General features: G+C 40.7%; 2 protein-coding genes across 11 annotated transcripts; one reads left to right on the forward strand and one right to left on the reverse strand.

The window, feature by feature from the left end:
- The first annotated feature begins 779 nt into the window (after positions 1-779).
- On the forward strand, positions 780-73,727 carry ENPP2 (ectonucleotide pyrophosphatase/phosphodiesterase 2). 10 transcript variants are annotated; one of them, XM_050321024.1, is made up of 27 exons: positions 780-836; positions 17,709-17,811; positions 23,511-23,666; positions 25,728-25,853; positions 27,887-27,947; positions 29,171-29,268; positions 30,267-30,346; positions 31,528-31,647; positions 39,792-39,847; positions 42,035-42,100; positions 42,888-42,960; positions 45,950-46,034; positions 47,728-47,885; positions 50,831-50,942; positions 52,359-52,484; positions 55,930-55,961; positions 56,763-56,890; positions 58,949-59,036; positions 59,169-59,256; positions 60,129-60,301; positions 60,585-60,636; positions 63,074-63,210; positions 63,692-63,827; positions 64,611-64,688; positions 67,596-67,728; positions 68,306-68,462; positions 73,112-73,727. In XM_050321024.1, exons 1-27 carry the CDS (start codon positions 795-797, stop codon positions 73,280-73,282), a joined length of 2,835 nt encoding a protein of 944 aa, XP_050176981.1. In that variant the 5' UTR covers positions 780-794; the 3' UTR covers positions 73,283-73,727. The 10 variants fall into 10 exon arrangements, with proteins under 10 accessions (XP_050176981.1, XP_050176745.1, XP_050177214.1 ...); XM_050321257.1 differs by lacking the exon at positions 780-836 and adding an exon at positions 3,082-3,236; XM_050320860.1 differs by lacking the exon at positions 780-836 and adding an exon at positions 16,966-17,267.
- Positions 73,728-113,279: 39,552 nt separating this feature from the next.
- CCN3 (cellular communication network factor 3) lies at positions 113,280-119,336 on the reverse strand. Its single transcript, XM_050322367.1, has 4 exons — positions 118,925-119,336; positions 118,410-118,661; positions 116,378-116,586; positions 113,280-114,463 (listed from the first exon to the last, which is right to left on the reverse strand). Exons 1-4 carry the CDS (start codon positions 119,319-119,321, stop codon positions 114,167-114,169), a joined length of 1,155 nt encoding a protein of 384 aa, XP_050178324.1. The 5' UTR covers positions 119,322-119,336; the 3' UTR covers positions 113,280-114,166.
- Between the last annotated feature and the right edge of the window lie 24,843 nt (positions 119,337-144,179).

The following is a 144,179-nucleotide window of genomic DNA, read 5'->3' on the forward strand; positions in this document are numbered from 1 at the left end:
GTAGTGATAGGACAAGGAGGAATGGCTTCAAACTGAAAGAGGGCAGGTGTAGATTAGATATTAGGAAGAAATTCTTTACTGTGAGGGTGGTGAGGCACTGGAGCAGATTGCCCACAGAAGCTGTGGATGCCCCATCCCTGAAGTGTTCAAGGTCAGTTTGGATTGGGCCCTGAGGAACCTGGTCTAGTGGAAGGTTCCCTGCCAGTTGGCAGTGGGGTTGGAACTAGATGAATTTTAAAGTCCCTTCCAACCCAAACCATTCTATGATTGTGTAAAAATGCACTGGTGGCCACAGCCTGTAAAAGAGTGGTAATGGCACTGCACAGATCACCTTTTAGGGGTCTTAACTAAATCTTTACACATATACATTTAAAAATTCTGTGTTTATGGGTAGAAATCCATTCCTAAAGCCCCTCAGGTCAGGCACTGGCTTTCACTGGCATCATTGTGTGCTCCTCTGACTGTGTACTGCCCCAGGCCACTGGCCCTGCTTGAACTGTGCTAGTTGTTGTGCATTAATTCTGACGAAGCATTATCTAAAGCAATACCCACTGATCCCCATGACATCCTGGGACAGCAGCATTTGTTTTGCTAAACAGCCTGAGTTTGTTTATACAGAATGAGAGTTGCCCAAGATTTATTTTAACTGAGTATGACTCAGAAGAAGTCAGTAGCTGTATAACCAAGAATAATGTGATGTTAAACTGATGTAAAGATTGACCAAAATATTTTTAGATTGCAATTAACGTGTTGGGCAATACTTAATCCTGCCAGTTCCTGCAAACCATGCTGAAATGCGACTGAGTAGAGACCCTCGTGCTTGTCTCCAAATACAGGTATATTTTAACTCTGTAAATGTGGAGAAATAATTTAGTTTGTAAATGTAAACACTTCTTTATTCGGCAGAGCACTTGTAACAAAGAGTTTAAACCTCTCTGCTGCAGAACAGATGTATTTTCATGGGGCAGCAAACACTTAGAAGTGACAAGCTAAAATTCAAGAAAAAAAAGGAAAATTATATTGAAGTTAGAAGGGGATAAAAAGTTGTCAACGGCACAGCAGGCTGCACATTAGCTTCTAAGGAAAGTGAGATGCATCTCTTTTTACTTGGAATTCAAACAAGTATTAGGGAGCACAGTGTTGGGAACAGCCTGCTCTGAGGTGGAGATGTGTGAGTTTTCTAGCTTGTTTCTTTGTCTTCAGTACTTTCCTGCTCTATTTACTCAGATATTTTGCTTCTAGATATCACAGAATATATGTATATATTAATTTGCTTTCATTTATTTATAAAACTCTAACTGGATTTGTGTCTACAATTTTTTGACCTCACATGCAGAAATATTTCTCAATCAAACACTTGAAATCTGTTTGCTTTTGTGGTCTCTGTGCATTATCACATACTCTGTGCTGTCTTTCCAACAGCAGCCCTGTTTCATTTATGATCCAGGACTTGCTACCTATGCAGTAGCTCCTCAAAGCTTTGAGTTTATCCTCCTTTTTAATGTTTGCTCTCTCAAAGGACTGATGTTGAGGGAAGGGGCTGTAGGGAACACAGAGGCTGAGTGGGGAAATTTCACAGTGGGGTTTGATTTTGTCTGGGAGATGGGGCAGGATTTATTTCAGGACAAGAAATTCCTTTTCCCAGCATGCACACCACCACCTCTTTTTATGAGAGATGTGAGCTGTGCTGAGGGGGTGGTGTGTGACAGACAGACAGCCACGACCCCCTCCTGTATCCCATTGTGACTGTGAGCACCTTTTAAAACTCCTTTCCTTTGAAATAAACCTACAGTGTGATCCATGGTCTGTAAGGGGCCCAAAGACACCCAGAGAAGATCTTCAGAGAGGTCAGCCACTGAGTGTGAGCAAGTTTCACACAGTGGTGAGCATACACAAAGATCTCTTAAAGATTTATAACTTGGCAAAATCTGTGTGGAATTTGATAGGGTTGGATGAATGTATTCACTTGACAAAGGCCATTCTTTCCTAGTCCCCAAAATCTGTTGCTCTAGGGTATGCAAACCTGAGTTCTGTTTATGGAAAGGACAGATAATTTTGTTTAACATTAGTATAACAAAGAATGCATCCTTAATTTTAATCTCAAAAGGGTTCAATGTATTTTGCTGTAAGTTAAAAATAGATTAAAAACCCCAACTCCTTTCACCACAAAAATGTAAATGAAAATTTAAGCTTGTCAGAGCAATAAGCAGCAAAAATCAAGGTCTTACAAAGGAAAATTTGCCTAACCTGAGTGTCACACTGCTATTAACCTTCCCTGTAAACTAATAAAAAATCACTCTGAGGGACCATCCTTTCACCTGCAGTGTTCACTGACACATCCCAAAGAAAAGGTGATAAACTCTGTCTTTACCCCCCACCTCTAGCCCAGCTAGAGAGATATTTGGGTTTCATGTGTGCTATGTATTGACAACCACTATTTTATATTCCATCAAATAAGAAGCATTCAAAATACTTAAAAATCACTGTTAAAATAAATTGATTTACAATAAATAAGTCGCTCTGATCAATTTAAAACCCAAAGGCCCTGCCATTCTTATCTGGCTGCATAAATTTAAAATTATATGCCCTCTAGCAAAGGTGGCCTGAGCTTGGAAGTGGCTCCTAGGCTGGCTCAAGGCATGGGATTGGAAGTTGGGGTATTCTGGTTTCGTAGTTAAATTTCTAAAAGCAGAAAAAGGACTCCAGATAGCAGATTCTGCTGAAGGATTTTGCAAAGTGAAGAAAATAAACCTATCCATCACTGAATAGCTCTATTAAATGATCAGAAAAAGCTTAGCACCACCTTGTTATCTGCACATGACCTCTCCTGAGGCATCTGTGGCAAAAAATCAAAAAGAAAAAGGACAGATTAAACAAGTGCCTCAGACTGCTGCGTTTGAAAGCAGAGCCTTGGGACAGGGACGCTCTCCACAGAGTCATTTCAGGCAAAGGTCACATGTGTGCATATAAAATCATCCCTGAAAGCAGTGCCTTTGTCCCCCAGCTATCTCCCAATGGGGCCATTGTCCCTCTGGGGGCAGCTGGCACCCTGACTTCAGCCACGCTGCACTGGGAACCGAGGCCCAGGGTGGCCGGGCAGCCCCCTGGGATCCAGCCTGGGGCCAGGGCAGCCACAGCCTCCCCAGGAAAGCACATCTGCTGGGAGCTGCTGGCAGGGACAGGGCAAAGCCACGCTTCCACATCGAGCTTCGGTCATGGAGAAAAGAGATCCACTGGTACGGTAGGCGCATCTGCCCTCCCCTTCTGCCCCTTGTTTTTTCCTGGTTTGATAAAGTAGTCTTTAATAAATACAATTACAAGCAAACTCAGGCTATGAAGTAGCATAAATGTGTTTTTGCAAAGTGCAGCTTGGATTGGGATTTGGCAGTAGGGAAGTCCTTCCAAAGTGCATTCCAGGTGTTGGAAGTGCTCTGATTCATAAATAAAGGAGAAAGTATTATTTAATGCACAGGGAAGAAAATGTATTTTACAAACCACAGTAGATCTCTTATAGATTCTTTTGCCTCCTGAAGATGTTTTCTTTCTTAACCTTTTTCATATAAACTGCCTTTCATAGGTATTCTTACCTTACAGCAATATCAAAATTGGCATCCAGCACAGACAGGAGTTTTGTTTATATTTATGTCCTATTATATTAATATGGTGCTAGTACATAATTATGAGTTTTAAACTCCCACATCACTTGGCTTTTGATTTATATTAAAATTTCCGCTCTCTGCAGCTTCACTGGTAAAGTCTTGGGCTTAAAGGCAATCTGTCTCAAACAGGTTCCTATTACAGACACCTCTCCCTAAACCTTTTTCTTCAAAGGAAATATATGGATTTCTTTAATCATGGCAGTAACACCCCAAGGATCTGTAATTTTTTTACCATAACTCCCTATGCAACAAATGTAAAGGGCTGATTAGAGAGGCAAGTTGATAAGCAGTAATAAAACACTTCATGCCTGGTAGTTCCCCTCCATATGGTTGGAGTCATAATGGTTTTGATTACTCTAATTTTGAAGTATTTATCATTGAGCCCCTTTTTTGAGTTTCTTTTGCTTCTGATTTGCTTACACTTTGATTGTGATTTGCTTCTAATTACTGTTGATCTATGCAAGCTTCCTGTCAGCATGTGTTGGTGCTGTGCAGGCTGCTCCTTATTGCCACCACATCTGTGATGGGAACGCTGAACTCTGCAAGTGGAACTGGGATGCTGACTTGTCATTTGGAGGGTGTCAGGGTTCTGTCTAAAGCTTACATGAAAGATCCAGCCCTCCCCACTGGATGTGTGGTGGGGCTGGGGGCTGGCAGAGGGCATGGGCTGTGCCTGGTGGGTAGGGAGAGGTAGTGGGGAGTTACTTGTACCTAAAAGAAAGAAGAGGCTGACTCTGTCCCTAACACTGGCTGCCCACAGGTGACCAGCTGAACTGTTCAGGGACAGCAACAGATATTTTTAGATTAAGAGCTTCTCATCAAGTCCAAATTTGTAGAGATGTTTCCTCCTAGGAGGCTGGCCTGTTTAGGATGTTAAGAACACAAAATAGTTCCGCGCACACTGTGTCTCACCTAAAAAATCCAATGCGCAGGTTGGAAGGTGTAAAGACCTTCCCCGGATCTTCGCTCACGAAGACTGGCCATTATTATTATTTATTCTACAAAATCTTAACCTTATTTCAAAGGTTATAGTATGAAGGTTAAACAAGGAGTTTAAAGTCACTGCAGCAGGGAGGTTTCCAATTATTCATCAAGGATACCAGCTGAGTTTGAATGCCAGACAACTAAAGATACGTTAGCATCATTCTTGAAAGCTGGAGCTGTTAAAATAGTGCCCACAGAGCAGCCTTTACCAAAATATGCCAGAGGTAATCCTTTGACATTAGCTGAGCTGGAAGTGGGGGTAATGAATATTTGTGAGAGATGAATGAAGAGTGGTGGCACAAGACTGCTACTGTCAGTGCTGGGGTAGCACCAGTTGTCCAAACATGCTCTTCTGAGTGCTCATTTATGGCAGTTTTCCCAGATTAATGGACCATCTATGGAAACACAGCAGAATCTGCTATTGCTGGCACACCAGTAACACAAATTGCTTTTCATGTGCTTGCAAACCTGGCAGAACCTCTGACCTCTGCAGCACCTTACTGGATGGGGACTTCTGAGCCTCCCCAGTGTTACTCTCCCTGTGCCACCCACGCCAGCCCAGTTGGGATGAACCCTCCCTTGGGCTCATCACCAGCTGAGATGACGACTATGTTTGCAGGGTGTCAGACCAAATGATCTCACAGGCTTTCTTTGTTTCAAGACCCACGAAACTGTGTGTGCTCCACTTTGATACACAAAAAAGATGTAAAGATAAAAATAAATACATATGGGCTCTATCATTGTTGGAGAACTGTTTTTCTGTTGCGTACTGTTTACATTCTGTGAGAAAGACTCACAGGAGATGGTCTTTTGTCCTAGCAGTCTTCATATTTCAAAGTACTGAAGAATTGCTTGGAAATTCCAGTTGAGAGTGCTGTATATGAAAAATTGTATGAAAAGAGAATAAAAATAAAAAATAATAGCAAGTATGCTCAGCTCCTGTCTTCTTGTCCTGACAGAACTTTTCTCCTATTGAAGATGGACCTTCCTTACGTCTGGCACTTGGAGATTGTCAGGTGCCTCCTCTTCTAATACAGTTCCTATCCAGCCACTCTTTTCATTTCTGAGAGGGATTTCATGTCCTTCTTACACGCTTTTTATTGTAAAGTACTTGAAAAGTTTCATCTATAACCTTTCTCCTTTGTTTATATTATTTCATCATTGGATTTCATCATCTCTTGTAGAGATTTTTAATAGGAAGCTGTGGTGGGTTGACCTCGGCTGGCTGCCAGATGTCCACTCAGCCGTTCTCTCACTCCCCCTCTTTGACAGGGCGTTGCTTGATGACCTTGGTGTCTGCAGAGCTGTTTCTCTTACTTTTCCTCTCACTCCTCACTACCTGCACTGTGTTTTTTACCCTTTTTCTATACGTTCTACAAGAGGCGCTGCTGTCTTGGGCCCATGAGAGGCTCAGCCATGTCCTGCAGTGGGACCAGCTCTGTCCAGCCCAGGGCAGCCACGGTCTCTCCAAATAATGCACAATTGTACATATTTCTGGATTCTCACCCTTGGATCTTCTGGTTCAGTGGTTTTTTTGGCTGTTAAAAGATTTTTACCTGAAAGCCTTCTAGTTTTGAAGCCATCTCTGACTTTGCTGTCACTCATCTCTTCACTCGCTTTATTTTTGGGTTTTTTTTCAGAAGTTCTTGGAAACTCATCCTTGACTATAACCTCATTTTTTCATCCCATGTCATCGGTGCAGAAATATCATCTGCAGGACATCTGCCAGAGTTGTTCCTGCTGTTCTTCTCCTGAAGCCCTCCCTCCCACAGCAACTGTCTCCTGTCCCCATCACTGAAATGTCACATTTTATTCCCTTCACAGATTTCTGTTTCCTGCTGCTGCTTGTTAATGGCATGTTCAGCTGAGGGTCCTGCCTCTAATCCCTGTGGTGGTCAAAAAACTTGGGATCCTGGGTAATAATGCTTTGTTCATGCAGGATTTTTGATCTAATGCCAAATTTTAAGATTCTGGCTCTATACTGGCCTATGTGGCTGTGCAGGCAGCTGTAGGGACATGGCAGGATGAGGTTCTGAGGCTGCCAGGCTACACATGCCCTTAAGCAGGACTAGCCCACCAGTTCCCAGATGGGTCCAGGCCCTTGTGTTTACACACAAACCAGCCCACCAGGGTTTTTTTTGCCAGAAATTGATAATTTGTAAGGGGATAAATGTGTTAACCTGAAGAAAGGAGGATTGTACTGCTCTGTCCGTGCAACAGCAGAAGTTGTCAGAGCCAGTGAAGGCAGCACTTCTCGAATGGGCTCCACACTCACTCTGGGTTTTAGGGAGAGCCCTGGCAAAGCTGGAACAGGATGGGAGCCCTTCCCTCAACCAGCATAACAAAGCAGAGGGAGGGAATTAGCCAAGGGACAGCCTGGGGACACCCCCTACCACACCCAGAGTTTTCAATTACTGGACTCCAGCAGCTGGGCTCTGCAGAATTGCTCCAAACTGCCTTGTATAAGTGCAAGTCCTTGAGGCAGGAGGGGATTTTGGTGCAGCAGGATGCACCTGTGCTCATGACAAATAGCAGTAAAATGGGGAAAGACAATTAACTGAATTCCAAGGTGGAAGTCACTCTCCACAGAACATTTGCTCACCTATTGCTGCGTATTTCGCCTGGCAGAAAAACACTTTGAGTCATGTTAGCTGTGTGTCCCTTTTAAGTCATATTAGCTGTTGATGAATGTGACAACTTAAAAACCTTTTCTGGCCAATGGCAGGATAATGGGAGAATAGGACAAGGGCTGGTGGAGCTTATTGGAGCTGGGACAGGATGGTGGTGGGAGCTTGTGTTGTGGCAGCAGCAAAGGGGGATCAGCCCTGCACCAAATTCAGTGTCGGGGCTACCAGAGGAGACAGGAAGACTCTGTAACTGCAAGGACTGGAACAAACTGCTGCCCCTCCAGCTGCACCAGCTCATGTTTTGGTGTGTCAGAATCGGCCTCAGCTCTGAGTGGGATGGTGGGAAAAGGCCAAAGGTGGCCTGTCACTCATCCTGTATCATGATTAGTGAAGGATGTTCAGTACAATACTTAAAGACTTCACAGGCTGTATAAAGAGAAAATACGGCTTGGATCAGCCATCTTTGGAGAAAGAAGAGTAGGAGTCTGTGGCTTCCCTTTTGGAATCTCTAAAGCTCTGTTCTTCTAATATATTTTGTCTCTTTTCACCCTCAACACTAATCTACCTTTTTCTGCCCTACCATTGCTCTGTCAAGCCAGCTCAGTATCCCCCACAGATGGCAGGAGATGACTGTGACAGCCATGGCATATGACAGTCATGGGCTATCTACTGTGCTGTCCTGGCAGTTGCTGCTGTGCTGTTGGCAGCATCAGGTCTGGTTTGTGTGCTGAATCTGCCACCCCTGCAAGGTTTCCCATGCCTCTGCCCTGTGCCCTCTGTCCTGCAGTCTGACTGTACTTCCACCTGCCCTTATACAATGGGGCTTTGAGGTTGGCTTATTTGTTTTATTCATAATGCATCAGAGAAGAAAGTATAGAAAATGCAAGTTTTCTTAGTGTTGTTTTTTTTATTATTTAATCCAGTGCCTTCCAAAACTATGCTGAATTATCTGCAGAATCAAGCAGATGCTTTGGCAGGCTTAGACTGCCAACAAACAGGGGTATGAACTTGAGATTATAGTCCCATACTCATTTTCCAAAACACCTGTCGTGGCTTAAGCTACCACAGAGGAAGTTTGTGCTCCTGCTCTATCTCAGTGCAAAGAGAACTCAGTTTACCCAGGAGTAGGGGTGATCCTCTTCTGCTGACTTCAGCTGTCACCTGAAGATGTTGCTGCACCTTGCCTGTTTCCATCATCCATCCTGGCTTCTTTGCCCAAAGTGTGTTGTTTTGTTTGGTTTAAAGGTCATTTAATCATAGTGTTCCTCAGCACCAAGCTGGAGGACGATCACTCAGACAGTGAAACTGCCATGCTCAGTGTGGTGCAGAGGAGGGGAAGAAACAGCCAGTCTGGGCAACTCCTCTCCCAAAATGAGGAAATGTTGACTTTGCATACCTGAACAGGGACAGCAGGCACCAGAGGCTTTCCCTGTAGCTGGCAAAGCTATTGCTGGAAGAGGAGGTGTCCCCACTCTCTTCACCAGACCAGTAGTTTACTCAAGTCCTTTTCACATGGGCTGAATCAGACTCAGAGGTGTTTGGTTTCAGTGTCTTGGAGAAGTGTTAGTATGGACAGTGCAAGGATAATAAATTAAATAGTCCCAGCTGTTTTGCAGGTTTTGTGGATGCCCAGGAACGTCTGCCTCTGCCCTGGGAATCTTCAACAACTATAATATCTAGCTAACTTCAGTCTTATCTGCTGTGAAAAGGAGATTTGCCTGTGTGGGGAGCCTTCTGTGAAGGCTGAGCAAAGCAGAGCTCTTTTAGTCTACAGCAGTCAGCAGGCATTAAACTAAGGAACTGTTTCTTTCTGAAAGTCTTGTTTTGCTAGATAAAAAAGAGGAGTTAAACAAAACAATTCAGTAAGATTATTTGCTTAAAAATAATGACAAAGTCTATTAATATTTAAGTGACCTGAGTTTCCCTACAGCTTGTTCAATCCATTATTTAAAAAAAAAATAAATTATTTATTCCTTTCCAAAGTTTTATGGTGAAAAGGCGAAAAAGTATTTGCATAAAACCCCCTGATAATCCTTATACAAACCCATGCTTGCAGAGTTACATATTTTTGATTGCCAGCATTTTTCTTCTCCTTTTTTTATATTGCATTCCTGCAGACTTTGAAATTTATTCAGGTATACATTATGATATGGATTTAAAAAAAAATTCCAGCAGTGGATCACATTATTTTGTTGTTGAAATGTTGCTTATACTTTTCTCACCCGTAGAAAACAGGGAGTACTATTCTAACAGGATGTTTTTCCCTTTGTACTAACATTTGTCATCTTTGCACTCGGCTGAAATCGGAAAAAAAGAAAAAAAATCTGGCCTTCAACTGAACGGGTGGTGACATGTTTCAACTTAGCAAAATTTGTGATGCTTGGAAAGTGGCCCATCTGTCCGAAATGACCTAAAAAAGCAAGATGCAGTTGTTTTACACTGTTGCACTTTGCCAATGAAACAGGCAGCAGCAGATGCACGTTAAGAAATGCGGGTTGGTGAGCGTGTGCTGCGGTGACACCACTCCCCGGGGAACAGAGTGAGTCGGCAGAAGAGAAGAGCTTGTCGGTGCCCTGCCTGCCTCTCCCCTGCCCACGGGATGCTCCTTAGTTACAGTGCCCGGCTTGGAGGTCGGAAACAGCAGTTTGCAGCTCACTGTGTCTCACAGACACACTGCTTCTAGGGGTGAGGACCACAGCAGAAAACTCACCCAGCTGCAAAACCTGTCAAAGGAAGGGAATTTTTTACCTTTTCTGACTTTTTGTGTAACCCTAGCAATGGTTGGGGTTAGAGGATGGGAGTGATAGCAAGGACTAGCCAGTCTGCCAGGTGGTGATGGTAGACACTTGATATCTGGATTCTACTTGCTAGGTTTATTTCTTTTCTGAAGGAAAAGGGCAGAAAAGCCACTTATTTCCAAGGTAATGGAATACCTCACCCCTCTCAACAGCTGCAGATAGCTTAAGCTTGTGTAAATCATAAAGATGAGATAAATCAGTTCACCCAAAAAGGGGTTGCAGATGGGATTATGTTTGTGACAGCGTTAGCTGTGTTCCCATTTATGCATTTTTCTATGAACAAAAGCCTGGACAGTTCCTATTGTATCCTCCTCCACATAAATGTTCATGGAGCCACTCAGTGAATCAGATCACGCAATTTAGGCAGCATTAATAGTTGTTATTTTAATTCTTCAGAGATCGTCTCTTCTTTGTCAGCTGTCCCAATCTCTTTGGGATTTCCTTGTCTTTATGCTGGACTGATTGCATCTAGTGGTGCAGTCTTGCAGTCCTCATGCAAATAAAATAGCTCCACTTGAATTGGACTCACGCTCATGTGAAGTGGGTTCAAGCTTTGTTTCTTTGGTTTTTTTTAACTGCAACACCACCAAGGCCTGTTCTGTGTGCATGCATTCATTTATCATGCCCCCCTAAAAAAGCTTTCATAGCTGCAGACACTTACAGGCCACTGTAACAGCAGCCTTAAATACCTCTTATACATAGAATCAGGAGCAAAATGTGCCCACCTGAAGGCATGTCCCTATTTGCTGTGGGGGAATCCTCTGATTCCAGCCTGATCCCTCTGCTTTTACTGCAGAAGTTTTGACGCTGCAGAGCATGGGCATCCAAAGCCTCAACTGCAGGCAAGCTTAGAACAATATTCATAGTGACAAATCTCTTTAAACTGAAATTAAGTAGGATTTTGCTGTTTTGAAAATACCAGTGGGGTTTTTTCAGATTAACTAGAAGAAAAATAATAATTAAAATATTTCTTTCTTGATCCAAGTGCCAAAAACATGAAAAAAAAAAAGGTCTATTTCAAACAAACAGAAACTCTTGTTTGGCAGATAAAACAAAGTAAACAAAACAGTATTAATTATATCCACATTTTACTTGTAGAGAAGAGATTAGCACTTGGAATTTTTTTATCATATCCAAGCCTTGAGCTTGAAAATTGTGCCAAAGTGGAGTTTGAGCTGAGGGTAAATGTGATTAAGTAGGAGAGATATGTAACAGGATTATTGTAGAAGTCCCCAAAAGAAGTTTTATATACCCAGAGATTCAAAGCTGATATTCTACTGAGAAAGGTTCAAATAAGGTAAAGGATGTACATACAAGTTACACAAAGAAACTAGACATATGATTTGAAGTCTAGAAAATCTGCTTTTTACATCTTTAAGTGGTTTTACCACCTTTATGGGTTGTGTTTGTTTGTGAGTTTGTTTGGTTTGGTTTGGTTAGGGGTTTGTTTGGTTGCTTTTTTTCTCATTTAGCTTTAACTCTTTGTTTCTAAAGGTCTATGTTTTTTGTGGGACATAATAGGTTGTATAACTTACAAAATTCAAATAAACTAACAATGATTGTGTGCGACACATGCAAGGCACCGTGCAAGACCCTTGAACCTCCAGATTACTGTCTGAGGGTAGGTGGGCAGATTTCACACCACTGAAGTCTACAGCTCTTTTAAAAAGAGGGATGTGGAGCTGTTGGTAGGCATCTGGGACACCCATCACCGGTTCAAGCACTGGAAAACAAGGATGAGGACCTGAATACATACTAAGCCTAACATGAGCTGCGCTAAGAACACATATGGGCTCTTTGAATCCATGTTTAACTCCTTCATATCCTCTCTGAAGATGTGATTTTTCATCACAGAACAGTTTTTATTCTGCAGTTGCTAAACTTTTTATATGCAACTATCTTAAGAAACATAATTCTGAACTCAGTGCATTTTAGTGAAGTGTTTGTGCAGCTTCATAATAATAATATTGTTCATGAACCAGTTTGGGTAAATACTAGTTTCTTTGAAGATGAGAAATTTGTTGGAGGTGTATCTGTTGGAGTAGTGTTGATGCTGCTGCCATCGAGCACAGCTCACAGTGAGAGGTGCAATGCCCTGTGTTGAAGTGGGTGGTGATTTAGCTATAGTGCTGCTGGGAGACACAAGCACTCAGGCACCCAAAGCTTTCTTCAGGTCACTGAAAATTTATCTCCTTTTTCCAGCTGACCTAGCTGTCCTGCTCAAAGACATGACCTTGCTTCTAAACCTTGTTCTGCTTCTGTGCCAGCACAAATGGTGACTGTGTGTGGAGGGTGCACTTGAGCAGCTTCAGGAACTGCAGTGCTGTCACCAAATCCACATCCCACACTGAACCACTGAAGCTGTTGCATCTGATGTTGGGTGTGGGAGAATTTATTTCTCTACTTCATTATGCCCTCCTTTTTCTCACCAGGCTACTCATGTGGGTTTCAGTCCCTGGTGAGTATACTAGTGTTTTACATAAATAAAGACTGGGACTCAGGTCCTCCTTTGGCCAGTGGTTTCTCTTCTCTGGGAAGGCAGCACTCAGTTTCAGACAGGCATGAACCTGGTACACCTGTATTTTGTGCAGGACACGTAGATGAGGGTGAGGTGAGGAGCAGTGCAACGTGCTCTGCTGGTCGACGTGCTTTGTTGGTTGTCCTCAGCGAGTTTTGGGCTGGATGTGGGTGCTCACTCCCCAACCCTGTGAACCCTGAAGGCGTTATGTAGGTTGCTCAAAAATGTTGATGGGTTTATATATGCCTAAGGCAGTTGGTGCCTCAGGGTTTGGGCTGCAGCAAACTGCAATTTGGAAGACTTTAATTTGTCCATGATTATCCCTGAGGGTCCAGCGATGATGAGCAGACAGATAATTGGAGACTGCTGTTGTTGGGTGGTGTTTTGAGGAACTGTGGTGAGGAGGGTGTATTTTCATGAGCACAGCCTGGTTTGTAGGTCTTCCCAGTCTCATAGGGAAGCAGAGGGTGTGGTGGTGCAGCTCCTAGGAAGTCAGTCCTGTGCCTCCTGCCTCCTTGACAAAACGCAACTTTTATGTGTGTAAGTACAAAAGACACTTGCAGAAGCTTCTTCAACTCTCAAACATGTCCCACAGCCCAAGGAAACGACAGCATGACCTTGCCTATGGTAGTAGTTCCTTTTCCTACCCTGTCCCACCTACTTCCTTAATGCATCCATGTGAACATCTGTGTCCTCTCCTGCCTTTTATGATCAGGTTTTAACTTTTTGTTTCAAAGCCAGCTGCCATCCACTTGGAATCTGTTACTTGCTGAAGTATTTTTCCTCCATCAGATAAAGAGGACTTCTCAGTGACCCTATTTTGAGGTCTTCAATGGTGCTCTTTACGAGTTGAGCAGATACAGGTTCCTCATCCTTCAACAACTCTTGTATATTTTTTCCTGCATACCCAGGCTGTGCAATCACCATTCTACACTTTTGTATCTGGCTGTAGTCTGGCTCCTGTGCTGATCTCTGCTGAAGGACTGCTTACCACAGGTCATTGCCCTCTTGCACTGACTCTTACTCTTCCTGCCCCTCCTTTTGTCATCAGACCTGGCTGACCTGACGTGATGACTGGCTTTGCTGTCCTTTTGCTGTCCTTGCCTTCAAACACACCTTTCCTTCCCTCTCTATCTTGTTTGTCAGTCACTGCACTGTCTGAGTGCCAAAGATACTTGGGTTTGATCTATAAAATGCTCTAAACTCCACCACCACCTTGGTGGTGCCAAGCAGTAGGATGAGAGGCAAGGGACAGAATCTGGAACACGGGAAATTCCACCTGAATATGAGGAAGAACTTATTTACTCTGAGAGTGACTGAGCACTCTGTTGGTAGGCATCTGTGACACCCATCACCAGTTCAAGCACTGGAAAACCAGGATGAGGACCTGTTCTGTTTAACATCTGTAACGATGATCTGGACAAGGGGATTGAGGGCACCTTCAGTCAGTTTGCTGAACAGTGTAAAAGGACCTGGGGGTGCTGGTCAACAGCAGCTGAACATGAGCCAGCAGTGTGCCCAGCTGGCCAAGAAGGCCAATGGCATCGTGTCCTGTATCAGAAACAGTGTGGCCAGCAAGACCAGGGAAGTGATCTGATACTGGTGAGGCCTCACCTTGAATCCTGGATTCAGTTTTGGGTCCCACACTAGAAAAGGGCATTGAAAGGCTGGAGCATGTCCAGAGAAGGGCAATGGAGCTGGTGAAAGGTCTGGAGCACAAGTCTTATGAGGAGTTGCTGAGGGAACTGGGAGTGTTTATCCCAGACAGAAGGAGGCTCAGGGCACACCTTATTGCTCTCTGAGAGCTACCTTAGAGGAGGCTCTCCCAAGTACCAAGTGATAGGATGAGAGACAATGGCCTCAGGTTATGCCAGGGGAGGTTTAGGCTGGGCATTGCGAAAAAATTCTTCTTGGAAAGGGTTGTCAAGTTGCCCAGGGAAGCTGGTGGAGGTATTTAGAAGACAAGAAATATGTGGCACTTGGGGACACGATTTAGTGGTGGACATGGAAATGCCGAGTTAAGGGTTGGACTTAATGATCTTAATTTTTTTTCCAACCTAAACGATACTGCAATTCTGTGAATGTTTGTAACTGTGAAAATGTTAGAGTGTGAATTTCTCATGTAAAACGCCATCTGGTGCCTGGTTGGACGTTTTGCATCCGGAGTTAAATAATCAGTATAATACAAGCCAGAAAATCCAAAGGCCAATTCTCATTCATGATAACTGATAAAGATGCATTTCATATTCTGCTGATATTGTTAAAATTCCTTTTAAATGTGTTTCATTTAAGCCTTAAAACTTGCACTGAATTGCTGAATTCTTGGGCCAGGAATATATTATTTCAGCTTTAGTCCTTTCCATTCTGATGAGCAAAATGGCAATTAGGTGCTGAAAAAATTAATTACCACTGATTCCAGCAGTGAAATTTTGCCTGAACAAAATTATTAGACCTTGTTTATGCTAATAAGTTCCTTGTGCATCTGTGGGATGGCTTCAGGCACAATGTTTGAGACAAAAAGAACTTTGTGCATCGGAGTATGTGTTCAGTTGAGCGCTACTGGAAAATGTGTCTTACATTACACAGATGAAAAAGATTAGTTTCAGAGTCGTCATCATCTATAGTTCTAAAGACATTACAAAGGACTTTAATTAATCTAATGTACTTGTAACATGGACCAGAAAACAAAATGAGCTCCTCCATTTATGTGAAGTTGTGAAGTTTACAAGCTCCAGAGAGGTTACACAAATGGAAAAATGCAATATGTATTTTTAAATCAGTAGAAGTCATCTGTGATGCTGTATTTCTTGGTTTTGTTTCTTTCTTTATTTTTCTGGGTGGCCACTTTTAACATATGTAGGAATTTTACTTCAAGAGAACTGAAGACCTGTGTGTTAGGAAGGTATGCAAGAACAGCAAAGGCTCCGGATCTCTGAAAATGACACTGGATGTTTTGGCTTGGGCACTCAAAACTGGCCACCTGATTTGAAAATTCAGTTGTGTTTTGCCTCAGTTCCTCAGTGACCTGAGGGTCCCAAGCTGGAGGAAAGCTTGGAGCTGCTGATTTCTATATTTTGCCCATGAAATCATGAGCTTCATTAGCTAAGATACATAGGCAACACCACTGAGCAATTTTATTTGTGGCACCTTAGGTTTCCTGTCTGCTGAGATCACACACTGCTGTACTTACCTAGTGCTTGGGGGTGAAATTGCTTAACCACAGGATATACCAGAGGCTAAGGGCAAACAATCTTATAGGAACAGATAGTAACTTTGTTGATAATTATTCTTCTCTATGCTCAGCTTTTTGCTAGAAAAATATTGCTTATTTTTTTTCAGCCCAGCTAGTGAAGTGGGCATTAGAAAATGGGTCTTGAATTCATAGTCTCAGTCCGTGCAAGTAAAAGGAATACGATGTCCTGGTGTGGCTAAGATGAAGGTCTTTTCCCTCTAATTACATTGCCTTGAGCCTTGCAATACAAAGATGCAGCTACACAATAGAGCCACTTTCAGTTAAGAAACTGCATAAAAAAGGATCATCTCCTGGCAAAGGCTGGCATGCTGATGAGGTGTGGGCAACTAAGAAAAGGGCTTTTTAGACTCTGTCCTGTAAAGCTACAGGGTGGGGAAGGTGAGTTATTGCAGCAGGTAAAAGGTACCTCTAAACAAAACTCAAAATTGTATGTGTTTATTATTGCAAGTTAGTTTAAAGAAAACTGTACTGAGTCTCTCATTGCCAATATAGAATATGGGACAGGTCCCAAGAGAAGCTCAGTCCATCTGAGGGCTTACAAACCTCGACTCTGTCCCTTTAAATGTAATTGTTAGTAAACACTTTCATGAAAGAAGCTTTCATCAGACAAAAAAAACCCAAAAAAGTGGCAAACTACACTGGTAAATAATTTGCCTTGGTACATAATATTTAAGCCACTGATTTCAACCGTAATTCTGTTCAGCATTATCATTTGCTTTGTAAATAAAAGTGCTTATCCAAACAGCCAAGCTTTCTGTTGTTGATGAAAATGGGGGAATGTGGGGCAGAGTGAACGTGTCACTTCCCTTCCTTTCTGGAAGTCTGAAGTTTCCAGCTATTCAGATGGAACTGCTTGTGTTTCCATCGATACGAGCCTTGCTCTGCCACAGCAGCACGGGAGAACGACGTTAAAAAACACCCCGCGCTCTGAAAGAGTCTCCAGTTTTTTGGGGCCTCTGCTCTGCAGCACAGTTAGAAATTTGAGGAGCACCCGTGGAGGAAGAGGGGCGTCCCCCAGCTCCCAAATCCCCCGACCGTGAGGGGTCAGAGGGACTGAGCCCACCGCGCTGTCACACCTGACACCGGGGAACTTTTGAGGGTGGCACCGGGATATTTTCACTTCGCAGCCCCCAGTGAGCTTCCCCCTCTTCTTCTCCGAGCCAGATGGAGACGCATTTGGTTTTTCTTTTAGCCATGTTACTTTTGTGAGGAGAATGAAACGAGCAGGAGGAGCTATTGGCCGCCGCGGCACAAGCAAGCTCAGCTCTGCCAGAGAAAACCACATAAAAGCGCACGGGTGTGTGCCTGGGGGGAGGGCGCAGCGAGGGATGATGCCTGGAGCTTCTTGCACTCGGAGCTGCGATTTGTGAGTGAAACATGATGAAATCACCCCCTGGACAAATCACACGAGCCTGTCAACCTCACCAGGTGGGATTACTCGTAGCTAATAGCCCGAACTCCCCGAGCAAACAGAGCTCTGCGCTCACTATAAAAAAAGGCGGCGGTGCGGCGTAGGCTTTTCAAGAATTCCCTGGTATGGCTAAGCAGGGCTGCGTCCACTCGCACCAGGTAGGAGAGGAGAGGAACGTGTTTGCTTTTAGAGGAGGAGTAGCAGCCCGTCTGTCCTGAATAAGTTCCTACAAAAAGGAGCGTTTCAGCTTCAGAAAGAGATGTTTTATTCATAAACCCCTTCTGGTTTGTGTTACTCTCCAACGGTGACGCTGTCAGCTGCTGCTCCAGTGATGGGAACTGCAGTGCTGGGGAGCCCGAATGTACAGAGGACCATCTCTACCCTTTATGCCTAATGCTCTTGGCATGAAAGTCCTGCTTCTTGCACACTTCACTTACTTTGCTGTTTTACTTTTGCAGGTTATATCCTTGTTTGCTTTTGCCTTTGGAGTAAATGTCTGCATGGGATTTACAACAAATCGATTTAGGAGATCCGAAGAATGGGATGAGGGGCCGGTCTCAGGTACAGTAACGGACTTAGGCTGTACATCGCCATGCCCTTATGTTATAGGCTGTGGTTAGAAACCATTCCTACTCTGTAACACTAGTTTGCTTGTTCCTTTTCCCTCTAGGATATAGAGAAGAATAAATAACTCGCCGAGCCCGAGTCAGTTGACCTTTGGGACTCACCTATAGGTCTCCTATTTACTTAAACTTTTGCTCTGTGTGCATGTGACTATGGAAAACGTAGCTTATTTTAGGACTGAGCACTCTCAGTCTCGCAGAGATCGGTCTCATCAGTTCCTCTGAAGTGTTTGGCATGTTTTGTGCGCTGCACAGTTTCCTTCTACTGCTAAGAGAAACTCCCTGATGGGTTTAAGGGTACTGGGTTTATTTTGGTAGCTATTTAAGCGGTTTCTAGAAACTTGATGAATGCTTTCAAGAGGCGCTGGTGAGAAAAGCTTTTGGGATTTCTGTGGCTCCTGAGGTCATGCTGGTTTGTGAACAGTAGACGGCAGACATCTGACGGCGGAGAGAGCCGGGAGAGGAGAGCAGGTGTTCCTGCAGATGTGCTGTCACCGAGTCATCTGCTTTTCTTGTGCTTTTTGCTTTTTTCTTTGGAAGACAGTAAGAACATGTCACAGAAGGAAGTGTTGTTTGTGTTCTGGGGCAGTACAGGGTTTTGCGAGCTCAGACATACTCCAAATGGAAAAAATAAACCAGAACACTAGTCCTTTTTTCCTAAAAAAAATTAAAAAAAAAAAAAAAAAAAAAGGCATCAGGCATGACTTGTGCCTCTGTTCCTTTGGCAGCAGAAAGAAAACCTGCGGTCATTGACTTTGAGATGGTTAACATAATTGAAGTGGAAGGGTTTCATTTGCAATACCCGTCTGTAATGATAGCTTGTGAATTTTAATTATAAAATGGTTTACCGTGGCTAGAGTTTGTTGTGTTCCTGGTAACGTATCTGTGTCCTTCTGTCCCCCGTCTTTGACAGGAATTGGTGTCTAATCACAGCCACAATCAGGGCTGCTGATCACTGAGCAGAGGCGTTTTAGGTAATCAAAAAGATAAGAGGCTGTTGCCTTTGATCTTTATATGAGTTTTTAAAAATATTTGAAAACCAATTGGTTATTTTGTTGTTGTTGTTTTTTTTTTTTTTTTAAATCTTCTAGTATTTTAACTGTAGAGTAGTTGTGCAGTGTGTGTAATAGTAATGGGAAGGATTTACGTTTCAAGTGTTCAACATCTGACTGCCAGCTGCTTTGATTCGCTGGTGACTGCCTAGGGCAGAACTGCTCACTTGGCTTTTACTGAAGTTCCAAAGGTCTGATATTGGGGACCCACTGCAGCTGATCGTGTGCCAGCCCTGCTGAGCCAACCAGCACCGCCAGGGCTGGGATCAGTAGCTGTGCGCTGTTTCCAATAGCAGGAGGATTGGATCAGCAATACAGAAAAGTAGGAGGAAATACAGGATCTCTTGCAAAAGGGCAGGAGATGGGGAATTTTTCGAAGTGTATTGAGAACTTGCTTACAGGTGGGATTGAACCTACACCTGGCATTGAAGTCATCCAGTCCAGGACACAACAAGGAGAGAAAAAAGTAAGGGAGGGGTTTGTCCATTCTGTGTTTATGAAGAAGTATTATAGTAACATCAGTCTGAAGGAGATGGTAAAAGATTACTTCCAGTTATACTTCGTTAGAAGTCCAGTGCAATGAAATATTCAGAATAAAAGATTGGTATAATTATTTTTCAGCTTCACTCTTCCTCAGCTTATTTATTTCCAAGTTTCTTGCTGTTAAGAGTTAATTATTTTAGACTGATAAAACAGTCTTTACCAAACATTACTGTGGAAACCAGTTTGTTATTTCTCCAGAGGTATGCCATGATTATAAACAAATTTTAGTTTTTAATCTAGTATAGAATTCTACTATGAGCCAAAGCCAACTTGTTGTCCGTTTCCTAGTCCCTTATAAATGCACATCAAAGTATCACATAATGCCTACCCCACCTTGTTCTCTTTTTACATTGTACTGATGTGTCTTTATACATTTGAGACATTTAATATTTGTACCCAACAAATCCTTTAATTGAAATAATTTTTTTACCTGAAATTTCTAAAAGACATTAGAGAACCAAGACTTGTAACTTTGCTTTTGTAAGTTATTTGCTATTTGCCAGCAGTTTTGGGGAAAATGGCCTTAGTAATCTCTTGAAACATGTTTGTTGGCCATGATAGGACAATTTACGCTTTGAAAGGAGACACATTGAAGTTTTTCTATCCCTTCTCACTGGATTTTTAAGCACGTCATTAAAAATGGAGTCTTACCTTTCTTGTACCAGAGTTAGGATGTATTTTTTTCCTTTATCTGACATTTCATTGAAATTTTACTCATTGCAAAAATGAAATGCATGTTCATAGTATGAACATTATCTGGCAATATTGGAGCTCCTCATGTTTTGCATAAGCATTTGGTTGTTCCATATCAGTTCCATATGGGACCCATAGGATCCAAAATGGCAGATTGTTACCAGTTAGTCTCCCTCCTGTAATGACTGTGTAGGCATGTCTATATTGTCCTCTGTCTTAAAAACTACTGGAAATAAATGGATATGACTTTTTTTAAGAGATGCTGTAATCAGAGTCAAAGGAAGTAGTTTGATATGGTACCTTCTAAGATGAGTGTAACACCTTTGCAAAGGAAATGTAGTAACCCCCATGAACTAAATCGCAAAGGCACTATTGCCCTATGTAACTTTGGTCTCTAACCTATGATGTAAAAGACAATTAGATGGTTGTTTTGAGCTTAGCTGACCAGAAAAGAATGTATGGAAAAGGGTGTGAAAGGCTTCATGTAAAAAATAAGGAGGGGAGAATCTTCCTGTTGAGATCCCTCTGCCTGCTGCACAGTCTGACTGCAAGACTGTGGAGGGATGCAGGAGTTTTGAAAAGGACTTTGAAGCTGTCTAAGTTTGTTCTGTGCAAGGGTTTCTGCTGGTCTGAAAGTGCTCACTATGGATAAAGCTCCTGATGATATATTTTCAAACTATTTTGCATGCACCAGTACCCCTGCCATGGCATTGTGCATGACCTGAAAAGCATGATCTGGCTGCGAAGGCAAGGTCAAGCATGATAAACAAAGGAGTGATCTTAATATATTGAGAGGAATTTATCAAGTCCTCTTTTGTGCTATGATAGAGAAAGTGTCCTACATTGACTCGAGAGGAGCGACTTGAATTTGCTAAGTGATTTGGGAAAATTTGTCATGTCAGTAATGAGGTGGTTGTCAAGAGGTATGAGAAAATAACAGACAAAGTAGTGTGCTAAACCTTTCTTGCATGAAATGGAAACCGTGCTTGCAGTTATAGAAAATGGAGCTAGAAGGGACCTTGAACAGCTATGTAGATCTTCTCCATATCCTAAGACATGGTCACTTATTACTGAAGAGATCCTGACAGATCTTGGCCTAACCTGTTCTTCAAAATCTCCAAGCTCAGAGATTGCACAGCCTCCGTGGGCAATTTGTTCCAGTGGTTTCCTGTAAATAAGCTGCTCTTTACAACAGGTAGAGATTCCTTGAGCTGCAGTTAACTGTCTCTTATGTAATCTGCAGTCAGATTTACACCTTCTCTTTCCTAAACACATGATGATGTGCATTTTTTTTTACCTTCTGATAAGATCTCCTTCTCAGCCCTTTGAAATGAAGAGGGTAATGCCAGTGTAATGGTTATATGCTAATATGTAATACCTTCAAGTTCACAATACCTTTGATTTGAAGCTTTCATGGATTTATGTTATATATTACCTGACTTCCAGAAGAAAAAGTAGTAGAAGAGGTTAAATAACATGAAAATATTTTTTGGTAATAGATTTTCAGAAGCATTTGACAGGAAGCAGCTGTCATCAAAAATATGGAAGAAGACTTCATAGCTCTGAAAGTTTGAGTTGTTAGCATGCTTTGAAACAATTCTCATGCGATTAATTTCTAACATAGCTTTATAACCTACTTAGCTGACCAAAGAAAACACTGGTCTGTGTATTGCCAGCACAAATACACGATGTTTAGCTCCTTGGAATTTCAGGTGGCCAAAATCTTGATGTCTAATGCTTGCAGGGTATGTGTCTGTAGAGCGAAACTTAACTATGTGTAAAATGTTACTCGAACTGAGCATTGCTGACTTGGTTGAAAAAAATAAACCACAAAAGCAGAGAGACGCTTGCCTGCTACCTGTCTTTTCCAGCAGTTATATGAGTGTGCCTTACCATAATCCATGACTGCAACAGTAGTAGGTTTGGGTTTCTCACCTATTTTCTTGCTATAGGGTTGATCTGCTGACAGGTTTATTCCTGTCAGCAAAGTGAAGTGGTTCATGCTGGTGTCTAACCAGTGCCAGTGCCACTCCAAGGGAAGTGGTGGAGCAGTAGTGCTGGGGATGGCTGCTAGTGAGAAATCAACTACTACAATGGCACCTCTGGACTTCTCTTTCGTCTTCTTTTACATCCATTCTCATTGTGTTTGGTTAATGCCATCTTATTTGGGAAGAGATTTCCCTTCAATTTATGTGGTGACTGAACTTTCAGCTATGTAAAAATGTAAGGGGAAAAAATATATAAGAAAATATCAGAGCAACTTTTTCCCCAAAATGCCATTGTGTCAGTCCTCTTAAAATCATACTGCTAATCATGGTGAGCTTTGCCAGACCCAAAACCAAACCATGACCTAAAAGAAAACAAACCCAAGATGATTTCAAATACTTAATTTTAATAGGTCTCTCAAGGAACAAAAGGTATTGTGAAATTTTCCTTGGAACACTGTATTTAAAAGATAATGTACATTCATTACTTTATTTAATAAAATACAGTTAACCCTAGAGAACAACACACAATTTTCCTGTTTCATATAAGCTGCTATGTAGGATTCTCTTATAGGAAAAGCTTCGAAAATATGGGAAGAGTACAAACAAGTAAGTTTTGAGAAAAGAGCAGACCCATGCATATCAGCTTTGACATTAAAGACCCTTACTAATAGATTATTGAAGTCTAATACATTATTCATGGCTTTCAGATTGGCAGTCCTCCATTTACTTACACACATAATAATATATTAATTTCTTAAATACTTCTACATTTCTAGAGTTTTTATAATTTGGAGCTCTGCAGAAGCCCATCAAAAAGCCTTGCTTTATTTCTCCATTGATTTATAGAGCATCCTAAAGTTTTTTTTTCACACTTCACATTGATTTGACGCCTTCCAGTATAGCAAATCAAGTCCTGCTGTTGCATGTAGATTAATTGGAGTTCTTTCCTATGTAAACTGACCAGCCAGCCATGAAAATGTCACTTGGTTTCTGAAAACAAAGGCCTGCTTCTGTGGAATAACTACAGCTCCTGGAATGGGGCCTTGGAGACTTCAATACATTTCTGCTAATGATCTCTTGATTGTTACAGAGGTAAAGCCAGGGCTGTTTCTTTGCAGGATGTTATCACAGCATGCTGCTTCCTTTTTTTTTTTTTTCTCCCCCAAAAGAACAACTCTTTTGGAATTTGTTCCTTTTTTTTTTTTTCTTTCATTTCTTCAAGCAATCCTTTTCCTCTCCCTGCTCTTTCCTTTCCCAGAGCAAAAATCTGAGGTTTTGCTCCTTCAAGTGGCTTGGGGCTGAGCTGCCTGTCCCGTTGCTGCTGGCCTGACAGAATGTTACCCTGTTTCTTGTTCACACAGTCCTGTCAGATTCCCCCTGGATCAGTACCTCTGGCTCCTGCAAAAACAGGTGCTTTGAACTTCAAGAGGCAGAGCCTCCTGGCTGCCGCTGTGACAACCTGTGCAAGAGCTACAACAGCTGCTGCTTCGACTTTGATGAGCTGTGCTTGAAGACAGGTATGATGGGTCTCCTGTCCTGCTCTGCCAGGTGCTGCTGACACCTGGTTCCTGCCAGTGGTCGGGACCTGCCTGACAAACCCGCTCTCCCTGCCATAACCTGCACCTCCTCCTGCCTGGCTGGGCAGGCTCAGCTCAGCCCGGAATGCAGCCCATTGCAAAGGAGCAGCAGGAATGTGCATCTATTGCTCCTCTCTGTGGGGGCAGAAAAAGCAGGTTACTGTTCATATGACATGAAAAGTAGATCTTCTGGTACAAAATGAAAAGCAATAATCAGTTTTTAGGCACCAGTTTGACCTCCAGGCTACAATTAAAAGCTGTGGTAAAAACTGGAGGTTGATCATTTTGTGGCAGCCATCCTTTTTTTCCCCGAGTGAAAACCTAATATTGGAGCAATTCAGGCTTACTTGTGGCATGAAGGTGTCTTGGAAGCTGAGAGCATTGAAGAGCTGTAGGTCCTCTTGGAGCAAGCCTCAGGTGACAGCCTGGGCTTGCTACCTGTGCCCCAGACTCTGATTTCCCATTTTCAGGATGCTAATAACACACTGGTAGAAACATTTGGCTTCAATTCATTGGACCCTGGGGGATGGAAATACAGCAATGTGTTCACTTTATCTTCCACCCCCCCCTCCATGAGTCATAGGCAAGGAAAACGTCAAAGAGGGCCATGAGTTATGTTTTACTTCTTAGCACAGTGCATTTAAATTATTAGTTATACCCTTCTTTTTGAATGTTTGCACAGTGGTCAGAGTTGACACAGGTGCCTTCTACTTTTGCCATTAAACTTTTTCGAGCTTTATCCAAGTATTACGCTAAGCAGCCAAAAGAGAAGTCTGATGATTAAATATATAATTGCCTGTGGATGTGCCATGCTTAAAAGTCCTGATTTCCACAATTCTGATTATGATTATATAATTTTCATAGCTCAGTACCAAAAAATGGTGAGCTAATCTGGTATGAAAAACAACTTTGGTTCCAGGCCAAAAACTTCTGAATTTTAGGCTCATGCTATTTTGGCCCCAGTGTAAATGACTGCAGAATGAGAGGCTCTTTTTGAAGACTTTGAGCTTTCAGCAAGATATCTTGCTACCAAAGGGTGGATTTTCACTTCCTCAAGCCTGCTGTCTGCAGCAGACACATGTTCATGTATGGGTACCTGCGTAGCACCTGGAACTGTTGTGCTAATCCTCAAATACCTCCATAGGCATTTATTCAGGCAATTGTCACGTGTATAATCTGTAAATATTATATACTTACAGGAAAAAAAGCCCCAAATGAAGGAGAAAATGAGATAAAAGGTGTTTCTCTGATGTGATGAGGGTTTTTTACTGTGTGCATGTGTGCTGATTTTTGAAGTTTCTTTACTGAGCCTGGAGGTGGAAAATCATCCTTAAAACCATAGACCCTGTTCCAAAATGTAGCAATGTACTATCCTTGAGAGAGCACCCGATTTAGACAGGCCTTTAGACTCTAATCTCATTTGCAAGATGAGAAGAGCTGGGGTGTTTTACAGAAGCTGTGCCATGGTTTTCCTCGAAGAACAGTTCTTGTTTTCTCGAAACTTTTCAATTGGTGCTGAATCTTGCACTGTGGATGAGGAACTGATGCGAGTAAGGCATCAATTTGCATCGACATAATCTCTTTCCTACTTTCTCTTATTTTCTATGGATTGAGCTGTGGACTGTAGTAGTTGTGATGAAAAGATTACCCAAGAAATACCAGAATTCTCAGTTTGTGCTTCAGGCCCCACCAATTATCTGTCAAAATTCCTTTTTGTCTTTTCTTTACACACTTCTGGCATTCAGATTATACAAAGACTGAAATACAACACCTGAGGGTAGCAGAAACACATGCGTATTGGGTGGAGGAGCCCTCCTGCACTTGCAAATCACAAGAGTCCCTTGATTTTGGTTGACATACTTCAGAGGTCTTGAAATCGCTAAAATGGGGCCATAAACTTTACACCCAATTTTAACGACTAGAGTGTTGCCATTACGGCTTGAGTGGCTACTTTGTTTTGCTTACAGTCTCTCGTTCTTGCTTACAATGTGAATATTGTAGCTCGGGGCTGGGAGTGTACCAAAGATCGCTGTGGAGAAACCAGGAATGATGACAATGCTTGCCACTGCTCTGAAGACTGCTTAAGTAGAGGAGATTGTTGTACTAATTACCAAGTCGTTTGCAAAGGTACGTCTTTAGTCTTTCTTCCTTTTATCTTTCCAAACCCAACAGAAGGCAGCCCTATGGGTAAAGGGTTTTCTTCTGAAGGAAGAACTCTCCTTGTTTTGTTTTGATTTTTTTTTTTTTTTGAGTGGGGGCCGGAGAATGGGGAATTGAATTTGTAAGTTTCTGAACACTAGCAGAGAAAAATACATATAATTTGTTGATCGTAGAAGGATGTTATCTCTGCCTGTAGAGATAAAATGATAGAAAGAGAATAGTTGTAGGAGAACGAAGAAGAGTTTAAAGCAAAACTCTGAAGTGTTCAGATGCATTTGTCTGCATCACAGGGAGAGCAGGGATATCTGATGGTCTCAGAAGGAATGGAGCATTCCTAGATATGTTATCTCTGTCACAAAGACTTTTCTCCACCCCCACCACAAAAGCTCCTGCTCAAACTATGTGGCCTGACACCCGTAGGCTTTGTTTCTTGTGGGAGGCGAGTTGCAAAAGCACAAGGGCTGTTACTCGCAGGTGAGTGTCCTGTGCTTCAGATGACCATGACACACCATGGCTGCAGAACAGCCCGCACCGACTGGCAGGTGGATGGGCTGTGAAAGCTTAACTTTCGTCCACTACCCCGCCCTTTTAGAACATATCCTGCCTGTGTAATGTGTCTGACATTCAGAACAGGTCTTCTGATCCTTGATAATGAGCTCTACAAGTTTTGCTTTTGTATCTCAGCTAGTTCTTAGGGTTTTTTTCGTTCATTAACTTTACTGGGGCAAGGGTTACAGTTTGAAATTGTTTCTTCCACACCATTTTGGACAACTGTGTATGTTCACAGAATGATAATGGTCCAGATCCATACACTGAAAATGGGCTTTTGTTTACTTGGTTTTGCTGTTGGGAATCCAAATGAAATATGTGTTTTCAAAAAAATCCCCATAGGTTTTTTTTCCCCTTCTCAAAGAAACCCGAGGCTGAGACCACTTAAATACTATTTAAGTTCCTGCCTTTTTTGTGAGCTCCCTCTCACAAGTGTCGAGAGGAATTAACATGTCTCCAGCTTTAATGTACGTAATCTTTGTTTAATTGGATAATAACAAATTATCAGAACGACCCTGAAACTCTGACAGGAGTAATCATTATGTAAGAACAATGTTTCCTCTTTATTCGTGGCTTTGCCTTTCTGAGGATGGTGTGTTGGTTGTTTTTTTTTCTTGGAAATTGTCCCTCAATCTCCTGTCATGGTCAGTTGGAATTGCTTGCAGCACACATTTCCTGTAGATCTTTTCTATGATGATTTTTTGTTTTCATTGTTTTCATTTGTTTTCATTGAACTTCAGTTCCTTTAATAGTACCAGGTTCAGGAAACAGGCTTGTTAGTTAATAATTTGTGTTTCAATTGACCTGTGAAAGTGCAAGTCATGAGCCACTCTATAGTCAGCATTCAGCAGTGAAAATCTTAAGAAAATAGTTGATTACATGAAGTAATTTTAACTAATCTAGCTCTGAAAGAGTATTAATGCTTTTTTTTTAGCCTGAGTCTCACCTGATCCATGAGCTGATAGGCTCTCTAAACCAGCTGGAAACTATTTAGAGTTGTTTTTCTTCCCCAGAATGAATTTTTTTTTTGTGCCTGTAGCCAGCTGAATCAGCTCATGGAGACATCAGAGCTGGGGGGAGGAGGGTGAGAATTCACAGCCAGAAGCAGCACTACCTGTTTTTGACAGATCAAAAATAAAAAAAATTAAAATAGATGACCACTGTGACTAAAGTGTCACCACTGTCTCTTGTGGTCAGAACTACTCTTAACTCCAGTTTTAGGAGCTGCTTGTAGGAGTGCTAGTTTGGTTGAATAGAATATAACCAGATCACTTGTTCACCCTTGTGAAAAGACATGCTCATTATTTATGGAAAGTATGACCAGACAGTCTATAACTGGAGCTAGGCTTGATTTTTTTTTTTAATATATATTTTCTGTGAAACCTATAGCTGTGTCCACAGATTTTTTTGATTTTTAATTTTTTGAAACTCCGATGTGACTTTTCTGGCAGGAGAAACCCACTGGGTGGATGATGACTGTGAAGAGATAAAGGCTCCTGAGTGTCCAGCAGGGTGAGTGTTTTGCATCCAACTGCAAAGCCGAGTGCAGCAAAGCCAGTGGTCCCCAGCTCTGCCCACCACACTTCCACAGTGGCCCTGTCATGCAGGCTGAATGGCTGTGGGTTGGATGCTTTCCTGGGCTTCACCATTTGTACAGTTAAGCTCATAATATTGTAAAGCATTTGCCTTTAAGCTGCTGGGTGAGTAGCGTTGCATAAAATATGGGTTTGAACTCTTGGTCTTTGATCACCTGCTGCTGAGCTTGCCTGCTCCACTTATATTGGGAAGGTAACCAGACTCATTTGAAGTCAGTAGGAAGGTTTATGTTGTTCTGCTTGCAGTAAAATTCAGGTTAAGCCACATGTGAACACAGTTCAGACCATTTTTTTTTTAAATTGAATTTTGTGCTCCTAGTGTTATGCTCCTAAATGAAAGGATTTCTAAATTGCACTGGGATACAGGCTTGACTTAGTGACGAATTTGAGCACAGGAATGTGAGTGACAGGGAGAAAGTAAGCACTTTTGAAACCAGTTGTCTCTATTATCCCTGAAGGTAAGCATCTGCTCAGGTGCTGTGTTGGGTTGCAGCTCAGTCTGTGCTGTTAGGAGGATAATTTGGAGGAACTTATCCTGGTGACAGTGACAGCTGCTTACCCCTGCAGCAGCTGACTAACATTAAAAGCCCAGGTGTGTCTGTCTGTGACAAATCTTTGCCTGCTTGCAATCAACTCTCAGTGGCAAATAAAAAAAGTAATAAAAGAACATGAGATACTGTCATCTTTAGAATGTGAGAGTGAACTGTGCCTCACAGAGCTCGCTCAAAATGCTACATGGACTTCTGTTTGCGAAGAGGGAAGACCACCTGTCATGTGACATGTGTTTTTTTAACTACAGATAGTGTGCTAGGGTGGGTACTCATGCATACTGTTTTTTTTTTCCTTCTACATCTCTTTCTATAAGCACTTGCCTTTATGGACTGTATGTTTTTAGCTGCTCAGGGAAGGTGTTTTTTAAGTTGGATATCAGCCCTTTCACTGACTGTGAGTGAGCACTGGGCATTACTAAGTGTGAGGATTATCAGTTTCTGCTGGTATGTTAAGTATGCAAAGGATTACAGACATGTAGTATATACAGTAACTGTATCTCAGATTTTCTGGAGTCCCAGTGAGTAAGTGCAAGTAAAAAAAAATAAATTTTGAAATGCTGCCTTATACTCCTGCTGCTTTTGCTTCCAGCTTTGTTCGTCCTCCTTTGATCATCTTCTCTGTTGATGGTTTCCGTGCATCATATATGAAGAAAGGGAACAAGGTCATGCCCAATATTGAAAAACTGAGTGAGTACATCCACTTTCATACAGTGAATGAAAGACAATCTCTTGGAGCCCAGTTGTTTTCTTTGTTCATTTTGAAACCGAAGGTCAGCATGGAGCTGGAATGGCAGAAGTCCCCTCTGGTTTAGAAAGCAACCTGGTTAATGCACACAGAAGAGCTGCTAGTTTGGGAAATGTTGCTCAGAATCAATGACCTTAATGTGGTTTTGTCAGCAAAGAAATGCATCTTCGGTACATGACACATATCATGCGTTCTTACAAGCTAGTTGGGAGGTGCCCACAAAATTTTCCCCTTGATTCAGAAATGTCAGAGGTTTGGATAAATGGCTGCAGTTGTGGTGGATGCCTATTAACTGGCTGGGGACATGCCTTGTACTCACCTCTGGGGGAAAGGGCATCCACCTGGGTTTGTGGCATACTGGATGCACTGCATATTTGAACCTCTCTGTATTAGCATGGTGTTTGTGTGTGTGCCCATATCCTTGAAAGGCAGTGGGTTCTCTTCCCCCTGTGTGTGTGCTGGCCCTTGTATTTGTGTAGCCACCTATGCTTGGACTCAGTGATCTTAAAAGTTGTTTCCAGCCTAAATGATTCTAGTGGAGGCTGAGGTCAAAGCCCATTGTGAAACTGCAGCTTTAGTATATTTATTACTTAAAATAAACCTGCATTTTCTTATGTTGTTTTACTTAATAAGATATTTCCAGTGACTCTGGATAGAGACTCACTCAGAAAAGAAAACAGTCTATGGGAATGCAGCTGGTTCAGTAGTCATCTGGCTGCATTATTTCAGTTGTTTACTGTGAATTACAAAGAGTGCATGAGTAGATTTACCACTGCCCCTACTGCTGACCACTGCTAAGCAGCAGAATGTTCATTTAAATTGGTTAAAATTTAACTAGTTTCTGCATCATTTTGAACCACAGAAATTGCTTCCTCTGTTTTTGTTTTCTGTGTCTGAGAACTTCGCTTCCTCATGTTTGCATTTGCTATTGATTTTTCAGGATCTTGTGGAACACATTCTCCTTACATGCGACCTGTCTACCCTACAAAAACCTTCCCCAACTTGTACACCCTTGCTACTGTAAGTCCCTGGGAAGCATTTTTTTTTGATGACAAAATGTTTTACTGGAGTAGAAACGTGGGTTGTGGAAAGCAAGATTAAAAAAACAAAACAAAAAACCCTACTTCACTGTCCACCCTTTTTGGTCTTTAGTTAAGTATTTTCATCATTTTGAAGTGCTGAGATGGAATGTATCTCACCATTATACATCGTCACAGTGTTCCTATGCTTTCTTATGCCTGCTTTTGCAGTTATTTGTACTGCTGCGTAATTACAGGTCAAAGATTTCCTAGGGGGAAAAAAAACCACCCCTGAAATCCTACCCTGAATACAACCAGCAGTTGTTCCCTCGTTGGAGCAGCTGAAGTCAGTGGGGCTGACTTAGCAGTCAGCGTACAATTTACAGCTGCTGTGAGTGTGTCTGGGTGCTGTGTTGGCCCTGCAGTAAAATGAGCCATCACATACTCCTGTGGCAGGGCTGGCAGCCAGGCTGTCCCCACACCGTCAGGCACACACCCCTGGGTGACACTGACAGTGCTCCTAAAACTGGTCTAAGGGACTCTACCTGCAGCTCCAATTTTTTCCCCTTTTTTTTCGTGCAGCCACTGCACAAATCTTAAATGGATGAGAAAGGAGGTGATGGAGAAAGAGTTCCTTTCTTTTCCAAGAGAAAGGAAAAAGAGCAGAAACTTAAATTGCTTTTACTGCAGAGCAGTATATATAAACCATGGCTTTTGGTGGCCTGCCTCAGTTATTTTCTTGGAAATAGCTTATCTCACAGAGGCTCTCATGAAGATAAAACATTTTAAAATGGAAATACTAAGTTTTACTCTTGTAACTAGAGAATGAATTACTGTGTCCAGAAAGGGCATTCATGAAGAAGAACTGAAAGTACAAATCAATCTTCTTTTCATACATTTTGCCTGTTCCTTGATGGCCTCGAACTAACTTTTAACCAGTGTGAAAAACTTTAAAGTAGCAAGTAATAGGAGTTTTTAATGTTTTTTAACACAATTCAATCATCTACTGCTTTCATTACTATAGTCAGTTTTGAATGTGCTTATCTGAAAGTAAAACCCTTTTCTGGCGTGTAGTTACAAAGATACTTATTTTAAAATAATTTAGACGTATTTGCAGATAGCTATGAAGAACTGTATTTGTGTGTACTAGAGTTTTACTAATTAATCTACTTCTGCACAAAGGGACTCTATCCTGAATCACATGGGATTGTTGGCAATTCGATGTATGACCCAGTGTTCGATGCCAGCTTCAGTCTTCGAGGGCGAGAGAAATTCAATCACAGATGGTGGGGAGGTCAACCAGTAAGTTTCAGATTCCCTCCTCCTCCTTTCCTCCTCCCTCTCTTCCCCTCCCCCTGTTCTGTGGAACGTAGCCAATAATAATAATTAGAAAAATACATATGTGAACAATTTGTACCTAATCCCCACTCCCTCCAACCCCAGCTGGCCCTCTGTCTTTCAGTTTAATGTAATGTTTCGAGTTGGATTTTGCTTTTCAGAATAATAAATCCATTGACTATGGAAAGGTATTTGCATTGATAAGTATAAATTAAATGTGGCTAGGAAAAAACCCTCACTTGAGGCAGCAGTATAACACTATATTTTTGTTACTATGACATCATGTTTCCTTTTCATTATGGGTTTCTCAGGGTTTTGTCCTAGTAATGTTCTTGAGCAGTTTTAGTATAAATGTTCTGTCAGCATAGCATGGCAAAATTTTATAGTTGTTATTTGTTAAGTCCACAAGCGATCACTGTTACATGACTTACTGCAGAGGCTGTGGAAGCCTGGGAATAAGTTTCTGCCTCCAGCACAGCAGCAGAGGCTGAACTAGGTTTCCTCTCTTAATTTGGTGTTGGACTTGGCTTCTTTAGCTCTGAATCCTTATTCTGGGCAAAGAAATAGACTCCTTCAAAGTACTCTGTGTTACTACAGCTAAGACAGTCCCCTCGTTTCTGCTGCACTTTGCCCTGTTACTGCGTGCTGTGGTGTGCTCAACAAAAGTGGGTTTAACTTAAGTAGTAAGTTTTAAGTCCAAGCAACCAAGATGCATGCACATTTCATTGCACTGATTGCTTAGGGAACTATAGTTAAAATGCTCTCTGACCAATTAATCTCACAAAAGAGTGGAATGATAGAGGTGAGAAAATTGGAAGGCATTTGGGAACACCATAATCTGTCATTTCTGTTTGCTAAATTGATCAGTATCATCCCCCAAATCTCTAAAAACAGAAATATCCCAAGAAACTAAAGGAAGTTGCTCAGATTTTAGGCTTAGCAAGTGTGTATGTTAGTTGTCTGCACGTGGTTTTGGTCTGCAACAAATGTGAGACCTGAATATTTAGAGCTGCAGGCAGCTGTGTGACAGGCAGATGTCTGGCCATAGCTGAGCCAACATGAGGTATTTGTGCTCTTGTAAAATCTGTCAGTGAGCACAGTCACTCCCTTGCCTGTCTAAGACCTGGATTTGGCGTGGGTTGTGTGGAGAGGAGAGGGTGAGTCAAGCTCATAGACAATCCTATGATTCCACTGCTGTGTGACAACTTGTTAGGCAGCTGTAATTTAATTATGCACTTTTAATTTTTCATCTTACCTTGATCATTTTTAGGTAGGAGTTAGTGAAGAAGTAACTGTTGGGGCTTGTACAAATGTCTCTTTTTAAACTATGATATTTTAAAAGTACAATATAAGTATACAAGTACTTCATCACCTGCTGTGTTGTGTGGGGAACATTAATTCCCACACCCAGCTGTTAGCAACACCTATGCTATTCCAGAGAAAAAAAGATTTTCTGGATTGTAAACAAGGATCATGAAAAATATCATCTGAGAAGAGTTCAAGAAAATTACACAACAATGTAATTGACTGTTTGCTGGATGAAGTCCTCAGAGAATGAGGGGAGTGTTGCATACCCAAGTAGAGATGATAAAATAAACCAGCTGATCTGAAGAATTTTTCAAAAGAAAAACCACACAAATAATGTGATAAACTGGAAATGTTTTTTGAAAATTGGAAGCAAATGCATAGCGATAGGGCTATAATTCAAACCCTGTACACTTAATATGAGGGGAACCCAGAAGTCTGGCAAACCTGATAGGTAGAGCATAATAGCCGGGTAAGGAGGTGGTAGATCTCTTGCAGAAATATGATACAAATGATACTCTCTCTGCATGTGGAAGAATTGCACATATGATTGCAGATTTTTATAAGAGAAGAAGTTATCTCTCCCTATACGAGGATTAGATAAAGGTAGTTTCTAACTCCTTTTTATAATTTTCTTTAAATAAATATGACATTATTATAGAGTGTCGAAAGTAGTTGGGTATTGAAAGTCAAGACATTACAATTAAGGGGGTAGGAAAGGAAATCTGGTTTGCATACCACAGGTCTTTTCTGTCATATCACATTTTCAGCTGGTTCTTTTCACATCTTGGGTCTCAAACTGCAGTACTAAAAAACTGCAGAGTGGTATGTGGTTTGCACAGGATTAAGAATTATTATTTTTCTGTCCAAGAAAGCAAGAAAGTGTCAGAGACCCCCAGCCTTGTATTATGGTTAAAATTGCCTAGAATAGAATGTCATTTAACATTGATAATTTCTGAAATATTTTCTTGCTCCTGAAGCCATCGTATATGGCTTTATTAAAACGTGGAGGGTGTGGTCATCTTTCTTTCACTGTTCTAATACTCAGTCTTTTGCTGGGAAACATCCAGATTACCATGGACATCAGTGTGATTTGGCAGATGAGTATCCAAATGGTTTTACTCCAAGAATTATGAGAAATTGAAATTAACAGCATTAGGAAAAGGAGAAAGTAGTTTGGAAGTGTTTCAGGGTGCTGTAGCTGGTTGTGGGACTTCCTGAAATCCAGTCTTCAACCTTGGTTTATTATATAAGCTTAAAACCACCATGTTTTCAAAACAAAAGTGTTTCATAGGAAACTACTGCAAAACTACTCCTCATATTGCCACAGCATCTCACAGAAATGGTGAGCATCAGGGCCCACGGGGAAAACTAATTTTAATGCTCATTTTTCATGACACTGACTTTCTGTTTTCATCCCAAGTAACTTTAAGCACTAAAATTAGGCCCCAGCTGCCTTTGGCTTCTGTTAAGCAGTAGTTTTCCATGTCTCGTTTTGATGTAGTAATTTTAAGCTTGCACTGCAGACAATACACTGCTTCTTTTAGTGATCTCTCATGATCCTTAGAGATAACCCAAGGACAGCAGATGAAAGGTGTAAAACTTCTGGTCTGTGGTAAGCGGGGAGAGAGGCTCCTGCAGAAGGTAGCCCAGGTCAGATCCGAGTTTGGGTCCAAAAGATGTCTCTCTCTTTGGAAATATCATAATTATAAAAGTACTGACGGCTGTTTAGGGTGGCTTGTATGTAGCTTTATTTCCACTATTAACCTTTTACAAAGACTACAACCCTCAAAAAGGGCCCAGCCTGAGATGATGAGATAATCCTTAAACAGGGCCATGACATTCCTTATGTAAGTGACAGCAGGCTGTGAAGGCATCTTTAAAGTCTGCAAAGGTATGCCTGCAAACACTAGCCATCATCACCATGTATCTTAACTTGATATTCCTGATTTAATCCAAATCTATGTATCAGTATTTAAAATAAAACCATTATTGGAATTTTTTTGATTTTACCTGTCTAACTATTACAGAAAGAGCTTCAAAAAGCTGTCATCTGTCTTTCCATCCTGAACACATTTTGCAATCAATTGGTTGATTGGTGGGGAAAGCAAAAGGAGAGATGTCTATAATTCTGTTGTATTTCTTTTTATACAGCTTGAGCCACGAACAATAGACAGGGCTCTTTGAGTCTGTCTATTTATTTAATAGGCTTCTTGTATGAAAATCTTCTGTCTGAGCAAGAAGGCAATGCTTAGTTGCCAAGTGTGTGAGAACCTTTATGTCCTGCTAAAGAGTAAGAAGTGTGCAAGGGGCTGCTCCACGTTTTACTTTGTTGGCAGAACAGATTTCAGTGGTGCAGGAGTGGTATTAATTTTGCATTCTTGCACCAGTCTTGTACATGTTTCTTTACTGGGAAACACTGTGATTTCCCCTTTCCCACCTTTGTCTGGATGTGGAAAGGATTTTCCATTCTTGTGTTACCGACTCTCCACTGCAGGGAGTGCATGCACTTCCCGTGCTCCTTACAGGAATCTCCTTCCCTGCTTGGCAAATGGGAGCATGTTTGCAAGACCTGGCCCAAGGGCTGGACTTCAGAGCCATCCCTTCCATCAGCCCTGACCCGAGATGTGGTCCTTTCACAGTGTGACAAATACAGGGCAACCTCTGCAAAGTGATGGGCTTTTGTTTATTCATGGAAGATTAAAACCAGGAAAGTGTCCCACTTTCTGTGCAGCTTTTAAAAAGAAAATTCTGCAGCTGCCTTGAATAACTTCTTTTGAAATATCTGTGTGCAAATGTGTCTAGCACTTAGAGGAAGGGAGAACTTTGGACTTTCATGTTCCATATGGCATTGACACCTAAACTATTGCTTAGCCTTGTATACTTTCATCCATAAATAAAGGAGGAGAATTGTAGTCATTCAACACAGAGGATATAAAAATAAAAGCTTACACGATCTGTTTAATTTATATTTATGAAAGCATGCATATTATTTCTTTTTGCCAGTGTACAAGGTTGAATGCTGGAAAAACTAGGTATTATTAATTTCCCGTGGCGTGGCATTGCATGAAGACAAACTGGTCGATCTCTGATTATTATTTTTTAAATATTTATTCCTCTCCTCTCTGCTTAAGTAAATTAATTCAGAAATATGACCTTTATACCGCTTGCAATACTTGTCTCATATGCAAGCCATGAGTGGACATCTGACATTGTTAAACATCTGACTATAAAATTCTAACATATTAGCAGTTAAACACAATGTATTTACATATGGTAAACAACATAAGCTCACAAATGGTACTGACCTTGCATCACCTAACACAAGCAAACATTATAAGTGACTTGAACAGATATAACTAGCCATAGAGTGCATATAACACATTGCATTTACATACTGCGTGCTGGAACATCTAGAATGAATTAACTTTAGGTCTGTGACTCAAAGCAATACAGAGGAAATGGAATAATAATCCTTATTTGCTTCTTAATTTCAATTGTTTTGAATGGATAAGGTTGAGAGGGCATCTGCTAATTTTTTTTTCTATCCTACCCTTTCCTATAACTTGTAGTCTGCCTTGAAAGACAGGGAGAGACATTCACTGGTGGTTAGGCAGCAGTAAGCTTTTGCTGCTAACTCTTCTCTGGAATTACTACCCTGTGGCTGAGGGTGCTTGTATGCTCCTATAGGCTGATCCAGTCTGTTGTCTAATTTTACCTATCTACTAAAGCATCTGGACAACCAAGGGCACTTCTGGTAGAGATAGCTACCATTAGATTCATCAGCACTAATTGTCACAACTCTAAAACCCTGGATATTTGATTTAAATCTCGTTCAATGCAAATAGAAATTCTTCCACCTGGTGACTGCTGCTTCTTTTCATGCTTAAAGATGCCTCTACAAATGTATTGTTATGAGTAGCAGCTTTAGATATGATGGTGAATAATGTTGAATTTTCTTAGTTTGGGTTTAACCAAACCAAAGGCTTCCCCCCTCCTCTACCTTAAAAAACAGAGGAGGGCAGAGGTCCAGTAGTGTTTTGTTTTAAGCCTGAGCTGAATCAGGCTCTGCCTGGCAAAGTCAGGATGGAGTCATTCAGATGTTGTGGACAGATATGGGCCTTTTGATTTGCTGATTTTTGACTTAACAGGTCCTTGTCTTAGCTACTGAGCTTATTTCAAGTGCAGCAGACACATGTACTCATCCAAACAGTTAATGCCAATGTAAATGGCTGCATTCCTGAGGTGAAATACCTGGGAGCAGGGCAGGTGCAGATTTTCCCTCTCTGAAACCAGTCTGGGTGCTTTTAGACTGCCCTTAGTGCTCTTAGGAGTGCATTGCTCCTGGTTCAGGAAGCATGAATGCTGTTTTCATGTGACGTTCATGGAGCAGACTCTATGCTCAACATGAATAAAAAATAGCTACCACTTTCTCACGGGTGTGGTGGTTCCCTTGGCAATTATTCATTAGAAAACCAAAGCAGAGTTAGCAGATGGTGAAACCCAAATACTGAATTCCCTGGACTTAGTTTGTTGGTACCTTCCCAACGATATCTGCAAAATTATTTAAACTTTACAGGAACACAAATGCTTTCAAAGAAAAATAAATCTGCTCCAGCTCTGTAGGGACAATGGTTTTCCAAGCAGAGCAAGACCAAAGAGCATAACAGCAGTGGAGCTGACACACCTCGTGCTGAATTTGTATTTGACCTCCTTTCTCTATCGTGACTGGGTTCTCCTCTAGGAATAAATCTGCAATGCAAAGAAAAATTTAATTACCTTAAGAGTGGGTCCTTTTTCACCTGGGAATATCAGGAAACAGAGATGAATATGTAACAAATAACTGCCTTAGTTAGACACAAGGGTCAGGCTGAAGCTGTATACCCTGTGCTGATTTATATGGCACAAACATCCTTGTATTGCAATTGCACCTCTGGCTGTGGTGTGTGGACATGGTCACTGGATTGTAGGCACATGTCCTCATCTCTCCTGTTCGCTTGCATCCTTTTGTCCCATCCTTTTAGGGCTAGTATCCTGTGAGCTTTTGAAAACAATATCCCTGTTACTCAGCCACAAACCCCAAATTCCTGTGTAAATTCAAAGCCATTTCCCTCCCTTTTTTTGGCAGTTACTTTGCAGGCACATCATCTTTTTATCCTTGTCACCATGCAAACCATAATGCTGGTGGAAGGCTTGGGCTGTAGGGGATAGGGGAGATGTTTGGGAAACTCAATATTTGGTGGCAGCTCGAATGAACATTAATATGAACCCAGCCTGAAATCAGACTCTTCAGGAGAAGCACCTGAAAACAGAGAAGAGTGGGCTGCAAATCTGTGGCCATTCTGCCCCTGCTGCATTTATTTAAGAAAATATCTTTTCTATAGAGCTACTCTGGATGTGTTATTCATCCCTGGAAAAGAGGATTCATTACTAAAAAGTTAGAATAAAATGAAAACAAATGACCTTTTATAGCTGGGATTTTAATTTAAGTGGACTGGGTTTAGTAAGATTTGGTGGAGGAGATGAGATGTAATGGATGGGTCCAGGGCCCTGGAAAGGCAAACACAACCAATTTTCTCATAAATAACATTACAATATCCAAATTTAATTGCTGTTGGCTATAGCCTCACTGTGCAAATGATCTTTCATCAGACTGAGCCGAATTTATTTCAATTAAGACTGATGTGTGAATAATTCAGGCATGTCACGAATAATGCGTCCCCAGATAACAGTTTACAAGTGCCTGTTTAAACAAGGTAGAGTGACTTAGAGGGCAGTTTCAAAGAGTGGATTTAAAGTAAACTAAAGACTTTGCAATTATTAAGTAAGGGAACTACATTTTATCTTAACTCCTCACGAAGCAGATACATTGCAGTATGCATGAATAATGGAAAGAAATAATATAGCTTCATACACACTGCTGGCCTTTAAGCCATTGTCACTTTAGAAATGAGTTTTGAGATAACTTGGATAGTTCCTTGCAAGACAGATTTAGTTCTGTAGGGCTACAAACTCATATTGTTTGCTTTCCTTGATTGTGGACCGTTCTGATGCTTGGACATTCTCATTCCCCTCCCTTGTGCAGAGTCATAGGATAGAAAGAGGGTGAAGGGAGGCAGTAATTGTGGAACTTTCTGCTACAAACTGATTTATAGCCAGAAAAATTTATGGGAATTGAAGGATTGAAAAAAGGGTTAAAAAAATTCATGGAGATTTTTTTCTGTAATTTCCATCAATCACCATGTTGTGTGAGTAAAAAATTCTTAAACTTCTATGGAGGAAGGTGTTCCTCCCTGCTTTCTTAACACTTGCTGACTTGTCTGCTCCCTCTTTTGTGTGCTCTTTTCTAACACATTTTCTGTTGATGGCTACTGATGTAGAATATGGGGGAAGAGGGACCTTTATGCAGACACCGATTAGTGTTTAAGGTATGTCCCTTTCTAACTGAGTATCCTCCAAAACCTGAGCAGCTGAACAGTAAAAGGATCAGGTTAGCAATGGCTGGGTTTTGAAAATTAAATTATATACTCAAGGAATTCCTTGTCGTGAATCTCAATACTTTTAATTAAAAACAACATAAAGATTTAGGGGTAAAAGTCTACAGCACAGCAGCTGACCCACTGCAGCAGAGTTTGCACAGTCCAGTCAATCCATATTTTCAAATTAGGACTGCAGGCTGAAAACTGCAATTTCCACTTTTAGGCTCAGGGTAGAAGAATGTGTCTTGAAAACATTTTCTTTTGATTTCAGAGAGTCATTAAAGATCTGAGTGCACTCTAATCCTCTTATATTTTCCTCATTAGATTTGGATTACTGCAGCCAAGCAAGGGGTGAAAGCTGGCACGTTCTTCTGGTCTATGTAAGTACCTCTGTTTTCTGTAGATTTTTAACTAATAACTCAGAATTAATTTGATGTGTTAATGAAGTTCTTTTCCTTTCTCTAAGCATTTGGTAGCTTAGAGACTGCATCCGTAATCCTCCATTGTTTCGTTTGTGCTATGTTTCTGATGATTAAAGCTGATGCTACAGTTTGCTGCTTTAGATTCATGCACTGATCTTTAGCAGTTAACTAAAGAAAAAATGTGTGACTTTGTGAAAAATTACTGTTTTTCATGTCACAGTGGGTTTTTTTGCTCCTTAGTATTGCTACCAATGTTTCTGGAGTCCTCTGAGAGTGGAAAACTCTTACTGTCCTCTTTGTTAACTGACATCACCATCCTATTTGACTCAAAGGTCTGACTTACTCTTTTTACAATACAGTCTGACCTTTGAGTAAGATATCCAATTTCCCTTTCCTAAAAGATAGCTCTGAGGGTCTTTGTTGTTTGTTCTTTTGTTTAATGATTCCAATCTATTTTTCTTCATCCCAACTAAAGCCACAACCAAAAGTGAATGCATTTTGATAATCTTTGAGTTCTGAGAAATACGTATGGATCAGTCTCCCTATTATATTTTAGTGTCAGGATTGCAGGAGCAAAGGTTTAGACTGCATGATTGAAACAATAAGTGGATTTGCCTATTTTTTTTGTGATTCCATTAGGCATAATACTCTTTACTGCTCTAAATATCGTATATTATATGGAGGGAATATAAAACATACCACAAGCCAGTGATAAGTTTAGGCTTTCAAGATGGTTATCTGACAGTCTGCTGCTCTGCAAACCAAAGAAATTAATGTGATTCCTAAGCTCTACAGCAACACAGTCTCCATAAACACCCTGGCCAATGCATGCTTGGGGATACAGAATCTTACAGAAGGTAAACAAGGATATGCCATATGAATGGCAATAGCCAGGGAGTGAAACAGCCGCTCCATGTGTGAAAGAAATAGATATGCCTTAAATATATATGCCTATGTATGATTTCATTTGGGACACGGAATGTTTTTGGGGAGAATTTTCAGGCAAACTCTTTTAGGAAAACAGAAATGTTAAAAATATTTTTGTCAGAAATGAGTTAATTGCAATGATGGATTTTTTTTCATATTGCACAATTAGTAAAAATACAAAAATTGGGCAGTACCCAAAATTATGATTCCACTTTAAAATGTTGCCTTATTTACAAATTTTAACATAAATTCTCATTTTTATGGTTGTTTTTACAACTCAAAGTTCTCCACATTGTTGGCGACTGAGGCCACTGTTATTTTACAAGGCATTAAAAATTAATATATTTCCAAATTGCTGTTGACATCTCTATTTCTCTGTCAGGTGTTTCCAAAGAATGCTGAATTCAATTCAGCATGGTGGCTCTGATGGTTGTCTTTGATTCCTGTCTTGGGATTCTGTTACTGATCTAATGGAATCTGGACTGACCATGCTATTGCATTAAAATAACTGTGGTCACTGACCTGCAGACTTTTCCTAAGATGACCAAGATATTTGGAATTTTAACAGCTGTTTCTAAGGTTAGTCATTTTCATAGCATGAACTTGACCTCAGTAGCCAAGTGAGGACGGCTGTCACTACACAAACAGGAACCAGGATGAGTTTGTTCTGCAGAGTGAGAAGCTGTCACAGTTGTGCAAATCACTGTGCTGATGGCCTGATGTTTCAGATTACTCTGCTCTGATTTACACCAGCCTAACTCTCAGTTTGGTTACTCTTAAGTCTGTGAGAACTTTTCCAGTGCAAGACTACCAGAGCAGGATGGTCATTTAAACCTGTACTGATGTGAGTAATGTAATGGTTTTTACTCATGTCAGCTTTCCAGTGGCTGCACGATTGTGCACAATAAAAGTTCATCTGGGTTAAAGCTACCAGAATGGGTCTTTGTTCACTCTTATTTAGAAGAGCTACATTTACTGCCTTGAGTTCTGACTGCAGTTACAAACTTCTGTTCATCTTTCTTTTGGAGTATGTCCACATTCAGGAGATCGGATTTGATTCTGTTTGCAGATTAAGAAAGCAACAAAGAAGATACATCATGCTAAAAGCAAATTATGCTATTATTTATTTTATTTGTTAGAATCAGATCATAATAAAGTTTTGTTGATGCTTCTTGTATCCTGTGATAACAAGGTATATTTCTATATTTTGTGGTCTAGTGTCATCCCCCATGAGCGCAGAATATTAACAATACTGCAGTGGCTAACTCTTCCAGACAGTGAAAGGTAATTCACTTATTGTCATCTGCTGTTTGATAAATGCTAGTTTGTCTTCTCCTTAAAAGTAGTTGTCAGAACAAGGGGAAATTTAATTCCAAAATTATTTTTGTCTGTTACAGGCTATCACTGATTTAAGGATTTGTTTGAGTTTTGTGTTTAGTGGAAGATTTTGGGTATTTGGTGGGGGTTTTTGTTTTTTTTTTGGTGGATGTTTTGTCGTTGTCATTTTGTTTTCCAATATTAGCTCTTCACCATCAGAGTTTTATTCTTCCAAATAAATGTATGGTATGAATTTATTTCTTATCAAGAAGCATGTAGTTGGATTAGCTTGGATTGTTCTTATCCTACTGAGCCTAATATTGTATAACAACCTTTCAGACAATGGCATTTGCAGAACTGGACACTGAGCACTAGGAAAATGTTAAGATTTTAATTATGAGTGGGGTTTAATGCACAGCTTCCCACATGCTGCTGATTGCAAAGCTCAGGTGAGCTGCTGTTGCGATTTCTCCTACAAGACTTAATATGAGTGTGTGTCCTCAGATGGTACCCCATGTGCCTCCCTGTGTGTGTTCTTGGATTTAATAAAGCTGCAAAGCAAGTAATTGCTTAATTATACCATGGAAACAAAGGACTGCTAAATCATTCTGTGATTCTATGACTGAGAAATAGTTCTTTTTCCATAAAGATAAGTCTCTTTGGAAAATTGGCTTGATTTGACTTGACCTAATAGGCCCATGTTTTTGTGCTGTCAGAGGAAAGCTAACCTGAACAAGACCTTTCTTTCTTTCAGGCCTTATGTTTATGCTTTCTACTCTGAGCAACCAGATGCTGCTGGCCACAGATATGGTCCTTTCAATTCAGAGGTTAGTACAGATTTTTTTTTTTTTCTGCAGAAAAACAGGTCTCTCAAATACTTGGTTTTCGAATAATTGATGCTGCTCAGGAGTTGCATTTTTAGCAACTTTTTCCCCACCTGTTTCTGCAGCGTGAATCCCTTCTGCCAGAGAAAACAAAGTTATTGTTTAAAGGATTTATCATGTGAGATTCACTTCTGGGAGAAGGAACTGCCCATGTGTGATACGATTATGCAAAAGGAAAGATTTGGCAAAGGCCAAATGTTTGTGTGCGACAGCGTAATTTAACTTTTCTCTAACAATTTGTCCTTCTTATAAGCAATTAAAATATAATGCAGAAAATATTGAGGAAAAATGCAGAGCAGAAAAAACCTTTCTTTAAGCTGATAGCCCACAGTAGATAGAGTAATAATTCCAGTCTGTTGGGAATTGTAAAAAGCTGCTAGTTCCAGTTTCATATAGGCCCTACAGGGGTTCAGAAAGCTTTGCCAATACTGTTCCCTCAGGACCATACTGTTGAGTTTGGAAAACGTTTTGAAGCATCATAAGACATTTTAATGAAAAATTATGTGCAACAAGCTGCAATAGTTTAACTCTTTGTTTGACTTCAGATAGCTGGCTGGGACTGATGGGTATTGTTTCCCTGCCAACACTGTCCAACTGACAAGAACTTAAAAATTATGCACTTGTCTGGGATTTGTGAGGAGGGAAAGTAAATTCTGTACCCAAATATCCTACTTTGTGTGACTGGGATCTGGCATTTCCAATTATCTCTGACATCTGGCAAAGGTCCCCTAGTTTCAGTGCTAACATATGTCTGCAGATTCCCATCACAAAGCTTTAGGAGTTTTTATACAAACTTTTCAAAAGGTAAACAAATATTTGCAAATCTTTGAAAGCGAGGAGTGTATCAGATGCCTACCTCTCAGGAGGCAATACAAACTTCCTTGAGCAGCCAGGTACCCAGCAGTAGTTTCTTATTTGTTTGTATACATCTGGTAGCTGTTTCTTGACTGGAGAAGAGAGCAAAGAGAAGTAGCATTAGTATTTTTTAATATGCTTGAGTGATTTGGGCTGTTGAAATAGTTTGCAGCAGTTATGAAGTTGCAGTGGGTAGCATCCCTGTTGGAGCAGTCTGAGCCATGGTCTGAGAGCAGTGGGTGTGAGGAATTATTCCAAACCAGTGCTGAAACACCGTAGTGGATGGAGGGAAGCAGTCCTTTTTCTGGATAAGGGGTGGTTAAGACCTACCAACACTCTTGTTAAATTGACAGGCATGGATATGTGTCCATGTTGTCATTTGGCTCAGAACAAGGGCTATGCCTGATTCAATCAGGCATTGTTCAAAGGTATCAGTAATGAGAGCTCTTTGATTCAGTGATATATTTCTCAATAATGCTTTATAATTGAAACACTCTCATTGAAGTGTTACAATTACTGTATGTAGCTTAGTACTGAAAACTCTTAATTTTATTTATCTGGAGACAACCACTTCCTTCTAAACAGGGCTGTGGAGCTTTTTCCATGGACTTAAAGGAGAATATTAAGATGATGACATTGAAATTGTACTTTTAATTGTGTTGTTTAACAAACCAGTTTAACATCCAATATGGTAGTTTAGTTTCAGGTTAATTGTAAAAGTCTAAACAGTGAAGTTAGGAAAGTGTTTATCATAGCAAAACTCATTATAAAAGAAAAAAGCCCCTAAAGGCTCTTACTCGTTGGGGGCTCTTCTGTATAGTTAGCTGAAGGTTGATCTCTAATTGCAAGGCAAAGCTTAGGATCTTAATAACTGTGAATTAATAACTTCTAAAACTTCTGCAAAAAAAAAATAGTTTTGTAATTTCTGTTAAACACAAGAAGACTGTGAAATGGATTTTTAGCAAATTGAGAACAGATGAGTTAGCAGAACTTAGTATGGACTAACTTAGTTTGCAGTTCAAACAGTGGAGCTAACTTTGTGAATGGAAATTTAAGTAAATGAATACAGCTGTGCAAGTAAACAGATGCTGAGGTTTGGGAGGGGCCTGGTTTCAGAACTGAAAAGCTAGGAAGTATTTTATATTGTTTCTCTTGACACTACTTTCAATGTAATTTTAGGAGCTCTGAAATTTACATACACCAGCTGGAAGAAAGTCCTCAAAGGGATCCCTTTCAGCTACTTCCTTGATATACTGAGAGCGTGACCTCCCTGTGAAATCTATTCTTTTCTTGTATCCTGCTGGCAGCAGTTAGACAGCTGGAGTAGTACTGACCATTTTAGTTATGCAAAGGCAGATCAGCCAAACAATAATATTTGAAAACAAGCTCATAACAAATCTGTTGTATTTAAAATGGGTTTTTTATTTCTTCTTTTGAGGACTGAATATTTTATGCTGAAATTTTCTTGCTGTAGTTAGTAGTTTGAGGAATAGTTTTATATCTTGAAAACCCCCAAATCTTACAAGTTTCCTTTATAATAAAGTGAATTAGAGCTTTTTATACCAAACAACGTTCTCTCTATATATTTTAAATATATAATCTTAAAGGTTAAAGGCATCCATTACTGATAATTTTCAGCTTCCAGGCTTCAGGAGATGGCACTCAGAGCTTCCCAGGACATACACAACATCCTATTTGCAGAGTGTCTTAGAAAATAGAAGTAAGGGGACTTAGAGACACAAACCTTTGGTGAATTGCCAAGGTTTTTTAGATAAATGGAACTGATATTATGGCTAGTGTCCACAAGTGTAAGTTTGCATATACTCTACCATGAAGTTCTGTGTCAGTGAATTGGTTGCCTAGGTTTTGGTGGTTTTTTTTTTTTTTTTTTTTACCTTGGGGTGGGTTTGTTTGGTTGTGGGTTTTTGTTTGTTTGTTGTTTTGTTTTTTGTCTTATTTTCATTATTTCAGTGGGTTCCATTATGTTTCCAGGAGCAGTTATGGGACATATAAAATATATGCTTGCTTTTGATTTACTTCTGCTTTTTTTTTTTTCTTTCCCTCTGTGCTTCTGCAGTTGAACTCTGGTAGGTTGGTCCATCCGGGTCAAGAAGCAGAGCTTTGGCTGGCTAGTTACCCTTGTGATGTTACAGTTCCCTTCTGTAAGCGGGGAAGGATTTGTTTCCCTCCTCCATAACTCTGTTCTGACTCTTCTCAAGCAAGACTAAGATTTGGCTGGTTAATAAGATCTTGGCTTTTTTTTTTTTTTTTTTCCTAGCTAACTTTTTTTTTTTTACATAAAATATTCTGGAAATATACTACCATAAGAGCTCTAAAATACATCGAAATCTGGCACTACTAAGCCATTTCTGCTGCTCTTCTAACATGCTGTCTTGAGACAGTCATTTCAGTGTTCAAACCTCGCGTTTTCTGGCATTGTGGAGTTCTGTCTGAGCCGATTCAGAGACAGTAAAATGAGAATCCTTCCTTTCCCTGCCGCTCCTCTCATCAGGACTGCACAAAGCTTGAAGCATTTTAAAAACAGAAAACTCTGGTGCTGCTTTATTAAAATGCCTTTCTGGAGAAAGACGAATGAGACTGGACTAGAATCTCCTTTCCAGCTGCTTGCGTTGGAAGCAATGAAACAGCATGGCAGATGGTAACATCCCCTTCCTCCCCTTCCCTGTTTGTGTAGCTCTGTAACTGAACAACTGAGAGAGGCTGCCTAAGTCCACAGAAGTTAAATAGCATCATAAATCTCCAGCTCTTCTCAAGCCCATTCAGTGTGCTCTGTCACACACAGCATATTGTAGTTTATCTCCTGGTAGGTGTCACCTGTCAGCGCTTCACACACCATCTGAGCAGTGCCAGGAGCCTGTGACTTGTGTCAAAGTCAGAGAGATCGGGAGAGCTTAAAATCACTAGCAAGCTGATTAATGGATAGTAGTTTAATCTAGCTATATCTTCTTTTTTTATGGTGATGATTTCCTTTTTTTTAAAGTTTTATAATTTTTTTTTCCCTTCCGTAAGTCTGTCCCAGGTAATTGTGCATTATGGACAGTAACAATACCCAACGAGATGCCACAATGAAAGTGCTAGGAAATTAAATTCTCTAAATTGCCATGGAGCTGGTAATGAGGCAGGTAGCAGGGCAGATTTGTCATGCACTGCTGCTAATGTGCCCTGCCTGGCTAATTTGAAGGATATGAGCTCCATTCTAACTGTTTCACCTTTGTAGCTCTGATCTGTAGACCCCAAAGAGTGAGTTCTGGTGATTTCAGTGGGCTACAAGGTCTGGCACACAATAGTGGCACCTGCTAATGCTATGGATGAAGGTACTTGGTGGCACTGATTCAACCAAAAAGTGGGTGTGGGAAACCTTGCAGAAGTCATTTAGACTGAACAGGCTCTGATACTCATTCCTAAGCCATCATTCAAGTGAAATGTTGCATTTCCATCAGAACTCTTACCCCAGACACTTATTAAATGGTGTGCAATGAATTTTTCTTCAATTGAAATTAAGTTAACTTAATTTTTTATAATATTAATGGATTAATATTTTATAACTAACACCCCCCATATAACTATATATTTTCAAAGACAGAAGCCACACCTATCTTCTGAAACACCAATTTAATTTGCTTTTATGCTGTCTGCTCCTGTAACTGCTCCGCTTTCAGTACAATTTGGTGGATTCCTCCTTAGAGAGGGACAGATCCTAAATTGTCCACAAGCCTAAGTTTTTGAAAAAGCCAGAGCATTTATGCTTCAGGATTATCTGGCCCAGGTAGCTTTACTATCTGATGTGAGTTGAGACAGGCTTTTTTTCTGAGTCCAGACATCTCTCCCTGCCAGTACAGGAGAGTAGTTATGGCTCCCCTCTTACTGCGCCTAAGAGACCTAAGAGAAAGCTTCCTCCTAAGAGGAGACAGGAAAGACCAGTTGCAGCTCCAAAGAAAAGAAGAAAAGTACATAGAGTGGATCAATATTCTACGGAAACTCGTCGGAAGAAAGTAAGTTTCAAAAATTTATGATGGAAGTGCCACTTTTCAGGCACTACATTGTCTTTATTTTTTTCAACGTGGGAGTTCATTCCATGCTTCAGGTTGGGATTTTGCAGCCAAAACTTTTATTAATGTACTGAAGGACCCAAAGGAAAGCAGCCAAACCAGACCAAGCCTCCTGGGAGCTATGTTTTTCTTATTTCAGACTGTTTGCATTAGGGAGAGTTGTCTTTATAATCCCTTTAATATTTTTAAATCCAGCCATCAGCTGGAGGCAATGTCAGATAAATCCCCAGGAAGACACTACCACTGTTGCTAACACTTCTGAACTATTACAAATTCTGCAGTAGGCTGTAGCCTCCTTAACTCCCAGCTCATAGAAGCACGCTGATTATTTGAGATTTTATGTCTAATCATGATGGTTGTGGAAAATGTGACTCAAAAAATCTAAAAGGAAAAAAACACTTGTTTTAAAAATATATATTTTAAAGTAGTTTTGTGACTTTGGAGGGTAAGGGATTTTTGATTACATGATTTCTGAATGCTGTATTTGCAATAGAGATGGTGCACTACTCTGTTAAGGAAAAGGTCAAATAGAAATTGCTTTGTTAAGAAGAAGTGCAAGTGGTTGAAAAGGGCATTCCTTAGTGTACCATCCTTCTCCACCTGGCACTAACTAACACACTAGGAGGTGTTATAGAGGGCTTCAGTATTACTTTCATTTCAGAAATTTAACTAAATAATTGAAAACCTCTTCAAATAAACAACCTACATAGTTCTCCTTTAAGCTTGAAACCAAAGCCTTGACACTACACAGTATCCTACAAGATGCTTGAAACATTCTTCTCAGTAGCTTTTTTTGTGGAGATGCTTTTTCAGTGCTACCAACTCTTTATTGTAGCACCATCTTAGAGATCCATAGGTCTTGAAAGATAAAATATTTCTGTACAGTCTTCCAAAGTCTTGATATTAACATAATAGGTGAAGAAAGATGCAAGAGCCTTATTTGTTTGCCAATAACTCTTTGAAAGCTACATCTGGGAAAGAATGTGAGCTGTAAGAGGAGATAAATTGCTGAAGAGGGTAGCTAAACAAAATTATCTTCACTTGAAATCTCTGTAATTATTGTTGCTAAACAAAAAAAAAATTGATTTTTTAAGCATTATTATTTCTAAAAGAAGCCTGAAGCCTGCTGACAAAAGTAAACATTAATGGGAAATCCACCTGGTACTGATCTCTTCACTCTTGTGATCAGTGACAGGACTTGAGGAAACGACCTGAAGCTGAGTCAGGGGAGGTTTAGGTTGGATATCAGGAAAAGGTTCTTCACCCAGAGACTGGCTGAGCACTGGAAGAGACTCCCCAGGGAAGTGGTCACAGTGCCAAGCCTGACAGAGCTCAGGGAACGTTTGGACAATGCTTTTGGGCACATGGTGTGATTCTTGGGGTGTCCTGTGCAGGGCCAGGAGTTGTACTCGATGATCATGATGAGTCCCTTCCAGCTCAGTATATTTGATGATTCTATGGATTTCCAGCTTCCTTTAATAAGCTTTGGATTCTGAGTAAATGTTTTATTCTCTTATATGGTTGACATTGTATAAATAGTTTCATAAAAATGAAATTCCCATTTGTAGAAGAAATTTTTTTAATTTGAGAGTGGAAGAATGCTGAAATAGACAATTTTCTTTTTTTCTGAACTTGGGTGTTTCAAAGTTTTTACTAAAGTGACTACTTAGGCTTTCCTGAATTAAAACATTTCAAAATTTCACCCTTTGTCTGAACCACTTCCATATGTTGCAGAAACTGTTCCTTCTCTTCCCCACTGTGATTCCTTCTCTCATAAGTCACTTCTCTGTGTATTTATAGTGCCACATGGGAGTTGGTATTTCCTGTCTCATCTTATAACCTATCAGACTCATTTACCATGTAGCTCTTAATGACTCAGGTAGAGGGAGAACTTTTGAACCATATCTTTCTGGGTCGTACTAACACAGTGTTTATTTTGGAAAATTCTACCAAAATCTAGGTTTTTTTCCTCATCCACAATTTGTTATAATTCTTTTTGTTACTGGGAGGACTCTTTATTGTGGATACTTGGATCAGCCAAATCAAACAGACAAGTGAGGAAGAAGTTGGCATATAGTGACAACAAATGTTTTCTTCTCAAAACCAAAACAAAATCTGAGTCCTCTGCCTAAAAATCCTACTTTTCCCTCTTCTGTGCCATCTGTAAAAAATATTTCATTTTCTTAAAGCTGGAAACACAGTCCTGTATCCTACTGTTTTCTGGTTTTTTTCTTAATGAAAAAGAAACTTAAATGAAGAAATCACAGTTTTGTATCTGCGTCCTCCAGGGCCTGTTGACAATTTGGCCAGAACTGTCATTTGAGCTGTTGGAAACTTTTGGCTTTGAAGCTGAAGAACATTCCCTCCCAGCCCCATTTGCTACTCAAGTGACGTGCATGTTGTCATCCAAGTATCAGATGTTCTTTGAAGTGAATTTCATTAAGTGACTTGGCATGTGAATCCCAAGTCGAAAGCTTCATTTCATGTTCGTGCTTTGACTAAACCATTCACATAAAATAGCCTTTTAAAAATACTGTTCTTTATTTACAAGAAATGAACTGAACCCCAAAGTCATGTGTGCTTTCCTACAATCTCTTCATGGTTTTGCCAATTGTACACGTGTTCACAGGAAGCCCAGGATCAACCATAAAGATCTTTTGCTGTCTTGTGTCAGCATCTCAGCAGGGCTTTCTCATGATGAAGTGGTGGTGCAGATATGCAAAAGGAAATGGTATGATAGTTGTGGGTGTAACAACTCAGCCAAGGCTTTGCCTCTTGACCTGGATGATTACTCCTACCAGAGTTTTGCCAAAGGACCAGCAGTTGTAGTAGCAGGAACGTCGCAATGACAGAATTAACTCTTTTTTTCTTTCTGCATGTTGATGCAGATGATGGTGAATCCTCTGAGAGAGATTGACAAGACAGTAGGACAACTAATGGATGGTCTGAAACAGCTGAAACTACATCGATGTGTCAACGTCATATTTGTTGGAGATCATGGTAAGTTTTAAACTCTAATATTTATCAATAAATTAATGCTTAAGCAATGTAGCTGTAGATATGATGAGTGAAATGAAAGTTCCATTTAAAATATTTTTGTGTTTTTTTTGTTTGTTTGTTTTGTTTGTTTGTTTGTTTGTTTTTTGGTTTGGTTTGGTTTGGGTTGGGTTTTTTTGGTTATTTTTTTTTCTGGTAGTTTAACACCCACAAATGAGCCATTTGGGTATAGACTGACCACTCAGCTCACCTATTAATTGTCATTGGGGAACTTTCACAACAGTGATCTGGGTATTTACATCTTCACTTAGAGCTTTTTAAATCCTGACATTTCTGATATCACATCCAAGTGCAGCTCTTCTTGCATGTTTTGGAAGGCTATAATGTGCCTAGAGTAATATTTTTGTCAGTTTTTATGGAAGGAAAATATTTAAAAGCCTTGTTCTCCTGTACGTGAGGAGAGAAGTAGGACTTTGGATCAAGGAATTTCCATTGCAGTTAGGGGGTCAGGTTATCCAGCTAGGAGAAAGACTGGAATATCTTTAGGAGCCTGTGTTCAGCTTGGATGGAAAAGTCATCAAAATAGTGGAGAAAGGAGGTAAAAAGATATTTCATGGTCAGATGGAGAGGCACCTAAAAGAGGAGATATTATTTGGTAGGTCTCATTCTTTCAGTCATCAACTTTACAATATAAGAAATAGTAAATATTAGCAAAGGCAATAAGAAAAGGAATTTTATTAAAGAAAAATGCAACCATATTTGAGAGAAACCTGATTTTACGTAGCTTTTTTAGCGATGCCACCAAAGTCCTGTTCTGTTTCAATCTTTGTTCATGAAAATCTCCCAAGAACCACTAATATCAGCAATAAAATGGCATATACCTCTTTTCTGGCTGTGGGGAGAGAAGGGTAAGGGGCAGGCAGGATTTCCAGAAGTGGCAGTTTTGTGCTGAGAACCTTCTGTGTCTGGCAATACATTCCTCCCCACCGCAAATGGCTGCAGGAGAAAATTGTTTATCTGCAGCTGCCTTAGAACAGACCACCAACAGACAATACCTTTTGTGTGTGATTTCTCTTAAAATCGCTTGTTTAAAAAGAAATAATCCCCAAAGTAGTACACTAAACTAGAAACAGACTTTGATTTTTCCATGAGCCTAATTTGGAGTTGTGTCAGTGCACACATGGTATATGTGGTGACTGTTTCTACGACTCTGAGACTGGTATTTCTCTTGTATAGGCAAGTGCTAAAATCAATCCCAGTTTGACCCCTAACAGTGTATTATGTTAGAATTAGATGGCTGTAAAGAACAAGATTAGTCATCCAAAATAATATATAGGGTATTTGAGGTCTCTTTATTTTCCTGTTCTGGAAAACGTGTTTGTTTTTAGGCTGGATAAATTTTGCATTTTTCTTCTGCAGGGATGGAAGACACTACTTGTGAAAGAACTGAATTTTTAAGCAACTATCTGACTAATGTGGATGATATCATTTTGCTGCCTGGATCTTTAGGGCGAATTCGCCCTAGGCCTAGCAATAACCTAAAGTGTAAGTTAATTTAATCATTTCTCTTATATCCTGAGAACTAGACTTCATTCCTTCCTTGGACTGATGTTATCCAAAGGGTGTAAATTTGCAGTGTGTTGGCAGGAATTTTGGAGGGAATCCCAAGGCTCACCAGCTGCTTGCTCCCTTCCCAGTCTGTAGTTCACAGACCCCACAGTGGTAGAACTACCAAGCGGATGGCTGAAATGTTCTGGTTTAAACGTCACTCTTTTAAATCAAGAAGGAGTGGGAACTCCAAGCCAGCTTCACGTACCAGCTTATGTGTTCTTGTGAGTTTATTCATGCACTTTTCCCCTCTGTCAACAAAAAACGGACTTGGACGATCTGAGCACTGCATAGACTGGATATAAAAATGCATCTCATACATTTGAGTTAACAGGAAAAAAAAGTGAATTGTTAGTTTTGAATTCAGTAGTTTTATCAAACTTTTGGCATAGATGAGAAGCAGTGTGTGTTGCTAAACAGCAACAGACTGGAGATGTTGAGGGATATAAGGAAGATTTAGAGTATGCATTCACGGCCAATGTTGACAGTGAAACTTGTTTTATTTGAAATATGCTTTTAGAAATACACCCTAACTTAGTCTTTGAGATTAATTGATCTTTAATTAGATCACTCAAGGCTCAGGCAGGAATCCTCTGATGAAGCTAACTCTGTGATTTCAAGCATTACTGACCTGGCTGCTGTCCTCCTGCTCCTGAGGAATACCACCTCCAGGGCAGCAGTACCAGGACAGGGCTTGTGCCAGCACTGTGGCTGCTCCGGCTCAGTGTACCAGGGCAAAACTGACACTGGCAGCAGTTTAAGCTACCGTGCAAACTGTGTAACTCATAAACTAACCGTAAGTACCTGTTTTTAGCAGCATAGCTGCAAGGGTGACAACTTTTGATAGAGGGGAAGATCAGATAGTTGGGACAGCCACCCGTCCCTTCACAACACTTCAAATATGCTTTGGTTGAGGACAAATTTCACACAAAAGTTGATGTGATAAAACTTTCTTAGATAGTGATTTATGTATGCATTTATTTTAGTATAAACTTATTTACATGGGTATTTATGCTTAAGGAATGCATAATGAGCATGGAAAGATCTGTTGATCTGCATATGCTGTTCAAACTTACTAGACCACCGTAAAGAATGAACTCCTACACTTCACAGTCTACTGAAAACAAATTACAGTTCTGAGAAGTCTTTTAAAGATCTTTCAATCTTGAATTCCTAAATTGCTGAGAAAAATAAGTTTTCCTTGGAGGGTGAATGGCAATATCTTTCAAAAAGATCAGCTTGTCTCACTGACCTCTGAGTCACACCACTGGTTTTCCCACAATAGCATTTTCTTCTTTTGGCCTCTGTCTGCAGCTTCCTACTTTGCATATTTGCAATTGTTTGTGAATTTTTGAACATAGAACAAAGAAACATGTTTCTTAGCTTTAAAACTGGGGTTTACCCCCTTAAATGGTGAATTACCAACTTTTTTGTTCCTCCTACATTTTCCTGTTCCATAATACTGTCTCAGTGCTGCAAACACACCTTTGCAATGAAAAAACCTTTAGCTTGTGTTTTGAGGTTCAATAGAGCACATTCCAAGCTCGGCAAGATCGTGCCTTAAGCAATTAAAACATTAGTAGTTAAACAAGAGATTTTCACTTCCTAAGATTTTCTTTTAGCCTGTTTTTTTCTCCCAGGACTGAAAAATGGTTTCTCCCACTCCCCAGAAGAAGACAATATGGACTGTTGCCAGTTTTGGGCTTTCTGCATCTTGCATGTCCCTTTAATAGTTCAAAGACTTATCCACAGTATTTTACTTTGGCTTTTCACTTACTCAGCAGTAGCCTATGAAATCAGTCAGATGCTAAAAGTGACTAAAAAATGCTACATATTTATCTTACTGCTTCTAACAGCACATTGTTGCATTCAAATGTGCTTTGAAAATTTTTCAAGGAAAGTAATTGTGTTTCAGGGTGATTTTTTATTTTAAAGAATAACGATCAAAAGTCTTGAAAGTATGTGTTTTCAGAAAATAGAATTAAGCTAAGGCCCAATCTTAAAGCAATGAGAACACTACAAAGCAACTACATGTCAATGAGCCACCACATGGCACGTGCAGGACTATCAGGGATCAGGCCCATCCAGCATGGGCTTAGGAAAGACAGATCCTGCTTGACCAACCAGATCTCCTACTATGACAAGGTGACCTGCTTAGTGGATGAGGGGAAGGCTGTGAATGTTTTCTAACGACTTTAGTAAAGCCTTTGGTACTGTCTCCCACCTCATTCTCTTGAGAAACTGGAAGCCCATGGCTTGGACAGATGCACCTTCAATGGGTTAAAAACTGGCTGGATGGCTGGGCCCAGAGTGTTCCCCAGGGCTCAGTATTTGGGCCAGTTCTCTTTAATACCTTTACTGATGATCTGGATGAGGGGGATCAAGGGAATCCTTAATTAATGTGCAGACAACATCAATCTGAGTAGGAGTGTTGATCTGCCAGAAGGTAGGAGGGCCCTACGGAGGGATCTGGACAGGCTGGATCAGTGGGGCCGAGGCCAACAGTATGAGGTTCAACAAGGCCAAGTGCCGGGTCCTGCAGTCTGTCACAACAACCCCAGGCAGAGCTACAGGCTTGGGGAGCAGTAGCTGGAAAGTGGCCCAGTGGAAAAGGACCTATGGGCTTTGGTTGACAGCAACTGAACGCAAACCAGGTGTCCAACTGGCCAAGAAAGCCAATGGCATCTTGGCTTGTATCAGAAATAGTGTGGCCAGCAGGACCTGGGCAGTGACTGTCCCCCTGTACTTGGCATTGGTGAGGCTGCACTTCAAATCCTGTGTTCAAGTTTGGGCCCCTCACTAGGAGAAAGACATTGAGGTGTTGGAGCATGTCCAGAGAAGGGCAACGAAGCTCATGAAGGAGCACCTGAGGGAGCTGGGAGTGTTCAGCCTGGAGAAGGGGAGGTTCAGGAGAGACCATATCACTCTCTACAACTCTCTGAAAAGAGGTTATAGCCAGGTGGGGGTTGGTCTCTTCTCCCAGGTAACAAGTGACAGGACAAGAAGAAATGGCCTCAAGTTACACCAGGGGAGGTTTAGATTGGATATTAGGAAACATTTCATTGCAGAAAGGGTTGTCAAGCATTGGAACTGGCTGCCCAGGGATATGGTGAAGTCACCATCTCTGGAGGTATTTAAAAGACATGTAGATGTTGCATTTAGGGACATGAGTTAGCTGTGGACTTGACAGTGCAGAGTTAATGGTTGGACTTCGTGCTCTTAAAGATCTTTTCCAACCTAAACCATTCAATGATATGTACAGAGGACTTTCAGTAAAGATCAGTGAACTATTAGGAAGTATGCTTATGTAAACCTTGTCTTTTCTTCTGTGAATTTCTAACCTTTTATATTTTTGTCTTTTTTTTTTTCCTTTGCTCAACAGATGATCCTAAAGTGATTGTTGCCAACCTTACAGTAAGTACTTAGGACTGGGAGGTATCTTTCTGTACTGCCCTGTTCACATCTTGATTTGTGGCATTATTCATCTTTTTCTATTCATTCTTTAGGCAAGAAAACAAGCAAGTATCATAAATAAAGAGTGTTAAAGGGTACCTTTCATGAATACACATTAATGTTTGTGATACAGTACACTGTTTACTGCCATAGTAGCTTCTTTAACCTTTTCGGGCAGCGCAGACACAGAATCTCCTGGAGCATCTTTACTCCCTGAATTGAGTCTGTTTATCCATTGCTTCAGAAATGGAAAGTAATCTTTTAGGATAAATATTTTACTAGTGCTTTGAAGATGCTGAAAAAATGCATTTGACAACCTTCAACTTCACTAGCTTTTAATGGAAGAAAAGTGTTTAAAATAAAACAAAAACAAACCCAAATTTTGTAACCAGATGGCTTTAAATATACCTTGTGCAGATGAGGTATATTTTTGAGCATTCAGGTTTCCTCTGAAACTTAAGCTTTGATGCAGTTATAATAAAATTCTTCATCTGTGAACCAAGTAAGTGTGATGTTTTGGATGATGCTTCCAATAAAACTCTCACAAGAATGAAGCTTTTCAAATATATCTTTGAATGACTCCCAGGTCCCTGGATGTAAGGAAATACTGCACAGAAATGACTGGCCTACATACTCTAGATGTACACTTTGTTTTCAAGACACCATCAGTGATGACTTCAACAACTTGATTTCGGTAGTTGAAGGGTTTATGTGTGCCTTAAGCTACTGACAGTGTGTCATTTGTAACCCTTTATATTTCAGTGTAGAAAGCCAGACCAACACTTCAAGCCTTACTTGAAACAGCACTTGCCCAAACGCTTGCACTACGCCTACAACCGAAGAATTGAGGATGTTCATTTGCTGGTGGATCGCAAATGGCACGTGGCAAGGTAAGCCCTTGCTTTTGCTTCCATCCTGATTTTCAGTCTTCTTCTCTGAGGAAAATGGATTGCCTTGTCTGTTGGCATCCTGCTCCCGTATCTGTACCCTGTGAGCAAGAGGAGTTTCTAACTCCTGGTGGGGTTCAATAACATTTGGTGTGGGAGGATGTGGTTCAGAATACAAAATATTTTAAAGTTTGGGAAAATCAGTCACTGGATAGAAGGTAAAACCCCAGAGTGATTTCTTCAAGCAGCTTTGTGGGTTTTGACTGAAGAGCTCAACTAGGGAACAGGGAATGTGGGGGGAAGGGGCAGGCTTATGTGGTGAGGGGATGTTCAGGAAGAGTCTGAGTGGATGCAACAGGTGAATTGAAAGAAAATGGAGATATTGACAGAATGGGTGAATGCCTGAGAACCTGTGGAAGGGTATGACAGGGTGGCCATCAAAGTGCTGTGCTGCCAAACCCACGGAAAGCCAGGATGCTTTAGCTCAGAGAAAACACTGGTATGGGTTGCTCTTCCACATATGAACTTTCAGTTATAAAATATGGGCAATTTTTAACATGTGTAACATTATTTTTAAATTTTAAACACTAAATATTAATTTTAATTTTTAATATTTTATAATTTTAAAGCTAAAAATTGAGTGAGGAGAACCAAGTTGGCACATAACTAGAGTGAACAGGAGAGGAGTAGCCTTTGTTTATGAACTATGCACAGCTTTCTGTTTTAATGTTCTTTTGACACATGTTGTGTGTTACAGTATGAAATGGTTGAGTCTTTATGCATGAAGCTGATTCAGTGGTTCTTGGAAGATGACGCAGCTTTTGGCTCATGCTAGTCTGTTATGAGCTTTAAATTATGGTAGGGTTTTTTGCCCATATAGCTGCCAGGCAAACACTCAATGTGTTGTAAGTGCCTTTTGACATCTGTGCTTATCTTTCCATGAATTATGCAAGGAACACTCTGCTGAAGTAGTGAATGAGAAAGCCCAGTGGCTTTCTTGCATAGCTCCACTGGCTGGCTGGCTGCCCCATGCACTCGCTGTGGAAGGGGTTCTGTGGAAGGGGTTTGTGTACATTTCAAGGAATCCCACTCTGAATTTTAGGCCTATAAAAGTTTCAGGTTTAAGAATTTTGCTGGAACTGATGGGATTGCCCAGGCTGATTTATATTTAGCAATTTCTTATTAATTGCATCAGACTTTCTATGGTTTATTTATTAATTTTCAGAAATCTCATCCACCAATAATTCATGTGTTAATGTAACTGTAATTCATTGTATATTCACAGCCAGTAAAATGGTAGTCACAGACCTGCTTGCTGTAACTCTAGTAATTTACAAGGCCAAAATCAAACTTTGGTTGAGCATTATTTTATTGCAGAGAAAGAAATTAATTTGTAGGATTAGCTGGTCTGCTGCATTTATTGCCTGCACATGTCCCCATAAAACTATAAAAAAGTACTCTGAAACAAGCTGGTAATTATAATTCCTATGACACAATACTTATTTTTCCACTTATTTTGTAAAAAAACCTACCTCAGTAACAAGCTAATAATTAGCATTCCTGTAGTACAACACTTTTTATTCAACTATTTTTCTTCATGAAAATCTTTCTCTTGTGTTTTCAGCTTTCTTTCTGCTCCCCATTTTTGTTTATGGAAGGCAAACAGGAGAAAGCACTTTATAGCATTGTATGACATTTGCAGCACTGTAACATCACAAATGTGCTTTAGAGAAGCCTCTGTTGGTCTTCTGAGGATTGGAATAGTATGGTCCAACACCTCCAGTCTGCAGGAGATTTTGTGACATGAGAAAGCCAGAGAAAATAATCAATACTAAGGTTTTTATCAATGATAAGAGTTGTCTCTTAGTTTTGCATCCTTCTTAGATTGAGAGCAGAGGGAGAGACCCTGCAGTTGCTGGATAAGCCTGCAGTCTCCACTACTGCTATTCAAGAAAGATAAACAAACAGTGCACTGCCCTGTAACGTTATGCTTCCTGCTCCCAAAGTATATCATCAGGTCAGCCACCTTTGAGGAAATTTTCTAATACTTTTTCAATTTAGGAAAGCTGTGGATGTTTACAAGAAACCAACAGGAAAATGTTTCTTCCATGGAGACCATGGCTATGACAACAAGATAAACAGCATGCAGGTATGAGCAATGGCGTAACCTTTGTGGGAGGGTCATTGAAGGCAAAAGAAATTGAAGGTCTCTGAAATGTAAATACTCAGTAAAAAAACCCTCCATTTTAATGCTCTTCTTTTGTATTTTTTTTTTTTTAAGACTGTCTTTATAGGTTATGGCCCCACCTTCAAGTACAAGACCAAAGTACCTCCTTTTGAAAACATTGAACTTTACAACCTCATGTGTGGTAAGCTGCCTGCCTGAGAAGTTGCACAAGCAGCAAGCCGTTTTGGCCAGCAGGGCTTCATTTAGGCACCTCTGAGCTCATGCCCTGAGTCCCTCCCAGTGTTCTTTTCCTGGTTCCCCTTTCCCAAGCACTTACCAGGTGGGCTGAAGACACTTCTCAGTTTGCTCTACTTTAGCAACTGGCCAATAAAGGGGATTTTGATGAGTGCAGCTTGACACCACTAAAATGTGTGACATCCACATCTCAGCAATCTAGGAAGGAGTTTTCTGTTCAGAGACTGCTTCTACACCTGCATGTCTCATGCAGCAGCTCAGGGTCATCACTTAGTTTTCTGTGGCATCTTCTGGTACGATTCTGTCTCCTGAATTTGTACTGAAACCATGAAGAAGAATCTGATGATTTATACAGCTATTTATTAGGATCTTTAATACTTTTTCTAGCACAATAAATGTTTTCCTAGCACAATAAAACTTTCAAGATGTTTCAAAGGTGTAATTTTTTTCCCCTAAACATGTAATACCTAAGAGGTAGTTCTCCCTTATTTATAAATCACTGGTCGTAGATGTTTGGTGTAAGGTCAGTACATTGACAACAGGGTTTGCACTGGAAGCTGAAGGAGTAGTTACAATAAAACTTTTCCAGTGTCTTGATGCAAATTAACCTTCTTGTCGTAAAGGCAACAATACTATTCATGGGGCATCTGCAATTTTATGATTTGGACAAAATATCAGTATTTTTATTACATTAAAAGTTTTCATTAACATTCTGTGGATGTAAACAATATTACTAATAAATGTCTTGTCTCGGTAGAGTTGTTGTGCATACATATTTGAAATCTAACCATCGTTCATATTTCTTTGGTGATTTCATAGATCTGCTTGGATTAAAGCCTGCTCCCAATAATGGCACTCATGGAAGTTTAAATCACCTACTGAGAGCCAATGTTTATAAACCAACTGTGCCAGACGAAGTTGCTAAGCCACTGTATCCTGTAGCCCTACCTTCAGCATCAGATTTTGATATAGGATGTACATGTGATGACAAGGTAAGTGTTTAGGATCTGTGGAAGCTTCCACTATTAGCAGTAGTTTCTAGTAAATTTTTAGCCATTTTATTTGTTTTGAGAGGGTTTTATCCATAAGAATTCCCTGTATCCTTCCTGTGAAGTGTTTCTGCCCTTTTGGAACAATTATGGCTTTTTGTAAAGAAGGAGACAAGAAAATCATCAGTGTCTTATAGCACTGGTTTTGCTTTGCTAGATGCCTAGCAAAACAAGATGTCAGAATGCTCCAATGATCCTAATCTTGTTCCTTTTTTCTGTTCTTGAGAAGAACAAATTGGATGAACTCAACAAGCGCTTTCATGTCAAGGGAACAGAAGGTAAGAACCTGGTGCCTCAGTCAATAAAATCTAGTTCTGTTTTCTTTTGCAAATTACTTTGTGCCATTAAAAACAGAGCAACTCCTGTTTTGGTTTAGTTAATATGTAGTAAACTGTCTTTTCAAGTAACTGTCAAAATAGCACACAGACATTCATGAGATACGTGGGCAAGACGAAGTGCTGCTCACATGAGGAAATGCACACTATCTTGTGTTGTTACCAGGACTAAAGTATCACTCACAGTAATAAAAATTTTAATTCTTTCATTCCATTACTTTTAGAAGTTTTAAACTCAGATGTGGAAGCAGAGACATGAGGAAAGGAGAGGGTGCATGAGGCAGTACTTCGTTTAACCACAAGCTATAAATGGGGAAAAAAACATAGACCACATCTGCATGCTGTTTTATCAGTGTTCTGGTTTGGGTTTCACCTAGAAAGGATGCTACAGCTGCTTTGACAATCCCTGACTAGGTCTCTAGTGCTTGTTTCTTAGGGTGCAGGTTACCCAGTGAAACAAGTGTTTTGGTGGTTCAGGGATACTCAGCTCAATTCATCCCTCTTCAGTGTTCCAGTCAGTGTTACTCCCAGGAGAAAGCATTCCGTGCTCTCCCTGCTCCTTGTTCCTGCAGCCTCCCTGCTGTATTCCAACACTGATTTCCATGTGGCTGCATTCTCAGATGCACCAGAACTGTGGTCCAGATCAAAGGGAAGCAACAGGAGCAGAGAGGAGGGGACAAGAACTCTGATGGAAAGGCAAATCAAGGCAGAGCTTCTCACAGCTGTGATCCAGTTCAGCATAACAATTCACAGCATTTCCCTTACCATAACAATTGTCCAAATTAGCAAATTCTGAAGCTTTGAGTTTAGACATGAATTTTTGAGGTGCCTCAAACTGCATTGCTCAGATGATTAAGGAGATTTGCTTTAATTCCCTTATGAAGGTATTTTTTGAGTTTTTCTGTTGTGAACAGTCAATGCAGCTTATCCTTTAGTTTTTAAAGGTTATTCATCTTATGTGAGTTGAATTGCCTTTCTGCAGCTCTCATCTTGTTAAACTGATTTTTCCAATTAATGAAGGGCTCCTCCTTGCTGTGGCAATTTCTGGTGTCAGGAAACAATACTCTTGCCTTTGTAGTCTGGAGTATCTCAACATCTCTGTTTTGGATTATGGTTTTGATGCTTCCTCCCTGTAGTAGTATAAAAAGAGTATTTTTGGTATATTTTAAGATGCAAGCACTAATACCAATTACACTTGTTAGTTTGTCAGTTTGCTGCTAAATAGAACGATGAGCCCCTTATTTAAACAATGAGGAGTTCTGGTAGGTACAAGTTATTTTGTTTTACTTCATGACAGGCTGTAGCACCTGTTCACAGACCTTCATGCATTTATTTGTTAGTTCCTTTCTCCCATACAGTGCACCGTGTTGTTATTCACATGCAGAAGAAAAAGACGACTTCAACTTCTTTTGAATAAAGCAGGTTTATCATCTCTATCCTTAGACTAGGCTTTTCCTACGTTTTTTGTTGTGCCCTGTAAAAACATCCTCTGTTTGGACTCAAACACTAATAAAACATGCCCTTTTCTTTCAGGTTAAATACCTATCTGTAAACTGTGTTAGGCTAGGTTTTAATTTCTAAAAGCAAACCAAGTGCTTTTGCCAAAAGGCTTATCAAAATCAATGACCTGTCCAGGGCAGTTCAAGATTAGCCAGGAAATTTATTTTTCTTCTAACTCATTCAATGTTTTTGTCTTTTTATAAGCAAGCTTGTCAGAGTTATCTAAGGACATTTAACTGTAACTTATCACCGAGACAGAATAAAAGCAAGTTTTACAGAGCTGGAGGTGTCTTTGTTGCCAAAGTTAGGAAAAATGTTTTGTTTTCTTTGATATTACTAACAAAAAAAGAGCACACCAGTCTTCAGAACAAAATCTGTATCAGCCAAGGGGAAAAAACCTATTCTTTTAGTGAGTGACCACTTCTGCCTCCCTTTTGAGAAGAAGTTTACAAAAAAACATAAGGAAACAGAAAATCCAGAGAGGAATGGCAGGACTGCTAGAATAGGGACTGATATAAAACTACAAAAAAAAATGCTCATCACCTCATGTGTGACTGAGATACGGACACAGGGATCCTCGAGGAGTCTCCTGTGTTTGGAGACTTCTCTCCATGCTACGACCCCAACAAGCTTTCAAGGTTAGAATGGAATTTTAATCCCAAAGGGAGTTGCGAGCCTGGAATGAGGATCCCAACCAGAACTATTGAAGAGCTGCTACTCTGTCTGTTGCAATATTTTCTTAGCAGTTATTCAGGGTCAGTGTCCCATTAATGATGACTGAAAAATCAGCATGTGATAGAAAGCCACCCCCCACCCCTTTTTTTTTTCATCTTTAAGTTTTTCAGTAATAAATGTAAATGTAATTTCTTCTGATCTGCAGAGAAGCATCTTTTATATGGGCGCCCTGCAGTACTGTACCGCACGAAGTACAATATCTTGCATCACCATGACTTTGAAAGTGGCTACAGTGAAACATTCCTGATGCCTCTCTGGACATCCTACACTATTTCCAAACAGGTTAGTGCTGTCTTTCCTCATGAAAAAGTGCTTAAAAATCCCAGGGAAATTTCTTTGGTACCTGTGTTCTCGAAGTCCTAAAATTCCCCTTCCCCAGGAAGATTTTCCCACGAGAAATTATGTCAAATACCATTGCAAACAGTGCCCAAATTCTTTTTTTCCTTCATGAGGGAGGAATTTTCAGGCAGAAGGATTGTATATTTCTGTCCCTATTTTAATTTTATTTTTAAGTTTTGTTCACTGGGGGTTTGTTTTATTATGAGTGACTTCATTTGAATTATTTCCCATGGTGACTTCTGCTACCTGAAGAAGGGGCTCTGCAGCAAATGCAGGAGCAGGATTTGGTTGTACAGCTGGGTGGTTTATTTTACTGTACACAAGGCCTTCCATATCATCTACTGACGGTATGAAACAGATTTCTTTCCTCTATAAAAGCTGAAATTACTCTTTTTGTTGTTTCTGTCTGTGTTCCTCAATGCAGGCAGAGGTATCAGGAGTCCCGGAGCACCTGTCCAGCTGTGTGAGGCCCGACCTGCGCATTTCTCCAGGAAACAGCCAGAGCTGTGCAGCCTACAGAGGCGACAAACAGCTCTCCTATGCCTTCCTTTTCCCTCCTCGTGAGTTTAGATAGCTTTTTAATACCTAGAGATTTTGTAATTTTACTTTTTTTGGGGGGAAAATCCTTAGGTACGAACATACTCCAGGCACAGCCCCCAGCCCCCCAGATATAAACAGACTAATTTTGAATTCAAACAGCAGTAAGATGAACAGGTTTTTAATTTATAAATCCAAATTAGACTGCTGCATACTCTAAAAATTTCTACCATCCTGTAGAAATAGTGCTAGTGGAAACCCTGTGTAAATGAGTGCCCTGGATTCTCCTGGTTCAGTTGCTTTGGTTCAGTCTTGGAGCAAGAATCTTCTGGGATTAGTAAATGTTCAAGGGACACAACTGTCTCACAACTGTGAATTTCATTTCTCTGCCTTCTTCACTCAGTGGCTGAAATATTTTATGGTGGGTTTCTGAAATGACGTTACTGGTGAGAGGCTCGCTCAGAACTAGAAGATAATCCCACACTCCTCACTTGCCTTGGAAATTTTTGGCCTCTTTAAAAGCTTGCAAAACAACTCTCTGACTTTTGAGACAGCAATATAAAGCTATATAAAAATATTGTGAATATTTGAAGCAAAGACAGAATCCTCCCTTTCCGTGTTCAGCTGTCACACTAAAGACAAATTTTGTGTATGTAGTGTGTGCTTCTGAACACAGCATTCAGATTGCTGTTTAGATTACAGTATTCTTGGTGGTTAATCTCTGAAGCCATTTTCAAAACATTTTTCTATTCTTTGAAATTCTGAAATTTCATCTTATTAATATTTTTCTATTCCACTGTTTTCAGAATTAAGTTCCTCTGCAGAAGCAAAATATGATGCTTTTCTAATAACAAATATCATTCCAATGTATCCTGCCTTCAAAAGTAAGTGCCCTTTCCATGACTATACTTTTCTTTCCCACCAAGCATTCTTTTACTGTGTGTTGGATTACGGGAGAAATTTAGAACATAAAGTTCAGTTAGCTGTAGCCAGCAGATAATACATGTAGGCACCTGTATAGTTTTAGTTATGGGCAGGCAAAATACTGCAAGAAAGGCTGAAGTCTTAAGAAAGGTTTATTTTCCTTCGTGCTGGGCTAAGGTAAGAGCACAGACAGGTCAGCAACTTTGCTTTATGACACAGTAATTCACTTTCTGTTAGGCCATTGAGATTCTCTCGTCTGCAACCCAAGCTAGTGCAGAACATACCTAGACAACATGTTTTTACTTCTCAACTGGAGCCTGAGAGCATGCACAAGCCTGGGAGCCCTTAGCGTGTTGTTGTAGGTCAGGAACAAGTGATTACATTTCATTTTTCTCTCCATACCCTTAAAGGGAGACGGAATATATTTATTACCTATAAAGAAAAAAAGAAAAGAAAACAAATTTATGGAAAATGAGGAATGATTTAAACCTGGCTGAAACTTTCAGTGCTTCAGGGATATGGTATTAACATTTCTTTTGTCTGCACATCCGTTTTCTCTCTAGTTTTGCCAAGAGGTAGGAAAGCCATCAGGCTACTCTGGTGGCATTTTTGGCTTGGCAGGGATTGAGAAGTCTTGGAAGAATCTCAAGAGCCTGTTCTTGTGAGATTTCCAATTCAGATTTTAGGCCAGAGAGGTTTTGGATAAACATCAAAGCCTATGGGAGCCTTTTTCTTTTTAACCAGAAAAGAGTGTTTTTAACTGAAAAACCTCTGGGTAGGAACAAGTGGTGATATTTGCTGGAAATTTGAGCAAAGGCACTTAACTGATTACAGAGTGCAAAATTATTGGGGATTTCCCACTCCTAAATCACTTCATAAAAATGTTCTTTATGCTAATGTTAATCTAAGAAATTTGGCTGAAATTCTAATCACAGGAGAACAACCCACGTCTAGCAAGCTCATTTTTTTATAGAGGCCTTCCTCTTCATCACAAGTGGGTGAAGGATTCCTTGAGAAAATATGCTGGCACTAATATGATTCCTGGGGAATTAAAAACCACTACATGTGTGCAGGTTGCAATGCTGAGAGCCAAGGATAAGCTAATTATATGGATCTTTTTCCACAGCAGGGAAAATACGAGGTGGCAGTTTTATGCTGTGCTGGCTTTGGTGGCAGTGCTGGCTGCAGAGGCCCCCTCCTCTTCTTTGTTTTTGTAATTCACTGTCCCATCCCACCCCCTTGGGCAATAATTCTGTGTCTATCTTTTCCATAGTGAGACTGCCTGAGCAGCTCCTGCTTTGCAGGAGCTACAAGAATGATGCCCCTGGGCTGGCCCCCCATTGCCCTGGCGTTGCTCTCTGTGTGGTTGCACTGGGAACTGGAGCAGGGAACTGATTTAGCTACAAAACTTGAGGCAGTGGGAGGGAGGGGGAGTCTTTCCTTTTTGGACTGTTTCCATTGTTAAAGCATATGCACTGGAGGAGTGAGCAGCTGGAGGAGTGGTACTGCCAAGGACAAGGTGTGCTGCGGAGCTTTCTTAGGCTGGTATTGCCATCAGGGAACCATGGACTTGACCATCTGAGCTGGCAAGAAAAGAGTTAAACTTTTACATGTCTGAGAAGTTTTGTTTACACATATGAGGAACGTTGAGGGTGGACAGGGAGGGGAACTCCAGTCTAGAGGCTTTCCTTTTACCTCTAGTCCTGGAGGGGAAGGTGCCGTCCCCCTCCTCCCCACCACGCGGTCTCCATGGTTCCCACAGGGATCACAGGAGACGAGCTGCTGGCAGGGTGAGCAGGCAGAGAGAGTTTTATTGTTCTGGTAGTTGTTTAAATACCTTTTGGGGGGAACACAATGTGACCAGCGGGAGTTCAGGAGGTCTTACAAACCAACCAATTACAAGAAAGGGTTAATGACCAAAAGATGAGCTTCCAGTTATCTCTTAGACATTCCAAAGGTACAGGTAAGGGATCTTGGGAAAGAGAAAGGTTTACGCAAAGAGTTACACCACCATTTCGGAAGCATGTTCACTTTAACAACATTAAAACTTCTGCACTCTTTTATATACTGCAACGTACACACACTTCTGTTAGTTGAAATATAAAGGGAAAAAAATAAGAACAAAAAGAATGATGTAACTGGAGATTCCAGTGTGTTTCCCATCTTAACTTGTCAAGGTTGAGGAGGGCATGGTGGGAGAAATTGTGTCATGCTCTTCCGGAATGTTGCTGTAATGAGATGCTATGCTTTTGTCATCCTTGATGGCACCTAATTTAAAAGTTAGACATTTTGTATCCAAGGAAAATTTAACTGGATGAATATGACCTTTGTATTTCCCTTTCTTTTAAAGTATTTGGGGTTTGCATTTAATCATGGTCCTGTATTATTTTTAAAATTAAAAAAGAACAAAACAAAACAAAAAGTCATAGCATTGTTCCCTGCAACTAGATAAGAAAGACAAAGACAATGCTTACAGGGACATAAAAATCCTGTGAATAGCTTTTTCTGCAGCTTGGTGAAGGAACAGCAGAATCTCTATTGCAAGGCCTTTGGCAATGCCAGCCTGGAAGTGGTACCGTGCATTTCGTTTATCACTGGTTGAGGGGAAAAAAAATCAGCAGAGAACAAAAGTCTGAATAGGCTTTATTGACAAAACAGAATGAAGCTGCAGTAACTCTGTAATGTTTGGTCTTTGATTTCCCCTACAGTTGTGTGAATGATGTCCACTGGATTTTTACCTTCAGGAAAGAAAAACTGTTTATAATCTTTACATGTTTTGACTTCCCAAATTTGAGTATATTGAGGATTCTTTTCTTTTTGTTTGTTTGTTTGAATTGATTTCTTTTGTTGGTTTTTTTTACCCACAGAGGTATGGAACTATTTCCAAAGGGTTTTGGTGAAGAGATATGCCACTGAACGAAATGGAGTCAATGTTATAAGTGGACCAATCTTTGACTATGACTATGATGGTTTACATGACACACCTGACAAAATAAAACAGTAAGAGTTAGTCTTTAAATTGGTTTGCTGTTTCTTCTCTTAATTATGACTTTATCTTAAACAGTTCTTTACCTGCACATCATTTGATTTTTGGGAGGAAATTTGATTTTCTAGCTCTTTCTAAAATTATTGTTCATTAAAACTGAATAACCATGTAGGTAAGACAGTGGTAAAAATAAGGAAACAGCAATTCAGCAATTAACTGTTCACCTTAACTTTGAAATTAAGTGTTCATCCTTGAGAGAAAGTTGAATTATGTTCCACATTGTCTGTTTTCTCTAAAATTCTCCAGAAATTAAGAGCAGCACTATTGAGTTACATACTCAGGTCTTTTGTTAATTCAGTAATGCTTTGTCTCTATGTCCCTGAACTGAAGAAGCCTTTCAGCACTGCATGGGTTTTTTCTGTAGCACAGTATGAGCTAATTGGATGCTCATTTGCAGATATTGTTCAGGAATCAAGCACATCTCAACAATGTGTGTCCTCACACGTAGGAGACGAAAGACAATGTTCTTTGTGTAATCTCCCTCCAGACAAGTTCATCCTTTGTGGATAAATGTTTGCTTTATTCCCGCAGGTTTGTGGAAGGCAGCGCAATCCCTGTTCCAACTCATTACTATGCCATCATAACCAGCTGCTTGGATTTCACTCAGCCAGCCGACAAGTGTGATGGACCACTCTCTGTTCTCTCATACATCCTTCCCCACCGGCCTGACAACGATGAGAGCTGCAACGTAAGTCCTGCTGAACCACTCTAGCCCTGTGGTAAACATGTTCCTGGGACTCGTGAAAACCCATTGCTATTAGAAGCTAATGCTCAGTGATGTGCTGAACGGCAGCATGGGGTAGTGACTCTGCTGAGTGTCATGTTTAGCTCATTAGACAAAAGCACTCCTCTGTGATATCAGGGGAAATATGGAACTATTTTTGCACCTAAAATTGTCTGGAAGAACTGACATACAGTAGGTTGGCAGTAAACAACCTGTAGGATTCTACATTTTGGCAGACACTGTCAGTGTAACTTCAGAGCAGACTGGGGAGAGGTTGTATGTGTAGACATTGTTCTGGCAGCCAGCATGATGTTTTTATTGAGGTCAGTTTCCATATGCAGGTACAATACAGTCTGTCTGCTATGGCAGTCTGGGTGCATCAGACAGCGTGATTACATCCAGCCCACACAGTATTAAACATATATGCTAAAACCTGCCAAGGGTCGAGTGCCAACTCTTACTGTTTCCAGAATCCCTTGATTCAAGGGAGAAGTTTGGGTTCCTATTACAGAGACAGCCAGACACCCTCCTGGTTTCTTTCCTATCTTCCTTTAGGATGCAAGATCTTACTACTGTAAGAATGTTGATGTAGGCTTTGGTCTGGTCAGCGCTGCAGAGAGTAACACACACCCCTGGCAGCTGATGGTGTGGCAGGAGCGTGGCTGGGTCCCCGTGGGCTCCGGCACCGTGCGAGGACAGCACTCCCCCCAGGCAGCTGTATTTAGACTTGTCCTTCCGCCTGAACTTGTTCTCCCATTACACAGCTGTGTGGATTCCTGCACACAGACACTTCACTATAGGCTGCCAGGAGACCGTTTCCTGAATGAACGCATTAATGTTATGAATTTTGTATTGGCAAAAAAGTTAAGACTCCCTTTCCAGCTACAGGCAGAAATAGTCATTCCAATTCTGTACACAATTCACCTGGAACACTGTTTCTTTCTCATTCATCAAACATCGCCTGCTTTCAGGTCCCTCTTTTTAAAACCACGCTTTTGGAGAAGTATCCCTCTCTCCTGACCAGGTCTGGCTTTCCCCTGTTTAGACTCGCAACTGCTCTGGGCAGAGAAGTCTTCCACCAGAAGTCTCGTAAAGTTCTACATATATTTCATCGTGGTTTTTCTCTGGACTGTTTTCCCCTGAATCAAGATCCGGTTGGTGATCTGGAGGTTACTAATCTGGCAGTTATTAGTGCCTCTGCCCTTATAACTCTGCCCATATGTCATTTTATGACAAAGTAATTTATTTTTTCCTCCCTCTATTGCAAGTCATATTTCTCTTAAACTGTTGAAATCTTTTTAATGAGCTCTTTACAATAATGGCCTCTTTTAGTCTTTGATTTCTTACATCTCAAACCAGGCTTCTTTTCTCTATAGGTCACACTATTTATGGTGCGTGTATTTACAGTTCTGAGAGGAACTTCAATGCTACTGCAAGGTCATTAGCAGATATTGGTTTATGAATTTTATATAGCAAAGCACCACTCCAAAAATACTTAAATGTTGCTCTTGAATGAAAGTACAGTTAGGCAAATTTTTGCCATTGAAATACAGCATAAGTCTTACTTTTGCACATGGTGTTCCATCTTATTTTTTCAAAGAGGTGATTGTGTAAAACCTCACCCTACTTCATGGATGAAATGCATGGAATAATATAACAATCTTACCTTAGCCTTTCCACAGTTTTCTTTTAAGATTTGAAGAAATATTAGCTTTCCCTCCCACTCTGCTCTAGCTGCACACACTTTCTCTCTCTTCACACAGCCACTGGAGAACACCACTACACTTCTCATTTGAATTTGTTCCATTTCTAAACTGTGTTTATTCATGATGAGGTTATACCCATTTATTCTTGTGTCAACATTTTTCTATGGCTTAAATAGTTCTTCACTGGGCTTCTTTGGGATTTACCCTAGTGTTGATTTATGATGAATCTCAAGGTGTATACTTCTCTCTATTCGTGGAAGACCCAGGATCTTTTTTGCTCTTGTAAGAAAGGATGAGTATGGTAGTAGTCTTCCTATACATCTCTTCCAGTCTGATCCTTTTTTTTAGGTTTGGTTTTGTTTTTTTTGGTTTTTGGTTGTTCCCACCCCCCAATCATGAATTAGATAAAGTACTGCAGCTCAGATCTCAAAATGAAAATGTTTTCTTTTTCCTCTGATACTGCCTAGGATTTGTTTTTTCCATAGCTGTTTTATACTGGTGGCTCACACTCATGCACAACTAGTACACCCAGGTCTTTCTCTTCTGTATGTCAGATAACCCAGCTTCATACTATACCAGGGATTCCTGCATCTTCATCCTCCACTATTGTTGCTCCCAATTGTTCTGGATTTTTACTAGTACACTAATGACCTTGCCTCAAGAAGCATGGGTGAAAACATTACAGAAAATCCTTTCTAAGACCAAAGCTGAAGGAACCCTCCTAGACCCTCCAGGCCACTATTTTCCCTTTCAGCGAAACCTTTAAATTTTTTTTGATAAGGAGGTTCCTCACCCACCTGTCTTACATGCATCATGTTCAGCTTTCCAGCTAATAATTTGATATTCAGAGAGATTCTTGTCCACAATATCTGGTACATTTGCCACTGGATTTTAGGTTATCCTCCTGATTGATTGCCTATTTCAATTTACCATCTTATTTTCAATTGTTACTTTTTCCTTCTGAGACTCACTGTACTACTGACTAAGCAACATAGGTGGAGAAAACTATAATTTAAAATGTATACACTTAATTCATCGTTATGTAGTAATGTAATACTGTGTTAGCTGATCACTGTGTTTAAAATTCTTGCTGCTTGACCTGAAGCTTCATGGGCCAGTTGTGGAATAGAAAAACCTAGATCAGCTGATTGATTTTCCGGAGTCATGTAAATGCTGTCTTGCTGGACTTGGTTTGAACCAACCTCACAGTCCTCTGATTTATTCACGTTGCAGATCTTTTGCAAACTGACTGTATTCCAAAAAAGTGAGCTTTGTAGCTCACTTTGAACTTCTCTTTAAGCTCTGCAAAATGTAGATTTTCTGCTCAGAAGGAAGGCTTGGAGCAAACGAAAATGTCACAGTAACTGCAATAACAACCCTGTTGAGGCCAGATTGCAGCCTGGCAACCTGTCAGGCTGAAGGCTGAGCAGGGGGCATTCCTGCAGCGTGGCACTGCAGGCAAAGCGGAGTGAGCAAGGTGTGCTCCCTTCCCTCTTAATTTTTATCTTTCTTTTCTTGTTCCAGACCTGGTTTTGGGCTTCAGGTTGCTAGTGACATGGAGAGTAAAGATGGTTTGGAGCTGAGAAGCTTCAAATCTGACAGGTGCTGACTAGGTCATGGACGTTTGCTTAAGAGCAACCACCTGTGATCTGTCTGGTACTTTGTGTCCTCTCTGTGCAAACAACCAAGCTCACCCTCCTGGCTTTTGTTGGGTGACCCACTTACTGGGCTGTAGCACATTTACTGTGTTGGATAGGCTCTGGCATTGCTGAAGTTTAGTCTTGATCCATGAGAGGATCACTTTGTAGGAGGACCTCACTGAGACAATCAGAAGAGGGTTCATTTCCAGGAGTAAGCCCAGAAACAGGTTTTTAGCAGCAAGATTTCTGAGTCACACACATGGATTCCAAAGGTCCAGAGACACAACCCTCCATTCTTAACTTGCTTCCCCAGCAGCAGGGTAGATGTACCCGCCAGAGAGGCCAAAAGGGGAAAAGTCCTGTTTGCTTTGTCCTTTTCCCACATCTGCTCCCTGCTGTGCAGTCCCCAGGGCTGGCTCCAATGCTTGTAGGACACGTTTTGGGCTGGTTAACACACTTGAACAGCCAGTCACTGCAGTGTTTTGCAGACCTGATCTTCTGATATGCTTGTGAGTTACCTTTGTTTATGAATGACTCCAACATGTGCTGGAGCTGGCACAAGGCAGGCAGCAGCAGCTGTCCCCTAAGAGAAATTACGCCCACACAACCTGACCCCAATCACTCTGGCATCAACATCTTCCTGATTTTTTTTTTTTAATTTCATTGGCAAATTCTTGGTGAAAGTCTTTTTTCTGTCAGTGAATAGTATATATGTTTCAATAACAGAGGTTTTTAGGTACCAGCATAAGCCATTCTACCAAACATGTAATGAATTGTAACGGTCTCCTAAAAGTAAAGTGGAAAGATTAAAATAATAGGTGATGTGATGGTCAACTGAGAATAATGTGTAGGGGTAAGGTTCAAAGCTAAACAGCCTGGCACTTGGGCTTTGGTAATACAAAAGTGATGAATGTGTGAGATATTTCTGTGAGATAAAAAAATGTGTAGTGATCAGTGGATCTTCTAAAAGCATACAGCTGTTTTTCTGAAACACCTTTCAACTTGGTGCCAGTTTTTCCTAGATGACTATGATCGTTGTCTCAACCCAATGATATAAAACTGTAGGATTCATCTTGCCTGTTAAGTTTCAAATCCATTTTCCTATAACTCATTTACCTTACTCATTCTTGATTAAGGCACAGAGATTTTTCAAGTGTAACAAATGTTTAGGAAAGTTACGTTTGCTTTTGGAGCAAATTTTTGACAAAGCATGTTATAAACCTGGGTTTATTGTTTTGTTTTTGTTTTGGTTTTGGTTTTTTTTCAGAGTTTGGAGGATGAATCTAAGTGGGTTGAAGATCTTCTTAAGATGCACACTGCACGTGTGCGTGACATCGAACAGCTCACTAGCTTGGACTTCTTCCGAAAGACCAGTCGCAGCTACACAGAAATCCTCTCCCTAAAGACATACCTGCATACGTTTGAAAGTGAAATTTAGCTTTCTAACCTTACTCAGTGCATCCTTTTATCAACTGGTGTATATTTTTATATTGTTTTTATATTTATTAATTTGAAACCAGGACATTAAAAATATTAGTATTTTAATCCTGTATCAAATCTTAAATATTAAACCTTTGTGTCATTTTTTTGTTTCTCTAATGTTTAATATAGGTATGTCTCTTGGTTGATTTAGTAGTGCTTGTAATACTGCAGTTTGAGTCCTTACTCTGAGCTTTTAAGTGGTGCTGCAAATTTTGATGTGTGCATCAAGGAAATATTAATTTTCCATGCTCCTTTACCACACTTGTAGTCCTGTACTGTGTATCAAAATACTGAACATGTAAGATTACACTCATTTACTGTTAACTGTGTGACAGACATATTTAAACACTATAGACAAATAGCATCTTAAATATAATAAACCACACATTCAGTTTTTTTAATGTGTTTTGATTTCCTTTCACAGGGATATTCAGAGGGGCTTGTGGGCAGATGAGTGCTGACAGATCTCTTACTGGGCAGAGCCCTTCTAAAGAGCTTAGGTTTGCTGGTAAGAGGACTGCCAGGAGCCCAGGTGCCCTGCCCTGGTACCCAGCAGTGAGACCATAAAATAGACACACACAGTAGTCATTGCTGGTAAGGCTTCGCTATAGTGGCAGAACTGGGAGAGGAGGATGCTTGTTGTCACAGTTTACCAGGGTACCCCATGCTTGCAGCCACTTGGTCCTGCTCTGGAGCTGCGGAGAGGATTCGTGATCTGCTGTCACTGATGGGACTGTGTCACACCCTTTCTCTACCACAGCTGCTCTGGGCTGATTCCTGGAAATACCTGTTCCATCATGCTTTGCTTTGACTTTGATGGAAATTGAAATAAGGCAGATATGGAAGGAGATGACATTGCTAAACACGCAGCAGTGGGCTTTTATCTGGGAGGAGAAAATCTGATTTTTTGTCATCTTGTTCTAACAACCAGAATCTTCCACGTATTCTCTAGTCTGAGTCTAAGGCCTAATGACAGCCCTCATTCTCAAAGGAAGCCCCTTGGCCTGATTGCACATATGTAACTTCTGGTACAGTAAAGTTCATACAGTGCATGTGATTTACAGCCATCACCTACCTGGTCAAGAGAGTCAAGTCTCTGTTTGCTAGTTCTGTGCAGTAGCAGTCTCATAATCCTGGCAAGCCCCTGCAAGTGACACTGATGGCACAGTCCTAAGCCAATGGAAGAGACTGTGTTGCTTGCTGGTATCCTGGTAACGGCCTGATTTGGCTCTGGCAGCTTTTGTAGAAGGTATTTGTTGTGGAGCATTAGTGTTAGTGTAGCTGGATGATGTAAAAGATAAATTATTGTTTAAAATGCCTCTTGAAGCTGAACCCACCAGTGACACTATCGCAAACCCTTCTTTTGGGCTTACAGCTTTCCCTCTCTCTACAAAAGTGGTTTTCTATTTTCTCTTTGGGGGGTTGCAGATACTGGAGGAAAACAGGAAGGGCTAGAAAGCATCTCAGCCATGTACACGGATGAGTGGCCAGGCTTCCTAAGTAAAATTAATCTGGCATGATTTCAGCAACTTGCATCCCTGTAGAACCCATCTAAGAGAAAGTAGTAAACTGGAATAAATTGTGTTAACCCAGATGTAAAGTTCTTGTGAACAGTAGACAAAAATTCAGTATTCTAGGTGCCAAGTTGTGTTTAATTTAGAAGAGCACAAAACTTGAATGCTTTAAAATATCCCCCAAAATGTTAAGATGGAAATTCTAATAACTGCACAAAGCTCTGGGAAACATCCTATTCTTGCAACTTAAAAATTGTCTCTTGTGGTTGTCTGGTAGCATAGAAATATTTTCCTGGAAGCTTTTGGCAGGGCTTCTTGCCATGATAAACTTTATGTTCTTACATGTACTACAAAGGGTATTTCCTCTGGATTTAAAAGAGTATTCAGTTAAGTCCTAATTCCTTCAACACCAACTTCAGTGATGATTTAATGTCGTGGTTCATAAACTAAACTGAAGACCACCACTACTGTTTTGCTTTAGCATTAATCTGTTGCTCTGTTTTCTGGGTTTTTAATTAAATCAAACAAATTATGTAATTATTTTCTTTCAAAAATAAGATGACATTTATACCAAAGGAACTTTAAAAGCTCTAAAAAATATTCTTTCTGTGTTCAGAGAAGTTTGCTTTTGAAATACGGTTACTGATAATTGCTGGGAGAGACAGTTTAGCTTTCAGTCTCACTAAAGAATGACCATTAGTGTTCATTTTTTTTTAACTCAGTTGTTTATTATGACAATAAATACTAGTAATTTACTTCTGTTCTACCTACCTCTCTTCAGCCCCTGACCCCATGCTCTTGCAGGGTATTGCTGTTTTATTTTATTGTGCTAGCAGAAATAACTGTGCTGGGAAATGTTTGTGGTGACTTCTGCACATTGCATGGGGTACTTTTCCTGTTGAAAGATGCCTTATCAACACAAAAGCTCCAGTGCACAAAAGCTCCAGCTAAAGCCTTTTAAATCCCTCTAAGCAACATGAGCTCTGCAGGAACAACAGACATTTTAAAGGAAACTTGTAATTTGCCTTTGGCATTCCTCGGGGTGAATGTTAGCTTAGGGCAGAGGGAAGGAACCCCTCTGCTTTCCATTCCTGTTAGAACATTTTGAAAACATGAAATACTACTTGTTTCTGTATCCTGAATGGTCTGTACCATCTTGTGAAGGTTTGGCAGAATTCATAGGGGTATAGTAGGAGTAAATTTAAATAACTGTATTTAATTAGGCCAATCTTGCTGTGTCCCTGGAGGCTGCTCCAAAGAAATCCTGCCATAGTCCCTCTCTTCTTAGTGCTTTAAATGCAAACAGTTGGTCAACTAATTGTGTGAAGATTTTAAGACTTTAACAAATGAAAACCCATGTGCACTTCTTGTAGGAGAGGCTAGGGAACAAAAGCACTGATAAAGAGAGAGGAGAGGAAGTTTCCTGCTTCAGGAGACAGAAGTTGAACAGTTTGAAAGCCCAGGAGATGCTGTTAGAAGGGAACTGGGGCTGGAGAAGATTTATTTGGCAGGTTTATGAAGTCCCTGTTTCCCCCACATCTGGCTTCTTCTGATGGATCAGTCTCTCACACACAACAGATGAAATAGCTCTCGAATTCCTGTACACAGCTAGGAAGCAGAAAACTTCCCAGGAAAGCTGAAGGAGTTCCCCTCTGAAGGTGTTGCTAGCTGCAGGAGCAGAACTGGAACTTCGGAGATGTCCAGCCTGGACAGTGAATATAGAGTGCAGAACTTCACCTGAAAGAGATAAATTTGTAGCAGCAGGAACTGATGTACCAGCAATCCTTCCCTTCAGTCCCACATCCACGTAAAATATCTTCAATTACCTTTACATTTGCATTGCATTTCTGTGCAGCACCTCTGCTCTTCTCTGCAGGAGACAGGAAATATTGCTTGCAGTGCAATTGAGAAAATTCCACTTTTAATTTTTTTTTTTTTTTTAAACTGGCAAGCCCCTACCTGCAAAGGGACAACTGCACTTGCTCTACCCTGTGAGAGAGGGAGAAAAACAAGCTTTCTCAGAGCAGGGGAGTGTGTGGGTGCTGCAGAGCACCATACAGTGCTAATGTGCCATCTCCTCTCTGCTCCATTATGGTGCTCTTCCAATGAGTTTGGCACGTATGTCAGTGGGATTTATTCTGCTGGCTTGGCACAGAGAGACAAATGAAACTTCACTACCTCTGTGGGAGGCTGTTGTTACCACAGGCATGGATGAAACTGGCATGGAGAGGTTGAATAGTAGGTTTAAGGGCATGCATATAGTATAGCCAGTAAAGCTGGTCACAGCATTCCTGCGTGGGCTTAATATGTGACATTTTGAAATAATTTCTGATAGTGCAACCACTGGTGGGAGAGCACAGGATAACTTTTGTAAAGCAAAAGCCTTGGAATCGTGGCTGAAATAAAATATGAATACAGGGCAATAGAAGCAAAACTCACTTCCTTTGGGGACAATCAATCATGCTGAATTGGTTTTCTGTCAATCCTGTGCATCAAAATGCTTTTGGTAGGCCTAGTTCTTTACCAGAGTCCTGTATCTCCAGAGGGATGCTACAGTACCTGTTTGTCCATCCTGTCTGAAGTCCTAGTCCTGCTCGGTTTCGTGACTAGTTTCAATTTCCCTTGCTGCTGTCTTGGTCAACTGTTGCACTTGACCTGAGATACATGGTATAGTCATGAAAATACAAGTTTACTCTGACCAGGATAGACCAGCAATTGATTAGTACAGCACTAACTGTACGTCTTCCAAGTGGTAGAAATATGTTTGAAATGTTTAAAGTTCAGCCCTCGTTCAAGACGGGATAAAAAAAGGCATTTTTAAACATTGTGGAAAAATACCTAATCTCGTTTCTTTGCACTTGTTGTGTAAATACAAGATAAGAGCAGTATTCCCAAGGTTACTGCAAACAGCCTGTCACTACAGAGTACAAACTAACATTTACTAAAATGTATGTTGACACAAAAAACAGCATTGCTGCAGTCAGCCATGGTAAAAAAACCCACAGATTTCTTTGCCCTTACTACAAGTCAAAAGTTTGAGACGTAACTTATTCAGATCTGCCCCTACAGAGGAAAATCTCTGTCCTGCTTATAGCGTGCACAGTATGTGCGCAGTTGTTCTGGAGCCTTAACTTACCACCTTGCCTTATCTGCTGTTTTCTAATTACGGCAGGAAAAGGCAGATGGAGGTCACCCGGGTTTCATCTGTGGATTTCACCATGGAGAGATCAGCAGGCAAAGAAGTTAGTAATTGTGGGTTAGTACAGCTGTAACTGATTGACCCTACAACCGGAATTTACTAGAAAATAGGTGGGATTATTTGACATCATAAACCCTCAACAGAAAAGGATTTAATCCTTTTCAGGGGATATTTTCCTGAATTTTCTTTTTCTTGGCTGTGTGCAGCAAGTAGAAAATTATTTCATCTGTTCTACGTGAAGGATTGATCTATCAGAAGAGGCTGGACACAGGGGGAACATGGACTTCATAAACCTGCCAAATAAATCTTCTCCAGCCCCAGTCCCCTTCTGGCAGCATCTCCTGGACCCTCAACCTGTTCATCCTCTTCTGTTTCCTGAAGTGGGAAACTTCCTTTTATCTCCTTACACGTTTTTGTTTTGGTTTATTGTAGTTGTTTGGTTTTTGTTTTGTTTTGTGGGTTTTTTTGTTGTTTTGTGGGTTTTTTTCTGGCCTCCCTGTTTTATTTCAGCTTTGATCTGTTGTCATCTGCAAATTGCTTTAGTGTTAGCCTAACCAGTGCCATTTCTGTGCATGTGCATATCTCTACAGTGTGCACTGCTACCATGTCTTAGCTCTGTTAGGTCTTACACACTCCTTCTGCAGAAAGGAGGATGTGGAGGATCCTGATATATACCCAGTTTCTTCTCCAGTGCAGTTAAAACCCCAAGGCCAATACTCTTCAGAGTATTTAAAATGGTGGCCTTTACCCATCTGCATGGTTTTGTTTGGGGCATTTAATACCACTGAGGGTAGAAAGTCAAATATCTGATGAACCAACCAGAGCTTCTCCATGCAGGGCATGACCAACTAGACCACTAACATCTGAGAAAATCAGATATTACTAAGTCAGTATTTTCTCCTCTGGGACTAGAAAGTTCCGATCCAATCCGGATGCATCAGAGTTCAGGATCTATCCCATCAATGACTGGGAATTGTGACAAATCTCCTCCTTTGCTCATCGACCCATTTTCATCTAATAAAGTCTCTAGGACACTGCTGATGGTTGAAGTTTCACCTGCTCTCTTCGAAATCCATGTTGCCATTTATACTTGCCATCTGTTCCGTGTTTCTAGCTGTCTTTTGGGATGTGCCTTGGGGTGCATGCACATGGTGTTCTGGGTCAACAGCAGCTAAGTCCTCCTCTTCCTCCTCTGTTGTATAACCACATGAACAGTTGTTCCCCATGGCCACAGGCTCCTGGCTGGATCCAGGGTCTGCAGCACAATTACAGGACACCTCTGCAGGGTGTAGTGAAAAGCAGTAGGAAAGAGGTGACAGATGATGTGTTATCTTCTGGTGGGCTGCATCTATCTTGGATGGACTGCAACCTGGCCAGATATGAACAGCCTTTTCTCATGATAAAAAATTAAGCCTCAACTGTTAAATTAAGCCTCAACTGTCAAATTAAGCCTCAATTGTTACTTGTTAACCAAAAAAAAATTATTTTCAAGGATTCTCCTGACTAGTAATACCAGAAGAAACACTGTTGTTTTAGGAATCTAACAACTGACATTTTTATAATGATCCTTTTAAGGCAGTAGAGAAAACGAAGTTTGCAGAAAAAATATTTCTTTTTATTTCTCCGTTTTGCTGAAGACAAAAGCCATTATATGTAGTGTGCTCAGTTGGACTAGCAGGCATCCAGATTGAACTAAGAGTGCACCTCCATGGCTTTCACCTTCCATGCCTTATGATCTAATTCTAGCCTTTCTCAAAAGGTTTCCGTATGCATTCATGAAACCTGGGAGCCCTCCTGTGGTCAAAATTATGAGCTATTCTTCCAGTTGTCACCCCAAATCTAATGTAATATAATAACGGCCAGTCTTCGCGAGCGAAGATCCAGGGAAGGTCTCTACACCTTCCAGCCTGCGCATTGGATTTTTTAGGTGAGACACAGTGTGCGCGGAACTGAGCCCACCCTTTAATCCTAAGGTTCATCTGCCGGGGCCAAGCGAGCTTGGACAGTGGCAGCGAGGTACTTAGGACGTAGGTGGGTTACCTTTAAGGGCTAACGAGCCCCACCTGCCCGGGAGTGGCCCTGACCGGGAATCGAACCCGGGTCTCCGCAATGATAGCGCCGCGCCCTTACCACTAGACCACCAGGGACTCCAATCTAATGTAGCCAATTCCATTTTAAACTTTATCCTTGGAATATAAAGGAGAAAACTTCAATCAACTAAAGACAAAGAAAAAAATCTAGATAGTTTCCTGAGTTTTTGGCCAGTGGGTGATCTCATTACCTCTCACTCCCCTTGGCCATTATGTGATGCTGTTCACATCTCTTTTCCAAGGTTGGGGTGTTGCCTGACAATCTGTCTACTGCTTCATCTTTCTTCCCTCCATACTCCTCCTCCCTGTTTGCCGTTCTTTGTAGGCTTCTCCTTTTCTACTCTGATCTAGTCAGGTTCTCACCACCAGTGTCTCGGTACCTTTCAGTTGTGCATTAAATAATGTAATTAACACAAACTCCACGTTTATTGTCTTATTGTCTCCCAAGTTGCAGAAGTATGTGATTCAGAGGGCTTTGTTGTGCCTAATTTTAATGTTGTGCTGAAGTTGTAGAAAAGGTGTTACATTTCCTCAGAGACTTAATTTTGTGTTCTTTGTACAGTACCTCAGGAAAATTCTGCTTCCACATGGGCAACTGCTTCCTTTTTAAGTGTTTCATTGTACATGAGAAGCAAAACCATCAGTAATCTTGGGCAGGTTTATGAGGAAGTAGGAAGGGGTGAGGTGAAAATGAGGAAGGGCAAGAGGAGAAATAGCCCCTTTGCTTTTGCCTGTACTGGGGCTGATGCTGTGTGTTTCTTTCCTGCTGTACAACTGAAGAGGAGAACAACCACACAGCTGTGCTTTCTCACACCCATTCACCATTCACCACAGCTGTTTGTGGGCTACATCACAGATCCCAGGGTGGTCCATTGGAGTTGATGGATTCACTACACAGAGTGCACAGCAGACAAGGTCTGAGATCCTCAGCTCTTCCCTCTTTGCCCTGGAATTTGTCAAGGTAGATTGGTATTCATGAGGGTAAATACTTCAAGGTTTGTCATTTGTAAGATAATGCAACACATACCACAAGGGTAAAGGATTTGAAACTTCTAGCTTGTTCTACTGTTACATAATTTGAAGATACAGAGAATCAGGGAAAATCCCACCCAAAATTTCGGCATCAGGTGTGAACTGAGTAGGTTGCACAAGACTAGTCTAGGATGGGGTACAGTTTGGAGCTTTGCTTCTGTCATAAGCATTACCTGATAGAGAAAAAAGTACCCCAAACTCCACGGTCTTAGAGGCTGCAGCCTGAATTTCACTTGAAAGAGTGCACAAATACTTTCAGAAGTGAGTTGTTTGGATCACTGCATCCTAACTTTATGCTGAGTGCAGCTGGTCTAAAAAGAACTGCAACAAGCTGTAGCTCTGGTGGAGTTAAGCTGTTTGTCATTGCTCTAAGTGAAAGCTGGATCCAGAACTGTAACGATAAGAACTGGCAAGTCTTAATGTGTTCATAGTCAGATTATATCTTCTTATCCCTTTTGTGTCAACATTATTCTTATCTTAACAAGCTCCAAGCTCACCTTCCTCCCTGGTATTTAAATAATTCACCCAGTCCTTCCAAAAATACTTTTTAGTTGATTTTTTTTTTTTTATTTTAACCTGGAAGCACATCTCTTCTGAATAAAAAAAGAAGCTGTTACAACTGATTTCTGGAAAAGAGGCTTGTTTAATATTTGTATTTATTTTATGGATTTAGATTTATGGGAGCACATACCTATATTTTATGCCCTGGGTATCTTTACTCAGTTCTAGTTTTATAATATGGATGTCATTGTGAGGACTGTATTTTCCATTCTCATAATAAAATGTACACTAGCAAATAAAGCATGCATAAAGAGAGTAATTCTTCAGCAGCCAGTCAGTCCATCCCTAAGGATATATTCCTGTGGGATTTCCTAGAATGGTTTAACAAGTCACCACCTTCAGCACAAGTTTCTTGGCGTTGCAGAAGCACATCATGTGATGTTCCTGGGCTTTGGACACAGACTCTCAGCTGCACTGAACTAGCAGAAGAAATGATTGCCTCCTCTTTCTACAAAGATTATTGTTTCCTCAGTGCCTGCAGAATTGCTTTCCTCTAACCCACTGCAGGAGGAGGAACAGTTTATTTCATTGAAGGATTTAAAAGCTAGAGATTTGCTCATGTGGCTCATTTTACTTGGAATCGGATTAGGAAGCAACATGTGATATGCCTAGTTAGAAAACCAAAAAGAGTGGTAATTAGTGATTCAGGGCCTGAGTTGATCTAGTGGGGACTATGGACATTTTTGTTTGGGACAGCTGGAATTAGGTGAGATGATCTTTCTCAGCCCTTGTCTGCTTCAGACAAAAAGCAGTCTGATTACTTTAAATCACCTTTACTAATGCTTCAAACCAGTTACCCATGTTCGTGCAGGCTTGTCCTGTAGTGCTATGAGGCTGAGCCTGTTAAACAATGCATTGCCACCCAAAAGTATGGCTTTACCACTTAAGCTCCTGTGTGTTCTTAGCTCAGCCCATCTCCTGGCTCTTCATGCTGTGGCTGCTCCCAAAAGCAGTAACTGGGTGCTCAGCTGAGGGGCTGTCAAGTGCTAAGTAAACCTCTATTGCTCTTCATGAAAAGTAGAAATGAGTGTCTGCAGAGTATTTCATGTCATCAGGGGGCAGTGGGCACTTTTTTTGCTGTGCATTCTTCTAACTAGATCTGTCCTGCTCATTGCAGGGGATTTGACCTTTAAAGTTCCCTTCCAACCCAAATTGCTCTATGATTCTAACTATCTCTTGTTTAAGAGAGCTTCAGTCCAAGCCATAAGGATTTTGTATATGCTGAGGTAATTATTTTACAACATTTTAAGGCAGTTTCCTGGCCACTTATTTGCTCCATTAGCCATGGGACTTGATTTTTAATGGTGCACTATGTGCACTTTAGCAGAATTCATCATTTGCTCATAGACCTGAAAATAAGGTCCTGACACTGCATACCTCTGTTCAGCAAAGCATTTCAGGAGCTCCCTAAGGCCAGATATTTGTTTATTGCAACCACTGGGAGTGCTCTGTGTGTGAAAATACACTCTTCTATGGAGTGCCAAACATTTCTGGCCTGGTGATGTGATTGCATCATTTTTGTCATCTACCTTCAGCAACCTTTGTCTCTGAGGACCTATTTCAACTCACATAATCATTGGGTCTGAAAAATCTGGGTCCAGCAAGTGCCATAGGTATGATGGTTCACCAGGCTGATGGTGTTTTCCTTGGGTGAGGACCTTCACAGATGCATCAACTGGTGGACCACAGACCTCCTAGTCAGGAGGAAGCAGAAGATGCAGACACTGGGTGTATGTTTTGGTATCTGTGCACTTTTGTATGTCCTGTATATGACATTTTTCTGAAAGAAAACAACCAGCTTCGAGGAGTGGTGGGACTGATAGGAATGCAATTTCAGTATCTTCCACCGCACCACACACTATTAACGGAAAATCCTTGTTAGATGATCTTATTCTTGCCTGTGAAAATGTTCCCTGCAGTGTGTTTTCACTTTACTTTAAATGACCCAAGGGCTAGGGTTTAACACTTCACTGGCAGTCTGTTTCCCTTTCCCAAAGATCTCCTTCTTGAGACATTTTTCCGCACCAAACATTTTCCTTGCTGTTTCACACCTTGCTTCTAGCTGAGCCCTCACAAGCCCATTTTAGGCAATGTCATTTTTTTCTGTTAACTGTTTTTACCTTTTCAATGGGTATATTTTCAAGATCAGAAGAAGAAGGCATTTTTGCAGCACTTCACTGCAAGTGACAGTGTACGCAGGATCTCTTCTTCAAAATGTGCTTAACATTTCAATTAAAAAGCTCCTACTATTACCTGATTCATCTGTGTTTTCTTTGATACCTTCTATTTGTAATGTAAAAAACAATTTTTCCCTCTGAAAGGTGCTTAATCTCTTTCTGCCTTCCATCCTCATCTTATGCTGAATTATCTTTAGGTCATGACTCCCCACTGTGAATTATTTTCTGATCTCTTTCTAGGCAGAGCATTGTCAAGCCATTTACAAACACATTTATTGAGGGGAAAAAGAAGTTCAGTTTTACACTTGGTCCTACATGTGGTTAAAATTTGAGATTGTCCTGGTTACCCAAGCTGTATAAATTAGTAAATTTATGAATGTAAAACGGTTCCAAGAAGTTCCTATCAAACCAAAAGGAACTCCAGTACTCCAGACATTTCAAGGAAAGACGAACATTTAACGCCACACAGAATAATTTTTTTTGCAGGGGGAGATGAACTCTGATTGCTACAGCAAAATAGTTACAGTCATATTAAGTAACAGTTGGTTCTTTCTGGCCTGCCCAGTTATTCAAAACTCTGGGGTCTCCCAGGCTGGTTAAGTGAAGAGGAAGAACCAGTAATGTCATTCGTATGATGCTGTTTATTTCCAGGAGTCTCCTGTAATTTAGCCTGGCATTTGAGAAGATGAGTGCAGTGAGGGTCAGACTGTCTGTGGCCCACCCAGAGCCTGCCTGGGAATCCTGGATGCTCTGAACATACCGAAGCTCTCAGTGCAGCACCCCAGTACATCCCACGTCCCAGACCAGATGCACAGGAAGAACATGACTCATCTAACATTCACTGGGACCAGAGCTGCACCCGGAGCCTCTGAAAGCCAGAACTGAGGGGCAGCAGTGACCAAGTAGTAAGGAAGGTGCCTAGACAAACTTGCCAGCTGAAAATAGAGGATGAAACATGACCTTAAGGTAGCTCTAATTAAAATGAAATTAAAAAATATTTTTCTAGATAAAGCCAGATGCTAGCAAAGGATAAAACTCTTCTCATCATCTCTATCTTTCCTAACTCTTTTGTATAGACATCTAACCCTTCACAGAACAAATCCTCACCAAAATATTGGGATTTTGTAGCATGGATATATTTGTACCATGTGACAACCTTGGCTTTAAACATATGCCTGTAATTGGAATGTGGATTCAATCAGTCATATCAAATCTGTCTGTGTGTGATCCAGCAGGATACTTAAGTGTGTGCTTGGTTCACATCTGTATTCTTAAACCCCTTTGATTTTTGAGGGCCCTTGTTTTTTGAGGGCCCTTGATCATGTGTGAAAACTGTAAAGTGTTTGTCAACACTGGGGTTTACTTTGGAGAAGAAGTACATTGGGGTGTAGTAAAAAATATTTATAAACTGTGAATCCTTTCATATCTTTTGGCTGGTCTGCTCTATCCTACTGCAATCCCAGTGTAGGTCCCAGACCTGACTGAAGTCTGCTGTAAGATAATTCCTGTTACCATGGTAATAGGAGGCTTTGTATTCAAATCTGTTTGATCTCTTACACCATGAATTATAAAACTGAACTCTTCCACATAGCGATTCCAGCTGTGACTGATACATATTCCCTTTGGAAAGAAATCACTGTTTCCAGTTTTCCATGTCTGTCTAACCATGTCCTTGGCAAATCACTCAATCATTACTCCAGTTTCTAACCTGTGCTAAAAATAATGTTGATTGATTTTCCAGGAAAATGTAGTTGAAAACAACCTTGATTTTTATAAGTAAGTATTATGTCTGTCATCTACAAATTATATAAATAAATGTACTTACCCATTACATTCTTGTATAGCTTCTGCACACTGGAATATAATGTTTTTCTCCTTTAACTTAAGTTTATTCTCAAATGCATGGGTTTAGGGGGCCTCTTGTTTGTTTATGTTGTTGTTCTTAGTGTGTTCACCTGCAGTAAATTCTCATATTCATTGATCATGCAAAATAGCATAAATAAGGAAATGAGAAAATAGTGATGTATCTTTAAGAGCACTTGAAAAACAGCAGTGGTTAGTGTGTAGTAAGTTTAGTAGTTCATGGCCTACCAGGTAGTGAGCTTTCAGCCAAAACCAAAAAAACCCAAGAAGTCTTTGTCTGTTGATGGGATGTTTGGTAATATAAATTATAAATTAAATTATTGGACAATATAAACATTGCTTTTTCTTTTCATCAGAAAAAGTGCCTTGGTCTGAGGTTCAGGGAGTTGAGAAAAATTTTTCTTCAAAATAAGGAGAGAGGGAGGAAAAGGGCAAAATGGATTTTGGCATTTTGAGTCCTACCTTGATATTGGCTGCTGACTGCCCTGTGGTGTTTGTGCTGGTGCTGGTTTAGCTCAGAAGTTTCAAAGCTTGTTAAAAAGCCTCTAACTCCTCTAAACCCACACACTTCACTTGCAAATGCTTTTCAAAATATGATTTCCTCCTGCATTTTAAGTGGTATATTTATCTCAACTGATTTCTTCGTAGTATAAGTGAAACTTTAAATGTTGAGCCATCGAGGATTTTTAAGCACTTAACACTCAAAATATTTTTAAAATACTCTTTAAATGTTAAATTAAAATCTCTGTTTCCCATGAGATTAAAGATAAAATAGGGCCCCTGGTGCTGTAGTGGTTAAGGGCGTGGCGCTGTAACCACCGAGGTCCGGTTCGATTCCTGGTCAGGGCCACTCCCGGGCAGATGGAGCTCGTTAGCCCTTAAAGGTAACCCATCTACGTCCATTATTTATTATTAAAGATAAAATACACATGTAAGAGGTATTAAAGTTGTAAAATGTTAAGTAGCATCTAGGTAAAAGATATAAATATCAAGCTCACATCTTTTCATATACCTGTTAACCTGTTTTACATATATATTTACATATACAGCTCCAGCTATTTTTGACTTTGTGTTAAATCTGTTCAAATATATCAGTAAAGCTAATGTGTTAAGAAAATAAGATGACTTCAGAATACGAAAAATCAAATAGCAGCTCATGGGTTTGGGAGTTTTTTCTTAGTCAGGAGGCTAAAATCAAGTCTGATTTTTTCTCATCTTAAAAAATTAATTCAGAACATTAGAATCCTTTGTTTTTTCTAAATTTTTTTAGTAGAGAAAGTCTCCCAGCTAAAATTTTCTTAAGCTATGCAAGGCATATTTTAAAGTAATAAATGTTCATTAGTAATGTTCCTTGAAATAATTGTTAGAGTGAGAAATAACTGTATGCCTGGATAGGACTTAAACCTAGAAGTGTGTCAGAATAGTTTCCAAAGAGAGCCCAACTACTTTGCTCTCCCATCTCTTTGTCCTTTCTCTGAAAAATACTGTTGTGGTCACCTTGGCAGGGTAAGAGTTTGAGATGAGGGAGCTCACAGAAGAGACCAATCATAAGAAGTGAAACAAATCCCAAGAGGCAAAGGAAGCCCGTGCACGGGCCAAAGGTATTTCTGCAGTGAAGAGTCAGGGCAGGGGCTTCAGCCAGATGCAGCCTCAACCACAGCCTCAGCTTCTCATTGCAGGGGTCACACAATCATAGAATTGTTTAGGTTGGAAAATACCTTTAAGATCATAATGTCCAACCTACTGGTCATTTCCCACTATTTCCACTCTGGGCTGTCCCTTAAATGTGGTAGAAAGAGGCAGCAAAGCCTTGTTTTGTAGAAATGTATCTGTGGTTGCATTTCTTCCTTTTGTAGCCAGCAACTATCTTAACACTCCTTTTGTTTCTTTTTTTTTTTTTTTTTTCCTTTGGTGTTTGGTTTTGGTTTTGTTCCTGAGGAGGATACACCATGAAAATATTATTTTAAGGCTTCTCATAGAACTGGGTGGTACTTTTTATTTTTTTTTCCCCTCTATGGAAAATATTCAATGTAAAAAACTAGTCTGAAGAGGGTGAAAATGCTGCAGTGGGTGAAAAGCCCTGGTCTGGGTTTGAGCCTTGGTTCTTGGTGATGTTGGCTGTCAGAAGAGCAGATGATATCAGTGCTCTTGGGAGAGTCTGTGCTTTTTCCTGAAAGTGAGCACACCCAGATGCCAGAGGAGCTTGTGAACTCCATGACCAGGCTTTACTGGAAGAGAAATCATGACTAGAAAACTTCAAGGAAATTTGGAATAAAATTAAGGAAGTCTGTGAATGAATCTCACTCTTGCTCATTGTGTCCTTATGGACAGGTCCTTCCCTTCAAGCCTGGGCTCAGTCTAGCTGCATGTACCAATTTCTTCAACTGCATCCAGTCCTCCCCGTCCCCTTTCAGCATCTGGGAGAAGCATCTTGCTGCATGTCCCACTTTTGGTTCTGTTGAAGGGTTCTTGCTTTGCCAAAAGAGGAATATTCCCTCTGCTCGCCACATACTCCTGCCTACAGTTTTCTCCCCTTCCCAGGATTTTTGGAGAAGATGCCATCTTACCTTCCCCAGAATGACTCTGCCTGACCCACAGAGCAGCAGCCAGGACAAGGCAAACTGGTAGCATTTCTTTCTGTTGCTCAGCCAAACCCTTTCAAAAGAATGTAATGTATTCACGTTCAACCAGCTGTGATCCAAATATATACCATCTGTCATAGCAATTTAAAACCACTATTCTCATGGCCTGACTTCTTGGAAGTCATTGTAAATGCCATGGATCAAGTAAACATAGAAGTCTGGACTTTGCAGACACTTTAAAGATGCGGTAGGGCAGTATTTCCAACAAGCACCGGCACTGATGTCAGTAGTCTTTAAAGGGTGGGATGTCAGGCTGCATTAGAGCATAAATGAACTGTCAAAACATCTACAAAACCCAAGAGGTTGAGCGCTTGTTTAAGGTCCCAGGCCCTGCCAAGCTGGAGACTGTGGGAGATGGACATGAAGGGTGAAGGACATTTTGTGCTCCCCCCACTTGCACTCTCCATCTCTGCCTGGTCTGCTGCTACCAGCTGTGGGGACCAGGCACTGGCATGCAATTCAGAGGCCTGGGTTCAGTGTTAAAATACATATGTTCTTAGGTAGGTCCTACTTGTGTTGCTTTTTGGGCTCCCAAGGTGCTCAGAGGAGAACTTTGTAACTCAGCACACAGTCTATGCTGCTTTGGGTATGGTGCATAGAGGTGGACAAATCTGCAGCATGGGGGAGAGATCACTTACAGAGCATCTCCATCACCCTGCACAGCTGACAATGCAGCCTCTTCCTCCTAACATGCATCTTCTGAGACTCCAGGGGCACTGTATGCCTAACCTGGGGTCTGTGCTGAGACAGGGCTCTGCACACAGCCAGGAGAGGTCCATCTTCACACCTTGCCTGACATGCACTGTCCCCTGGATCCTGCTGCCTGCCTCAGAGGCACTGAACAGTGTGCCTTTGGATCAGTATTTCTAAGCATATTTAGCACACAACAAACTGAGTTTCTATTGTTGCATTACTTTCCCCCCATTCTTCAGTTCTAAATGAAAATGTCCTTATGGAGATGTACGTACACAGTGCCAATGTTATGACCTTTATCAACAACATTGGTAAACTCAATAGAAAGAAGATGGGTGTTTATTTAGCAACATCTATTTCTCATATATCTCTTACCACTGTGTTTGTTTCCTGCCCTTCACTCCCAATTCTTTTATTAAGTCAGTCCCATCACAGCTATTCTGTTATTTTGCCTATACTCAGGGCCAAGCAGATAAATCTGTAATTGCTTCGATTGTCCTCAGTCATCTCCTCTGAAAACTGGCCAAACTTAAATCTTCTCATTGTCCTGTATGTTTCTTGATACTCTCAAAAACTGAAAATCACTGTTTAAAAACTTTACTCCTGGATGAGACAGTTGATTGAAAGTGGTGTGGGTTTGCAACTTCATTTGGGTCTGTTCTTCATACCCTTTTTCATGGCTGCATTTCACTAGGACGCCAAACAGCACAGCACAGCACTAAGTATTTTTGTTTCCTCCAAATGGAAAACAAAACAAGCAAGAAATCCTAGAACTATGATTCTATGATTCTTTCACTTTTACTATCTAACAATGAAAAATTACTGCTCTTAGGAGGCCTTTTTCCTCTGATATGCCTAGAAAAATAAAACAACACTTCCTACTGTCATTCCAGTGGTCATACACCCCCTTCTGTACCGCATTGTTTCCCGTCACCTACCTTTGTTAATATCTGATACACAGTTGTTATCAGCAATTCCTTCCTTATTAATGATGATATATGTGAGTTTTGTTTGTTTTATATTTTGTTGCTGAGAGAATTGTAGAGGGGGATTGTTTGTGGAGGCTTTTACAAAAGCTGATTTAATTTCCTCTCTAAGCAAGCTTGTGCTTTTGTTTTGTTTTGTTTTGTTTTTGTTTTTAACTCCAGTTGACCTTTTTTGTGCAATTTGAGAATGTGCCTTTTGGGGCACTTTGTAAATTGTGTTTAAATAGTTCCCAATTATCACTGACATTTTTCCTGTTTGAATTCTTTCTCTGAAATAATTTGGCTCATAATTGTTTTCAGCTTTGTGTAATTTGACTTTTTGAAAGCGCTAAGTACATAGAATTGCTGGTGTGGATTTCATTCTGGTTACATGCAATTAAAGCAAACCAGCATCTCCAATTCCTTCCTTTCTGTCAAGATAAGCCTAATGCCAGTACTACCTCCAGTTGGGTGCTGTATTTCTTACCTAAGAGTTTCTTTAGGTGTTGTTACATGTCTATTCCTGCAAGAACTGTGTGCTCTCTAGTCCTTTATGATGTACTTTCCTACTTACCTTTGGGGACTCTCCTCCTTCCTTCTCAAACTGACGGTGTTTCTTGATGTTCTCTGCCATGATCAAGCAAGTAAGAAATATCCTTCCCCCTGCCTTTTGTCCACTGCTAGTGAGTACTGAGAGAAGAGTGGAAGATTTGTGATAAACAAACAAGTTATGATTTCTTCTTGCCTTATTATGGACCAAGGAGAAGGGTAGTTGTGAAATTGTGAGTTGTTGCTTTTCATAGGAGAGGTCCAGCTTTGCACAGCCCTTTGCTGCAGGAGAGCAGGGTGTTCACTGAGACTCACCCAAGTAATTATTAAAATGATGCTTTAATCCATTAACCTGATTTGATTTTGGGGCTGAATCTTCTTCTTATCCCCCTTTTGATCATCTGTCACAAAGGTGAACCACAGAGAGTGTGGTCTGGCAGGACACACCCACATCAGGCAGGAAAAGGGGCAGTATAGGAGCCTGTCCCCATGGATTGGTGGTGAATACAACTGCAGAGGTTGTGAGGACCAACATTCAGTTCACTCTTCCCCTTGAGGAGGTCTGTCACTCCTCTGCATAAATACCTCTCCCCAGGCACCTGCAACAGCCTACAAGGAATGACCAGACCACTCTGTGATGTCTCCTGTGCTCCTGCTGATGCTGTTCCCACCACATGTATCCTACAGGATTCCTGCAGTGAGAGGAAGCAATAAGTGTTCCCCAGCTTAGTAGTTGTGGCTATTTGTCTTGTGTTGCAGAAGTAGTGAATATTTCAGTAAAATAAATTAACATGTTTTAAAAGAAAAGATGAGACCCCAATCTAGAGCTGAATGTGGTTGCCTCTGAGTTAGAAAAGAATTTAAATTGGCTCTCCCATGCCCATCTTGAGCTTATGTTCTGGAAGGCTAACACAGCATAACATTCATCCAGCCACAAAGTATTTATTTGCTTATTCTTTCTGCCAAGGGATTTGATTGTTTCTTGTGTGCTTTCAAACTTCTCTCCTCAGCCATATTTCATTGCTAAGCATCCAGGATTTTAATTTAATAGTCTTAATTTGGTCCATAAAAATCTTCATGTTTCATGGGATAAAAATTCTATGCCCAAAGGGCCACTAATGAAAGATGATAACAGCCTTGCACAATGAAAGGAGGTATGGTACAGGGTGAACAAAAAGCCCTTTTATGATCTTATAAGGTTGTTCTCTTCTGTTTAGCTTAAGGCTCTATTCATTTTAAGCTGAATGGTGCCTCTAATTCTACACTCTCTAATTTTTCCTCCTCCGGGAAGGCATTGATCAGTATCATTGCCTGGGTCACCACGTCGGATCTCAAGCACTGCTACTGTTTACTCCTTCCCCAGAATGCTAACTTTGGTTTATTTACACATCATTAGTAATCCCTGAGGTTTGACTATTTTTTCCAAACAGTACGATGAAAGTAATTTCCAGTCTGCTTGCAGTAAGAAGTTCACAACGTCTTCAAAACACAGCTGCTAAAGCAATGTATCCTACATTTGCAAAGATTAAATTTGTATGGTTTAAACATAATTATACAGCAAGGGCAATTGTCATAATACTTGCAAGTTGATCTATCTCAGAGTTTGTTCTTGGTCTCAAGTTTCTGGACATAGCTACCTATGACAAGTTTAAAAAAATAATTTGAGCCTATGTGGGGGAAATCTTCAGTGCTTGCTAAACACAGGTATCAGCAGCAGTAGCTTCTTAGAGAGTGGGTTAGTAAAGCAACAGCTAACACAAGCCAAACAAAGGGAACTGTGAAAAAAATATGTGTAGTTTAAGAAATTTCTTGTTTATGACTCCCTCTGTTTCAGAAAATGCCTTTGGTTCCAACCACCAAATGGTGCCACATCTTGATAAGGCTGGTGCAGATGGGCAAAATTGACTATGAACTGTGATTTCCTTTTCCCCAGTTTACTCTGGTTTCAGGCAGGGGTGAACTGAACCAATGTAAATCATGATTTCAAGCACATTTTCCTGTGTAATTAAGATTTTTTTTTTGACCACAGCAGCTGCAGGGGTTGAATCATGGCTTTTGAGTCCCTGACTGGTGACTGAGCCACTTTGGCAGTAGCAAGGGCTGCTGAACTTCTCTGCCAGGCACGGAGAGGTTGGCCAGCCTTGCTATTTCTGGGAAAGACATGGAGTGCTGGGTCCTTGGTCAAGGAACTCCCCTGCTGCCTTGGGCTGCCGCAGACCCAAGGTGAGACACGTGATGCAGGCAAACGCCAGGTAGTGGGAGCAGCCTGGGGACCAGCTGCCCTGTAGCTGCTGCCCACAGCTTTGTTTGGTGGGTCCAGCCTGAGGAATGACTCCTAGAGGTGGTCATTTAGCTGCACCAGCATCTCTTGAACACATGGGTTGAAGGATATTTATGCAACTGAATGCACAGGAGGAGGTCAGTTGTAAGCAGGGCAAACATGTGGTGAAGTGTTCTAACCTTGGTGGGTTTGCTTGGCTGTTTGGAGCGAGTGGTGTGCCTCTGTCTGCCTTAAGTAAATCAGGAGAATGGGTCGAAACCTTGGCAGTGAAAGAAACTCTTTTCCATTTTTCCAAATTTCAAAATCAAAAGTCTTCTTTGAGAAAGTGATCATTTTGAAGAAGTTTTGCTCTGGGGAAATATAAATTCAGTCGTTTAGATAAAGTATGAAATGTTTTGCTTGTTAATCAAATCAAGCAAAGCAGTTTTGTTGAAAAAAAATCTTATGATTCCAGAATAACTATGAGTTTTTTTCCATGTAAACATTGCAAAATTTTTTTAATAATATGGAAAGAAAACTGATTTCCAGATGTCAAAACATTCACTGGACTAGGCACTTCTTGATTTTACATGGCTGTACCTTACAGTTTGCACTAATTCTCTTTAATTATTGCTATATCACACTGTTTTTTTATATTTACCATAACGTTCTACATAAGAGAAATGGCAAGACAATGGTGTATTTTTTGATTCTAGCCTCCTTGGGATCTTTCCTTCTTTATTAGAAAAAAAAATCATCTGAAGCTTACTGCTATTTCTCATCAATTAAATGTTTTAGGCTTTTCTTCTTTAGTACACTTAGCTAAACTCCTCATTTTTAAACCTTAAAATATTAAAACAGAATGTTGGTTTTTTTTGAGAAACCATTGATATGAAACCAATATGAAAACTCAAGGATGGGGGAAAAAACCAGTAGTTCCCATTTAGGCCACTGGTTTAGATTCTGTAAAGAACAGACTTCCCTCATTTCCTGGTCAGTTAAATGAAGACTGATGATGCGTCACTCCAGGTTGAGGAAGGTCCACAGCCTTATCTCCCACTTCCTGGACACATGCCTTGCCATCTAGACAGAGAAAGTGGGCTGTGGTTGCACCCAATACTCCTGCTGATTTTCCAGAAAAAAATGCCTTTATCTGCATTTCTGGGTCAGGCCTATCCTTCTGGTGAGCATCAGAGCCCAGATGTGCATGCTGAAGGACCTCAAAAAGAGCCATCTTGTCCAGGCAAATGTGATTTTTGGGTCCCATTAGGGTTTAAGTAGGAGCTTGTTGACTTGGTGTTGAGCAAGCAGAGCTCTGAGGTGTGATGCAGCAGAGCCTGGGCAGCTCCCTCACTGATCAGGGAAGTGGGTGACTCAAGGAACTACCCAAAATGGGATTTTGGACTCCAGGACAGATGTCTCTTGACTTAGATTGGAGGCTCCTATGAGAGGTCTCAAAGACGGCCTTTGTTTTTCAGTTGTCCTGTGGAGTGGTGATTGGTATTTCCCTTCCTCACAACTTGCTGTGCCACAGGGAGCAGGGGCAGATGGGGACTCAGGTCAGTGTGCTGTCCCTTGGTATTGTTCTAGTGTTAGGGGAAGGAGATGTTTCTGAAGAGCCTGTCTACATTGATGGGGACACAAAGTCCCAGAGAGGGACTTCAAGAGTTCCTTGTTAGCTCCCTGGTGGAGCAAAAACTAACTGCATCTTTGGAATTCAATCCACTTCTTCTGAAATGGACTTTATTTGGTCTGAATTAAAACTAATTAAAGATGAAAGTACTGTGAAAATTTGTGGCAGGACTCAGAAGCACTGATCCTGGAGGAGAAAGTGTGAGGAGATCCCAACATACACTGAATCAGCTGCTGAGATGGGTTGGAAGAAAGAAACTTGTGAAAGTATTAGCATTTGCAGACCACTTCTTATCTGCCTCCCTCTAAATAGTCCCTTTTTCAGCAGCTGAGCCTTCATATGTTCTGTAACTGGGTGATGCTACTGCCATTTTATGGGCATATGACTGCACTAATAATGCAGTGTCAAATATACCCATTAAATGCACTGGAACATGAGAATTTTGCATTAGAAAGTGGATAGTAATAACAGGTTTAGTGGAAGGATGATAACAACAGTGGGATCATTTGCTTTGTATTGTCAAGAATGAGATCAGTACATTTTACTTGACTTTGGTAATTTGAAAAATGAGGGAACAGAAACTTATACTCTCTTTTGGAAAAGAGAGTGAACACATGCATCCAAAACCTGCTCTGAAACATGGCAAAAAACTAGTTTGTAAGTCTTATTATCCTGGAAGGTCATGATGGGCATAGTCAGAGATGGAAGAAGTTATTGGTCAGGAAGTTGGAAAAAATAAGTAAGGAGAAGAATGCAAGGGAATAGAGATGAACTAAACTTAGTGCCCTAGCAGATGGCCAACATAGTTTATGCAGCTCAGTGAGTCATAAAATATCTGAGGAAATATCACCTCAGTGAGCAGTGCTGTGCAGTTGAGAAACATGTGTTTAGGGGAAACCCAAATAAAGCTGGATTTCTTTGTTTGTGGGTTTTTCTCTTTTCTTTCTCCATTTGTTTTGGGATTTTCACAGGCTTTTTGAATTCCTCAAGAAGCTTCCTGGGTGAGATTAGGTCTGGCCTTCTTGCTGTACTTCCTCCAAGCAGGATCTGAGGTACCATGAATAAAACAGACCTTGGGTTTTTTCAGACCCATAAGCTTCCAGATTCCAAAAACAGCATGTGAGAAAAAAAAAAAAAAAAAATCCCACAACAAAACAAAACAAAAAAACCCCACGAAACCCCCCAAACTTTAAATGCTAGTTCACATGTATACCACCCCTGTCGGGAAGATAAGAGCTGACTATCTCCTCCCGGAGACGTGCAAGGCTGCAGAGGGACACAGAGCCATCACCTCCCTGGAAGCTGGGCTGCTTTGCCCTCAGCACCCCACGGAGATGTGCCAGCCCAGTTGTGGGGGCTGGTGTGTGGTGAGGCACAAACTCCTGTGATGTGTCACGTGTGCTGACAAAGCTCAGGGTCTGCACCAGCAGCTTCCCGCAGGCTGTTCCAAGCATGGAAGTGGGGCTTGTGCATTCTCTGAACATCATTAGGTTCACATGTGCTTTGAAGCACTGGAAGCAAAAAGCAGATTTCCCCCCCCCCCCCATCCTTCCTGAGGGACTTAGGTTTGTTTCATTAAATGTTACATCCATTTCTCAGTCATGGAGGCTGAGCAGTGTTGGAACAGCACATCACGGTGGGGTGCCATGAGCAAGCATTGGCATCAGCATAGTGTTTGTGTAAACCAGGTATACCTACATGATCTTCCTTGTATAAAACCCCCAGATCTCTATGGCTTTTTTATTTCATGAAGCCATGTGCTACTGATATATTTTTTCCCAGAGTACAGATTTACTCATTTCTACCTTCGTTTTTTTTTCCCAATAAAAGGTCAAGGATAAAGAAAAATAAAACAAGTTCTGCTACAACCCAGCAAAAATGCGTTGGTTTACTGGCTCAAAACCGTTTTTGAAGTAACTTTGTGTCTTTCCTTCACTAATGTTGCACAAGAGATAAATTTGTCTCCACAGCCTTGGCCTGGGAGAACTGTGCTGTTTCCATGTGTCAAACAGCTTTTAAGGGGCGGTATGCAACATCTTTCTCTCCGCAACCTCTTTTCCAGAGTTTTTAATCTTATTCTTCCTTGCTCCCTCCCTCTCTGTGTTTGTCTAAGTAAGATGCCTTTTGCAGCACTGGCAAGGAGGTGTAGGGTGAAGAGAACAGAACAAGGAATCATCACTCCTCACCTTCATTGTTGGCCCTGACACTGATTTTCTGTGCAATTTAGAACAATTGACCCAGCCTTTCTGTATCCAAATGATAATGTGCTGTTTGCTTCCTAAGCAGACATAAATACTTCCAAAGAGCCTTACCTAGTCCAAGTCAGAAAGTGCCAAAGATGAATTTTGCATAAAATGTCTTCTGAGCTTTTAAATGCATTTGCAAGGGTTCATCTTAGGGACGGTCAAGAAGCTCCAAAGAGGCCCTCTTACTTATTCTGGCAGCTTGAAATCCTCCTTTCTTGCTTCTTTGGTCTTTGAATAGTCTTAGCCTGTTGATGCCCTGGGGACTTTACAGCTTCCTGATGTTTATTTACCTCTCTGTGAGAGAGTAAAGACTGCATGTGAATTTTCCTTTCCAAAGGCACCATGGAAGCCTCAAGTGTGTTAGCATTAAAGAATATTCTGCTTACAATACGCCTACGCTGCTCATGGGATCATGGCTACACTATTTGTACTATCTGAGTAAGCTTGTTTAGAGACAACTTGGGCTTCTCTACCTTGTGGTACCCACCAAAACCAGGAAAGAAAAGGCTGGCTTTTAAGGTCTGCCAGGCTTCTGAGCATGGCTCCGTGCAGTGCTGTGTAGTCCTCAGCAAGGTAATTTATAGATAGCTAGGGCATTTCTGCACAGCACCTCACTGTCCTCTAGATAAATCCTCTGTGTATGTGAGTCCGTGTCTGTACATGTATTATGGCAGGTTAAACAAGTATCTGCTATTCGAAGATCAATGTGTAATTAGAGTTTGGATGAACCTGAAAACATAAACCAAGAATTCAAGGATGCCCAAAACATATAAGAAAACTGTATTTGGGCAAGACTCGCAGTAGTCATTTGTGGCTAGGGATCTCTGGTTTGCACTGCTCCACCTCCTCTAAGTGAGGAGGAGAACTAGGCCTTAAAATACAGACCCATAAGACCCGGGGACTTTGAAAAAACAGCTCAGGCACATAACTAGTTAAACAATGAGGCAAACAAGAAGGAGCACAATTAAACTAGTTTATGAGATGTAGAAGAACCATGGATTGTGAAATTTACTGGTAGCCAAGTTTTCCTCCCTGCCCTACCACTTATAATTATGCCTTAATTGTAGCTACTGGCTGTGGCACAAAGCTCTTGCACATAAACAAATCCCAGGATATGCTGCAAAAATACACTCTATGGGAGACATTTGCAAGACAATCAGGAGTTGGAAGAGTGTTCCCATGTGGAAAGCTGCGGGTGGTATAAAGAGCTCTGTATCAGTATGGTTAATTATGGGTAATATCTTTGTAATGACATTAGTACCCCTCCATTGCTTTTCCTAGCACATTTCTAGCCTTGAGTCACTTGGACAGATAATTACCAAATTGTGGTTTGCAGACTACTGGTGGTCCACAAGTTTATGGTACGTGGTCCACAGCTGGGCTGCAGAACCAAACTGAACAGCTTTCAGGCATGTTTTCAATTAGAAGTTTGATGATACAGGGTACATGGTGGTCCACAAGAAGGTCTTAGCATTAATGGTGGTCCCATTACTCTAGAAGTTTGGAAACACTGACAGTGGCTTAAACAATCATGCAAATCAACAATCTATTTGTGTTATGTTGTTTGAAGTTAAATGCTACAGCATGTAATCGCCTTTCATGTGTTGGGAGCTGTGTTGCCTGTTCTGCTTGTTAGTTTTAAAAATAAAAGTATCATGAAGTATGACTAATGGTTCTTAGTGGTGTTGTCTTCCAGGTTTATGATTTATTTAGCTCATCACTTTGTATGTACTGCTGTAGTCATATATCAGAATTATTTGCCCTAAAACCTGTAGTATTTTTGGGAGGAAAAGAAGAGAGGTGTTTTTCACATTTTATTCACTGAAGTGGGAGTTGGGCAGATGCAGGTATTAAATCTGAGTAGCAGAGACCCTTTAGAGAGGCGGTCATTGCAGTCTGTTCCCAGAAATTAAGCTGAGATTTAATAAAAAAGGAGATGGACCTTATTTGGGAAGTTTTGTTGGTCTTTTTATTGCTTCCTTAGGTTAAAAACTGGGAATTGCCTAAAAGAGAAAGTACCTCACTTTAAGCTGGATATTTAAGACTAGGCAAAGGCAAAATTTGTTTGATCTTTATAAGCTCTGGGCTAGAGGCTTATAACTCTTGAATTATAAGCTTTACAGCTTTGTTAGCTAGCAAATAGGACTAGCCTAAGGCTATACTTCCAGCTAGGCCTGGTTCACTTCCCATGTCTTGGTGATTATAACAGTTGCACATCATTCAAAACCGCAGCTCCTCTCAAACAACAGCTTCTTGGTCACCAGCTCTAGACTATTCTTTACTGAGCAAGCTGCACTGCCCTGGTCTTGGGAAAGCTGCAGGAAAAAATTCAGGATGTGTTGTAGGAGAGGAAGAACACAAACATAACCTTTTGGTTCAGGGCAGAGGGCATTTAGCTGGGCAGGAAGTGGCCTGGCCTCTCCTCTCTGCTCCCAGAGCTGTTCTCATATCCTATCCAGTGTCTGGTAACACTACAGAGACTCCTGGGAGCAGTGACAGGATCAGTGGTTCCTTCTGCCCACAGACTTCTGACCTCTTGATTTCTCTGTCTGACTGACCCATGTGGTACATAACCCAACTGAACATGGGACAGGGGGAGTTCCCACCAGGACCCAATATTGTGCTTCCAGACAAATGTTTTCATTGCTCAGACAGAACACTTAGGAGAGCGGCACCCTTGCCCTTGTTACCTGAAAATTGAATTGCAATTTTGTGAGTATAGGTAGCTGAATCTGCTCTTTGGTGGTCCCAGAGCAAAGCTGGTGCCTCACTCTGAGCCTCTCAAGGGGTTTAGGAGGTGCAAAAGACCGATTTTGGCATCCCCATTACATTCAGGTGTCAGTGAAGTCTCCAGCTGCTTTCCCTGGTAAGACTGTCCGGTGTCTAGGTCTGTAAAGTAATCCCACATTCAAGCCCTTTGCCACTGCAGTAAAACAGAAGGTTCAGATGACTTTCATGAGCACTGTCCTCGAAATAAGTTTGGTTGGGTGATTTTTCCCTTCCAACTGGAACATACTACTGACTTTCTCCATTAGGAGCCTTTTTGTAAACTTCCAGCAAAACTTCATCAGTACCACTCTGTGCCCATGTGCTCTTGAATAAGCTTTTCTGGTTTACTTTATTAGCTCTTTCCCTGCTCTGTTTTTGGTCTACTTTTCTGTGTTTATAGAGAGTAATCATAGTTTTTTCTCCATGAGTGTTTGCTTCAGGCTAACCCAGACACTTCTAATATTGTATTATAAGGCAGGCATTCCTCTTTCCTGTTTTCTTCATAACTCCTCTAGCTCAAATTCAACTTTAATAAAAATGGCTATTTAAGAAAAAGATGCAAAAAACCCCTCCTGTTCTGGTTAAAACTTGGAATATCAATTATATTCTGTACTCACAGAAATATTTCTGCCTGTGTATGCCATGTATATCACTGGTTGCCTCACTGTAGCAGCTGGAACCATAGAATCACAGAATCATAGAATCAGATGGGTTGGAAAAGACCTCTGAGATCATTAAGTCCAACCCTTGATCCACTACCACTGTGGTTACTAGACCATGGCACCAAGTGCCACATCCACTCTCATCTTAAAAACCTGAAGGGATGGAGAATCCACCACTTCCCTGAGCAACCCATTCCAATACCTGATTGCCATCTCTGTAAAGTTTCTTCCTAATATCCAATCTAAACCTCCCCTGGCAGAGCTTAAGACTGTGCCCTCTTGTCTTGCTGCTGATTGCCTGGGAGAAGAGATCGACCCCCACCTGGCTACAACCTCCTTTCAGGGAGTTGTAGAGGGTGATGAGGTCTCCCCTGAGCCCCCTCTTTTCCAGACTAAACAACCCCAGCTCCCTCAGCCTCTCCTCACAGGACTTGTGCTCAAGTCCCTTCACCAGCCTGGCTGCTCTTCTCTGGACCTGCCCCAGCACCTCAATGTCCTTCCTGAACTGAAGGGCCCAGAACAGGACACAGCACTCCAGGTGCGGCCTCACCAGCGCTGAGTACAGGGGAAGGATCACTTCCCTGCTCCTGCTGGCCACACTGTTCTTGATGCAGGCCAGGATGCCATTGGCCTTCTTGGCCACCTGGGCATGCCAGTCATTCTCCACCTCTGACGTTCCAAATCACAATCCCATATTTTCTGTCAAATACTTCTAATTTCCAAGATGCACAGCTTTTCATTATATACCATAAAGTTGCAGCCTGCTTCTGCCCCTCCAGCTCCCTTGGTACTCCTTTGCTCTCTCTGTGGCTGATCAGGACTGGTACCCTCGAGCCATCAGCCACGCTCACCCTTGCTTGTGTAGGCCAGGGTCAGACCCATTGAGCATCTGCATTTTATTGCAATAAAAACAGTGACATGTCCTAGCAATGCTAGCATTTAGGATGGTAAAGCAAGGCAGCTGTGAAACTATGTTGTACTGACTCCCCAAACAGATGACTTGTTTTAATTTGGCCCAAACCAGAATGCTCTTTGGTTGGCCAAGAAGATGAAGAGTTGGCCAAAGCACAGCGGTTTTCTCGCTGGATCTGAATGGCTCTGCAACTTTCAAACTCCCAGAAGCTGAATGGTGTCAACTGCTGATTGTTAGGTACAAGTGCTATCCAGCTACAAGAGGTCTAGGTGTTTGTGTGGAGGCTAATTCCACACTGGATCTATTATTATTGTATTTTATCATGATCTATATTGCACCAGATCTGTAAGTACAAGCTCCATCATGCTAGATATATGTAATTGGGTTTATTTCCAAGTGGTGATATAAATATTTTATAAATACCCGGAGAAAGTTTATGCTGAGATTTTAACCTCTCTCTTAGTCAGAAGCCCTTTGTTGTTAAGTCTTAAAATTTTTGTTTCCAGTAAGTACCTGCTCTGTGTGTGCTGTCTGATACTTCTTGACTCTGCCTGAAACAGCAAAATTCAGAACTGAAAGAGTAAAACTCATAGCCAACATTGTTCAAAGGTTACAAGTGTCTGCAACACCGTCATGGCAGGGGCAATTTTCTTCTAGTGACAATTTCATTACAGTCTGTGAGACACTGTGGAACATTGTTTTGGCTAAAGAGTAGAGGTATAATTTCAGAGAACACAGATTTTTTTTTTTTTCCGTGCTGTTATCTTTACCATAATTAACATACTGACTCTTTCCATGAAGAAAAAAATAATGTTGGTAAAATTGGTTTTTATTTAGAGCTCTCAAATTCTACAGGAAGCAGATCAAAACATTATCACTCTGCAAAGAGATTGTAAGATGCAGTGACAGGACTGTGCTCAGACTGGTTCACTGCCTACACCAGCGTGTGGGTATCAGGAATCAGGTTTTACATTTCCTTCTGATGTAGGTCAGACTGAACAACACATTCTTTATAGCCTGGGTCTGGGCTACATTACGTTGGAGGTGATTTCACAACCTTGTTTCTTATTTATGTATTCAGTATGATGCTGGGACTTGGGAGGTGGAGAGAAGGACTGTCTGGAAAAATAAAGTGTATTAAAACACATCTTGATACAATTCTCTTGTAATGATTTTCTGCATGCAAATTTCAAGCACTTCAAAAACATGAAATAAAACAGTAGAAAACAGACCTGCAAGTGGCACACAACAGAGAGAGCCCTGAAGGCTGGAGGACTGGTCCTCACTGCATGTATCTCAGCTGCCAAAGTCATTTATGGGAATTGTCCCCTGTGCAGAGTTGTGTTATGCATACTGAACAATTTGTGAAGATTCCTGTGGTCTCTGGGACCTTTTCTGCTGGATCATGACCCAGGTACCTTTTTTATAAATTTCTGTCACTTATATCTTCCTAGCCTCCTTGTTTTGTCTTATTGTATTCCTATTGTCTTATTGTATTATCTTATTGTATTCCTATTTTTTCCTGTTGTATTCCTAGAAGTAAAATGAAAATGACATCTTCGTCTGAAACCTAGAAACATCTAAAAATTACCTTGTGAAAGCAAAGGCCACAGACAGGTTCTATGAGAGCTCAAAAAGCAAGGGGGTAAAAAGAAGGTCTGAAGGATCACAGAAGCTAAGATGTGACTGATGTTGTAAGTAAAAAAAAAGCAGTTCCTGTGACACAAGCTGTGCATTACAGTCAATATAACCACTACCTATTTCAGTGGCAACTACTTTCATCTATTTAAATGGAAGAAGACTGAAGTTACTTGATTCATTAATTTTTTTTCCGAAGGGACAAATTCAAGCCTTAATTCATACTTCTATGAAAGAATATAAGTCCCAAAGCTGTAGAAACTAGAAGTGCTTTGAACCAGGTAAGGTCTGTGTAATAGCCCCGTGTTGAGGATGATGAGAACATTGTAAATGAGTTATTCACTTGCTTCTGTCAACTCTTCTTCTAGGGGTTAGTAGGAAGTGAAGAACTTGGAGGTACAAATTGTAGGTCTGGCAGAGATGAAATGCCCAGAGGAATCAGTATGGTGTTCCTATGGCTGTAGCATCCACTGACCTTTCCATATTTGGTCTCTGGTCAAGAAAGACATCTCCACTACAGCCATTCCATCTCCTGCCTGGCTGATTTCACCTTGTTTCAGAGTAAGCATAGATTGTTTGGCTCATGCATTTCATTTCCCTGTCTGTCTGCAAGGGAAAATCAGTTTCTACTGCCTCGGCCCCTGTCATCTTTGTTTGTCATCATAGACCCTCCTCCAGCTGCTATAAACAGTACACCCAGTATCTTCAGAGGTGGGTTCTTGGGTTTCACAGTAGTTGCTCTGACCACAGAGACCAGGTAAGATGTGAGGGCCTGGTGACTTCCTTCTGTGGCAAGTGTAACAACAAGTTTAGTAATGTAATTCATAATTCATAAGATCAAAACACTTTCTAATGGAAGGTTTCCCTTCCCCATTGGAACTACTTTAAGGTCTCTTTCAATCTAAACCATTCTAAGATTCTGTGATTCAAGTCTTAAAGCAAATATGGGGTGAGACTGATGAGGGAAGCTCTTTGAATCACACCTCTCAGAGGCAGCTTTATTAGTGACATTTCTAGACTAGGAAGGATTGAATTTGCAATAATGTTAATTGCTAATTGTTCTCTTTCAAAATGGATTTAGTTTTTATTACAGATATTTCTTTTTGAGGCAGTAATTTTTTTGAGGCTTATTGCTTATCTCCTCTTCATTGGAGAGGCTCTGCTGACTTTCCTCCATGTGATTTGAAGTTCAATTGGGCTAAATCCCACTGTTGTGCCAGGTTCTAGCTCATTGTTATTCCACTTTCCTACAGGCCAACTGCATTCCCTTTGCCCTTGGCTGCAGCCCTTTCTTCCCACTGGCTTCCTCAGAAACCAGGCTGGATGCAGGATTTTTCTTTTGTGGTAATATGGGAAACAACTGCATCTAATGGGATGAGGCCTTGCCAAATGATGCTACCGATCTGCACTGGGGTCTCAGAATTTCTTCCAAGATTCCTTTTCTGTGAAATTGAGTTTGCCCCAGACCATGAAACACCACTTGTGAACTGCAGGGATCACAGGAGGCATAAAATGTGCATTGTCTGGGGTTGGCTCTGCTGCAGATGGTGTCGTGTAACCGTGGGGGTGAAGATACCTTTTCAGTGGTGACATACTACAAATGTTGTGCAGTTGTTCCCTACCATCACTGCTGTATGATACTGTCCCAGTTTTGTGGCTGAGCAGGCTGCTCCTGCAGCTTGAGCAACTCATGGTCACTAATATCTGGAAAACACAGTCCAGCAGCTCAGCAGGGCACTGAGGGACCATAGCCTCTCATCCAACCCTCTTAGTGCTGTGCTATGTGACGTGGCCTCGAGCTCCTGGGACGGGGTACTGCTGTGTGGTCTGTCCCCACCCCACTGGTCGGCATTTGGGCACACTAACCTCCTGCAATTAAGAAATACCACATCTTCCAACAATCATTTAATCCACTATCCATACAGTAAGTCTGTCCTGAAAGCCATCCTTCCCTGCCAGGAATCCTAGCAACTCAAAAATATGTGATGCTGAACATCTAGAAACTAGCAGTTTTGACAGTGGTTACCCCCCTTGACCTGGTGGGTGTGCAAGCAGCCCCTCCCTGGGCTTTGCAGCATTGCCCTGTGCTGCAGCACTGTTGCAATCCCTGACTTTTTATGCCATGGAAACTGCGGCAAACAAAGGCTGAGTAAGTAGACCAGTGTTACACAGCAAGCCTGTGGCAGAGCTGGGAACCAAATGCAGACTTCCTGACTCCCGGCCCTGGACTTCAGCTCCCCACTGAGCTCTGACGTGGGATGAAGTGAATCTCACTAGAGACATCAGATGACCACAGTTTAATTTTGTTTCTCTGTGCTTCATACCCTGGGGAGATAGCAGACTTCTGGCCACAAAAGGCAAGTTATTGAGAGATTTGCTGTTAATTCCTCCTTATGAGGTCCATCTTGTTATGTTTGGAGTTGCCATAGGCTTCTGTTTGTTTTGCTTGTTTTTTTGCATGTGGGGCTTGTGTATTTTATTAAGCCCTTGGCTAGTATCTTGTGCATGTTCAAGATTTTATAAGGGCTTCTTTCGAGGTTATTCATTATAGCTCTCAAAGGTGGCTTATTCTGAAGGCTTGCTATTGAATACCAATCTTTGATACACTCATGTCTCACACAGAGGAGAAGACCATTTCTCATAGGCTCATAATTAGTGTTCCCAAAGGATTCCCCAGCTGCTTTTCATAGCTCTATGCTCACACTGACCTTGGACTTTGAATTCTCCATGGCTATGAAGTACAGTCATCAGAGAGAGAAACTGAGAGAGAAACCTCCTTTTATTTTCATCACTTAAACAAGAAGATTCACCCAGGAGATACATTACTAATCCCTCATGGTTTTGGATCTGCTACTGATCTACTAGAGAGCACAGGGAAGGGACTTGACCTTTCTATGCCTCATCTGGCTTTTTTCTCTGCCTTGTCTGATCATACTGTGGACAGTGGAAGGTTTTTGGTGTCCTCAGTTATCACTAATAGACTTTTCATGTTAAGTTTTGATAGTTATGTCCTTAAAAATTCTGTTTCAGACACACAGAAAACTAATTAGTTAGGGAAACAGATTTTTGAGTGTATAGAATATTCTATCAGAAGGAGAAAACAGCTGCTTTTTAAACACAAGTATGAATTTTGTAATTCAATGTGAAGTATAACACACTTGAAATTTAGAAAGTTTCTTTTTATCTACTTCATAAGAATCATGCAGCATGTGTTTGTGGGTTGATTTTGATTCTGGAGAAGCAATTTCTATTATTTTACTCCATATATAGAAGCAAGAGCATAATTTCCACTAGCAGATTTCCTTCCTCTGGCAAAATGCTGAATTTTATTCTAACTGCACTTAATAAGATTTATAAAAAATAAACCTTATTTAAAAGGATATGAATTGATAACAGACATGAAAAGGTTAATATTTTCTCACAGGTTGAAAATAGATTTGCTTGCACTCTTTTTGTGGATGTCCCAGTATTTTTCATAAAAAACTGAGTTCTAAGAATAGATGTCTCATAATTTTTCAGCTGCCTCCCCCTCGTGGTAAATCTGGAAAACCTCTTTTCATGGAAAAGATGAAAAGCTGGGTAAAGCTCAGCATTTTCATTTCAAGAGATTTTATTTATTTTGGCAGGGGGAGTCTTTAAAATGCTGAACAAATGTGAATTAAAGCAAGAACATATCAGTTCTTTCCAGGAATCAAAAGCCCAAATAAGCATAAGGAAAAGAGCACAGATACCTCAAAGAACTTCATGTAACAGCTGCAGCTGGGTTGGGGTTTTTCTATCTCTCAAACTATGCTGTTGCCCTTCCCTCTCCCCTCCCACTTCAGAGAGGCCTGAAGGTTGCAGCACAAACTTCTCCTCTCTTCTTTTTTTGCATGTGCCAAGTACCTGGGAGGCAGGGCACGGACTCACTGCCAAGCCCTGGGGCTCCTGGTCTTCCTTGTCTGTCAACAGAGTTGGGGTTCTGTCACTTTACATGGGCTGCAAATACTGATCCCTGGGCTTTGTGTTTGGTTTTTTTGGTGTTTGGTTTGTTTCCCCCCCCCCACACTGGTATGAAAGCTAAAATGTTCACTACAGCTTGGAAGAGGAAGATTCAGCAATCACACAGACTAATGGTCAGTGCAAGTGAGGGATGGCTATTTACTACGCAAGCATCCCAAGAAAGAGAAATGCAAACCCATATTCTACCAGGCAGAGGTGGTTTAAAATCAGATAAATTAAGACTATCTTAAGTACACCTGCATCACACTGAGAGAGCAATCTCTTCACAGTGGAGCAGTCAGTCACCATTCCTGAGACCATCATTTTCTCTGAGATGGTTGTCTTTCTAGTCTGTAAAGGTTTTTCATGGTGCCTGAGACTTCTCTGGTTCTTTAAAAATGACATATGTTGCTTCATTACTTCTTCAAAATGATCCTCTGAAGTGCAGGGTGGACTTGATAGGGTAGAGCTAAGAGGAGGAGGAGGAGGAAGAGAAGGAAAAGGAGGAGAAGGAGGAGAGCCTTTGTGGTTAAGGCTGTAGACAGGGACTTAAGAGAAATGCCCCATTTCCTGGTTTTACCACAAATTGTGTGTGGTGCGGAGGAAGCTGCTCATATATTCTGAGAGTTTAGTGCTTTATGTGGTAATCAGAGAAAAGGGTCTCTCCTTCCCTTCATCCTTTGTGTCTTTCCCACTTAACTGGAAAGCCTCTGGGATGAGAAACTGCTTTCTACATGATATATCCACACAAAGAAAACGAGGTTCCTGGTGGGACAGGGGCCTGCCATAATGCTGATAGTAATTTAGATACATTTAAAAATTAGGCTTCTATTCTCCTCTGCTGTTGATGTCCCCATTACCAGTGGTAGTTTTCATAGGTAACATCAGTTGGCCTCATCCTTTCTGCACGCGTCCCTTCTTTCAGAAGCAGACCCAAAAGTTACCACTGACAAGTTAGAATGGCCAGTAGCCACCAGGTGTCCCCCTTCTCCATGGTTCGGGGAAGAACTGGGACCTCCCGCTGCAACCCAGCTTCGTAAATTTGAAGTGAAATGCAGCTTGAAATTCTGGACCCAAGTGATGGGCTCTTTTGCCTTTCCTTTAAGTCATGCAGTGGTGGCAAAGGCAGCCCTTGGCAGGGTCCTGTTATGAGAACAACTGAATTTTGTTCAATTGCAAACTCACATCCCACTGAATGAGAACATTAGCTAAATGTATATACTTTCAAAAGTTTGATTTTCTGATACTTTTCCCCAAAGAGGTGCATTTTGTTTCTGAGGCAGGCAGCCCAACACGTTACAGTCTGAAAACAGAGTTTTTGCAAAATGGCAAGGGTACAACTTTTTAAGCATTTTACTGATTGTACTTCTTTATGAAGGAAGTTCAAAGAATTTCATTCTGCCTTAATCTGTGTAAGGGTTTCTGGGATTTGCTTCTTTTTACACAAACTCCCAATTTTATACTAAAGTGCAATTATTTAATTAAAAGCAAAGAGGAAAAAAAGGAAAACCAGCCCAAGCTAGCAGTCCTCCCAGGAGTGCTAACATGCTTGTATTTCTGTCCTGATGGTCAGAGCACAGTCCTGGATATGTGCAGGCTGAGCTCTCTGTTTGGTCTAATGGATAGACCTTTTTCTTTCTGAGTTCCTGTAAATCAAGGAACATGAGGTGCTGAGCCTGGATTTTTAATGAGCCAGACCCAATGGTGTAGGAGAGCAAATCTCCCCCAGTTAACACATCTTTTTCTCTTTAGAACATAATTTATTATATACTTTTAAATATTCTTTTTTACCTTCAGCAAAATTAAATATGATACGCTTCAAAAAGCTCCGATTATCTCCAAGCAAATGGACTACAGTGGACGTAACGTGTCCTGAAAACTGCAAGACTCGTGGCGAAAGGGAGCAGACAGGATGCATGAGATGCACGAGGTGCATGGGGAAGGCCTCTGAAAATGGGATATGCATATGGATGCGTAACTTACCACTAGAGGGCACAGTGTAAGTGAATAATAAGGAGCGGGACAAGGAAAGCATGGAAAAAATATGGAAGAGGGTGGAAAACAGTCTCAGCACATGCAGATGACATGAGAGGCTAAAGAAGAGGAGAGACAACATATGAGACCATATGAGATCCAGGTCTCCTTGTATGAACTGAACTGAAATGAAACAACTACCCAATCCATAAATAGTGAAGAGTTTTAGACACTTTTCTTCACTATTTCAGTGTAACCATTTGCATGTCCAAGGCAGAATAAATCTAATTCTTGGGATTAAAATAGGACTTTTTTTTTTTTTTCTTGTTTGCTAGTCTACAAATCATTCAATTAAGTCAACTGACCAGAAATGGCTATTCCCTACTGTTTATCTGAGTGGAGAGGCTTAGTGTGAGATTAATTTCATGTTACTCCAGCAAGCTCACTGGAGGCAATCTGCTGGGCTCCCTCTGCAGTCCATGGAGAGCACGAGGTTTAAAATATGTGTTTAATGATAAAGAAGCGGACTTATATCTATCTTTACACATTTACAGAAATAACACTGTTAACAGCAGGGATTAAAACCAATTTTAAACATATTTGTATTTGCAAGTAAACTCTTCCTCTTACAGCTGCATGGTAAGTCTCTTGACTGATATTAGTTGTATCTCTGGTCATAGAACAGGTGCCCATACCTGTCTAATGCATAAAATGGGATTGATAATGGGAAAATCAGAGCAGAATTTTCCCTCAGGTCACACTAAATTTCACGCCTGCACTAGACAGCTCATTACAAAATTTAGCATGGTAGACATAACTAGAATAGTTTTTTGAAAAAAGAGTCAGTACAGAAAGTTTTGATACAAAAGAATTATTATTGCTTAAAAAATTGAGAACAAAGATAAATTCCAGTGTATTAACTTGTCAGAGAACAACTTAATAATAACAAATAACAAACATTATTTCATGAAGTTCACATTTGTCATAATACTTAAATAGCAGGACTAGAAACAGTAATTAATTTTTGTCTATCTCTCTTCCCGCACACCTAGAAATTATTAAAAATATAGCGAAGAAAAATAGGCTGAACTAGGGAAGAAAAAAAAGCAACATTCTATTTTTCTTGAAGCTTTTATTGTTCTACTCCCAGAATTATTCTGGCAAACCAAAAGGGTCAGGCCATGATCTTAGTGAATTCATTAATAGAATTTTACTAATTTTGAGGTTTTCACACTACTGTCAGGCATCAGTTGAGGAACCTGTCAGCTGGTCTCCTTACCTAGTCAGTGAAGGCAAAAAAAAAAAAGAAAACAAAACCAAAACCAAAACAAAACAAAACAATCTTTCACTGTTGCATTAGAGAAATTCAAAGCAGATTAAATGCAAGAAGTATGTTGCTTTAATGAAGTTTTAGAGATTAAACAGTCCTGGAAATAGCTACAAACATCTCTCAGGGTATATATGCTGTAGGGGGTAACACTGGATATCATCAACATCACTTATTGAAGGTGTACTTAACCTACTAGTTGCTAACACCAAAAACTGTTAACCAAACTATTTTTGGGACAGTCTTTCACTTGTACTAGCAAAAGAAAGGTAAATTTGTTCAGAGAGTATGGAATGAACAAGTCAACCAATATATTTTGTTCTTATTTCATCAGCACATACTCAGTATGAACTGCAGTATTGGACCCATACTTTGAATGTTCTCTGAAATGCTCAGATGTGAATCCTTGGAGATATGAAAATGAACTGCTGACATTTGAATAGTTTAATTTTTCTCAATCTGAATAATTTAACTTTGCTTCTTGGGAAAATCACAGTCATAAACTAGAAATGTTCATGATTTTGTCACTGGGGTTTACTTACACAAATGTCACAGGTTTGACACAACAGTGCTGTGTTTTAATTAAATCAGTGTCATAAGCTTTTTCAGGAACAGGATGAAATTCACCCAAAGACTAAGATAGTAACTGTCCATATTAAAGTAAAAACAAATCTAAATGTATATAATCAAACTGATAGCTGGTGAAAAGCTGTATCAACTGAGCTGAGGTAAAAATAGCCACTGAACTGAAATTATGTATATAGTCTAAAAGACAGTGGAAAACTGGGTCAGATATTTGGCTACTTTAGTCCATAGGAAACATTTGTGATCCCTTCCAAAAGGCATTTTTCCTGCTGAAATGTTACAGTAATGTAAGAAGACATTGAGAATGCTGTAGTACTGGTGTTTATAAAGATATATAATAAGGATTTGAACACTGTAGCACTTCTCTTTTGTGAATGTTCCAGTGCTCATAATAATGCAACTGCTTTCTCACAAAATGGGTTGATGACGTGGAAATCAAGCAGAGAAACACTAAGAAAGGTTATAGGGGCGTTTTGGTATACTGGTTTACTGAAGTGCAGACTGTAGTTTAAAGCGCTGGGATAATGTCTGTAGACAAAAGGAGTTATTGAAGTTACACTTGAACTCATATGCCATAGTGCACATAGTCAAAATATAGTGATTGAATGAACCATTTTACTTCTTAGGAAATCAGTGGTTGACTGCATTTCTCTCTAATTATCCCTGGCTCAGGACTAGCAGGGTTTTATTATTACAAAAACTGTTTAAATTTGTCCAGACATTATTGCTACATTGCTCAGCAGTTGATATATCTCTTGCTGATGAAGATGCATGAATTTGCAAAATGATTCTGAGAAATACTTGATAGCTTGCATTAGTTAGAAAAACATTGCACAAACCAGCCTGATTCTAAGGGGGAGCAGATGGAGATGTGGTGTGCAAGTAGTTTAACAAAAACCCTTCCGTCTCCCCTGGAATCTGATCTGCTCAACAACAACTCAGCCATCTGCTATCCAGCTCTCAGCATTTCTTAGCACATAAGATTTGTGGGGTGCAAAACCAGAAAGACCTTTCCAAAGCCTCTACATTAGAGAGATGTGAACCTTTTGGACCAGATCCAGAGGATGGTTATGCAACTGGTCAGAGGGATGGAGCACCTCTCCTATGAGGAAAGGCTGAGAGAGTTGGAGTTGTTCAGCCTGGAGGAGAGGAGGCTCCAGGGAGACCTCTTAGCAGCGCCTCAGTATCTAAAGGGGGCTTATAAGAAAAATGGGGACAGACTTTTTAGTAGGGCCTGTTGTGATATCACAAGGGGTAATGGTTTTAAACTAAGAGAGGGTAGATTCAGACTAGATACAAGGAGGAAATTTTGTACCAGGAGGTTGGTGAGACACTGGAACAGGTTGCCCAGGGAAGTGGTAGATGCCCCATCCCTGGAAATATTTAAGGTCAGGTTGGATAGGGCTCTGAGCAACCTGAAGCAGTGGAAGATGTCCTCATTCATTTCAGGGGAGTTGGACCAGATAATGTTTAAAGGTCCCTTCCAATGCAAACTATTCCATGATTCTATGGTTAAAAATCAAAAAGTGCAAGGGCAGGGAGTCTTGCATGTAGGCACCTACATGCTCTTGATGAGGAGCAAGGCTAGTCATGTTCTGGCTGTTTGAAAAGCATAAGGCAGGCAGGAATTTGTTGATAACAAGCAGTGACTGTAGGGAAATTTATTTTTGATGCAGTTAGTGGAGAAAGTCATGCAAGAGCCCAGGTGAGGACACAATCTATCTAACCTTAACTGAACCAGCATGGGTTTTAGCACCAGGGCCTCATAATTTCAGGGATGACTTAAAAGTTACTAAAAAAAGGTCAGCAGTTGATGCTTGTTCATGGTTATCTTTACCTTAAGCTTCACTGGCTAAAATGAGTATTTACCTGTCCACATGCAGACACTAAATTAAGGAGTCTGTTAACCCCCAGTTGAATTCTACCTGTGTATCAGGAATTGTCAAACAGGAGGTTGATAGCTCCTCCAGAGAAGGATACCAGACCTAATATGTTGAGATTTGGTCTTCTTTTTTTTTCTCAAGACAGATTTTTTCCCTACCACATAGTTATAGAACAGTTGTGGCATAAGTACAACTCTGGTATGACTAACAGAGCCAGACAGACACTGAGCTAAACTTGATCCCACAGCTGAGGCAACTGGATGTCTGCACAATCATATTTATGACTATTGACAGAATCCTGCTACAATACCTGATTTAATATACATGAAACTGTGACCCTCAGGCTCCATATTCCTTGGGGATATTCTCATACAGTGTCTAGCACAAACGGGGTCACAGGCTGATTTTGGGAAGCTGAAATGATGTTGCAAGACCCAATTAAATACTTCAGTAGTACCTCATACCCAAACCTGAACTCCAAATCATGTAGTTACTCTTCACCACCACTGTGATTCAGGGCACTCAAATTCAATTTAACCATCCTATCTCCCAGGCTAACTTACTCCAAGAGAAGCTTCCTTTCTAATTTGTTTCTCACAAATTATTCATCTTTCCTTGCACCAAGACACTGCACACCTTTTAGGGTAGAAATCAGGATGAGGGACACTAAGAATATTAAAAGATACTATATTTTGTTTTTAGGAGTCTGTAGACCCTTTTTTCTTCCCATTGTGTTTTAGCTACTGAAAGTTGGCAGTTTAAGAAAAACAACTTTGGGAAAAATACTTTTAATCACAAAGTTTATTTACTTAGTAAAGTTATATTACAATATGTACAGTTTCTATTTACATATACACCTTTCTAAGAAATGAAGCACAATATAATACAGTTAGTGTTTTAGAGGAATTTACAGATATATTATTTTTGCATCCAAATACTTATATCTACAGACACATACTAATTAGAACCAAATTTTTATAAGACACTGACTTTAGTTGGTTTTGGATGAGATTGCTAGTGAAGTTACCAAAGAGAAATTTAACTGCTGTGAGCTATCAACCTGTGCTTCAGGATAAGGGACCTTAGCTATGTCATTTCAGAGATCACCTGCAAACTTAATTCTCAAAGAAAGTCAGAGGTGTTGACAGAAGGTATTTTATAAGTCACAAGAATGCAACAATTTTATCAGTAAGATTTTTACTGTCATCAAAAAACAGAGTTTCATTAAAAAGGAAAAGAACATTGCTTAAGTGTTTATATGCATGATGCAGAGTGAAATTGAGAATCTGGAAGCTTCTGTGATACAGTATCACACATTCCACAAGGAACACACTGACTTTTAAAGAGCCCAGTCCTACAGCTTCTGAAACTTGCGGCATGATCCCCTTAACCCAACGAGAAAGTCGAGCTGTCTGCCTTGTGATCTTTATGTCACCATCAAGAAAAAAAGAAGGCTCTGTCCAGGGTACAAAATTTCCTTCAAGTGAATAAAAGACATTTGGAGGGGGGAAAGGTAAAATGAGGTATTTAATAAACTACAGGAAAAAAGAAAGCACCTAGTTTGAAATACCGTGTTGAAAAAATATTTTAGTTACTTTATATACGCAATTGCTACATTCACCTAATTGTGGGTCAAGTTTTGCATAAACTATTTATACTTTCTATGCCGTCTAATTTGCGCTTTTCATATTTTTACTTCGCTAGATGACAGATCTGATGGCTGGAAGAAAACAATGTTACTCTGAGGACAGTTGTTATGACAGACACAGGTGTTGATCAACATCACTGGCTTTTTTAGGACTTTGCCCTGAGGACAGCGGAACTCCACTTGAATGGTTTTGGTGTTGTGTGGGGTACAGCATCGCCCGTCATTGCAGAGGCCACAGTAACGTGGTTTGTACGTCTGCACACTCGTGCAGTTGTTGTACTCAAAGCGAACAGCTTTCACAGACTTCTTTGTTCGGACACATTTCTTCCCTTTCTAAGAGAAATAAGAAGAGACATTAGATATATCACTGCATAAGACAGACATCAATCAAAAATTGGCATGCAAGGATATAGGTCTACTCTGAAAACTTAAATTTATTGTCACTATTCACTCAACAGCAAGAAGAGTCTGCAAGCGCTTCCCACTTACAAGTAACACCTGCAAGATCTGCCTTTTGACAACAGTGTGTTACTGGACCCGTAATGAATGACAAATAAAGACCAGACTTGTCATCTGAAACAAGAAAAGTCAACATTCATGATGAAACTATACTCTACCGGAAAACTTCTCAAGCTAGTGTAGTTCTATCAGAGAATTGGGAAGCTAACCAAGCAAGTTACAGGACTAGATTCAGGGGGAAAAGAGGGGTAAAATGAATTGCAGAAGTTGTAGTCCATTCCTGTGACCCAAGGCAGTTTTAATCATGTCTTTCTTAATAGATGATGGTCTAACTTGTCCTTGGAAGTCTTCAGTGACAGGGACTGTATATATCCCCAGACAACCCTAACAGTTCACTATTCTTACTGTCTGGAAGCTTTTCATTCATGTCTTAATTTTCATGAAGTTTAAACTCACCATTTCTTCTTGTACCCCCTTGGACTCAGAAAAAAGCTGCAATATCTGAACACAGTTACAAGAATGAATCTCTCTTCTCTTGCATTCAGAAGAAGTTCAGTTTTATCAATTTTTCCCTAGATGAACATGTTTTCTAGACCTCTGATCATTCTTGTTAATCTCCCCAGCTCCTTGCTCGTGTTTCATATCCTTTACAAAACCCATTATTTAAAACTGCAGAGACTGTTCAGCAGAGGCCTTAGAAATGCTTTTCAACACTCAGAACTGTATATAAAGTAATGGTCCTCTTACATACCTACACGTTTTTCTACCTGACAGGAATACTTGCAAAATGCACTGAAGCAGCAAAAAAGTCAGGTCCCTTAGATACACTTTTTTTTTTTTTTTTTTTTTTTGCATTGGAAATGTCAGTGTTGGGGTTGCTTTTGGAAAAAAGCATCATAAGGATTAAAATAACGTTTAATTTACCTAAGTAGACTTTGCAGGATCTCACGCATTTCTCTGTAGTTCCAGCTGCTCAATAGACTAGAAATCTGACATATCCATTCTGTATGATTGAAACAACTCAGAAGTATACATAGAGGTAATACAATTGTGTTTGTGGGAAAGGTTAGGCTGTGCCAGCTGTCAAAATAACTGGCACATGCAATACATGTGATGTGTTTGAGACAGCTCAAATTATCATAGAATCATAGAACAGTTTGGGTTGAAAAGGATACTTAAAGGTCATCTAGTCCAACCCCCCTGGGACGTCTTCCATGAGATCATGTTGTTCAGAGCCCTGCCCAGCCTGACCTTGAATGCTTCTAGGAATGTAGAATGGCATCTCCAACCTCCCTCGGAAACCTGTTCCAGGTGTCTCTCCACCCTCATTGTACAAAATTTCCTATATACAATCCTTTAATCTAGTCTGAATCTACCCTCTTTTAGTTTAAAGCCACCACCCATTGTCATCACAACAGGTGCCTACTAAAGAGTCTCTTCCCATCTTTCTTGTAGGCCCCCTTTAAGTACTGGAAGGTCTCCCCAGAGCCTTCTCTCCTCTGGGCTGAACAACTCCAACTCTTTCAGCCTTTCCTCATAGGAGAGGTGTTCCAGACCTCTCACCATCTTAGCGTCTCTCCTCTGGACTCCCAACAGGTCCACGTCTTTCCTGTGCTGAGGGACCCAGAACTGGATGCAGCACTCCAGGTAGGGTCTCACCAGAGTGGAGTAGAGTGGCAGAATCCCCTCCCTTGGTCTCATGGAGGTGCAGCACAAAGCTACTGAGAAAATATGGCAAGTCTAACGTGTTTTTGGTAAAAAAAACCCTTGCCTCTCTGAGCAGCCTACCTTATCAGATGACTCATCATTTTTACAAGGTCTGATCATGCAAAGCCGCGTCTGCTTCACCATCTCACACTGTTGATTTCTGTTGGTAACACGAGTGGAAAAGCCCATTCCACAGCTTTTGGAGCAAGCACTCCATTCTGTTGTCTGTTCAATACAATTGGCGCTTGAATCCGACACATCGATCCCAAGTGTGGCCTCTTGTCTGTAGGCTGGAGACAAAACCCCATAGAACTTTACTACAAGAAAAATTCACATGAAAACCCCATATCTAACTGAGCTCCACCACATCTGGAAAGCAACATGTGAGACAAAAAAGGGTTCAAACCCCACACTTTTGACAAGATTTAGGAATTTTAAAAGCCGCCATTTTAGGAATCCTGGATGTCAACTTCCTGCATCTAAAAATAACAGGAAGGTGCATATCAGTGTAATCAGCAAAGCATTTAGATTCAGTTCACTCAAGAATTACTCCTGATTTTCAAAGCAGTTTGGAACTCTACTTTAATAACTTCTGATTCCTCAGTCTTTCCAATGGACATACATCACAAATCTTTTCTAAAGCTAAGTCAAATATAAAAATATTTATATTAGGAGTGATTTGAGAGAGGCTTAATGATTCATCTAAACTAAAAAATAGCATGGAAGTAAAGTCCTTTCCTCAGAATCATAAAGTTGCCCCATCTTCTCACTTATTGACAGTCTACAACCAGGGTGAGGCGGCGGGGAGGGAAGAGGGAAGCAATTTCCAGGAGCTATCATAGCTACTTAAAGCCATAGTCAACTCTGACCATCGTCCTGCCATATTAAACTGTACTATGCAAATATTGTTAACTGCACAGTTTGGTTCATTAGGAAGAGATAACACAACTGAGCCATCCATCACAGTTCTTGCTGTTAAGTTCCTCTACAATGGCCCTTCTGCCTTTTGCATAGTAAAGATTCACTGCTAGAAAGAATGCAGATAATTCATCTGTAGGAATTTTACAGATTAGCCTGTCACTGTCAGACAAATCAAAGAAAAGGAAAGGTAGCAGAAAGCTGTCAAACTTTTTGCTTATACCTTACGTGCCTTACAGCTGACACTTCATAGCACATTGAAAAGTTATTAGAGATTTTCTCTTTGGATCCTTCCTCACTTGTTTTTTAAATGAATTAGTCAAGTTTCAGCATAACTAACGGCTTAAGATCATAAAGAGCACTGACTGGAAGAGAATGCAGTGCTCTCTACTCTCAGTAAAAGTAGCTTATGAAAATTCATGTTGAACCAATAGTCTAATTTAAAGGGGATGGAGACATAATCCAGTAAGAAAACAGGAGGGAAATATTGTCTAGGGTTTTCAATTACAAAAGCCCTTTATGAGTTCTGCATTTTGGAATGGGTTGGGTTTTTTACAGATGCACTCACTGTGCTTATAACCATTGCTTCTCCAAGTACTCTGTAATGTTTTTAATGCCAGCAATAATGATGAGAGCTCTAGCACAGACAGGCTGGAATTTGTTTGCATTTCAGCAACCATGCTGACCACTTGTAAGAGCTGTAGAATTCAGGGGGGAAAAAGTCTCTTGTAGACTAAGCTGTTATAATAGTATTTATGATGTAACATATTCTTGCAGAGCAACTAGCAAGACTGAAGCTTTGATTTTTTTGTTTGTTTGTTTGTTTGTTTGTTTTGTTTTGTTTTAGTGTGGGAATGTTTGGAGGATTAGCAACTTGCCCCTGTTCTATTCTGCTCACAGAACTATTGTGCACCAGATAAACAGAAATTTAAGAACTGGGATGTAATTTAAGTTAGCTAACTTTTAAAACTACTATGCACAATAATCCTCTGAATCTCTTCTTTTATCTGTCGAGCTCTGCCCTTATTCATTACCACTGGTATACCTACTAGTCACTTCAGGTGAGAAAAAAAGATCAGAAAAAAATAGACCTTGCAAACCAATGTGTCTTAGATTTGGCAACCCCATGGATATTTCCAGTATGATATCCCCTCCTCCTCACAATGGCTGTGATAATTAGTTTTAATTTCCTCACCAGCCATAGCAAAACCTCCCAAAATCACTTCATCATCAGGGTCGCAGATCCACTTCTCACAGCACTCTCCAGGGACTTCGATTTTTCTGGGGAAGGGGCAGTCGGGGCCGGGGAGCAGCAGGCCCAGGTTGCAGCGGGGGAGGCAGCCGATCTGTCCGTCGCGGCAGATGCACTGGTACTTGCAGTTGGGCTGGAACGTCTCCCCGTTGCGATAAATCATCCCGTCAAACACGCAGTTGTCTCCCTCCAGCACTAGTGGGAAAAGGGGAGGCATTTGCTGATGCGGTGGGCATTCGGACGCCCCCCCGGCCCTCGCAGACCCTCGGCGGCCGCATTGGCACGTCCCGCAGCATCAGGGAGAGCCCCGGCCCGCCGTGGGGCGGCCGCTTGGCCGGAGGGAAGGCGGGAGAACAGCGGGACAGAGAAACCCGCAGCGGACTCCGCGGCGAGCCCAGCCCCGGCCCCGTCAGGGTCTGCCCGCCGCCCCTCGAGGGACACCCCTCGCCGCCACCTACCCATGCAGATACCGGCGGTGCCGCCGTCCTCGGGGCCGCGGTCGCAGTAGAGGCCGCTGCTCTCGTCGCAGGGCAGCATCGCGGAGCAGCGCTCGCCGCGCTGCCGGGCGCACACCAGGCAGCAGGAGCAGCCGTCCAGCACCGCGGGCACGCCGGGGGCGCAGCGCGGCGGCTCGGCCGGGCAGTGCCCCCCGCACGGCCGGGGACACGCCGGATCCCGCCCGCTCTCCTGCGGGGACACGGCGGCCCCGGGGGCCGCGTCACGGGGCCGCACCGCCCGCCCGCTGCCCCCGGCCGCCGGCCCCGCCGGGCGCCCCGCACTTGCCTCGCACGGCCGGAGGAGGAGGAGGAGGAGGAGCAGCAGGGCGGGCAGGTCCTGCCCGCCACCTGTCGCCATGGTCCCGCCTGCCGCGCAGTCGGCTCTAGCGGCAGAGCCATTGCAGCCACTTATATAGAGGCGGTCGGGGACACCCCTCCGCCACCACCCCCGCACGGAGGGCAGAGGGCCGGAGGCGGGGAGCTGGAGCGGGGGAGCTGGAGCCAGCCCGGGTGCTCTGCTCCCCCCTCTCCTCCCGCCACCTGCTCCGGCTGCCCCTACCCTGCCCTGCGGGATCCCTCTGTCCGAGGGCGGTACATGGAGCGGGGACCAGCGTCCGGAGGGCAGAGCTCGCCCCTGCCCGGGGGCCAGGTCGACCCAGTGCTTGAAGTCGAGGTGCTCCCCCGGAGAGGGCTGCCACCCTCAGCCCATCCCTACGACCCGTCTCCTACCCCGTTTCCTGCCCCGTCTGCTCACAGACATCCATCCATCCATCCAGCCAGCCAGCCAGCCAGCCATTCCTCTTCACAAGAGTGGTGCTGTGGTCACACGCAGAGGGGCAGCACAGTGCTGTCCCACAGCTGTGTGTGGATACAAGGAGGCCTCCGTCACAGTCAGTGTGCCTGGGCAGTGCTTGGCGTAGAAGACCAGCCACCCCAAAGCCAAACACCTCTCGGGGCTGGTGGCTGGTGGTGACACTCTGCTTCTGGCCCTGGCATGAAGCGTTTTGGGCTTGGCAGGCATTATGGAGGCAGGAATGATGCCCATGAAGATCAGGGGTTGTGGAGGTGATGAGCGCTCCTCAATGAACTCTTCAGTTTCAAGTCATGGGCACTTTGATTACTAGAGGGGTGCAGGTGTATTGGCTGATGGGAAAAAGAAGTTGCATAGGGAGCCCTCCCTGCTCCATGCAACACGATGTGTTGGAGCAGTGACAGACTCCTCGGTGTTCACATGGTGTGTTCAGCTGCAGAGGATGTAGAGCCGACGTGCCAGGCCTCAGGAATGCTTTGTAGAAGTAACTCCAGTGCTCTGTACTGTGTAGTTAAGATTTAGCCCAAGCGTAAGGGAGACTAAATCTGTTAACGGCTTTTACTTGTCAGGAATTGCTTTCTGCCCAAGCAGGCCTTCTTGGGTCTTGTTAGGATACAGATATTCTTTATCTTTGGTTGTCTGAGGCAGATAATATGCACTGGATTCTGTTATGGCTTGTTAAAGAGAAAATATTTGAAAAATAAACAAAACTTGTAAGCAGACTAGTGAAAACAAGATGCCTTTTACGTTTAAGACATGACACAAGTGGTACTCATGAATTTACAAGGCTGCTGTAGCTCTATGCCAAGGCAAAAGTCATCACAAAACCAGAAATGGCAAGATGCAAGTTTTATTTTGGACAAAAGTCACTGTCCCTTTCTTGATGCTGAGTGGCAACCACAGGGTTTCTGGTAAAGCCTGGCATTCTGGGGAAAGCAGACTTCACTGATGCACGAATACATAATCTCTGGACATGTATTGGCCCTTCCTTTTCTCACTCACATACAGCAGGACCAGCCAAGGGGAACATTGGGTTGTTCAAACCTTATCAGCAGCTTGGGTGTGGGTTTGAGGTTATTTCAGTCATCCACTGTGTGCCAGGTTATTTCTCCTCCCCCTTTTTTTTTTTTTTTTTTTTTTTTGCCTTACTTCTTTTCCTCTTGTCTCTGATTAAGGCAATACCTTGCTTATGAACAGAATAACCAATGCTCTTGGCCAGGTGTGAAGATTTGCTAAAAAGAAGTAAGGCTGTTCCTGTAGTTTTCCCAAAAGCAGGGCTGTCAGCCAGAGGGCACATCCAAGACTTGTTTTTGCCCATCCCTCTGTATGTGAATCTGCTGAGGTTTTCAGTGGTGATAATCATTCACAGCCACTGAAAGTTTCCTTACCTTTCAATGAGATTCCTTCACACCATTCTTAAATATCTTCTGCTGTATAAAAAATGTGTCACCACATAAAACTGCAGAAAGAACCAAAGAAATGAAAAAAAATATTTGCCAACATACTTAATTTGGAAAAACCCCACCTCTTGCATTTAATTAATTTATTAAAGCCCTACTTGTTTATAAAATACCAGTTATGAAACCATGATTATGCTACATTTTAGTACAGTAGGACCAAATATCCTTTCCTGGACATTTCAGTTCCTCCAAGCATAATTTGGAGTCCACTGAACCACCAGTTCTAGGATGCTGGTCCATTTTCCTAACTGTGAATATTTTTGTTTGTACTTGTTTTACAACTTTTTAAAGAGTGCCATACTGTTCTTATCATATGAAAGTAGCCTTTGTTACTTCTCACAGAATAAAATAATGATCAGGTGGAGGGGTTTCATGCTGGCCCAGCTGGCAATGAATAGCATTTATTCATGATATAAAATTAGTAAGTACAAATAAATATTTTAGTTTCTCTGGGTTTGCTTTTTTTAAAGAACTGTACTGAAGTGAGTTAATATTTGGGTTGCCACCTTGGCTGTAGCTGTTGCAAAGAGTAATCCCTCCTAATATGTAAAGAGATTTCCTGCACCACCAAAATGGCAAAGAAAGCTTTATCTAAAAGACTGGAAACAGAAGTTACAAATAAAACTGATTCAACTCTTACAGTGTTACTAATTGCTGATCCCATTTCTATCCAAATGTGTCAAGGTACGTACCAAGGTACGACAAACCATTACAAAAATTCAAGTGTTCATAGTAATATCTCTGTTTAAAGCCAGCTTCCCATTCAGCCTCCTTTGAAAGTCACTGCTTCACAACAAGCAGCCTATAAAATTATCTTCCACTCTTTTTTGTATGGTAAGCGATGCAATTTTTAGTGAGTAAAATTCTCATAAATACCACATCTTTCTCTTTTTCTTCCTGATTTTTTGTCCCACCAGTTTTTACTGATACAAATATGATGGTGGATGATTCAGCACTTGCCCTGCACTGTCTTGTAAATTTATGCTCCGTCTGGTAGTCTACTCATAAATGGAAATATTTTTCTTGAAAATATTGCAGTTTTTCATTTTTAGCTAGCCCTTCTCAGCCTAGATGACAGCTGCAAATTCCTAACATCTTTTGGGGCTATTAATATTGAGCATGACCTAAATATGGAACAAACAAAAGTTATATAAACACTTCAATAAATTCATAATATCAGTGATATGATCAGCCTTCCACACATATTGACATATCACAATAGCAAGCCAACAGACTTGGTAACAGATTGCCCTGGTTTCTCCCTCAACATATGGTAACAGCATAAGAGCTTCTTCAGCCACAAATGAAATTACTGTACCTAAATCCGGAAAAAGATTTCTGAAGTGCTAATTGTGTTGCCTGTGTGGATGACGGGGTACCTAAATAATATTTAGGGTTATCCTGATGATCATCCTCATCTAACCTGAACCATTCACATCAACCCTCCATGCCTACAACATGTTTTGAGGTATGTACCCCAGCCATTGTTGTTCAGAAGAGATCTGTCCAAGGTTCAAGTGAACTCTCCTACATTTTTTTCTGCTTATATAACTAGTTTATAAGCACTGTGGAGTTTTGAAGTTGCTGTTTGACTTCTGAGGTTTTAGCTTTCTGTCTCCCTGAGTTCTGAATATCCTACAAAAAAAGCTAATCCAGAAACCAGCATTTAGCTGGGCTTTTGATTTCATCCTCAATATTTAGGGTTTTAATATTGATGAATGGTGTCATTATTCTTGAAAATCATACCTAACTACAAATATGAGACTCGAATGTTGGTGACATTACTTCTGATGTCAGTGTTAATGAACTGTTTTATTTTGCATTGAGCTATAGAGAAAAGATGAGAAAATTGCTACATATTTTTACATACAATTAGAAGAAAACTTTGGAATGAAATATTGCATTTAAAACTGAAACATTATTTAGAAAATGTCAGAGTTAATTATGTGGAGATGGGGAGATATCATTGAGTCAGACAATTCTATGTGCTCAGAAGAAATTCACAAGGTCCAGTTTATTCTCATCCGCATGTTCCACCAAAAAAGTTCAATCAGTTTCTTTCTTCAGGCTTATTTCAGCTATAGAGCTAGCTGGGAATACTTACATATTATTTACATGTTATTACATGTGGCTTTGTTATTTTGGGGGATATATGAGGAAATGTAAGTTTATTAAGAATGGAACTATTATTTGCTCATTTATAATTGGTTCAAATGTCAAAATGCTATGGTGTGTGGCAAGACAATTTTCTGGTTTTAGTCAGAAGGGTGCAGGTGAAAGTATTTGCTATGATTTCATTCAGGCTGAGATACTTAGAGGAGAGCAAGAGGCACAAACATGGTATCCATGCTGTTAAAGGTAGTACAAACAGTAGGGTACTCCCTCATGTCCACACTGCTTAGGGCTGTCATTCTTTAGTACAAATACTCCTTACACACTAATTAGCTTTGGATTTTTATCTCCCTGGAATTCTCTGTACCCTTATGGCCATAAACCATTATAATTTGTGTAAGGGTGATATGACTGAGCAAAGTACTTGAAGCACCATAAGGGCTATGCTACAACCCACCAAAATAACGTTTTATACAAGGAACCTGAACAAAGCCAGTGGCTTTGCTGTGAAGCCTTTGTCCCTTAGGTGTGTATTTTCAGGGACATGTACTCGCTTTCCGTAGTGCCAGTTTCTACCATGCTGGGAACCAAAGAGATGAGATTTGTGCCAGAGAAAGGTCATTAATATTTGCTCTCAAAAGACATGAGATCGTTATTATTTGCTTATTTAATTTGATTTTAAAATTTATTAACCCTAAATAGATAATTATGCTTTTTGTCTGAAATTACCGGATTAACATTACTGAGAATCTAAGATGGGTCCATGTTGCTGCATGAGATGATTATGGATAAACAGAATTGTGGAAGTTTTCCTTTCTTTATTCACTGGGTGAAACTCATTTGTTGCAGAGGGCCACTAAGGTCCTTGAGGGATGTCACCTAATTTCTATTCCAAGAGTTTCAGGAAGAAGACCTAATGATGGTAAAATGGGTGTTCTGTAACTGGAAAATTAGTTCAGCCAAGTAAGGTTCCCCATCTTTTTTTCCTTCTCTAAAGAATAGCCAATTTTTCAGAGCATGTCTGACAGAAAGTGGTATGGATAATGAGATCCTAATTCATCTAATTGAGAGTTCCAGACATTTCCAAGTAAGTGTTGCTACCAAATGGTATGATTTAGGGCTGTTCTTTGTTCCTATTTCCCATATCCTTCTTGGTCTCTGCCAAGTGCTGAATAACCTGCCCATAAATACTGAAAACATATTTTATAGTTTTCATTTCATTTTCCAATATGCTTTTGTCATATTCTCTTTTTGTCATGACTTAATAAGAAAGAACTTGTCCTGGGAATGAGCAGCTCCGGCAGTTTTTGAATTAGGAGAGCTCTGAATTAGAAACTGTAAACTTTTGAGAATGCAAAGAACACAAATGAGGTACAATTAAATTGAACCCTCTCAGCTTGAACACTTTTTATAGTCTCTGTTGTTGCTTTGTTCTTCAGGTGTAGAGGCAGTTTCAGAAGTAATTCTTGTAATTTAAGGGTTTTAAGGTTAAAACTACTTTTTTCTCATGGAGCCAGAAAGGACTAGCCAGAAAGGACAGAGAAGTATAAGAGCAATACATTCCAACAGAGGCAGCTGCACACTGCAAGGTATCTTGAGAGTGCATGACAGCCATCCTGTCTCAGACTGAGAAGGGCAGGGCAGCGACACTGAGTTCACACAAAGAGAGACAAGCCTGGCAGGACGTGCTCCTTCTTCTAGCTAGAATAATTTTGAAGACTATACATTTCAGTTCAGATATATGATTTTGAGCATCTATCATTTATCTCAGTCAGTAATAAATCTACATTTTGTCCATCATCTGTTCTGAGTTCCTGCATTGTTCGATAGTAACAGTCTGGGCTGGCAAGCTAGATGCCCTTCCAGGGAACCATTGTCATCCCTAGTTCCTGGTCTGATCTTCCCAAAGTCTCCTTGATGCTTCTGTAAGTTATGGCTTAAAAATACTCATAGGGGAATACTGAAATTTTGGTCTTGTCATAGCCAAGCCTTTATTCCTGGCACTCCAAATAGATTTTTTTCTCCTTTAGACAGCCATGTGATACCAGCACAGCTTACCATCTAACTGCATGCACTGAGTCTTGCCAAAGGAAACATACTGAATTGGGCTTCACCGACCCAGAGGAGTCACAGAGTCCGAGCACTTTATCAGCCATCCAGCAAAGAAATCGAAGACATGAGAGATGGAAGGAATGATTGGCCATCTAACCTCTTTTTCTGTTTTTGCTGGTCTGGTTGCCAGGGAACTGTATTAAAAGGAGTGGTCCACATATTAGCTTCACTTATAAGCTGCCTCATTGTAAAAACAGCATTTAAAAATAAAGTTTAAAAATACTTGTGAACTGAAAATATTATTGAGTCATTGTTTAGCCAAACTCAAATAATTTAATACTTTCAATATTTCTTGTAAACGATCTGTTCAGGCTTTTTTCTATGTTTCTCTAAATTCTATCCAGGTTTTCCTACTGAAATCCATAGAGCAGAAAAAGTCTATCCAGATTACCATACTATTTTTTCTAAATCAAAGGGGCTTGTTTATGGAGAGTTCTTTAACACAGTTCATTCCCTTTTCCCATCTTCCTTTTTTGGTCCCTCTAAAAGGCTTGCAGGACAGACTCCCTCTGTTTTCTCCTTTGTGGAAATGGAAGCTGGATATGAATTCTAAATTTTTTTTTTTCCCCACAAGCTTTCTCCTTGGGACTCATATGATACATTTGATAAAATGAAAATAAACTCAGTGCAAATATTCACTGATGTTAGCATGGCAATTGCTTGCTCTGTGAACATTACCAGGAATGGACAGAAGATAGAGAAGTTTGTGGGTAAAATTTGTGATGCTTTTTTGTCTCCTCTTCAAAGAAGAGGTTTGGGAGGGATGCAGTATGTCCCAGAATAAAAGTGGTCCTGCCCTATAGGAAAGGGAAGCTCCACACCTGAGTAGGGTTCAACTTGATAGCATGTACCATATACCATCACAGCTTGTTCAGCTGGGGAGCAGTTGCAAAGAGGATGGCATTGCTACCAGGGAAAAATTCAACCCAGAGGGTTGTTTTATTAGTTCAGTTGTAGTGGTGGTGTGACAAGAAGCTCCAGCACAACTTCAAATTGCTGGTTCTGCCAAAGCTGGAGAGAGCATTGGAGGGAATTTACCAAGGTGAAAGGACTGCAGAGTTGGTAGCCACCTTACCTGGTGCATAATGCTGTGTCATATGAAAATTTGGCTATTTCTAGCCTTGAAAGAAACTGATATCCTAACAAAGTGTTCAACACAGAAAGCCAACTGGTTTACAACACTATGACCTCAAAACTTTTGCAGAAACACATGGCGTAAATTACAATACTTCTGAAATCAAGCATCATCTCATTTGTTTAATGAACTTGTTAGTAGGAAGTTATAGATTAAAGCAAATTTAAAGCAAATATGAATGCTAGATTTTTTAGATTATTACTTCACATAGAGGGTAAACTTTGTAATCTGCCAGAAGTGTTACCAGCCATTATTTTCTGAGAGTCCCCATAGCTGAAGAAGTAGATTGAAAAGCATTCCTGATAGTGGAGTAAATGACTTCATTACTGACATTAACATTGCCTCCTGGTTCTGGAGCGTTAGTATTCATATACATTTGTACTCATGGACATTTGCACTATAATTGCATCCTCCTGTCACATTGTAAAGGTCTCTTGACTAGTCCTGCAAAATACAAAAATCTATAACTTTTATGGTGATATGTGAACAACACTTCAAAACCTGCAGAACTGGAATCTGTGAATTTCAGTGACTGGCTGTTTAATGCCTAGATTTTCATGAAATCTAAAATGAAAGACAAAAAACCCCAAACCACCAAAAAAAAAAAACCACCAAAAAACAAACAAAAAGAAAACCACAGGAGGAAATTCCAAATAAGTATTAGACAGTAATTTGATGACTTCATACATCTGTAACATCTCTCACCTGTAACAGGCGAGATTGCATTAAAGATCTTGGATCCATGCCAAGAACTGTACTGGGCATCCTGTGGCAGTTTTTGGAAGCAATTAGGGACACATGATCTAGCAATGGAAAATCATACCCTATATATCAAATCAGCTTGTCAGGGACTGTTTCCTGTATCATCCCACTGCCACAAGCAAACATTAATTCAGATGTAGCCATCCACCTGAATGTAGATTTCTTTTAGAGAAGCGTGGAATCCACTAATGGATGTTACTATGTGGAGCAAGTGTAGCTACTCCTACTGTGGTGTAGCACCAGTATGCTGTGAACAGGGCCATATCATGCTCATTTAATGAAAGGAAAAGCAACTTCTTTCCCTCTGTTCGACAGTCTAAAAAAAAAAACCGTGGAGAGAAGAAGGGAGGATAGTAAAGCAAAGCAGAGCTGTGCTTTAATAAATTTTTTGTCTGATTACTCTGCTCTTTAATCTCTGCAGAGGCTCATACAGGTGTTAACAAGACTGGCAAAGGCTGTTGGCGTGTCCTGTCTACTGACACCCATTCATTCTTCAGTACCAGTTCCAGGCAATTGGAAATGGCTGTAAAGTTCTTTTAGTTCATAAAAATTTCCAGAACTATTTCCTTCAGTATAGTTTTTCAGCTGAAGTGCTGCTCAGACAGCAGGCTAGGTATGTGAAATCCACGGCTACAGAAGTATGTTTGAAAGTCTCCAGGCCACAAGTTTGTTCCCCTTGCCAGTAAGAGAGGAAAAAATTTCTAAACTGGAAACAGAAATGAAAAGAGGTCAGGGACAAACCAGGAGAAAGGAAAAGAGAAGCTACAGAAATACAGGCAGAAAAAGAGACATACATTGTATTAAAAATGCAATGATTTTAAATCAGTTGCTATGGCATTCAACCTTGTCTCCAAAAATAGTCATGGCAAAACTGGAGGCTAATACTGGCATCTTAGCAAGTTCAATAAAGCCAATTAAAAAACTTAGTGCTTGGCAGAAGTAATTCACTAATATGGTGCATACTATAATTATTAATTAATAATTACATTTTATTTTTGTAGTAGATAATATTGTAGGTTCCTAGAATACTGTGTGGTAGGCACAATACAGACATAGAAAAAGGCACAATTTGTGATCCTCAAAGCTTTGACCTAAAGAAAATTAAGATGCTTATTTCATCATAATAGTGGAAGATGAAAGCAGAAGTTATAGTATCTATGATAATGCTAAATATTTCTGGCAAGGCATTCTTAAATTGTTCTATTCAACACTCTGGGGTTCAAAGCATAAGATTAAAAAGTCTTTGTGGTGCAACATCCAAATACTGTTCATCCAAATGTTGTCTCAGCACTATCAGTTTGCTTTAAACAAATGTGAGTTCTTTGTTGAGTAGATGGTCTATTTCTCTTCCCTCTTTCTGACAAAATGATATACCCTCTTCCCTGCATAATGTCTTTCTGCTTTTCTACTCTGACTAAATTTTTGGGACTTAAAATATTTTCATTTGAGTAATTTAATTGCATCTCCTGTTACTATAATTCAGGATATTTAGTATACATGTAAGAGTTATAGTTTTTAATGCAAACTCTAAATTAAACCTTTAAAACCATTACTGTGAACAGAAGAAAATGACAGCATTTAAAGATATTTCTTTTTCTTTAAAAAGTGTTGTCAAAAATTGTTAAACTAAGCTCGAAAAAAATTATTGAAGAGACAGCATTAGTTCCAGTAAATAAGTGGAAAGATAGTACCAGGTCACATAAAAATTATTAGCCCAGATTATGTTAATTTTGCACTTAAAAATTAACAAGCAAATTAATAACTAAAATGTCTTCTTTACTAAATTAGCATTCTCCTGGCAATTAAACAGATAACTTGTAAAAAGGCCCAAAGAAGCAGCAAATGGGAAGAAAAATGTGTAGTAGTTTTTATGTTCTTAACGTTTAACAGAAAAGTACAGGCAATAACTGTTTTGCGTATGATTAGCAGATTGTGGTGGTTCGGACTTGGCTCCCTGCCAAATGCCCAAACCCCAGTAGCAGCCTCCCCCCGCACTTTCCCCTTCTTTCTTCCCCCAGAGCAAAGGAAAAAAAAAACTATGCAAATTGAAGAACCTGAAAATCCAGCTAGTTATATAAAAAAAATATATATATTTGATGTATATTACAGTTAAGATGCTATGTACACAGCAAAAAGGAATTCAAACACCCCCCGAAGGGATAGGGAAAGGGGAAAGGGGAACAAAAGGGAACAAAAAGGGACACCGAGCGGATATACGCAATCAAACCCGAGAATTAGTAAAATAACTAGTAAAACAAATCTCACCACGTCCCTTAGAAAAGCAGGATTGGCACACATGGCCAGCACTCTCCAAACCCCCACGTGGCAGGCCAGCGGTTGCTGCAGGCCTCAGCCTTAGATAAGCGAGACCAACGCAGGGACCCACTGTTCCTGTACCCCACTGGAAGAGAAGAGAGTGAAGACCTCTCCTCCCTTCTTATTTATACCCCGATTTACGTAAAAATTGTATGGAATACTGGGAACACTGCCTCTTCCTTGGTTACAAACTGGTAACCAAGGAAGGCCTAGATTAAAACCACCACACAGATGTAACTCTAAACTGAGTTTTGGTGACGTCTGATGGTCTTGCTTTTAGCTGATAATTATGAGGAAATAAATTATTTTGTAATGTAGACAAATCTCTAGTTCAGCATCCCCAGAACAAGTAACAATATCATAGTTACTGTTACAGTAAATGGTATCATGACTGGCAGTGGCAGAACAGCCAAGTTCAGCCAAGATCAAAGGAAGGGGAGGCAGCTGAAGGAGCGAAATACACGGGCTGGGTAGCAGTGAAAAATCTTTACTCTCTCTGATACGATGACTTTTCAGGAATATTTAAATTATGACATAGTCAAGGAAGGGAGAGAATCTCCTCCCATGGGTTCTCTGTATACTCTTGTTTTTTAATACAAGGTATTAAAATCTCTGAAAACAAACTACTAAAACATTTATGAGCACGGTTAAGTATGAATGGAGAAACATCTCATCATCAACCAATAAGGAGTCGCTCTTGCAGAAGGAGTGAAAATCACCTTCCCAGAGTGGTTAAAAACCAGTGGCTTGCTTAATCTGTTTCACATTTCAGCTCAACTTTCAGCCATGGACACATTGTGTGTTTTCATAGTGACTAAGCTCAGTGCCATTTCACTCAGATGTTTCTGTGCTGTGGTATGGTTGGAAAGTTGAAAAGGTTCACAAGGCTTCAAAGATGCACAGTTTAATATGAGCAACCCACTAGCAGAAGTATTCATCTTATATAACACCACTTGATATCCTTGGGAGATTTTTCTTACTGTCAGATTTTGCTGAATATAGTCTTTCTTGGCTCTTCGTGGTCCTTAGTACCTAAAAAGCAAGCTTTGAATACATCAAAGCTTGAAACAATTCGAAACAATTAGAGGAGACAAGACAGTCAGGGAAGAAAGCAGCGCAGGCAAAGCCTGAAATACCTGTCTAGATTTCAGCAGATCACTACACTGCAAAGATGCCTTTTGTTTAGTAAGCACACCTTGTTTCATCACTGGAACAAGAGGAACTTGCACTTGGAGACAAAGAGCAGACACTGGAGGATATACATTTCTAGTCCTAACATATATGCAATGCAATATAAGGTTTGCATGTAGGGCTCATACAATTTATTGAATAAAAGCTCTCTTTAGATAGGTGTCACAATTCTACTTCAGTGTGTGCTCTTATATCTCTTGTACTTTAGGTGATTTTTCTGCATTTAAATGACATAAAAGAAATACATTACATTTTTCTTGGTTTTTTTATAATATGACAAAAGGAAGGCCTGGAGTTATAAATTTGGGCTGGCTTTTAGGGCAGAAACATCGAAAATCTGTCTCCATCACCCCAAATCTAGAAGGATGGATTAAGACTATAATGTTTTGTGGCTTTCTTTAAACATACACAGTGATCTAAAACTAGATGCACTTGAGCATTTCCATTGCCCCAGAGGGGATAATGTCCTGGCTGCCCAGCTGCCTAGGAATCCCAGGCACAAGAGACAAGATTTCCCATAAATATTTTTTTGTTCAAGGAATTTTTATATTATAATGTTATGCAGTTACATGATTGGTATCTTGGTTCTGTTCTCTCAGCTCATTTTTGATTCTGCTTTGAGTAGAGACCCAAAACATTGTGGTTTGGTTTTCTTCTCCAAGCGAAAATATGCTTTTATTCTCATACAAAGTATGTGATGGCTTGAACATTTTGATAGCTTTTTAAAATACCAATGCTTAATTCCATATAAGAAAAAATCTTCCTGTGAAATTAAAGATCCTGCATTTCAAGTAGAAGGACCTTGATGAAGCTGTAGGGTTGGAACTAAATGATCTATAAGGTCACTTCCAACGCAAATCATTCTATGATTCTATAATATTATTCTATGACTTTAAATTGAACCAGCTTTAAAGTATCCCATTTTACAACATCTGCCAGTTTTTACCAGTTCCAATAGCAAAAATATAAATAACCATGTTTGAAAGTGCTTCAGTAACATGCAGTGATTGGGGAAAATATTTTACTTTTTTAATGATATTGATTTCTACTTTTTCCCATATGATTTCCAAACCCAAGAACATTTTGCTTTAAAAACCAGTGGTTTTAAGGCGCTCAGGTTGCAGGTTTCTCAACCAAGATTTTTTCACAACCTGTTTTGTTCTTTGTTCTTTTCAGATTTTAACTTTGCCCAAATAGACATTTTTCTCAGAGTACTTCTATTCAAGTAGTTCCAGGGGTGGGGGGGGGGGGGTGGGGGGAATGGATAAAGTATCATGATGTCTTACTGTGAACATTTTGGTTATCCAGATCTCATTGTAAGTTTCAAAGCCATGGGAAAATTTTAGATATGGAAATCCTCTATAGCTGTCCTGAGGATTTAACACTGCTCCCAGTGAAGTCAGTGCTGGTTCTGTTCCCAGTTTCAGTGTGAGTGCTTCAGCCAATACATCCAGAATTACCCTGACCTGTGAAGCTTAACATGTTAGTCACCCACATTAACAAGGAGATCTCTGCATTAGGGGGCGAGGCAAGCTCTTTTGAAAACAAAAGAATTAAATACTTGAGCCCAGAGAAAGGAGGAGGGGGTAAGCAAGGAAAAGGTGATTAAAAATTAGGGAGGACAAAAAGAAGGACAGCAAGGAGAATGAACCTGGTTCATCACTTGTTTTGCTTATGGGTGCAGTTGGGAAATCCTTTCCTGGAGTCAGCATGAAAACTAACTCCAGCTCATGGCTCCATCAAGCATATCCCTGGCTGACTTGCTTCTGTGTGAGCCAAACCACTGAAGTGTAGATGAGGGAAAGAGATGGCAGTGCCAAATATCGGGAAGCAGCTGATTTTTCCGTATAAGAGTCAGCAAAACAGAGATCTACATATTTTGTAAAACTCAAACCATTTTCCAAAAAAAGGTCATAGAATTAAAACAAAAACATCCCAAAACATTTACAAATAATGACTGGATTGGTCTTTGAGGCTCATTCTTATCTGACAGATGGCAAGCCCAGCTCATCTACTGATCAGGGAAAAATCAGTCTCTCCCCCCAGCAACCACGGAGAGTATAGTTCATACTATGCAAACACATTTTCAATTAAGTTAATTAAGATTATAAATCTCTTAAATAGTTTTTTAATTCTCGGAATCCAGTAATTTGGTAATTCTTTTATTAACTTCAGGACATCTCTTAATGTTTTCTTCTCTCTTTCATATTTTCATTTCATATTTCATTCAAAAATAATGCAATCCCAAATTCTTTGATTTTCTGCTTTTTCTGCTTCATAGCAGTCCTGTCTCCACACTCAGTCTGAGTCTAATCCAATACCCAGTGATGTTAAGAGAAGAAAATTCCATCAAAATTAGCAGATTTGGGGCAAGCTTGTTCTCTAGAGTATTAAATAACAGCAAGTAGGAGGCACATGAATGAAACACAACTATTAGAGCAAGGGGAAAATCTTGACTTTTCCAGAATTCCTTTTAAGCAAATCACTTCAAATCTTGGCACCCTGAGGTCCTCCAACTCTCATACTAATGATGGTACTCACCAATATAAAGTAATTAAGATCTTACAGATAAAAGCTGTAAAACTTGTGGACAGTATTATTCCTCCTGAGGGTAAACCCATAGCATGGCCCAGGAGACTGGAAGTTTCTCAACTCTTACACTGAGTCTGAACACAGAAGACTTTTTAAAAGATGCTGCTCTGTATTGCTTTTCAGCTTAGTCATTATACAATACTGAGTCCAAGTTGGTGTCCTCCCAAAATTTTAAGAGCCTCTGCTCCAGGGAAAATCAGTCTGGTATCAGGGAGAGGAAAGGAGTGAGGGGTAATGCTGGCAGATGTCCCAGGGTAATATTAAATAGCAAATTAGGCAGAACATAAAGACAGAAAATGGTTGCTTGTGGTTTAGAGAGAACTTATGCAGCAACTTTAGGTAAGAAGTTAAGGAGTTGCTCTTTTCCCTGTGGAGGTGATGGTGGTATAGAGGTGTGTCAGACCACAGTTTACAGGGCTGCACAGACCTCCCCAAGACAGCTCTGGAGCTTCAAGGAGTTGATCTCTGAATCATTCCACATTTCAGTCTGCTGGATTTTCCATGTATACCTAGCACCAGCTCCATATTTTCCCTAGCAAAATGACCTCAATTCAGTGAGATGGCCCCTCATAGACCTTTTGGTGTCCAATTTTTCCAAGCAAGGGACCATTCTATTGTGATATTATCAGAAGGTGGCAAAAGAAAAAAACAAGACTTTGACAAGAAAATGCCAAATCCATTTGCTGCTCAAGATGTCACTGGAGTCCAGATATCCATTGCAATGCTTTTCCAATAGGATGCCTGGTCAGGAGAAAAATAGGCAAAGTGACTCTCAGCAGGACAGTAAAGTTCCTTTTTTTTTTTCCTTTTTCTTTTCTTCCGAATGATTTCTTTCTGTAAGAATTCAAAGTAAAGCCAAAAGTCTCAAAGGTATCTTTTCAACAGATTTCCAATCTGTAATGATGGTTCCCATCGCCAAAATATTTAAAAGGCCTCTGAAAGTCAGACACTACCGATATAAAATCCTTTCTCAGGCCTGAAGAACTACATTATAGTGTTTTTGTGGAAATCTTTAAAATAGGACCATAACAAAAGTCTGGCATTTTAGTACATACATGTGGAGTGTTCAGATTACTACACTAGACATTCCCTCTAACAGTCCCATAGAAAAGAATGGAACGATATCCAGAGTTAACAGTTGTTTTAAAAAGTAGGTTCTCGTGACAGAAGGGATTTTAGTCATCCATAGGAGATGCTGTTCTGGTTTTGATTCTAATTAAAAAGGTAGGAGCTGGTTATGAATGTGAAAGAGAAAGGCAACAGGCATGGCAAGGAGCTCGTAACTTTGTCCTTTGGAAAAGGAGAGGCTCTCTGAGAGCAGGAATCAACAAAGTCAGGATTTGTAGGTAAGATTTCATAAATATATAATGTGGGGTAAAGGAGCTTAGGAACATTCAGGAAGTCTTGAAAGAAAATGCTCTAAAGGAACAAGCACAAAGAATGGCCAAAGGGTAAAAAATTTAAAGAAGTTCTGGTTATGTATTTAGCTCTTCACTGGTATTTAACTCTAGAAGGAAACACGTTGGAAATCAGATATAAATTGGAATGGCTATAAATAAATTGGAAACCAATAGCTCTAGCCAAAGTGCTTGGCTAGGGACAGCAGAGTAACTAGCCGAGGTTCTACTTATAATAAGTTAATATTATTAGTATTATATTAAACACTAGTATTAATTTAGATATGTATACACTAATACTAACAGGAAGCAAAATGGCATTTCCAGTTTGCTGTTTCTTGTAGAGGAGAGCTAGAAAAGGATATTACCCAGAAAATTCAAGTATTTTCTGGATCCATAATAATTTAAAAGTAACTAATCAGTAACCAATCCAATACTGGATAAGGCTTCAGTCTAGAACAAATGTAAAACAAATTAGAGAACCCTTAGGTGAGCTTAGGGTGTTTCAAATAATCAGAACTTGACAGAGGTCATCCATAGGTGCCTAAAGAACCTGCTGAAGAAAGATCAGAAGAAAGTAGCAATTATCTTTGAGAATCTGTGGTGATCAAATTTAATATTGGATATATGAAAACAGCAAATATGGGACTTACCCTGGGAAGTAAAGAGCTGTGAAGTTCTAGTTAAGCTAAAGTGTTATAGAACAAATAGATATTTAAAGAAACAATATGTAAGCATTTGGAAGATAACAAGAGGATGAGCAATATGTTTTTTCAAGGAAGGTTCATATCAAGCTCATCAAATTTCCTTATACAATGAAAAAGTCATTCTAGATGAGTGAAGCAAAAGATAACAGAGGTTAACTCTGAGACAACCTGAATTGTATTAATAACAAGCTTGGAAGATGTAATCTTGCTGAAACTGCTATGCCCATATACAGGATAGAGCTGGAAGCCAAGGAGAAGGTATCAATATGTTGAGTGAAATCTTCAATACTGGATTAAATTACTGGAGTGGTGGAGCAGAGAACTGTAATATTAAGCTTCCACAGATAAGCAGCTGGAAGAGACTTCAGGAATGCTGGAGGTAGACATTCAAAGAAATAGTGAAAAATTGGAGAAATCATCAAAATGATGGTTTGAAATTCAATGGAATCAGTGCAGATCAGCACCAGAAACAAGCAATTACCTGAATACAGAATAAGAACTGCTGGATAGGCAGTTGATCTTTAAAAAAAAAAAAGGAATAGAGATTCAAAATGAACACGACCCAGAGCTTTCACAATGTTGAAAGAAGGCAAACCACAGCTGAGATGTGCAAACGAGGACGTGGCCTACAAAATTCAATAATCCAGGTACTCTGTTCAAAGGGACATAAAGTGTCTGGTGTTGGGCACTGCCTTTGAAGGTATATATAGATAACTGGAGGAAGTTCAAACATCAAGAATTTATCAGAGGGCTACAAACAAAGATGTATGAGGACAGGATAACTTATTCGTGACTCTTTGTCTGAAGACAGACAAGGCTGAGTGTGGAGGTATGTTAACAGTCTTTCAAGTATGTGAGAGTTAGTGCCAAAGAGTAGGATAGAATATCTAGTGAACTGGGCAAGAAATGATCAGCCTAAATCACAGTATGAAAGGTCCTGGCTTGACATTGGTATAAACTTTTTAACAGGAATGACTGTGAAGCACTGGGGCAGGCTGCCCGAGTAAACTGTGAAATTACAGTCAGTGGTGGTGTTTAGAAACAAGTCAAAATAGGCATTTGACTTTGTCTCCTCAGCCTTTTTATTCTTGTGCTCAGACAGACACTGCCTTACAGTTTGATCATATTTTTGGACTTGTAACAAGAGGAAGAATTTCTCGTTCTCTGCAATAAATTCTTAAACAGTTGTGGCAGGTTAATTGCAGAAATAAAATAGAAAGTAAAGTGGGAAAATACAAGGAAAACAAACGAGGACAGATATCAGGTTGTTGCATATTTTTCTAACACCTTTAATGCCCAAAGGCTAAAGTAGAGAGGATCTGTAATGTCCCTGCAGAGAGTCCAGAAAAAGAAAGGGACTTGAGAGAGAGATATTTTTCCTTGGGACTGAAGTGTAAGCAAGATATTTGTCCACTCTGTGGCAGAGATACTTGGAAACATAAGATGAAATTATTAAATATTGTACTTGCTGATATTTCTCAAGAGGACATGACACTACCTCCAAGAAGTAAGCCTCCAGCTGCCACACCTGCAGTCACTACCACTGCCTCTCCTTCAGAGCTCAGATCCATGCTCTCAACTTTTGCAGTCCCTGCTTGTCTCCCCAGTTTTGCCCAAAGTGCTGCCTTTTGAATAATTTCATCTTCAGTGCTGTAAATGCTGTAGATGCTGTAGATCTTATTTAGTTTTGGATGAAAGCAAAGAGAGTGTATTCTTTTGAAGAATTTCATGCTAGGCTTGTCTGTTCTCTGTACTGTGATAGGTGACAGAGCCAATGCCCATTTGAGGGCATATTTATTCTCATCACATCAGTGGGCTAATTGAATTCAAATAATGTTTCTACTCACTGCTTTCTATGATCCATCCACAAGCTGGAAGGATCAAGATGGATAATTTTATCTGTGTTTGTACATCTCTGAGAATGCATAGGTTATATACTACACATAACCAAGAACTTGAAAAGCCTAATACCTCAAATTGATCTCTCTGCTAGGATTTTCTCATTTTATATATAATGTATTTAAACCTCTCTTGTGATATAACTGAAAGATAAATCTTGTACCCTTTTCTGCCATGTCTGCCAGACATCTCTAACAGCTGCACTAACAGATGTTCATGGATATAATGAGTAGCAGACATTGTTTTCCTGAAAAACCTATTTCTAGAAAGGTCTTACCTTCAGTGCACAGCAACTTCTACAGAAGTGTTTCATTCCACTATAGTTAGTTATCGAATGATGACAACAGAAACCATGGCAGTGAAATAAACAGCTCGGTGTTGAAGGTAACTCCCTGGTATATGTTTATATTTTAATTCTGAGTATTTAATATCTAGATATACCTAATCTCTAAAGTAAGGGGGACACAAAGTACATGCAACTTAAGGCCAATGCACATGAGGTGTTTCTGGTGGGGCCCAGAAACACTGGAAGGTAACATACAGCATGCAAACGCATTTGCAAAGTACTGAAAACAAACTCTGTTTTACCAACTTTTTCGTAACAAGCTGTTCAAGACACAGAAATAATAACTACAGATATTTTCTTTTAGTTGTGTGACTAATCTTGGTTGGTTTAGATTTGACGTCCCTGCTTTTTATTTCAAAGAAAGATTAGAAGATTGAAAGAAAAACGGAATAAGTCTTGAATGAAGATAAAACAATAGATGGTCTATACTGTCTTGTTTGGTTGGTTTTGTTGTTTTGGGTTTTTTTTTTTCTGGCTCTGATTTTAACATTTTTTCCTGATGTTCTGACTAGCAAAATGCCACTACCAGTTTGCAGAGAGACAAATTCATTCCGTTATGACACAGCAGCTATGACAACCTCTTTTATGGTTGCTTAATGGTGTGTTAAAGAATGTCAAAACAGCTTGCAAATATTTCTGGATTTGCTGTTTCAGGGACATGAAAACAGCAGCTTCAATTGGATTCAAATATTATTCAGAACAGCTTAATACTTTGGGAGCATTTCTTGGCATCAGTGTGCTTGCCCATATTTCTAGTCATAAATTGTCCACTAGTCTTCAAAAAGTTAGACTAAACTTCTTAAGACAGAAAAGTAAGCTAAACTCAATAAGACAGAACTACAGATTGATTGGATGTGGTGACTAAATTCTTAGTGGTGACTACTTAAATTTTTATTTCACATTCACAAAAATCAGAGAATAGCCCAGCTCACCGTGACATGTGGTTTCCATTTGAAATGACTGTGCATGATTGTCTGCTTTGACATGGAATGACTTCTGAATAGCTTTTGTGAAAGTAGTGCCCAATCATAAAAATCAACATAATAAATTACATGCTTATCAGCAAATATCAGCAGTCAGAGGAAGAAACTTGCTGGACACACCAGGTGAAATAGAGTTTATCTGCTCTCTCAAAAGTATAGTTTGGGAAAAATATAATAAATCACAGGACATCATAGGAAAATTCTCATTGGAGGGGAACTCAGGAGGTCTCTATCCCAACCTCCTGCTCAAAGAAGGGTCAGCTCTGGGGCAGACCAGACTGCTGAAGGCTAGAGCAAGCCCAGGTGGGGTTCACCCTCAACTCCCAGGATGGAGACTGCGCAGCCTCTCGGTCATCTGCTCCAGTGCCTGACTGCCCTCAGGGGGAAAATTCCAGAAATTCAGTTCCAGTGTCTGAACCACTCCTCCTTCAGCTTATGCCCAGAGTCTCTCATCTACCCACCAGGCACAAGACTGAAGAGCCCCTGTATCTCTGACAGCCTCCTCAGGGGCACTGTCTGGGGACTGCTGTTTGCTCCCATCCCTTCCCCACACTGACCCAGCCCAGCTCTCTCCGCCCCTCAAGGACATGTGCTCCTGCCTTTAACCATCCCAGTATCTCTCAGCTGAACTTGCTCCAGTTTGCCAGTCTCTTTCTTGTGTGGGGTGGGCCCAAATTGGATCTCAGCAATATATCTCAAACTTATAAAATTATTTCTGTCTCCATCTTCCCCACTGTGGAAGAGCAGCTCATGAGATAAGACCAAAACTCTCATAACACAGATCAGGTCTCAGTTAGGATAGCACAGGTATTGATTCTAGGCCTAGTGATTTCCTTTTATTCCCATACTGGCATTTCTTTTCCAGTTGTTAGACTCACACTGTTTTTCCCACACAGACTTGTATGATAAAATCAGTTCAGATTGCTGTCTACCAGTGATACAGGAAATGTGCATTTTTATTTTTCTTTTCATTAACCTGCACCTCTGTTTGCTGATCCAAATATAAATGTTGCTCTGCATCAACTAACCTTGAGAATGGCAAATACAGCAATAGCCAAACAACTCTGCTTTGCTTCCAGTTGGTCTGAGGGGGGATAGGACCTTTATCCTGCTGCCAAAATTCAGTGTTCAGCATCCTAATGCTGGACTGACTTTTGCTGCATTCACAGGTAGTGGAGGATAGAAGGAAAGAAAATTAATTTGATCAAGATTTATTTAGTCAGAACTACTTGAAGATGTGAAGAAAACTCAGTTAAAAGTAAAGCTGCTAATTGCATTGGCTGACTCCATGCATGAAAAGCATGCTGAGTGTCTTTAGCTGCACAGGCCAAACCTGCTTCTGACCTGCTGAAGTGGCTGGGCACATTCTGCCTGGACTTGCATTCCACAGCCCATGGGAAGGGAAGAGGTACACCTTCAAAAAGCTGTAGGAGAAAGGGCAGATCCCAAACTCTCAGGAGAGGGCAAGCAGCTTGTACTGAGCATTGAGGCAAAAGGAGTAAAGGAAAGAAAACCTCTCTGAAATCAATGGGACTTGAAGGAACCCAAAATTTCACCTGTGCAAGAAGGGGCTGGGTACACCACAATGCTCTGTCAAAGCACTGACTTCTCCAGGCCATCTCAAACCATCCTAATTTGGCCCTCTGGATAACAGAAAGACCCTCAAGAGAGGTTGACTTTGGTAAATGGAGGTAAAGGCAATACAATCTAGTCCACTGACTTTGTTATTGTCTGTTTAAGCTGCAGGGGACCATTATTTTCTACTGATCTTATCTCCTGAATAGCCATGAGAGAGGAAAGCTGACTGAAAACAGTTTGATTCTGGTGAGAGCTGATCACTCTTCTGGGCTGAGGGGAAAGCTGCTCTGAGGGCTTCATGGAAAGCTCAGTGCATGCCCCACAGCTGACTGAGGTAGCTGCACTTTTTCTTCATCTAGACATGCTGCCAGCACACTGTCCACAGCTCTACAGTATTGAGGTTTCTTTTGTTGGCCCGCACAAGAGTAGCTTAACCTGCAAGATTTTCCTGACATACATGCATTTATAGTCATAGAAGTGGAAAAGAAATCCTTTTAAAAAGGAAAGGGAATATAATTCATAAAAATCCTCTTATCTCTGCTTGTATTTAGTGATAGTAATCGTTGCATGAGCAAGGAAAGTGGCTCTTATCTTTAAAGAGCTCTGGAAGAACCACTTTCTGCATATGCCAGAAGTTTATAGCTGTTTTATTTTTATTATCATACTGGTATAAGTGCATTTCCTCCCCACTCCAAAATTGTCTATAACTAGAGATTTAAATCTGAATCTTCTTCAGTTCACACAGAGGGTTTTGGAAGATTCTAAGCTTGGACTTCTACACAATTCACATTTCTCTCTGACACTGCACTGGAGAAAGGCTGCAATGAAGAGGGTACTGTGAAGAGGAGATTCAGGACTGCCATCCCCTGCATTTAAATTATGAATAATCACAATCCGTGCACCATCAACCACAGAAGTGGCTCTTGAATTCTCACTAGAAAATATGTTTATTCTATGCCTTCTTATACTTGTGTCTTTCAGATTCACATTTTCACTTCACCATACCAGTTAGCAAACAACCCATGAACCCAGATGTCCCTGAAGATGTGACTTTGAGGAAAACAACAAGAGGGGACAAAACTGTGTTTGCCTACAGCTCTGGAGTGAGGCTGCCAATCATGCAGTCCTGCACTCCAGGTGTGGAAGGAAAGTGCGGGTGCTTCGGTTTCCACATCCTGGGAGTGAGGTAGAGGTAAGGACAAGCATACCCATGTCTCATTCTGGCACAGAACGGAGTCATGGCCAGGTTGAACATATGGCCTCAGAAGTGAGTTGGAGTCCTGAAAAAGATATAATACAGGATCAGGAACCCTTGCCATCTGAGTTCAGATCATGTCTAGAGTTAAGAAGTAAAAGGTATGTGATGCCTCGCAATAAAATATTTTTCAGGTTCTGTTTTGTCTGCAGGCTCATCTCACCTCTCAGTGAGATGAGGTATTGGAACAGCAAGAGCATATCCTGAGCCTAGAGGATGGACCTTGCCTAAATCTAATCTAGAGTTAAATCAGAACACTGCATCCTTGCCTCTGCTCCATACACCCAGCTTTAGTGGGTACAGTCCTCAAATGAGAAAACGAAAGAACCGTGGAACAGAAATGTCAGCCTTTCTTGGGAAATACATGTCTAACAGTATGTAAGAGGTTAGTATTTAGTATTATTTTAATTTCAACAGTTCTAGATGGATTTTCCTTGGTTAGGTTGAGAAGAGAATATAGGTATTTCCCAATTCCCTTTACCTGATTCAAGTGCCTTCAGGATTATATAAAAGATCAGGAGTACTGTGTTCCAGGTCGGTAGTTAAGTATTTCTCTGGTTCTAGTTATATTCCTCCATATCCTACCAGCAGGAAAATTTAGTTCAGAAGAAAACGAACAGAAACACGAGAGAAAGAACTTACTTATTGTCCAGCATGCACCTTGCCTATCTCCTTTTATTTTTTATTTTAAAGGAGTAGTATGTTATAGAGTGACATCCACTTTGAACATATTTTCCCATCACTGCTCTACCAGCTCTAAAAGCTTCTTTTATTTGGATGTTGTTATTATCTGCTAGACACTGATAGGAATGTGGAGTCACTCAGTGAAAAAGGGAAACATGGTTCTCATTCAGAAGGAATGCAACTTCATCCACACAGTTTACAGCACAGTTGTATTTGAAGTTGAGCCACAGGATCTTGTGGCAGTAAAAAACACTGTGATTTATAGGAAAGTGTCACTCTGGCTGTCTCCTTTATAAAATCTTTTTACTACCCTTGTTGAACATAAATCAGAATTATGTGGCCAACAATATGATGGTTTTGGCAAAATGTTGTGAAGACAAAAAATAATCAGGTTTGAATTGTCTTGGCCTTATTCTGCAAAGAGATGTTATTGGAATTTATTGCCTTGCCAAGATCAATATCCTTATCCTTAAAAATAGGTGTGTGTATGTCTAAATTAATATCCAAATTAATTTAAGGATGTTCACGATGAAGTTTACCTTCAAATCACAATAACAATAGATCTTAACTGCTTGAAATAAAGGTGACAGGATTTAAAAATCCCCCTCTGTCCATATTTGTAGCACTAGACTTCAGAAACTTTGGGGGGTTTGTCTCTTTCCAGGCCTAATGTGATGCGTCTCAGCATATTTGATTGAAAGTTATCAAACTTCACCCAGGAATTTTAGTAGGGGGTGAACCTCTTCTCCCACACTGTATATTAGTTCTATGTCGAAGGAAAAATACGTGTGTAACAAGAAGTAAATGGTCAATTAATCATTTGTCACAGTTCAGGTTCTGCCTCTGCAGTGAAGGCAGTAGAGAAAGGGATGAGTGTTAGGAAGGTGCAGGAGGCCAGGAGACACCAAAGAGAGGTGACCAGAATTTGAGACTGGTCCCGGACCAGCTCTCTCAAAGCCGCAGTTGGGGTTGCCAACCAGGGGTTGCCAGCCAGTGGCATTTTAGCCACGTGTAGTTCATGGGTGTGTAGCCAGTGTGGTGACCTGAATTTGGCTGTGGACAGACTCAGGCTGCAGGGATAGTATCTCCAATCTGCCCTAAGATCCAAGCAATGTCCCAGCTCTAGCCCATTCCTGAGCAGAGCAGAAGGATTCATGGAGACCCAGGGACACCTCTCACTTGAGTCCTCTGGGAATGGTGGATCTTGGCCAAATGAGGATGGGGGCAAAAGGATTAATTTCACCTTCCCTTGCTTTACCAGTACTTATAGCCTGATGTAAATAGTGTTTGGAGAAACTCTGTGCTTGCACCATACAGCAACCTGGGTTAGACAGAGATTGTAACCCTCTCTTCCGGCCTTTATGAATTTATAAGTTCACAGATCCTTCCCTGTACTTAAAAGACCTCTACTGCTGGTAGCTGAGCATCTGTGCCTGTTGCCTGTTTGTAATTAGCTGTACAGCAGCTGGAACAGGCAGCACTCTCCTGACCCATAAATTATTCAGCACACCCAGTTCAGAGTGATGCCCTGGTCAGAGGCACCAGCAGAGATGCACAAACCACAGAAGAGCTTGAGCATGCAGAGGAAGGACTGAAGGGACTCACCTGTCTTACGCAGCCAGCTCATTGTTTCTTACAAGTCCACATCTCAAAGAATATTGAGTGATACTGTACAGGGGTATAGAGGGCAAAATAATCCACCTCTTGCTTCTGCATCAATGTCAGTAATTTTCTAAAAAGTGAGATGTAAGGAGAAGCCTAAGGCTGGCCATAACCTTGTTCTAAGGTTTTATTCTTTGGTGGAAAAAGTATCATATAGGCCAAACTAGTTGAATTAGCGCTCCACAGGTAGCTCACAAATGGAGCAAAGAATATT

The sequence above is a fragment of the Myiozetetes cayanensis genome, unplaced genomic scaffold (genome assembly GCF_022539395.1).
Source record: "Myiozetetes cayanensis isolate MyiCay16 unplaced genomic scaffold, myiCay2020 scf1, whole genome shotgun sequence".
Lineage (NCBI taxonomy): Eukaryota > Metazoa > Chordata > Aves > Passeriformes > Tyrannidae > Myiozetetes > Myiozetetes cayanensis.

Bases quoted from the DNA above. Each gene is read 5' to 3' on its own strand.
- ENPP2 (XM_050320788.1), top strand. From the start codon at position 2,957: ATGTGTGCATATAAAATCATCCCTGAAAGCAGTGCCTTTGTCCCCCAG. The intron at 25,854-27,886 runs GTACGTCTTTAG...CTTTTCTGGCAG, and splicing joins TTACCAAGTCGTTTGCAAAG to GAGAAACCCACTGGGTGGAT. The intron at 30,347-31,527 runs GTAAGTCCCTGG...TTCTGCACAAAG, and splicing joins ACTTGTACACCCTTGCTACT to GGACTCTATCCTGAATCACA.
- CCN3 (XM_050322367.1), bottom strand. From the start codon at position 119,321: ATGGCGACAGGTGGCGGGCAGGACCTGCCCGCCCTGCTGCTCCTCCTC. The intron at 116,587-118,409 runs GTGAGGAAATTA...TTTTGTCTCCAG, and splicing joins GGGAGGTTTTGCTATGGCTG to CCTACAGACAAGAGGCCACA. The intron at 114,464-116,377 runs GTAGGCTGCTCA...TATTTCTCTTAG, and splicing joins ATGATGAGTCATCTGATAAG to AAAGGGAAGAAATGTGTCCG.